Here is a 144179-nt window from a genome sequence, read left to right on the forward strand (position 1 = left end):
TTGTGGTTTCTGAATGTACTCCAATGGGCAGCGCATGAAGAACAGTTCAACTGGACCACCCACATTTCTCCGCGCTACCATGTCTTTAATTGTTATTGAGGCAATGTGCATCAGTGCATAGGTCTGTGTGTGGAAAAGACTTGGTATAAAGAGTGTTGATTGGATGAAGAAAGAATAGGAGGGGATGGGGGGGGGGGGGAGAGTGGGGGAAAAAAGGGAAGGAGAAAGGGGGGGGAGGGCAGTGAGAGGTGACAAAACTCGCTCAGCAGTGCTCCAGACAGAGGGTGCTGGCAAGGTTGGTCCACAGATGCTCTGCAGAAATTAACGCTGCCTCATTCAATTAACCATGTGTGCCCACATTTAACTCATTCATTAGTGCTCTTAAAATAAGTCCTTATAAATAAACTCTTTCCTTCACCACATGATGTGCATCCATCTAAATATTGTACACACAGATACATACTGTGCAAATTGGATGAAATGATGACATCACCATATAGAAGTTGTACTTGTTATTGCAGCCAGCATGACTGTGCTCGCCAAACAAACTTTAAAATTCCTTAACTATCCTGTCATACGTCTTATTACTGTGAAATTTATTCTTCTGTTTTACTTCACTCTTTTTATGAAGTTAATTAGAATATGAAGTGAATTTTTTAAAGGTGTTTTTAACCAAAAAAATAAGTATTCGTGTATGATGGTAAATTAGAAACAAGGATGTCCTTGCAAAATAAGGCAGCTTTTTTCCTTTTTCTCGAATTAATATGTTTCTTTGTATTGTGAACATCTAGGCCTACTCTTTCGCATATTGTACCCCCCTCTTCTTTCCTTTCCACTCTTCACATTCAATTTCTTGTAGTTTTATAATGCCATAATGATGGAATCCATGTTTGAATAACTTTGATATGGTATCCTTTATACACCCATATATATACAAACATATGTAATGTACATTGTACATACATAAATAAACATATGATATCCATGCATCACCATTCATCTCTCTCTCTCTCTCTCTCTCTCTCTCTTCCCCTCTTTCTCCCTCTCTCTCTTCCTTTTCCCTTTTTAGCATAGGCCTACAATTGTACATACTTGAAGCTGTTTGTCTTCTACTATCCAGCTGTCAATTTTTTTTTTTATCACTCTATGCTTTTTCTTTCTATCTATCTCTCTAACCCCCTCCCCATCCCCATTTTCTCCTTTTCTTTCTCTGGCCTGTCCTAGCAATCTTGTGGCTGACACACACACTGGGTGGTATATGTGATGGTGTTGGGAAAGCAATAAAGAGAGCCTGCAAGGTTCAAGTTCAAGTGTGAGCTCATCAGCTTTATCTAAGCCCCAGATTGGCGGACAAAAGAAGGAAACCAGGAAAATGGATTATTCCTGTAAAAGGGAGGGGCTCCTTCTTCTTCAGTCTTCTACCACCAGGGCTGCTTTAAAAACAAAAACTATAGCAAAAACCTTCAAAGGATTAATTAGTTTAATATGAAGTACACATGTGTGGGAATCAATACTAAGATATCTTGTGCAAGCCTGTGTGTGTGTGTGTGGGGGGGGGGGGTGGAGGGGAGGGGTAAGTGTGTTTGTGTATGTGGGCCTACTCTGTAGGCCTGCTATTTTTATGATACATTTGTCCTGACCTTACCTTCATAGTTGATTTGTTGGAACTCCTGGGCATTTTTGATGTGATTAGAGCATAGCTCTTTCCAATGTATGTGGGGTGATATCCTAAACATTTGAATCACAGCCTTTAAACAGTCATTCCTCAGATGTTTCCTGTAGGTACCACTTGTACTAGTCTTCCCCGCCCCCAAGGAAAAGGAAAGGGGGGGGGGGGGGCAAGCTAAGCACATGGTATACAGCAGGCCAGCACCTGCAGGGAGGATTTGGGGTTATTGGGGGTGGCAGAAAATACACATTAATGGCTCTTTCGTGCCATTTGTTGATTTTGCGGGGTCTTTTGAAGAGAAAGGCCAGCTAATTTTGGTTTATATCATGGGGGCCTGCTAGACAAGGAGACAGTCACGGTTGCAAGACACCAGTCTACAGTGGGAGTGTCCCCCCCCCCCCCCCCCCCTTCAAGAGAAGACAGTTAAAGAGGGGTAATAGTACTTTTACTCTAATTGGTCAGGGAGAAAGAAATTTGCTGCAAGTCCATTGAGAATTAAAGGGCATAAGGGATTTTTTGTCTTTTGTTTTGTCTGTGTGATTTGCTCTTTTATGTCTGTCTGTGTGTTTATTTGTTTGTTTTGTCAATTGTTTTGGGCCTGAAGGCAGGGTCATTCATGTTTGCTCCCTTGTGGTCCTTGATTGATCCAGCAGACGATTATGCTGAAGCACATACTCAGGATGTTGCAACATCACACACTAAAAGTTGAAGTTTGTAGACCAGTATGAGAAGTTAGCTGGAATGGAGAGACACATTTCATATAGGCCCTATACTATCTCAGAGATCTGTCTTCTTTCTCATTTGATGAAATGTTTGTCATGATCGAATAGATAATGCTTTCGTGCATGTACAAGTCTGCGATTCTTTGAAAGAGTAAAGCAGTCCAAATAGGTTTTATGATAGATAGATAGATAGATAGATAGATAGATAGATAGATAGAAGGATAGATAGATAATACACTGGTAGATAGGGGAAAGGGGGCAATTTGAGCCCCGGGGTAAAATGAGCCCCCTTGAGGAATTTTGCTCACTGCTCTAATGTGCCTGGGCCAAACTGGCTACTACTTTGTGGTATGTTAGTCCACTATCTCTGCCACAAGTTGCAGTATAATATTCACCTACATCCTATTTCATATGGCAAGGAGGAGCAGTTAAACACATAGCACTAAGGAATTTCATCTCGAAAGTGGCATGTCCACTTTGGAAAGATCAGTACTCTATCCACCCCTATGCTTCAATTATTTATATTCTTTGTTGATTGTGTTAAGTAGCCATAGTATGTGCAAATTATAAAATAATTCTAGAGAAAATCATTTTGATTTTGTGCCTGGATGTGAATCATGGAATAGTACCCCGTGGGGTAATATGAGCCCCCTCTGTTATGTATGGATGCTGTGTACTGTGAATAATGGATCGAGTAATAAATTTTAATACAATTTATGGTTTTAATTGAATGTTTCTTGAAATATACCTGAATAAGAGAAATGCATGTAATCAAGCACACATTTAAAGAGAATACAGGTGTATGTGGCCCTACAATAATAGGATGCATCTTGCACTATTAAAGTATTTGTGCCATTATTTGGTACATTGGAACATTGGGTGAGAATAAGAAAGAGTGAAGAGGCTAAAAGAAGACTGTAAGGAAAGCAGAACAGAAAGAATCGATAACAAAGGAAAGACAGGGATGAAACAGAATATTTTTGATGAGCCAGTGGAACTTCCACTTAGTGACAATGAAACCCAAAATGGATGACAATGAAGTCGAAAAATGTGAAGCATGTGGTGAAATTGATGATACCATCAACTCAAGTTCATTGGTTGTTATCTCTGTCCAAAGTTATTTTGCAGGGGTGTTGCTGCTGTGGCATCGATCTCTCTTTAGTTTTTAGACTTTACAGCAGTTTTTTGTAAGCAATTATTGCTAACAAATCATATAAAACAGACACTATGCATTGTGTGACAACACTTATGGAAATAGAACATGGTGGAAACACATAAGCTATGTCATTAACATTGCTTTAATTAATGTGGTAATTAATTAGGGGGATATTAAGCTATAGCAACACTTTTATACTCCAGAATACTTATGAGAAAAGCAAAATTCATTACAGTTTGTTACAGAACAGAAATTGATTAATTACACATGGTTTTGAAAAGGGGCTCATTTTACCCCATTTTAATGGGGCAAAATGAGCCCCTTGTTGTAGTTATTAAACACCAATTAATATGCAAATTGGAATAGCTGGTAACATAATTTCTACATGGTATTATTCAGCCTATCTACTACTATTACCTGTGGTATTATCATGCTCCAGCATGTTTTATTTATTGAGATATTTTTTAAAAATGTAAAAAAGGGGGCTCAAATTGCCCCCCTTTCCCCTACATGTATATATGTAGCTAGATAAATAGAGAGAGATATATTGATAATAACAGAATCATTTCCTGTGCCCATTACAGCTGTTCACGATAACTATGTTATAGCAAAATGCAATGTAGTGAAACACATTGTGCAAAGGATTAAAAATCAATTAATTTTTAGTCCATCAATTATAATTCAGAAATGTTTTAGAATATGCATAGATATATCATATATATATACATAGGCCCTACATACAAAGCAAAATCTCAGACATTGATTTGTTGTTTTCGCAATCATTTAGTTAGGATTTGGTGAGAATTGCATGCATTTGCATTTGGGAGACACTTTCTTTCACTGAGGGTTGTTCTATGTCTTGCAGGACAAAAATAGATATATATGCAATACCTAGCAAAAATGGGGAAAAAAGATAAAATAAGAAGAAATGCCTATATGTAGTGGCGGCCTTTTTGTCTTAGCATCAGAACTATATTTTGCTTGTCCAGCAAGGCAACTAATAATATTCATTAGCACTGGCCTTGACATCAGCTACAGCCCCCCCCCCCCCCCCCCCATCACCCCATCCACTCCCATACCCACCTAAATTGGCACAGATCATCCAGTGGCAGATGGTATGAATAACCTGTCATGATAATATCATTATCTGACCTCCAGGGATCGTTATTTCATAAATCAAAATATTCTCACATTTTTAGAGGCAGAAGGTTGCTGATGATTGTGGGGAAAGTGAGGACTTGAACCGGATTGGAACATCTCCATTTATGATAAGCAAAACGGTGTTACTCATCATGAGAATGAGGGAGATGCATATCGGAACATCATGAGATTAGTGGCAAAAGGACGCTGATGAGGGGCAGCTGTACCATCCTAATGCCCTTATAAATCTCAGAGGACAACATTATTGTCAGAGCTATGAGAAGTAGAAGACAGGTGCAATCTCCATTATCCCTTCAAGCTTCAGGGGAATTATCATTTTGTCATTATTCAATTGGCAGTGCAGAATTTTATTACATATGATGATAATAATAGTTTTTATAAAGCGCATTTCAGGCTTGGTAATAACTTCACTACACTTTACAGACTATTATCTTACAGTAGACAAAAATGAGATAGAACTGCTTGAATTTTTGAAATCTGAATGAAGTCTGAAAGAAATTTACACAAATTTGCCAATATGAGATACAGAGAAAGAGATGAACTTTGATGTTTTGAAATATGTTGCCAATTTGAGGATTGCATATGAATCTAGGAATGAAGGCTTTTGAATATTCTGCAACAGACACAAATATCAATTTGTGGAGAAGACACAGGCCTCAATGGACAGGAAACATTGTATTGTATCTTTTGAAATACTAATGATAAATGTCATCATAAAATGATGTACACCAAACCACACAACTTACATTTCTGGAATATGCTGGGTTAAAGGCAACACTTTCCCACCCACCCCTGGTGACATTCATACTTTTATGGCCTTTCCAAAAATAAATCGTCTCATTTGAAGACTTTAAGGACAAGAGGGATAAGATAAAAATATGTATAGTGGATGGCCTGTGTACACTAGCAAGTCAGGATATGCCTGATGAAAAGTTTTGATCCAACTTTTTACTCTTGTTCAATATGACCTGTTGCTCTGCATGCTGCCTATTCTTGCAGTCTTGTTTCAGTGCACATCACATTATACAATATTCTGTTACGGGGGGGGGGGGGGGGGGGGAGCTTTCATTCTTCTTTCTTGAGGTTGATCTTCAATCCAGACTTCTTCTTCTTCTTCTTCTTCTTCTTCTTCTTCTTCTTCTTCTTCTTCTTCTTCTTCTTCTTCTTCTTCTTCTTCTTCTTTTCTTTTCTTTTCTTTTTTTTCCCAGAAAAATGGGCTTTGGTGAGGGGAGGGGTTGGTATGAGCAGAGAGTGCGTAGTCAAGGTACAAAGTGGGACTGGTGTGCAGTACTTGGGGCAGTGTTGAAGGTATTGTTTAACATTGGGAGTAGTGAGTTCAAAAATGTTTGAGTTATCACATGTGATGCATATATGTAGGTCAGTTGTATCACAAACACCCACCATATAACAATTTTGCCATAAAGCCTAAAATGTAAGGAGATATCACTATTTTTCTCACTGAGCCATAACTGTAGACGGTTTATTCTAACCAATCTTATCTTATACATATTGTTCACATTTTGTATATCTAACAATACTTACCATTGATTATACTGATTAACATTTTTACATTGGTTGTTTCTATCCCCAACTCACATTTTAGAACTATTTTGAAGCACGTAAGCTGGATTTTAGTTTCATCTGCAAATGGATAAAGCCTCTAAGTATGTACACATGTATGAGGTGGTGTCACTCCCCTCTAGAGATGCCTAGGGTTACACTGTGGTTAAATTTGGCGTGGAAGCCAGACCTGACTCTTTAGTAAGCCGTTCAATGTTTTCCGTATGCCCTTCCAAGTCACATTTTCAAGTCCCTTCTCCACATCACTGGCGTTTACATCATGCTACTCTTGCAGCTGCAGCTGCCATCAGGCGTGTTGTACAATGTACCAAGGCCTGGTCCTGTAGAGGTACCACCTGTTCAGAAGGTCACCTGCCCGATTCTTCTTGAGTGCATTTAATATCCCCCCCCCCCCCTCCATCTATAAATGACTCAACATGTAGAGCAATAAAAATGTCAAAAGGGGCATATACATTGAAGAAAAAATGGGAAAGAGCTCTTCAATGTACTAGTCACACTGCCAGAAAAACCACGCACTTTTCCAGTGTTGCGGCCGGAAATGCTTATGCGCATCTCGCCACTGTCGTTGCATTTAGGCAGGTGGGCAAGAGATCCCTGCGGCAAAGATAGATGTCACATGACCAAAAAGCAGAATACGACAGGCGAGCCATGGAACGAACATTCACACTGGAAAAAGAAAGTGGAATAAAATCATGGCAAGTTGTGAGGACATGACATCATCCACTCACTCATTTGCATATGGGGCCCTATTCATATCGGGCTATTCGAGCACTTTTTGTGAAAATTGGCAAAACTTCACAATTTCATAACTTCCTCAGTTATCCAATTTTTGATCGAATTTCCACAGTTTCGCTCATTAGATTTTACTCTTTCTTATCAGAATAACTTTAAATTGCCACATGTAGTGGCTTTCTATTCATTTACCTGTGACAAATGAAGCATTTTCTTTTTATTCCAAGTGATTTTTTTTTCATTCTTTTCCTATAAGACAAAGTTAAGAGTGAAAGAATCAGCTGTCTGTTTTTACTGTTTGATGACTGTAGGTTTTACTTCCAGCAGAAGATTTAAAGGACAAGTTCACCTTCATAAACATAAGGATTGAGAAAATGCAACAATATTAGTAGAACACATCAGTGAAAGTTTGAGGAAAATTGGACAATCGATGCAAAAGTTATGAATTTTTTAAATTTTTGTGTTGGAACCGCTGGATGAGGAGACTACTACAGCTTGTGAGTCATATGCGTACAACAGTATAAAGAAAATATAAAAGAAAATTCAACATATTTTCACTTTTTTCGTATAATAAAAGAGCAATTGACTTGCCTCTTTCTAAAGGCAGGGGGAATAATATTACCCATAACATTTATCGGTAACGAGTCAGGGGAATGTGTACTTTTTTCAAAAGATGGAATTTTGTGAAATTCTCTTTATATTTCCTTGTATTGTTGTACGCATGTGACATCTAAGTTATTCATACACTGCCGTAGTCTTCTCATCCAGCGGGTGCTGCACAAAAACTTCAAAAATTCATAACTTTTGAACGGATTGTCTGATTTTCCTCAAACTTTCAATGATGTGTTCTACTAATATTGCTACATTCTCTCAATCCTTATGTTTATGAAGGTGAACTTGTCCTTTAAGTACTTTATTGACCTCATACCAGGATATTCATGAAAGGGGCATTCATTTACATGAATGAATTGCTCTGAAAGATGATTTCACATATGGAATTAATCAAAGATGATTTTGACGTTATTCAAAACACTAGAAAGTTTTTAAAGAGCATCATGGATTTCAGCTTTAATCAGCTTTTGAATCCTAAGTGCAAAGGTCAACCAGAACCTCGGGGACAGTGATGCTGATAGGGTCTCATAGATGAATCTGAGGGAGTGGTAAGTGTGGGACATGAAATCAACCATTTATGTTAACACAAATAATCTGATGTTAAACAATTTAACTTGACCAACATAAAACATTACTGTCCTGCTATACAAAGGGCACATGTATTTGGTAAGTATAGAGAATCTTGATGAGGCTCTTCATGACAATTTTGTCATGCAATAAATGTTTGTAAGTTTCATCTCTTTCACTTTTCTCTGAGTGAGAGGAAAAATAAACGCAAATGAGAACGGAAGACAGAAGTCTCGTGACTGGTATCTGAAGACATTTACAAAGTGTAATCGGAATTGACACCCAACAAAATGAGAAGCCGCAGGTAAGTGTAGCCAGCAAGACAAAACGAAATAATTTGCGAGGACCGGGGGATAAAAGTCATTTGACCTCCGACCTCTTGTTATTGTATGTTTCCGTGGAGATATTGGTTTCTAAAGACTTGCAGAGAGGGTTCTTACATCAAGTCTGTTGCGAAATATCAGTATCCCCATGGGAGATGAGGTCACAAGAAAGGCCAATTGTTATTGATGCTGGGTATTATATCCTTAAAGGGACAGTCCACCCCATGCCCAAGTCATTTTTTTTTTTTTTTATAAAAAGGAAAACCGAGTAAGGTCACACTCACAAAATAACACCCACAATGAAGATTCATTTTACAAATGAACCAAAGCTGATATTAAACACAAAAAAAAAAAAGATTCTGAAGATTTTCATGTGTTGACTGAAAAATGTGATAACGGTTCCAATCACATACCAATATATGCAAATTAGATGAGGCAAGTGATGTCAGGAGCTCAAGACTCATCCATTGGTTTATAGAGTTTATCCTCTTTTTTTTTTTTTTTGAGTAATTCAGCAATGAGAACTACACCCCCCCCCCAAAAAAAAAAAAAACATCATAATTGCTAATTCACAATCATTTGAGAATTTAATGCAAAGAACATTGTTTACCAACATTATTTATGCATTTATCAACGCTTAGGGAATCTAGTAAAAAAAAAAAAAAAAAGTGTATAGGCCCAGGGGAGCATAGTGAGATGATGTTATGAACACTAATATATTTGCATAAAAGTTGTGGTGACCATTATATTTGTTCTGTTAGATTATTATTTTTAAAACAATGAAGATTCTGTGACTGTAGTTTCACTTTTGTTTCATTGCAATGAAACTTTCACTCCTCTTTTTGAGTGACTTCACGGTTTATTTGCTTGCTTGTTTGTTTGTTTGTTTTCATCAAAGTCAGTCAGAATGGATGTACAGGGAAGTTTCCCTTTAAAGTACTGGGGAGTTTCCCTTTAAAGAGAGCCCTTTGAACCCATCAAGATATAGTCTGGCCTCAAATGTCTGACATCACCTTATGTCTTTTAGTGTCGTGTCTTGGTATCAGGTGAAAGGTGTATTTTCGGTTTATCCACATGATCACGTATGCTTCACATGCATACACGAAAGAAATGATGGCAATTGCAGTACTTATACAATACATTGGTATGAATCATATCTTTATGCCACTGGAGGGTATATAAAATGTCTCATCCTAAATCATTTTCATAATAGCTTGCATAGCCCTTATGAAGATTCAAGAGGAAAAATAAGAAGAATAAGAATAAGATTGCCTTTGGTTTGGTATACATTTTAAGTGCTGAAGTTCTACTTGCAAAAGGAATCTGGATTTCTAGTGGTCTGATTCTGTTCCACTAATACCTGTTTCAGGGCATCAACTTTCAAAGCAGATTCTGTAGTTATATGGGCTTTCAGTACTTTAAATTGAATTTTTGATCCAGCATTTGCTGTTAATTATTAGTGTCCCACAGATACATCAAAAGTGTTTACAGTTTCATTCACTAGTTTTCTGTACATACAGTTCATGAATGTATGAACATGATGATATTGAATTTAATCCTGGCCACTGAGCACAGAAAACGTGAGCAAAAAGCTTCAATGTTCCCTCTAATCAAAGTTACACACATTCTATTCTGGTTCTTTACAGTCTGGTTCTCTCGCTCCTTCTCTTTCTCTCTCTCTCTCTCTTTCTCCATCCCACCCCTCCCCCTGTTTTAGAAAGACTGACAGGTTTGAAGGTGTGAATGAGGTGATTTTAAAGAAGCTCGGTTTTGGTTTCCAATCGCTCTGAAGAGCGATGCCGTGAAGGAATTCTGGTCCATTCTTTGGCCGGGGTGTAGCGTTAGGGAGCGGTTGAATGTGGCTAGATTGGAAGTGTCACAGAAATCTCTGCTGTGACTCTCATTTTCTTTGCCGTTTACACTTCTTAAATCATCACAACCCTGCTTTACCCTCCCCCCCCCCCCTTTCCATTTGTTCTATGCCCCCTGGAACTGATGTCAGTGCAAGGTTAGCACTTTATCTCCGGAAATGGTGTTGTCATGAAAATTTTGGAATAGATCGTGGGGTGGAGGGGGCTGAGGTTGGAGGAGGGAGGGGTTCAGAAGGAGAAATTGTAATTTGGTCTTCGCAAAAGGAATGGGGACAACAGGAGTAAAGGGTAGAAATGGGGGGGGGGCGGGGTGATCATTACTATCCATGTGGCTTCCTCCTTTTCTAATAATAGGTTTTAAATAGGCTTTTATTGACAGTTCAAGTTTTATAACGCCTTATTTTTTTGCCTAAATGATATGAAGTAATATCCATGCATCTTTCAGAAATGTTTGTCTCTGTTATGTTGCTAGTGTCAGCATGCTAAACTTATCAACTTACTCTTCAAAGTGAAGACATAGTGTGAAAGTTAACATATATTTGCCAAAGGAACATGATATTTATATCAGAGCATTTTTTTTTTTTTTTAGTTGATCCCCAGTTTCCCCCAAGTAGCAATTATTTTCTTCTTTTTTGTTGTCGTTGTTTTATACTCAATATCTTAAATGTTTTAATATCAGAATACTGATCTCAGCACAACAAGCCCCTCCTCTCTCCTCCCCCTCCACTTGTGTGGAGAGCAAGCTGCATTTTGTAGAGCAGGTCTCTTATTAGAGGCACGGCTTACATACTTTCTGTCATATTTCCTCGAGCCTGTAATGTGATTTATTTCAGCTTGCACCAAAATGATTTATCTTTCTCTCCACAGTTGCACTTTTTATATATGATTTTTTTTCTGGTATTTTTTTTTCTTTATACCTAGAGATGAAACTGTTTCCTGTGTAACTTTTGTCAGGAGAGAAAACTGCTATCATGGGAGTGGAAGTGGTCCATATGAACAGCTGAAGTTTGGAAGAAATTATCAAGGGCCTAGTTATTGTGACCAGAAAACAAAACAAGACCGCATTAAAAAAGAGAAAAAAAGCAGGGAAAAAAAAGGATATGTAAAGACAAGGCTCTATTTTTTCTTCCATTGTTGTGTGAAATGAGATTTGTTTTGAATTTACAGATTGTGGAAACAATGCCGCCGTTGATTTGTTTTGCTCATATAATTACATGTCCAACAATGGCGAGATAGACTTTCTTCCCGGGACCACCAGGAAGCTAGGTTTAGGAACTTGTCTTGTCGTCGTCGTCGTCTGGTGGGGTCTGGTCTTTCTGTGTCTATTTGCTGATCCTCCTTTTTTTTTTCTCTCTCTCTCTCTCTCTGTCTCTCTCTCTCTCTCTCTCTCTGAAACACATCTCTTTTGCCTCCTCGCAGGTTGCATTAGGGGCAAGCAGATACCTGCAGCAGAGTCGGTGATGGAAATTGTCTGCTGAGAAAATATGAAATATTATTTTAGGAACTGGAGCAATGTCTCGAATACTGATGGAGCAATGTCTGTTCGACAGTCATGTTACCGAATGATAAATATTTGCCTTGCCAACATGACTTTAATTTTTCAATGACCTACTAGTGGTCATGACTTTCAGAAACATGTGTCCTATGTTGCTTGGAGTTTAGTGGATCACATGCATTTATTTTGTCTCTCTTTTTTTTTTTGTCAGCAAGTGACTAAAATAGGGAGATTTATTCTTAAAACTGGAATGGTGTTTTTTGTAGACAGCAGGTTTAACATTCATTTTCCTGAACAGACTTTGATCAAAACCAGCAACTTAAAAGCTGATTGTGGGAAAATGTGTCAGTTATGATCTTGTTTTTGTGAGGAAAAAAAGAGAGAAATTGACCACTCATAGAATTGGCTGGCTTCAGTTTGAAATTCTGATAGTTGCTAGCTTAGAAATGGCCTGCCTAGGGCTAGCGTAAAAGAATCTTAACATAGTACTTTTTATTTTCTACACATTTATTGCTGGCATTTGTGCCAAGATCCAGGAAAGAATGAGCAGGCTGTTACATTTTGTTCAAATCGGTAGCAACAGAGTTCTTCTCTAACCTTAGCTGACCCAAAATAGTCACCTGGTGATGTTGATCTTCCCTCTTTTTTTAAATGTATTTTTAAACATATTTTTTCATTGCTTTCCATGTATACTGGTTGCAGATTGCTGGAATGCTTGATTTGGGTGTGACAGCTGGGAGTATTGCAAAGGTTGCATTGTTTCAGAATGGAATAATGGGCGTAATAATGTAACTTCTTGACCCTGTATAGCTGGCCACATTATGGGTTTATATGGGTTTGTTATGTTCTGCAAAAAGGATGAAAACAGAGGCTCTTCTGTGCATCACCTCTGGAATCCAAATTCAAGCATACAACAATGATGTCTTTTTCGTCGCCATGGCGACGAATCAACCTGGTGGAGAAAAGCTGCATGGGAGTGAAACCAAAACTTCTTTCCCCCCAGTGGTCCCAGCTGACGTTTTCCCTGAATGAGTTGCGTGTGATGTTACCAAAACACCCAAATTATCCTCCCCTCCCAAACATCTGTCCCATGGATGTCTGATGATTTAAAGAAACACTCGAGCTCAATCACCTTGTTTTCTTCCAGACACTGCAGAAAATTATTTCCTGGAATAGTATCAGTTTGATTGTTTTTTGTCTGTATTTGTTGATTCTGGTGGAGATTTCAGAGTTAATGATGCCTTTGAAAAGAAATTGCTTCCTCTTTCCACTTGTTTCCAGTGTTGCTACAAAAGTGAAAGAGGTGTATTCATTGATCAATTTCCTTTGTTTGTTTTCAGTACCAGCCCATGGTTTGTCGTATATTGCTCAAATAGATTTTGACTGGCATAACAAAATGACATGATTGCATAGGGTGGTGTGTTTTATTTTCTCTGTTATGGTTGAGCATTGATACCAAGGATGTGTAATGTTCAGCCTACAAATGGATTCAAAACAAAAATGCAAACAAAAGCAGGCAAAATACTTTGTAGACTCTTTGTTGTGTGAGTTCACCCAAGTTTTGCGTGATCCATGATTGGCTGTGGATTTTTTCGTAACTGGAGGCGCCAAAGTGTTTCAAACCGTCCTCCTTTCCCCAAACCACCATCAGTCCCCAGTGTAAATTGCAAATTGAGAGTGAAAACACCCTGGAACTACAGTGCTGGACAGGGCTTCTTTCTTTCACATCACAGCATGCCTATGAAGCCCTCCACCCCCCACCCCCAATGATAAATTCAGGCTTTAAAGGAGTACAGTCAGCTAAAAAATACCAAAGAAAAGGAATCAAGCTGTTTTTAGCCGGTCCTTCCCTTAACTGTTGCACTTCAGTAAGAAGACGAACAGAGAGAGTGTGCAAGAGAGTTTTGTCTTTTCAAATTTTGCCAGTCAATATTTCTTCCATGGTGATTACAAAACTTCACGCTCTGCATATATTCGGGATCGTGATACTGGGCTGATAGTGATAATGAAAATCCATCATTTAGCAAGTATTGGGGGTATTGTTGGTGGACACATTCATGTTAAAAAAAAAAACAAAAACAAAACTGCAGCACCACTTTATGATTCAAAGCATGTTACAGCACGCATGTGGCCGCCAGCTTTCGCTTGGAAGTTCCACTACATTCAAACATGATACTTATGTACGCTGAATACATACTTGTGCAAGACTCTCAACTGCGTACTTTCCAGCTGAGACCGCTGAGGTAGAACTATCAGAACATAATATGAGCCACTTCTGTACATGTGGAAAAGAGAGAGAGAGCCCACTTGACTGTGTTGCGTGTCCATCCCTTTAAAAGATGTGGAATCTGTGATAAGTTTGATACTCTTCTAGTTTTCCATCAACTTTGCATACTGTAGATCTTTTGCTTCGGTGGCATTGATATCAGATGATATAGTTTTTTTTCCCCTTCTCCAGGTTTATTCTCTTTGGCTGGGTGTTCAGATAACTTTGATAGTAGAGTATCTTTAAAAAGATCTTTTTATGTTTGCTAAATTTGAAAGCCCTTTATAAACTCAGATGCAACCTATTTTCAGTGTTTGCACTGTATTGTTCCCTGACCCGAGCGGCATGGATTTCAGGTCTTCAAGACTCCAGACTCGTGTTACCAACCAGGAGAGCATTTTCGCCAATGTTATCTTAGGATCAGACGGGGGATCTGATGTCATTATGCGCGGTTTCATTCCAATTTCTCCTCTCAACGTGTATTCATTATAACTCTGAGCCCTTCTCCATCCTAACGCTGTCCGTCAGCGAGCGTGATGCGTTGCCGTGGCGATGCATCCACCAGAGAGTCGGCATCTCGGATCTAGTTCAACGCCTTCTGTGCTCTTGTCTGTCCGTGACGTCTCCAGCCGAATCCCGGAGCGGTAATCAAGACCATCTTTGGTTCTTGGTAATAGCATCATCCCTGGGATTAAAGAATATGTTTGCTTGAACTCTTGCTCTTCTTGCAGGGTTGTTTTTGTCGTAGAAATGAATTGTATGGTTTGGTATCAAATGTTTTCTCAGTAAACAAACTCAGAGTGTCAAGAGGATGCTTTGTTCTTGATTCTAAAGTTGGAGGGAGATTTTAGGGGGAGTAGATATTAATGTTATACCCCCGCATGATAAGCCTTTGGTAAATGATGAATATGTGTCATATATTTCAGGTTCTTTGCTCATTTCATTAAGAGTGAAATCTAAGATCTTTACATGTGTCAGCCATATTTTTTTTTTTGTCTTTTGCATAATTTCTGTCACCCTATGAATATCAAACTTTTGATAGCAATAGTCATGGCCAGGTGGTGTGATATCTGGCCGACAGTCACCAGCTCACTTAGCCGATCTCTCAGCAGAGTAGCAGATCTCCTTGGAAATCCTGTGGATGCTGGTAGGGCCGTCCCTCTGGACGGGGGCTCTCGTCGTTAGAGGCATCAACCCGTACTCTGGGATTCCTGTGTGGGTAGACATTGATGGATCGTTACATCCAGCTAGTCCTCAGGAGCAATCAAAAGTGGCCAGAAACAGAGAGAGGAGAGAGAGATCTACTGCTCTCCTCCAGTGGCTGCTCCCGATTGCTAACAACCTCTTCTCCATGGTGGTCTCTTCATCCCAGTGCTCGCTGCTTTGTACATTATTCATCTTTTCAAACTATGGAGCCCAATCCTTCCCCTCAAGAAGCCGACTGTTGAAAAGGAGAGATACTATCAATGTCATTTCTTGTATCACTCTTTATGTAGTTCAGTACATAGATTTGAGCCCACTTGAGCAGTACTTACTTGAATGGAAAGCATTTTGCTAAAGATCGAACTTTCTTATGCATCACACAGAAAAAAAAGATATGCTCAAACGTTTCATGTTCATCTGTGTTTGCTTTTGTTTGATTTGCCAATTTTCTAACCTTTCCGATTTTGATACCCCATTAAGTTTATACTTCTGCAGAATTGGTTCAAGTTTACATGCCATCTATTTAATAACAAAAAAAGTGATGCTATTGATCAGAAAACACTTCATCATCATAAATCTATTGGTGTCATTCTGTAGAAGGTTCCATGGGACTTCCTCTTTACCACAATAGCAAGCACATTCCAGGATTTCCTTAGAATTCTAGAAATCCATTGTGAGCCCAAAATTCACCTCTTTGAGGTGTATGACGGTATATGTCTATATCTTTCAAGCCATGTCTTTTGGGTGGATATGAAGTGAACATGCTATTTAGGCCTAAATAGATGCTGCTGTGGCAGGAAAACTGCATCATTGCCCTGTTTCCAGTGCTACTCAAGGATTAGCGGTCATATGAATTTGAAGGACTGAGATATATCGTTGCTTGCAGATACAGTGTATATCTTGGAGGAATGGCCATAGGAAGGGCACGTAGTTGGCAAGCTACAAGTAGCTGCATGTATCTGTGTGTGTGTTTGGGCAGGGATATCGTAGTATCCAGTTTTTGAGCCGCAGAATGTAAATTTGGATTTGCGTCCTCAGCTGAGGGTATTGGGCGAGGCACGAAAAGTTTGGATAATGAAATCCTGCTGGATTTAGTTACGGGGGTCCAGGACCATCCCCCCTTACACGACATGCCAGGGGAGGCCGGGGGTTCATTGTCACACGTCAAATTCCCATGTGTTTGGAGTTTAGACCAAAATCTCTAACCTTCAGCGGGCTGATCCAGCCAAACCAGCAAAATGGAGTGAATGGAAAGACCGACCGGATCTGCAGAGAGAGTTGCCATCTCAACTTTAATGGTTGGAGCCATTATTTTGTATAGTGTCAACAGGGTACTTTTATAGAGTAATTGGTAACTTTTAGATCACATGTGATTAATAGAAAGTATTTCAACACACAGCTTGTGCATATAGATTAAGAGCAAGTTGAGAGTATTTTAGTTCTTCAGTTGACCGAATTTGCTGAGGGGGGACACAAGTTTTGTAATCAGAATTTTCAAAAAGACTATTCCTTGTGATAATTTTTCAAACTGGTAGAGTAGAGTGATAAAATAAACGTAGGGAATTTTTACTCAGAAATAAAACTCAGTGCTATTGTCATGATGTTAGAGATGTTGCATTCTGTGCCAGACGTCACATTTCTGGATTCTATTTCTGGATTCTATTTTTCTTCTGTTATTTACATTATCTGGAGCTCAAATTTAAAATATTACAAATATAATTCCCACCTATCTGATCAGGCAAGTTGGTCATAAAACGAAAGTATTTACAGACTACACTTTCAAAAATCATTAACCATAGTTTAAAAAAATTAAGAACGCATATTATGATCTTAACGCAAGTTGCAGAATAATTGTCTTGATTCCTAACAGAGAGTAAAAGATGATACACCGACAAGTCTACATCTTTCATTTTCATCAATCGAAATCTCTCACTGTAGCTCATACAACGTGTGTTCTATGTCTCCTGTGGTTGCTATACAAGCTATGTCAACCTGTGGTGGTCTTCAGGAGTGAACACAGTACACTATGGGGGGAAAAAAGTAATGGTTATCTGGTTATATGAGTGCATTATGTCTCAACTTGTACTCGTAACAACTTGATGTGTATTGTACACTGATGCCCTGTGCAATTACACATGTGGATATGTTAGCCTGTAGATGCTATTAAATTTTGTGGCATTTTTCAGTTCATTGGCTATGGCCTATTGGAACAGACGGATATCTTTTTTAAAGTCAAGTTTCCTCTCTTGTATACTGGATGTAAACTTCAGCTAATCAAATGAAATTCTGAGGGCAAAAGTAACTTTATTTCCCAAGTGAGAATTTGGCATCATTGACTGCATTTCAACCAGTTGAAAGTCGATTTCAGCGCAAAACTGCCACTTACTGAACAGAGTGCCACGGAAACAGTAAAAAGATATATATTTCAACTGTTCTATTGCTTTTGCAACATTAGGGGTTACCGTTTGGATGTTCCAGACTAAAGGCTTTTTCTGAAAGAGAAAGTGCATACCATGCACTGTGGCCATGTGTATATTTTCTCTATCACCATCTTTAAATTACACCATCTCATCACTAAATCAAAGCATACCATCTATGGCATGAGCCTGTTGACTGACAAAGGTATTACATATAAATATGTCATGATCACATAATTCAGTCAGATCTCATACTTTTTTATTGTGGCGAGGTAACTCTATCAAACTTCCGCTCCGAAGACGACAACTTCCTGGAAAGAGTGATTGGGAGTAATTCCTCTTTTTTAGATTTTTTATCTTTTTTTTTGTTGGTATGATCAATTTCTTGTCTGAATGGAAGATGCTTGCTTCAACCGAGATGGATATTGCAGCCATGGCGCACCCAATGATTCCCTAGACGGTGGATCGTCCTGTGGGGCACCACCGGAGGATATCCGGCCCCGGGGCAATTCTCAGAAGAGTGCTTGAAATGTCACGAATGTTGAGGATCCTTCGGTTTGTAGAGAACGTGACTGGGGTTCGACTCTTGTCGCTCATCGCGGAGAAGAATTCCAGCTTCGATTCTTTTTACGTGTGCACATTTTATATCTCCACAACCTTCGGTCTGGTGTACCACTTTGGCGCAAGCCACGATTGATCTAGATTTAAATCCCTTTGTCCCAAATATGTACAAGGTGTTATTGGACTGATCAAGAAGGTTGCACTCGCGAGAACATTTGCAAGGTTGTTGGGCGTGCTTTCTTTGCAAATAGACGTTGAAAGAGAACAGGACTAGGAGGAAGAGGAAAAGAGACAGAGAGAGGGAGAAGGAGGGATGAGAGAGAGGGAGAGAGAGCCTCGGTTTCTGTGTAGGGCAAAGGGGCAAGAGAGGTTCGGGAGGTGGGAGAAAAGTTGCCAGCCATCTGCCAGTAATCAGTCTCACATGTAGACAGTGTTTGCTCAACGCATTGTACAGTGCAATAAGTACCAATTACATCGTTACCACGGCGAGCTCCTCCATCATTCCACACCGCATCATTGTTTAGAGAGCCGGAGCAGAGCATCCCTCCATCCCCTCTCCTTGGCACAGTTCCCACTTCTCTCACAGATCAATGGCTAGAGCTGATCCTCTGTTCTGATTTTATCCCTTCCCCCACCTTCTATTTCTATGCCATGCCAATGAGAGAGAAGGGGAGGGGATATCTCACACCAGTGGATTTAAAATGTCATTACAAAACCCCTTCCTATGTTGGCGAAGAGAATGTCGGGCGGTGGAGGAGGCCCCCACTGCCCATGAACCCATTTGGGAGCAGATGGCAGAGTTGTGTTTTGTTGACAAACGCAGTCATTTATCCATGGAAACCGCTTCAGCAGATACGAGGCGGTGCAAATTACAATACCTTCGGCACTGTCGTCGTCGGCATCACATGGCCGGGAGCTTGGAAGACCTCTTCTGATCTCTGATAAAAGTTTCCTTCCAATCTCCCTGCTCTCTAGGAATAGTAAAAAGTTGATCAGACACAAATTTTTCTGCTTCCAAAGGATTATGATTTATGTTCTAAACAGTTTGCAGTGTGATACCAATTTTGCTCAGCTTGAATCTTAATCTAAAAGTGCTTTCAATTTTTCATACCCCATCTCCTTCCCAACTACTGTAAAGCAAGATGTGTTTGCGGCATGAATGTTTTTTTTTGCAAATTGGAGCCAACGGCCTTCTTCGCAGCATGAAATTTTTGCAAATTGTTACTGGCATTCAATGCGTACAGTGTAGACAAGAAATTTCATGTCCATTTTAATTCTGCAAATCTTTGTGCTTGCGAAATTTGTGAAATTAAGATGCACAGGAACATTCCTTGTTTTACGGTATAAGAGGACTTAGATGATATCAGAGCGGATATTTGATATTGATAGGGGAGGGGGTCAATGTTTTGAGCACTTGTGTTCCTGTAACAGCCTGTATCTTCTTGTTAGGGATGTGCAGCACTTATATTGCAGCAACATGTTTTTTAACATGCCAACATACCACTAGTGAGTGTCAATATCGGCACTCCCGGAGTCAGATTATTTGCTTACGAGTTAACTACTTATAGCTGTTTCACAACAAGACTTCAAAGTTGAAATGTTATTCAGAAAGGTGTAACAAACATGCTTGCCCTATGACCCAGGCCATGTCACATAAGCCTCATGTGTCGCCTGAAACTCAAAGTTTCAAGGAAAAGCGAGGGGGATTCCTATTGGCTGATGGCCAAGGTGTGGTCAATTTGCGGTTGACTTACAGTTGTAGACTCACGTCATAACTCTTGCACTCTTGATGCAACCCTGAAGAGAGGTATTTTTCTTGTTTTTTCTATTATAGGGGGAGTTTTGAGAGAAAAATAGGATTGCTGTAAATATGAAAGTGGGGTTTTTTTTTGTAACTAGTTGTTCATACTTGGCTACATAAAATGAATGAATTTGTTCTATGTTTTCCTTATGGTTTAGGCAGTTGAATGAGTATGCTTAGCACAAGCACACAGACAAATACAATGAAGAAAAAATTCACACATTCATGGTTATAGAGTCAGTTCCAAACACAAAGTGCACTATGTTTTGCCCACATTGGATTGTTCTGCATTCACAGAACTTGTGATGTTGGTGTGTAGAGTGTTGACAGTGAAAATAATGGCCATTTTCAATTGAGTGTTGGTATCTTTGTGTTTATTCATCTTGTCTTTCGGAAGTATGATAAAGATGGAGGACTTTCTTTTCAATTCTTTGCAGGTCGCTCAGGCGCACACCAATGCTTCGGCACTGCGAGACGCAATCCGAAGAAATGCTGCATCCTCTGTAAACAGCGCGACAACGTCTTCGCCAAATCATCGACCGCGCCCGCCATCACAGTCTTCAAATGCTCGGAAACCAATCAGTACACAGAGACTAGCAAGGTTGGTATAATGATGTGAAGAAAAAAAATGTACAAACCTTTAATAGCACGTTCACATTGTTGAGCAATCAAAAAAGCATTTCATGTAAAGATTCATCCTGTACCATCAGGTTTGCACGTGTTGTGATCTTTTTGTTACCAAATTTGCCTTTACCAGTTATATGACTTCCCTACAGATCACACTTTCCATTGTTAAAAACCCTGCCAAGTTCACAGGAAATGCCAATGGTTACTCTATCTTTTGCAAAGAGAAAGGAGCAGTCGTGAAAGAAAACTTCAGCACATACACTCTGAATATCTCTCAATATATCTGTCTATCTATATCTCAACCTCTTCATCCTTTTATTTGTTCAGCTGTTCAGCTAAGTCATCTATAAATGTGTACATCTTTATTAGATAATGAATAGATCAATAGACTGATAAATGAGACACAAAGGTGTCAAGATGTTGTTTTGATATAGCGCTAACCCTCTGGCCAGTAGCTATCCGTCTATTTATATTTACTCTCATTCGTGCCAGTAAATGCATCATGTCTGCGTAGGACTTGGCATGTGAGCTGTGACGCTTCACACATTATCCCCAGATTGTGGTTTTAGGTGTTCAATCCGATAATCTCTCAGTGTCAATCTTTGCATGTGCCCGTGCATCCAGTGAGTGTGTCTATCCAAACCTGTCACCTGTCACACTTTTCTTTTGTGACTGCAAGCACCAACATCACGTTCTGGGAGGGGTTGGCCACGTTCACAATAACACCCATCAACCATCTTTGATTTGCGGCTTTAAGCAGTATCTAAAAAGTCCCAATGTCTATTCTTGACAGCAATCAGTGAATCTTAATGACCTGTCACTTAATTTTTCTTTTAAACTCTCTTTAAAGGCGGCCCAGTGTTTATTCATAACTTCAGTCAGTGAATCTTTATCACCTGTCAATTACTAGTAACAGTTCTCTTTAATCGCTCTGTCTATCCTATCACGTCGTTCATAACACGCATCAGCTTTGTAGAGAAGTTGGCAAGTTGAAGAGGACACTTACTCATCTTGTTAGATCAAAGTCCTCTTTTCTATCCTCATGTCCAATATTACCTCTCTTCCTCCATTCATCTTTTTTTCATTCTCTTTCTATCTCTCATTCTGCTCCTGTCTCTCCCGCCCCTTGACACCCCCAAAGTTGTCAGTTTATATTTACCGATTCGGGTTCGTTGAGGGCAGCAGACAATTTGTGGCACTGGGCGCAGCCATTAGCTCAAATTGCCATGTCCCAGCCTACCCTCCCTCCTCTCCCCCACCCCACGGGCAACATGTTTATCGCACACTTGTAGCAGGAGTATGCACACTTGTTACAAAGGTTCGCGCATTAAAGATATATAAAGTTTTGGTACCTCAAAAGTTTCCCTGAGTTTCCTTGTCTTAGTTTGTGTTTCAGGTTAAAGTACCTTTCATATAACTAACACTGTGAGACTTACTCGCCCCAAAGTGCTCTCATGTCTTAGTAATCATGCAATAATGGTTTTGTACAATACGTGTATATTGATTCTCGCGGTACCGCGTCGAGTCAAACTAACGGCTCGTTCGAATTTCTCAGAGCCCGCTCTGCTCTGGTACGAAACCATTATTGCATGATTACAAGACATGAGAGCGCTTTGGGGCGAGTAAGTCTCACAGTGTTAGTTATATGGAGGGTACTTAAACCTGAAACACAAACAAAGACAAGGAAACTCAGGGAAATTTTTGAGGTACCAAAACTTTATATTATCTTTAAGCAAGCGTTTGCCCACTCAGTACGAGACGCCTTTTGGCTAAAACAACCATGCATCAGTTTTTTATTCCGTGCGTGTGAGAGGGGTGGGGGAGAGGGAGGGGGGGTCAGCCGGGACACCGCAGTAATGGCGCTGCCCATGCCGATAATACACAAACCGCCTCACAGAATCGGTCAATTGACAATCTCTCCGCCCAGCTATCATCCTACTGCATGTCTATTGATACATCTTTAGATTTTTTAGAGGACAGTGAGTATGAGCAGCCATCTTTGTTTCACTGATATGTCTTATGTCCCAGCACCCACAGTACAATATTCAAAGCCTAGTTGACAAATGTTTAATGACACATACATACTCAACAACCTGTGGTCAGCATCAAGTTTATATTCATCTATCAGTATCTGTATTCATACTAAATGTATCTATCTCTGTGTATCTATTGAATTAGACATTAACTTTTTTCTCTGAAAATCTTTAAATCTGAAATTTTAGTGGCCTGAAATAGAAATGTGGTAGGGTGAAATAAAAGGAATTATAAAATGGGTTCAAGAATGTAGCCAATTGGAAGCGCTGAAATGAGTCACGTGTGCGTGCATTAATTTTTACTATCATGCACGACCTTGCAAAAAAGCGTAAAGTCACTGACGTCACAATGTTTACACTAGCAGTGCGCACTTAATCAGTTGTTACAAGTGCGTCGCGCGCTACCATACGCGCTGTCAATCCTGTAAACAACTTCTCGTTCGGGCTGCCAGCCGGCCTTTCTTGTGCACAACAATCATGTGGCGTACGTATACGCTTAAACGTATAGTACTTACATGTGCGGGATTTCCGAGTGCGACGTGCGTAAATGTTTGGGACGAACATCCTCGGACGTCTTGACCCACAAAGGTACGTGAAAAACGCTGACAAATGCTGTTAGTTTTCGAATTTTCGACCCATTTTATAAAACAAATGATGCACAGGATTATTTCGTGGCGTTAGTGGAGGCGTAGCTCACTCTCGGGTATTTACAATGTAGTGCAACATGCACTCGGCTTCGCCTCGTGCATGTTTCACAATTGTAAATACCCTCGAGTGCACTATACGCCTACACTAACACACTCTATCCTGTGCATCATTTGTATAACATTACAATCCATTTTGAATCGTAAGTGCCCGATCATCATATTTTAGTAGCCCCGGGCCACTGGGCCACTGCTAATGTCGAGCCCTGCTATATCAGTCTGTCTATCTATCAATCTATCTATCTATCTATCTATCTATCTATCTATCTATCTATCCATCTATCTATCTATCTATCTATCTATCTATCTATCTATCTATCTATCTATCTATCAGTGTACATGTATATCCATCTTTCTGTTCATCTTGCCCTTATCTATCTTATCTTACATTCTATCAATCTCACTCTGTCCATTTGTCTGTCTGTCTATCTGTCTGGTTCATTTCCAAGTGTCTGTTCATCTTTCTACCTGTTCTTGCTTCAATCTATCTGTTGATTTATCAATGGCTCTCTTTTCTTTCATGAGTGGCAGTGCCATCACCATGCCCATGAAGGGTTGTCATGGATACGATGACACCTGTGCATCATCTTATATCTATCCTTCACCGGCCTAATTCCCCTGTCTTAGACTGTGGCCACAACCTAAAGCTGGGAGTTTAAGCCTGTGACTCAACTTTGGAAACTGGCGCTGTGATTAATCGCCAGTTCTCACCTTCATTCTGACACATCTGAGCTACTCTTGGCATTCCTGCTCTTTTTAACCATAATAGCACTTTATTTTTTTGGACAATGTATCAAACTTTGTGGCTTAGGTATGGTTTCCTGTTGTGATCATAATGCTAGGTTTATAATTGATGTTGAGCGGAGAAGTGTTTCAATCTTGTAGATTGAGACCTGAAGCGTTATCTCCTGTCACTGAGTATTGTGAAGTTCAGCTTGAATTTGTCACATTGTATCTTCTACAGTAGCTCTCTTTAGATGTTTTCTTTTTGGATATCTCAGAAGGTAATGGTTGAGACAGCTGATTGAACATTTCTCTGGTATTTGCTTGGATTGGATTTTGGGGTTTATTGGGAAGGGGAGTTATGAGCATAAATAGTCGAGAAATTTAGGAAATGTGAGAGGTTGTTTCACAACTAGGGGAGAATAGAAAGGAAGACACACCCACACACGTGTACATGGAAGTTTTCTCTTGAGCACTGCTACCATACTCGTTGGCAGCACTTGCAACTGAAGTTTCACAAACAAAATATGCAGTGCATACCTGCAGCCAGCATGGCTCAAACTGTTATGCATTGACATCGCCCTACATAGTGTGTGAACCCGAATGGTGCTACTTGATCAAATGTCATCGAAACATACGTGTTGGAATCGGGATTTAAAAAAAACAAAAACAGAGAAGAAACATGCCTAAACATCAGCGGCTTGGCAAGATAGCTGGGGAACCAGGAGGCAGAGGGAGAAACCGGATGATGAATTAGGTGAACTCCGACTAACCCTCGTCGTAGAGTAACTGGTTGTCGGTGTGACAGGGTCGCAAGAGTTCTCCATGCTAAATGGCAGCTTTGCAGCCACTCAATTTCAAGGGCAATTGAGAAGGAGTATGTGGTCTGACCTGCCAAGAGTTTCGTCTTTTTTTTGGGGGGGGGGAGGGGAGGGGGGAGGGATGTTCTCCTCCAACCCCTCTCCTTCCCCATCCCACCCCACCCAACTTCACTCATGTTTGTGATAGAAATGGGAGGGATTAACTTTGGGACCTCGTTTTGGAAAGTGCTTAAAATACAACTTGAATGTACTCTGTTTGATGCCAGTTGCTGTGGCAGCATCAAGACAATAACCATTGAGCTCATTGCATAGTTGTTTTAACAGGCAGTAATTTACGTGTTTTGTTTTGTTAGATACAAATGAATATTTCAAGATAAGTGGTACATACTACAGTTTGTATGCATGTCAGTGAATGTCCCTAGTTCTACAAGTACCTGAGAGCGATGGGAGCATTTCAAAGCCTTTTCATGAGGAAAAGTAATAATGTTGAATGATCGTTGGGATAGGTCACGTATGATTGCATTCTTTCCCCAAGCATACAATACATTTTGCTCATATATTCCTCTGAACCCAAAACAGCAATCATGACATGATCCAGCCATGTGTTGGTCCCTGTACCAGATTCATATAAAGAAGACTTTTTGTACTGTAGGCCTAATGAACCTGGTGATTTTGCCTGGGTGAGCTTGTTGCTAACATTGCCCTGCAAAAGCCACCAGAGTCTCATATATCTATTTCACACCTTGAAAAAAAAGAAAAAGAAAAAGAACAAGCTTGCAAGACTTATTTTACAAGCAATGCTAATGCAAATGAAATGAAACCTGTTGAGATTCATGATTTTGCAAAATGTCTATGTAAAATAAAAACCTATCAGTAGACCATACAAACTGCTATTCAGCGTCAGCTTTTAATGCTGCTTGCCAGTGACATTTTTTTCAGTGAAATTTGATACAACATGACCTCATGGAAATAGGGATTTGGGCAGAAATGTCAATTGTTACTTTTTTTGCAGTATTTTGTGCTGTTTTTTGCCCAAATTGCTGCAGAGTTTCATGGAAAATACTTTTTCCCAAATTATGTTACAATACTGCGTAGGTCTATTGCAGGAGAAATGAAAATACTGTTTCTCCAGCAAAGGTATTACTGTTCAGCCCTGAGAATACTATTAACACCTTTATGCTTTGTTCTTTTTAGCAGAATACACACACACACACACACACACACACGCACACACACACACTAACGCACACATAAGCAACACTTTGCCCATTAATTGCTTGCAGCGAGGAGGGAGGCGTGTGATGGACCCAAACTCCATGCCGAGTGATACCATGTGTTCCACACATTGATTTGCACTTTTTGAAAGAGAGTGGAGTTCACTCAAGTGCCATTCAGTGGGGAGAGGGATTCGAACATGACAGCAAGACAGCTAATCGGGGAGGGGGAGGGGGAGGGGGGAGTGGCAAGTGATGTTGCAGAAATAGTTACTTCATTGACCAATGCTTAAGCCTGACATAAAAGGAAGGGAATGAAACCTCCCAGCCCCACCTGAGTATCGCCCTTCGAATAGTAGGCCTAATACATTTGTGCCATCATGTGCATCAGCTCCCCTCCATCCTCTCCAAGCCATAACACATCTTGTTATGTAATAGATGGCCAAAGTGATGATGTCACAGTCTTTTGGTATAGCTCGGATTGGAACCAGTTGTGCATATACACACTCTAGCACGGTTACATATATGTTGTTTAGAACCAGTTTCCATGGCAATGAATGGCTATGACATCACACTGGTACTCCATAACGAGATATTAACACCATCACAGAAACCAATCAAATGATAAAGTGATTGCATAGACACAAATAATCATAATATCAGAATGAAGAACAGACTTTTTTTTCCCCAAAATTAACTAGAGAGAGCAATGGCAGTGCATGAAAAGTAAAGGGTATAGACTCTCAATGAGTGAGAATCACAGGAAAAGAAAAGAGGGAGGGGGGGGCGGGAGATGGTGAGAGAGAGAGAAAAAAAATAAATGATTACAATCCCATATGCCTGCAAGATTTGTGAATAAAAGGTGTTTGTGTTAACTTATAGGGTACATGCACCACCAATCAAGTCTAGGTATCGGAGGCAAATTTGCGCTACTTAGCATGGCCACATAATTTGCCAAAGAGATAGAATGACAACCTGGTGAAAAGGGGCGTTAACACCTGGTTTAGAGTGCTCAGAATTCCCTAAGCCATCCTGAAAAAAAAAAAAAAAAAGTGGAAGCAGAAATACATTCCCCTCATTTTTCCCCCCTTCCCAAGAGTTGAGATCGAATCGGAAATAGAGTATGACTGGCATTGCAATTCCAGCCACGCAAATTTACACGGCCTCATTTTCACGGGGGTAGTGAGTGATAGTGGTGTAGAACCAGGTATTTCCTCTTGTTTTGGAAGAGAGAAATGGTAAGAGAAAGAATTTGTGTGTGTGTGTGTGTGTGTGTGTGTGTGTGTGTGTATGTGTGTGTGTGTGTGTGTGAGTGGTCATATGAATTCATGTTGTGTAATTTGATATTCATTGTGATAATGTCATTAATTCATGTTGTGTTTTTGGTTGATTTTGATTGATGCCAAAGGCATGAATCTGCAAATGTAGTATGGTATGAAACCGTGCCATAAAATTCAACTCGCTTTGAGTATAAGCTCCTCAATATATGGAAACTGCAGTGGATGCATGAGCATCTTCTTAAAAACAAGTTAATCCAAAGCCTCCTCCTTCCATCCCCCCCCCCCCCACATTTTGTTTTTGTTTTTTTTATTTTGAGCAGCATGATTATAAATCGTGCAAAAGAAATGCCTGTATTCTGTGGCAGTTCGTATATGTATATGCAAGGACAGTTCAACTGTCAAATCATGCTACATCCCTGAGACATGATCAGAAATGGTCCAGAATACCACAAAGCCAAAATTTTGTTCCAAATTACCGTTCATTGTTTATGTAGATTAGTCCATCCACTGATACCTCTTCTGATTTAATACTTGATTTCCTCAAATGCTTGTTCTCATATATACAAGTTGCGTGTTCCTGTTTTTTTAGTTGTGTTATCAATGATTTTGTAGTGCTTGTATGTCTGACATTGTTTAGATAGAATACGGCAGGTGCAAGAACATTGTTGCAAAACAAGTAGCATTCATTGTCATGTCCAAAATGCCGGCGAAGTGCTACTCTATTTCTCACCTGTTTGTTTTTACCTTGGATGTAACCATTATTTTGGACACATTGTCATTAATTGTTGACAGTTATGAGGGTAATAATCCTTTCAAGCTGACATTACCGGCTGGTTCCCTGCGAGTAAACATTATCATTTTCCAATGAGAATGGGCCCTGCTTTCCAGTGCTACAAGTGCATTCCACCAGTGAGAGATTTCAGACCAAAAAAAAAGTTTGCAGGTGGATATGGGTGCAGAGACTCCAACTCTCCCGCTTTCAACGGGAGATCTCCCGCCGAAAGCCCATTTTTGCAGAATCTCCCGTTCTCCCGCTTGAGATTTAATTTCTCCCGCTTGGAATGAGTTCTTACTTAATTTCATTGTATGTTGAAAAATAAGCCTTAGATAGCACGAGAGAGCATCTAGAGAACCGTAGACCGCAAGGAACTTCGTGCTCGTGATGTGCGCTTCGTGCACATCAAGTTGGAGTCTCCCGTTTGCTAGGGTTTCAGGCGGGAGAATCTCCAGATCAGAAGGTGCTTAGGGTTGGAGTCTCTGTGGGTGCATGAGTCAAATGTTGCCCAGTCTGAAAAGAGTGTAAGTTTTATTTTTTCGGACAAATGAAAGCACCAAAATGTTCATATTTACTGAAGGAAATACAGTCTTGAAGGGAAACTTTCAGATTCTGCAAGTATGCAAAAATTTAGCGCTCAGAAATCTTGTCCCTAAAAAGAAAAGAGACATACAGACAGAGAGTGGCATTGCTGTGAGGGTCCATTTAACATAATCGGCCAGAAAGCGGACAGGTGAGCAATCTGATTAGACCCAAGAGGCCTTGCTATGTAAGCAAACTTGCAGAACATGCCAAACATTTTAAGTTTTTACTGGTGTAAACCTGCCCTGATTAGTCACTGTCATTAAAATGCACTTTCTTGTTTCCCTGACATGATGTTGCTGGACATGTTTGAACAAGACACAAACACACACATTTCAAAAATAGTAATGCTTACACATTGAAAACAAGTTAGGAGTCTTGACAATTTTTTTTTTCTTTCATTCTGATGTATTTCACAGGTCTTGTTAGCTTAAAGTATGATATTTGTATTTTATGCATATAATTTTGTTCTTGTTATTCTTTAATGACATTTGCAGGACTGCACAGCCAGAGGAGAGTTCTAAGAACGGAGGGAACTTCTACACCACCCTAAAGTACAACAACATGACGGGCGGAGTGAACCCCACCAACAAGCCGCTCTACAACTCAGGTGACTGACTCTTGTAGGATAACCCCCCCCCCCCACCCCACCCCCTGCAGAGCCAATAGCACAATACAGTGCCAGTTCACTTGCATGGTCCCAGTTTGCCATAGCTGCTGTGTGGACTATATGTTGTAGTTAAACTGGTTTTATTTCTTTGAATTTTGTAATTTTTGCATGTTATATATATACCAACAGGGGTAAATTATGAGAGATTTGCCTCTTTCGTTATAGTTCAACTTGTTTTAATTTAGGAAACATCTTGGTATAGCAAACATACAAAGTACATACATGTATCTTGTTGATGAAATAGTATTACTGTCTTTATGCACAGGCGTTAGGTTTTGGAAATGTTGCAAAGTTTAGATGTACCAATCACATTTCAATGATTATACCAAAACGTTAAAGGTACAGTTTACCTTTGGGAACAGTGATTTTAAAAATTTTCAAGTTATCACATTGAATGCATATGTGCAGGTCAGTTGTATCACAAAACATCCTATCATAAAACAGTTTTGCAGTAAAACCTAAAATGTAGGGAGAAATCACTCTTTTTCTCATTAAGCCATAACTGTTCAGTCTAGAAACAATTTTATTATAACTATTGTTCACATTCTGTATATTGAACAATACTTAACATTGATTATCCTGATTAAAATTTTTACAATGGTTGTTTCTGTGACTAATTCACATTTTAGAACTATTTTGAAGCACTAAAGCTGGGTTTTTGTTTCTTCTGCAAATGGTGAATAATGCCTTTAATTGCTTGATATTTAGGAGGGGATGTTGCCATTGCACTTTGCAATATATGTATTTGATGTGAAGCTGGTTATCTTTCTTCCTGTAAGAGCCATAAGGGGATGGCTTTCTTGCCTCAACCCTGATGGAAAGTAGTTGGTGGTGCGTGAGTGATTTCTTCTTAATGATAAAGGTGTATACTCACTTGTGTACATCAATCAAAACTAACAACAACCAAAAAGATAGCCTGAAGTTGGTCTGTTTCTCTTGGAATGAAATGAGGAGAATGACCATGATATGATGCATCTAGACAAAATTACTCTATAAGTAGTTCAAAGTCCTTAAATGAATAGAAAACATTCAAATAATACTGTAAATAGTTGAATGTGTGCAGAGCATAAAGTCAGGTGTAACTTTATGAGGTCCCCTGTCTCTTCTAAAATGTGCTACCTTCATATTATCAACAACAACACCGAAAAAGAAACTTGCGAAGTTGGCATTTCCTCTTCAAAGGCCAAGAGAAGCATGCATTTGTGTGTGTGTGTATGTGTGTGTGTTTGTGTGTGTGTGTGCTTTAATGTACTGTCTTTATTATCAAGGGAGTGAGGGTGTTTGAGAATGTTAACAGGTGTATCTTTAGGTATTAAACAAACATGTACGTATACACATACAAACAGTGTTCTGGTTTAACTTTAACCCTGGACTACTATTCCAAAATGCCACAGAAATCCTGATACAAATATGAGAGAGATTCACATATAGTTTAATCTGTCTCCATCTATACTCATTGTTTATCTTCTTTCTCTCTTTTTTATGCCTCTGCCACGAAGTGGTGCCGGAGGCATTATGTTTTCGGGTTGTCCGTCCGTCCGTCCGTACGTACGTACGTCTGTACGTCCGTACGTCCGTACGTACGTCCGTACGTACGTACGTCCGTCCGTCCGCTTTCGTTTACGCGATAACTTGAGTAATATTTACTGGAATTTTACTACACTTGGTCCAAGTATGAAGTATGATGGGGCAATGATTTGATTAGATTTTGGGTGAAATTGGCTAAAGGTTAAAGGTCAATGGTCAAGGTCAACTCATGAAATTGTATTCGTTTACGCGATAACTCAAGACTGGATGGAGCAAATTTCACCAAACTTTGTTGGAGGATGATGTATGATGGGAAAATTACTTGATTAGTTTTTCAGTGAAATTGGACAGAGGTCAAAGGTCAAAGATCAAGGTCAAATCCTAAAATTTATCTGTTTACGTGATAACTCAAAACTAGATGAAGCAGCTTTCACCAAACTTGGTCCAAGGATGATGTATGATGGGACAATTAGTTGAGTAGATTTTAGTGACATTGGCATGAGGTCAGAGGTCAAAAGGTCAAGGTCAAATGCTAAAAATGTTGCTATTTCCCCCATATCTATGCAATGCCTGCAGTTATTTTCTTGAAACTTAGTGTAGACATGTACTACTGCGTAAAAATTTTCCAGAGAGAGTTTCATGTCATAAGGTCAAAGGTCAAAAGGTCAAAGGTTAGGTGAAAATGTTGCAATATCACTTTTCTCGCAAATGGTTCGATGTATCTTCATGGAACTTGGTACATATGCATGTACTGACTGGCAGGGATTATCTAGGGAATTTAGGGGTCATGGGTCAATAGTCAGGGGTCAAAGGTCAAGGCCAACTCCTCAAAATGTTCCTATTTCCCTCATTTACTAGTATATGCAATGATTGCATTATTAGTTTTAAAATTTAATATATGTACATGTATTACTTAATGGAGATTCTCTTGGAAATTTCCAGCCAGAAGGTCAAAGGTCAAAGGTTAAGGGTCAAAGGTCAGTTTTAATTGAAAAAAAAAAAGATATATTTTGTACTGTAATTACACTCTTTCTTCATACCTTGAAAATTATACTCAATGCATAAACTTATAATAAGGTCGGTCAGAAGTCAAGTAAAAATTTTCAATTCCCCAAATATGTGTGCTGCACTCTTTAATAGACAATTATAGCAAACCCAGTTTGTGGAAAGTGAACATTCAAGACAAAGACATTCTGACAAATTTGTTATTTCGATATTTTGACAGTTATGTGAAACTGTCATCACACATTGTGAAGACATTGTACTATACACCTATTGGGAGAATCATGCATTATGGCGGAGGCATCAGTCGCCATAGCGACATTTCTAGTTTTTTCATTTCATGACATTATTTCAAATTCATCTTTAACTGTTCCTTTTGTGGAGATTCTTTGTTTACATTTTTTGGGAGGAAACCTTTGCGAGACGCACACATCACAAGAGTGAGTTGTGTCAACGTGGGTCTCCCTCGTCCCATCTCGCATCTTTCAGTCCTCCGACAGACACCGGGGTGGGGCAATCAGCATCCCCCCATCTGGCATCTGTTTTGTCTTTGGACTGAGAAGAGGCAGGCTTTAAACCCCCCAAAATGAGAAGAGCAGTTCCCAGCTAGGCCTAGGGTGCAGTTCAAGGTTCGATATTCTCCCCGCCCAATTATCAATTTATTGGCGCTCTGCTGAAGATGACCAACAAAGAAGAAAAGGAAAAAGTGGAAAAAGAGAGAGAGAGAGAGAGAGAGAGAGAGAAATTGTCAACATACTATTGGTTGAATCTTACATCGTGTCAGCTATTGTTAGGTGAAGACTGAACTGTGACTCCCGTCAACCTTCTATCGTGAAGCGATTGGGGCGGGCTTAAAAAAAAAAAAAAGATCAAATTTTGTAGGCTCCTGAAATATGGAGCAGGCTCAAGCTGGGGTAATTGGCAATTTTTCGTCACCCTCTTGGGCGATTATCGAATGTAGGCAATATAGCGTTCATTTCCCCTCCCCCCTGTCTTCGGCACCTCAAAAAATGACTCGCCCTCGCTTGTTTGCCGTGAGTTTATGTATGTGGCCGTCAGAGTGCTGCATGTCTCCCACCATCTCAGTGGAGCCTAGAGACTTAGAGTGGTTTTCACCAGGGAGATTCTACTATCACATTAGATGCCCAAGGAGGTCGAGGGGCGGTGAATCAACAACCAGCTGATTTTTGTTAAACGTCTGAACTTGACGCTCGAATCCAACATGGGACCATCCAATTGTGTTGTTCACACCACCTCCAAGTTTTTAAAATTAGATTTATTTTTTCCAGTTAGGTTGGAACTGTTGTAAAAGTTAAAGCCAGAGTTTGGAAACTACATGTATATGTATACACAGACACATTAAAAAAAAAGAAAGAAAAAATATTACAAAGAGCAACCTTTGTTGATTGGCACATGTCTTTAAGAATATTTTGAAAAAAGATTTGTGGAGAGTTCGAGTAAAGACACAAATTGTGCAAATTACTTAATAGACACAAATGCAAGTAATCACCTAAAATGGAGCTGAAATAAATATCACACATGTATGGCAATAATTACTTAATTTGCATTGTCCCATGTACCTAGGTCCTTGTTTGTACATGTGTAGATTCCCGAGGGTAAAACAAACATTTTGACAACTTTTTCTTGACTCGCACTTAGTCCACAAAATCTGTGAATGGATGAAATATTATTTTCCTTGCATGATGAAACACCTAAGAACAAATTTGGGCACATTATGTTGGAAAGAAATGTTTCTTGGCAAATATAATATATTTTTTTTAATCCTTCAAAAATACAAATTGTCATATTCCTTTTTTTTTTTTTTTTTTTTTTTTTTTTTGCTTTAGCAACAATGTGCAAGGTGAATTGATTTAATGGAACATATGAAGAGTGTGAACACATTTATCACAGGGTATACTTTTCATATGTCATTTTTTGTTGGTTTTTTTTTTTTCGTTCAGATGTGCATGTTTCTTCAATCAGACAAATGGCAGTAAATTGGGTCAAATGAAACAATTTTTCTGCAACCCCTTTGGAGGCCAGTTCCTGTTGTGTGGCAAAAAAAAAAAAAAAAAATGCTATGTGTTATGTTGGTTTGATGTTAATTATACACACACTTACACCCATGGAGTGACGCATATGCTTGCAATTTAAGAAGCAGATTTCTTGGCAATTTCTGACAATGCATACCACTCTTCAAGTAAGCATGTCTGGATCTCAATGCCAAAACATGAATTGTCTGCTTAGAATTAGGACTCATAAGAGGATATTGAGAGAGAGAGAAAAAAAAAAAAAAGATGAAAAGATGAAGAAGGAGATGACAGAGATAGCACATGATATTAAGAGTGCCACAGATTGTTGATACACATGTACTGAATAGAATTATCCTTACTTTTTTTTTTCATGAAGTGATAGGCAGAGAGTGTAATCTCATGCATCCCACACATTTTTTCAATCCATTCATGGTGGTAATCCCAAAAAGAGTTTTGGGTGTATGGTGCTTGTGGTACACCATAGGAAGTGCTTTGAGGAATGAAAGTGGTCTTTGAACAGTAACATCAGATTTTTCTCCTTTTTTTTTTCTTTTTCTTCATGTAAAAATACACTTTGTTCTGGTTAAGTTATGCTGTGCTTGGGTGTCTTGTTTTTACCAGCGTGTCATAATTGTGGGAAAATGGGGGAAAAATGCAAAGAATTCTGAATGATGTTGATATCTTAAACTGGTGAACATGATAGTGAGGGAATTTCAGGTTGTGGACCAGACAAGAGCTTTAATCCTTTTTTTTTGTTTGTTGGTCTTAGGCTTTTTATCTCTCAGTAGTTGTGTTGAAGAAAGATGTGCCTTGTAGGGATGTAGCCAAGTTCAGGAGGATAAATGGAAATTTGTTTCTCAAAGACCAGTAACAGATTTTAATCCAATTTCAATTAGACGTGTGCCTGACAATATTCCATATCATATTTTTCGTGCGTGATACACACTTGGATACATATATGTGTGTATATACAAATTGACAGAGATAGATATAGATACAAATATATTGATGTATAGATATCTATTAAAGAGTTAAGCAGAAATGAACAATAAACTCTACCACACTGCATTGTTTCTAGAGAAGACTAAACATTCTTTAAATGCTCAAACATTTTACATCTTAATTTGTGTCTGTTAGTCTCTGTTGTTTCCAGACATATGCTGTATACCCCTGCCCTTCCAGATCCCAAGCTCGCGAACAGTTTTCTGTAGCTCCTCCAGTTCCACCCACCGATAGACAACCTCTTCCCAGAAGAAACCCCCGCATCTCGTACCCTTCCTCATCCTCCTGCACCTACCCACCCCTGCTCTCTACCCTCCCCCAGGCCCTCGTCGATCGTCGATGGGCATCAGTGACCCATATAGCGGGTGCGCGTAACACCGAGGACAGATGCGGTGGCCCAGATCCTGGCCCCGGCGCAAATCGGAGCTGATCCTCGTCCAAACACCCAGCCATTATTTTTGCGGCTCCAGCAGCTTATGGGGGGAAACTTCACCCTTAAAGATGGGGATGATGAGATGATAGTGGTGTGTCTCCAGTTTGCAATGAGATGGCTGTATCCTCCTCACTGCTTCTTGTTCTCTCTCTCTTTTCTCGCCCCCTCCCTTTCCCCCTCTCTCTCCCGTTCTCTCTCTCTCTAGCTCTTCTTTCTCCTGTGTTACCATATTTGTTATATCTCTTCCTCCCGGTCTCTCCCGACAATGTTTTTGCCTCGACCTCCTAAGAAGTGTACTGGATGCATTATGTTTTCGAGTTGTTCCCCCACCCCATCCCCCCATCCTCTTTGAGAAAAGAAGTTTTTCGTTTTCATTTTGTCTGTTTGTTTCATTTGTTTTATCAATTTGTAAATGTCTGTCTATTCATTCAGATGAGGTATCTTGTGTTCATTTTTTTCTTTCCCTCCCCCTCCCTTGTCCCTACCCACACACCTACCTACCTGTCTGTTGTATTTAACTGGTTGGTCATCCATCTTTCCTTTTTATTTCATCCACATGGTATTGAGTGAAGTATCAGGATTATGTGATATAGAAGATTTCCTTTTGTTTTCATTTTTTTTCCGCCTTCTTTTAAAAGTTCAACTCTGTTCAAGTAACGTTTTGTTTATAAGTTAAATGGAACATGTGACCTTACAAACCTCTGCATAGTTTTGTCATCACAGCGCAGATAAAGCAGATCAAAATTTTGAAATTTCACAGAAAACATAAAACAAATGCAAAGCTCATGTTTCTAAAGTTATCGGCGTGATTTCTGCATTTCAGTATGACTGCGATATACGAATGGAGTGTAGTTGCACTGATAGCAGAATAGGACAAATCTTCCAACAGAGTTATTTCTGGTATGAAGTAACTGTCTCCAAGAGAGGTTAGCTTCCCCCTTCACCTTCGATACACTCGTCCAACTACTCGCTTCATTCCACTTTAAGAAAATGAGGGCAAAGTCGTAGCCTCCCCCCTGAACAGCTGGTACGGAAAGCCCTGCACAGCAAATGGAATTACTTCGTCAAAGTGTGCAGTGAATTGGGTGTTCCCACAGGTATACGTCAGTAGTGTCATTCCTCGTTACCGTCCCGTGTGCGGTTGAGTTGATTACCGCGCGGTATCATTAAGCCATTTCTGTGATGAGTAATATATACTTTTTCCCTTCTTTTTTTTTTGTGTGGTTTTTAAGCCAAGCTCTGTGACAATGTTCAGTTGGCAGTACACATTGTTGTTGTTGTTTGTTTGTTTGTTTTTTGTTTTGTTTTGTTCTTTTTGGCCGTTTTGTGATGGTGCCACTGTGCCTGGAGTCAAAGTTACACTTTGTAACTATCAAATGCTGCAACTTCAAAGTCTGGGATATTGAGTTGTGTATCTTTGAAATGTAAATCGAGACTTTTCAATACTGCCTCTGTTTCAAGAATTATACCCAAAACAGCGACAAACTGACGGATTAATACTTCAGTTGCATGGTTAATTAGTCTCAACACTTCTGGCATAATACATGCAGGAAGATTTAGTCCGAGACATTGGAACAGTTGATGGACATGGCCATGCACTGAATGATCAAATCTGATACTATTGACTAAAAATTTGCATCCAGGAGAATTTGTCTAGAATGAGTTCATGACTCTCACCACGGTATGGATTTTGTGGGCCGTGGGCTGTGTTTATAAGATTTTGCGTACCGTGAAACACAGTTTAGAAACATGATTTTGAAACTGGGTTTTGAAACACATCTTGACAGAGGATTTATAAGACTTTATCCTGAGCGCGTTTCTGGTTCGCTCGGACTGTGCCATTGTACATCTCATTATATGCACCTTGTCCCTTGGCAGTTAGATTGGTCAACCAGAGTGCGCAACGATGATGTCATATATCCCGCATTTCAAATTACAGTTGCATTTTATAAGACTTTCAAAACCTCGTTTCTAGTTTTGAATCACACCTCCACAGTGCATTTCAAAACCATATTTTATAATCATGTTTGTAATCACAACAACCATTTATAGCAAAATTTAAGCCACAAAATACAGCTTGAAACCATGTTTCTACCCAGAAAGTTTGCCATAAACACACCCACCTTTTATACACATTAGCAAAACTAACTTCCAGAACATATTGTACATGCTACCGACAAGGACAGATATTTTCAATAATCTTTATGCCATGAATTTCATTTTTCATTCCATTTGACATAATGCATTTTTTACTGTGATGTATTTCAGAAGAATGCTGCATTAAATTGCATTTTTTTTTTAATGAAAGTGAAATCATACAAAAAAGTTTTTTGAATGAAAATTATGTTTTTAGCACATGTTGTTTGAATAATTTGTCAAAGATCCCAATTTCATTTGGTGTCAACTTGATCAAGACTCAAGAGTTCTTTGAATGTTTGGTACTTATTTTTTGTCGTTTTCTCTTTTGGCCAACTATTGCATTTTTACTGTATAACACTCCTTGTAGCAAAATGAAAAACATAGGGGAAAAATCTTTTTGTGTTTGTGTATGTGTTTTTTATCTTTCTTGGCCTACTATTGCATTGTTCCTGTAAGACTTTCATTGTAAAGGTTAAAAAGCAATATGAAAACAACAACATCCAGGAAAATCTGCAACTTAGCTCCCTTGTTCTTACTCTCTATCTATCTATCTATCTATCTATCTATCTATCTATCTATCTATCTATCTATCTATCTATCTGTATGCAGTCTCTAAATGCATCTACTTGTCTATCTTTCTATACTTGCATCTCTGTTTAAAGTTTTCCTCCTGTCCATCAATCTATCTGCATGACTACCTACTTACCTGCCAATGTATGTTTGGATCGTTATTGCTCTCTCTGGTATCTATCATTGTAATATGTTTTAAAATGCACTATATCACTTTTTGGTCCCATTCTCTTTTCCCCCTTCTCTATCTCAATTTCTCTCTTTCTCTTTCTCTGCCAGTGCTAGACCAGACTGAGTTTGATCAGTAAATCCCTATGACAATGTAAGGTCAAGAAGTTAAATGAACATACTCAAGGAGGGCTTCACCAGGCCATGTTTGCCCATGTAGTATGGGTTGGGATGGAGCTTGCGGAGTAGCCTTTTTCCCAGGCTGCAATCTGCCTTCAGCCTTTAGCTGCCCTGTCCAATTCAAAGGGTGCCTTTAGCTTCGTGTGGGGAGAGACTATGGGTGCGTTTATCTAAAAAAATTTCTGAAGCAAAATCACGATCCTAAACGTGTTTGAGGCATTTTCGGGTGATAGATAAATACTGTTTTGAAACACGTTTATATCTCTGAGCTGCCAAGTTCACCCTCCATGCAGGATACAATCCGCAGCTTACATCATGGCCCTCAGTTGACCTCTGCTTCGTTTGTCGAACTGAGCAAAACAGCCGCACAGTGACAACATATGAATCGCAAATAGATGATGAGTAGATAAATGCGGCGCCTCGAGAATCACACATTTCAAACCACGTTCCCAAACACCATTCCAAATGCATTTTGAAACATGATTCTCTCTTGCAAGTTAGATAAACGCAGCCTATTTTATTGCTGACATGTCCAGTCTACCAGTACGCATGCTCTAGTTTTGAAAATAGAAAAAGAATTAAGTGTCATCTCCATACGGGATGCATATTGCTAACCAAAGCAGGTAGGAAGAAAAAAAAAAGCCAAGAGTCTTGAAAGCAAGCTAGCATACAAGAGCTTCCCTTGTCCATGTCCTCGATGGATAGACCCGAGATGGTGCCAGCTAGCTAGGCACCAGGGTCCAAAAGGCGGTACCAGAAAGAGAGCGGGAGAAGATGTTGCCCAGGGAACAGGGATCCAGGGTAAATGGAATGAAATCCATCAAGCTTCCCTTTTTTTTATTTCGACTGGGGGGGGGGGACGTAAGGGGGAGAAAAAGGAGAAAAAAATGATACTTCCTCCTCACCACTACCCTCCCCCCCCCCCCCTTTCAACTAGCCTGTGCTAATGAGGCAAAATGGTTTATCCTGAGAGGTTAATGGCTCTTCTTGTTCAAGCCAGCACCCCTCCCCTTCCACTTTCCTCTAAGGAGGTATCTGGAGATGCCAAAATGTATTCGATTATTGCCTTTCCAATTCGTAGGGATGGATTGTTCAAACTGCATACAGGGATTTCAATCCATAATCCTCAGCTTTTATCTGAAGCACATATAGAAAACCTGTCAATGCTGCTTGATGTTCACCAGATGAAGGAGAGCTGGGATGAGGGGATGTGAGGAGGAAGAAGAGATGGAGGGAGGGATGGGGTGGGATAAGGGGGGGCAGGAGTCTGAGGGTAATGGTTAATGTGACAGCGGTCAAACATTGATATTGATGTGTCCACTGACCAAAATCTGACAGTAAGTATCCTTTTACGCTAGGGCTGGGAATAAGACCATGACAATAGAAAGAGGTATAAAGGGTGCAGTACAATATCTTGCAGAGGTAAATGCAATGCTCAGTTGCTATTGATAGTTTACAACTCCAGCTTCACCTCTTTGAATAGAGGGCCTCACTGCAAAATCTTATACCATCATACTGGTGACCATTTGCTATTACAAAATTGATGACCCAACCTACTATGAACTGTTACTATAAATGGGATACTTTCCTCTAAACATGACAAGTGTTGTTCTTTCCTTTTTGTATAGTTTGTAGAGTGGTAAAGATTGCATTTGTCCATTATCCTTGAATATAATTTTCATAATTATACATCATGTAACCCCATGGCAAAGTATATTTAGAGTAAGTGAGGTGTTCAGGAATTCTGTAGCACGACAAAATGCATGTTCAGTGTCCAGTTCTGCCTGTTATGCATCTTTGTATTTTGTTTGTTCATGTGGGTGAATGTGTGCATGTGTTTGTTGTTTTGTTTTGCTTTATTTTGTTTTGTTTTTGAGGGGGATGAAATGAATCTGTCAGTAAGAACACAGGAAGAAGAATATTTCAGGCCCAGATTCGCATGAAGGCGTGTGAATCAGCTTTTTTGTGAGTGTGCACTGCTAAACTTACTGGAGCGCGACTGTCTTTTGCATTACGCCGTGAATGATTCTTCAAGAAGAAAATATTCAGGTTTATCCTTGGTGATTAAAGAGGAATTTCCATGTCTATCCTATTATTCAGGTGTTATCTCTCTTTTATTTATCCTAGTGAGTCATTATGAGTAATCACAGTGTGTAATGGATTGGAATCACGTTGGCATCAGAGGAGATGTACATGTAAATACCTGTGCATTGTTTGCACATTTTTTTGCAATAAAACCCTCATTATTGCAGGATCTTTGCTTGGTTGCATGATCAGTTTTTCATTTCCATGCCCCGTGTTTTGTCACCTTGACGCTTGGCGTGTTAAGATGCTTCAGGGGGCTTTCAGCTAACAATGTCCCATCCGAGGATCTTTTATTGGTACCATCCAAACACTCCCGCCTCGCGTCACACATGGGCGTCCAACAAAAGAGCAAAGACATTTTTGGTTTGGAAGGGATTTGGTGTTTTCACCATGAGAACTGTAGTAACCATGTGGTGTCATTGGGAGACTTGCCAAGTCTTCATAGTCAAGTTCATGCAGCTTTACAATGCTTTTTAATATTTGTTTGACTTTGAGTGTACTGCACTCCACATACTGTGTACGCCATATATCTAGCAAGTCTAATTTTTTTGCATATCTGTACTTCCCGTCAATCTTGTGAGTGGTTAAATTGGCGATTGTGGAGTACAGTACTGAATGGAGAGATGCAGGTTTGCGTACATGTTACATTCATGTCGTTATAGAAATGGATATTTTCATGTGTTTTTATATTCGCAAATAGCACCCGCCACCCGAAATTCACAAAAAATAAAGACCTCAAGAAATATTTGCCATATACAGTACTGTACTATATCAGTCTTCTGATTTCTTGTGTGTCTTTACTGAAATGGTCTCTCGTTGGGCAGAAGTAATTGAAAGTTAACACAGTTGCGTGAACACTGAATGTTACATCTCTAGCACCCCATACATTCAAGGACAGGGGGCAGAACGCTTTGTTGTGGTATTTCAAAGGAGATATAAACGGGGAATTGTCGTCTTCTTCTTCTTCTTCTTCTTCTTCTTCTTCTTTCTCATAAATTGTAGGGGCAAGTTCTTAATCTCATGATTATTAGTTTGGCATAAAGCTATCCTGATTTCAGCTTATGTTGACGTGAAAACATTGTGGAGAAAGTTAGGCTTTTGCAGGTTGTTTTGTTTTCAATAAATGTAGTGCTCTTGTAGATGTTTAAATCTGTGCTTCTGAACCTTTTTCAACCTGAGGCCCACTTAAGCTTATACTTTTTTCTTTTTTTTTTAAGGCCAAGTTATCACCTGTTCAAACGCAAGCCAGTTTATACCAAAACTCGATAAAGAAATGACGTATAAAGAATCATCGTATAGCCGACAGACCATTCAGACGCTAATTTTGACCATTCCGTTAAAACGTCGTATAGATGTGCAGTTTCTCACTGCGCATGTTGTAATGGTCATGAGTGACAGGTACAAGGTCACCTTTCGTGTTCACTCCCATTAAGCCCCACCCAGTTATACCGTTCTATGGTCGCCGTATACGTTCAGATGCGCAATGGACACGATGGAATGCTGATTCGTTATCGAGTTCTAGTTCGAAACGATGCTCTGACCGTCGTTTCGCTATACGTCGTTTCGTTAGTCAGCGTTCAGACGTATAAATTCATTGTATAGCTATACCGTTTTGGTATAGCTATACGGTTCTAGTGTAAATATTTTGCATCTGAACACCCTGCGAGATAACAAAGTAATTTTTTCATGTCATATTTGGCCAACATCACAGCCCACTTGTGAGACCTTCACAGCCCACTGGTTGAGAAGTGTGGTTTTTAAGTCTTACTTGACACTGGCTCTAATCCTAAATGTTTTCTTGTTTTAGGGTACTTCACCTGTTTTACGCTTTTTTCCTGTCAACAAGAAAAAAAATGGAATGTTTATTTTGTGAAAAAGAGATTGTCATCCCAAAACAGGAAGAAATAAGGAAACCAGGCCTTCAATTTCAGGATGGCCATAACTATGACTGTCTTGAGTTTCACTCTAATCACCCATGTAGGAAGTTTTGCACCTTGTAACTGCACTGTTTGACACCATGTATGTCCGGGAGAGAACTGATACAATCTCGGAATATCCGCAACTGTGGACTACTTCTGTTTTTGTTTTCTTCTCCTTCTTCTTTTTTTTCCCTTCATCTTCTTTTTCTTTCCTTTTTCTTTTGTACTGAAGACTCAAAACTTTGCTCAGGGATTTTTTTTTTTTTTTTGGGGGGGTGGATCTTTTCTGCTTTGATATCAAATCCATTTGCAGCAGAACTTAAAAGGAACATTACCCTTTTGATGCAATGTACAGTCTTTGAGTAAGATATTCAAGAATGCTAAATTTGACAAATATAGTTTGTCTACATACGTAACTGAAAGGTATCACTGTAAAGGATTCATTCTATGTATTCCCTTTGTGTTTTGTTATACATTGTTCAAAAATTTGTTGAATAAAGACATAAAAAAGAATGCCAAATTTGATTCTTCCACCATCATACATGTTCTCAAAAAAAAAACATATTCAATGGCATGTATTTTGTCCCTAGATTTCAGTTGGTAATGAAAGACATGAAGGAATGTAATGAAAAGTGTGATCTACACACACCCAAGTCAGGTCATATTCAAATGAAATATTTAAGTGACACAGAATCATTCCGCTTGTTTAAACATCCTGATTTCAGCTTTTGTATTGTTTGTTTACTTAAGGTATGAACAGAGTCAATGTTTTCCACTATCCCATTACTGAGATCCGCTCAATTACCTCCCCAACCTGGCACGCATTTTCACTGCACCCAACATTCCATTGGTTCTTTTGACAGCAAGCCACTCGGTTTTCCTCAGAATAACCACATTAAATTTTTTTTCCAAAGTTATCATGAATGCATACATGTAACAATTACTAAATGCACAATGTGTAATCACTTTTTTTTCTTCTTTTGAGCATATTTGAGTAATAGCATTTGAAGAAATGAGGCAAGATAAGCACCCCTAATGATATTCAAGTACATGTATTTATTAATTCATTAAATTGTCAGTTTACCCTCTTGGCTTGCCATACTTTTTTTTTGGGGGGGGGGGGGTGTTGTTGTTTTTTTAGGGCTACATTTGCAGTCACTGATTAGAAAGTATCACTGCTCTAATTCAATAATGTAGATTCATATTTTTGTATAATAAATCAACATTGACATATATGGTAGGGCCTGAAAGTGTATGAATTATTTCAGCAGGGATTTCTGGTGATTTTAAGAGTGATGTTTATTTTCATTCAGCAGCTTTATGTGACTCGTTAGGCAATGTACAGTAACCTTTTCAACCTGCCATGGATTTCAGTGCCCCACATAATGACACTGAGAATTTTTGTCTAGTCATTCTCTTTCCCTCACCCCACCCCCCCCCCTCCCAGCTAACTTTGTATCTCTTAGGCCACCCCTTTTTTTTTTTGCTTCCGTATCTATGATGTAGTCTCTATGTCATTCACACTCAGCAGGATAGGAAAATTGCAGGGGGGGGGGGGTCGAGCTGGGGAGTGATAACAAGGATTGAGCTGAGGTTTCATGATTGGGGTGAATGTACTATGAGATGGGATGTTTTGATGATGACAACGGCTGACATTGATGATCATTGAGGTTGGAGTGGGAATACCGTTCCACCAGTTTTACTAATGTACGACAGGAAAAGACATGAGTGTTTAACCTTTCTGTAGGGTCAAGTTGTCGAGCAAATGTGTGTTTTATTTTTGTGAATGTGTGTTTGTGAGTATGGGAGAAGTAATGTATGTTGTAGCTGTGTGCTTATATGTCATTACTAGTGTAAAGCAAGAAATTTTCTCAGAGCTGACAGACTTTTTTGGGCATGAAATATTTGCAAATTGCCACTGGAATTCAATGCATATAGTGTAGACAAGAACTTAAGCGTGCATTTTATGTCATGAATCTTGGCTCTCGCAAAATGAAAAAGCACGTGAAAATTTCTGATTATACAGTATCACTGCACTACAGTGCCTTGCCAAAAAAGAGAAGTGCTGGTAAAGATTGTAATTCTATTTTCAGAGGCTCTGATTTCCCCCATCCCCATTCAGTCTCTGAAAATTATTGGCTAGAATGGTTTGTACGCTTTGTCTTTTACCGTCCAGGTCCAGTACAAGCGCAAGTCATCCGCCACTGACCAGACCGTCACGTCGCCGTGGTAATGAAAGCGCATCCATGGTGTTCTGAGCCTCCTGGATGGTGACATCAGTGAGGAACACAACACCGGCACCTGACAGCTTGTGTCTATTCAGAGATGAGCGCACCTGCCGACCACACTCACAAACCTCGGTGTGGATATCCAGACAAATTGGCGGACGACGACTTACCGTTCTGTGGTGTGACTCCACCTGTTCGCTGGTATTAGATTGAGGCAGGTTTGCGTTGATAAGAATGACTCATGGGAAACCCCGTGAAGCATCGTGTGAAAGCTTGATCGAAATTATTCCTCGAAGAACATTCCTTTGTGACCTATGTTGATTAGCAGCAGAGCAGGGCATGTGTATCAGAAAAATTAGCTAGTAGAAGTTTGTGTGTCATTGTGCATTTCTATTCCAATATCCTTCCACATTTCTTTCCATTTTGCCCAACACCTTGACTTGAGAGAGTACCTTGGTGTATACTTGTAACGCTATGATGGCATGGTGTTCGATGTATAAATAAAATGTCACTCAGGGTTCACCGTGCTCATACTCGACACCTTGGCTACACAGAATTTTCTGGTGTACAAAACATACACCATGACCACAGTGTGAGACCCAGAGACACTTTCACAGAGGGAGATAACTGTGTAGTAGTGTAACACAACTGTTACAGTAGACAGAATAGGAGTGTTAAGTGTCATTTACAGTCACGACTGCATGAAACTTGGACATTTACACAGTGTAATGCCACTGGTGCTTCTCTAGGCAACACTGTGTTCTGTCAGTGTTGAATGTTACACACCTAACAGTCTGAATCCCAGTGTTCTGAATGAAGTTATTTAGAATATTGTAGGGCTGCTAGTCATTTTATTTTTATTTTTTCCAGTTGTGTCTTTAATATCAATTTAGAGCTGAGTTTTATTTCAGTCTCATGATGCATTGAGTGGTTATTCTGCAGTACTTCTTGAAATAAATAAAGCATGCTCAAGGTTATTAAGCAAAAATGGAAGGTCTTTATTCTCAAAATTAAAAATTTGTTCCAAATTAACCCGTTGAGGACGAGTCCCAAGTATACTCGGGCAAGTGTCTATGGGAAATGCGTGTTGTAGTAAAGTCAGCCCGTCCTCGATGTGTTAAGCTGCTGGGTAATACCAAAGGAATGAGATGGGGGGGGGGGGGGGGGGAGGAAGTAGATGATACAGCTTGTTTTCCTAGTGCCAGACATTTTATGGTAACCAAATTCATAAACAGTTGGTTTTGCAAATAAGAGCGTCTGCCTTGAAATATGATAAATTTATCCCTAGCCACATTATGATGTACAATGTATGAAATATTCAACAAGTACTATTGTCTGTGCTGATGTTGAAATTCATGTGTAAGAGGGTTCACCTGTAGTTTAGAATGTTTATTCTTTGTTCTGTTGGTGTCATTTTTTTTGCCCCAAGCCATGATGGAATGAACTTCATTTCTGTCATGTAGTGTAAGCTTCTGTATTGATGTGAAATAAAATGGATGAGAACATTCTGAATTGCCAACATCAGCCATGTATAATGTGGACTGCTGCTTTTTCTTCAATGCTACTTGTATTGAATACATTGTCACTCGTTCTCATTCATTGAAAAAAACAAAAACAAAAAACTGTCATGCCAAATGTTGGAATGTCTTTCACTCTCATGCTGACATGAACACATAAATTTCAATCGCAATATCTTAAGTACATATTGATATATTGAGATAAAACAAAGCATGTAGATCGTTTTATGAACATGAAGTGTGCAGAAGACTCAACATCGGGTGCTCTCGTTCTTTGTTAGTTATATTGGACAGATGACTGGTTTCCAAAAATGTAGCACAAATGTTTGTAAGTTCCACAGGTGTGTACTTCACAGGAGAGTAGCATGTGGTATTAGTCACTTTGGGCTCAGTGAGCTGAAAATGTTAGTCAAATAGCTGATTTTCATCATACATGATATGTGTATCATCACTTGGAATACTTTTTTGCAGGGCATCTATAAGTTGAATAGACAGGATTTGTGGGTTCAGAAAATCATGAGCATAGTTTTCATTGTTTTGTCCAGGTATTGGTATGCATGAACGGGTAAGAACAGGAAATAAGTGAAACACAGGTCAAATGAAGATTTTTTTTTTCATTTTTTCATGAGCTTCAACTCAAAACAGGTTCTCATGTGCTAAAAAAATGGGTAGGAATTTTTGACATATCACATTGCAACCATATCTTGTTACTGAACACTTTTCATGTTTGGATCAATTTCTTACTTTGAACTCCAATTTCATTCCTTCTAATCTGTCTGTAAACTTTGGTTCTTAGAATTCAAGTTCATGGATAGGATCAACCTCTTCCCTGAAGAAAAACCTCACTTGTTTGGACACACATTCCTTATTCTCTCTTTCAGTGCTTTGTGTGTCATTTTAAAGGCTGAACGAAATACAGTGTAGCTATGACATATTCAGAATATCGATATATTTTGCTACAGTTATGATATGTGTGCTTCTTATACTATTACATTCAGTCACATAGATATGTGTGTGTGTCATATACTCAGAATGTGCTTACACAGTATGAGCATTTAAGATGCATCCAAAAAAACACCTTGATATACTCGATGGTCTTCTTTACTTTGTTATGTATGCTTCTTTGGTATGATTCCATGGTAAAATAGCAGGTTGTCAAGGACAGTTGTACTGTACATGAAAAAAAAAAATGTATTCAGGATGTATGCAGTGCATTCAGTTATGTTTTATCATGCAAAGAGTTTCAGTGGGTTCAAGTTGATAACTGAAAGTATGCCAAAATTCACATTTTCTCTAAAGAGCTGGGATATCTAGATTATTTTCTTAACTCTTCATACATTCAGATTTCATTGATTCAGTTTGTATGAAGTTTGAATGATTACATTAGATACATTTTATTAGGAGAAGACAGGCAAAGAACTGAATTATGGCAGGACAAACAAATTTCACATTGAGTAATAGCTTTTACTTGGACATAGCTGTAATTTCATCCATGTTCTTGAAATATTTTGAATAGATTACAGTTGTTGATGGATACAAGGCATTATTTCAGGACAGTGCGTGCACCACAGTAAACATTGTTTGATTCAATAAGCAGTACATATTATTTCTTTTTGTTGGGGATAGGTTATGGGCAGTTATCGCTTAAAAATGCCAAAGTTTGGGTTTTTTTTTAGAATTATCATATATTTACCATAAGTTGTGCCAACAATGCATGAAGATTAAAAAACAGAATTGGATTTATGTCTTTGCATCGAACAATATTGTCATGTTATGGAATACTTTAGCCCTTTCATGAGAGCTTTCTGTATACATATATTAGAAATACCATTTCATGTCTATGGGATCCTGTGTGTTTTTGTGTATTTATGAATATCTATCAAGTTTTATTCCTTGTAAATATGTTTTTTTTTTCTTCTTTTTTTTTTAAATCCTGTAGCTTCCCTAAATTTTGTCAAATTGTGTGTTTTTTCTCTCCTTTCAGTTGATTCATGTCATCAATTGGGCAATCAGTACCATTTGGCATCAAGTGATGAAAGTACTAAATAAATATGAGATGAAATATATATTGTGCCTTAAAAACCAATGGAAAACTTGTGAAGTTGTGTTTGTTGTGTATGGGTTTTTTGGAGTGTGTTTTTTTTTAAGTTTGTTTTGAATGTTGCTTGAATGTGAACATTTGTTTTTAAACTGTTATCCCCCCCCCCCCCAAAAAAAAAAAAGAAGAAAAAAAAGAGGAGAATGATAATTCAGCCAACTTTTTCCACAGTGATCACAACTAAAATACCAGCAGCTAGTAAGTTCTACTTTTCAGTTATTGGTAACAAGATAGATAGAAATAAATATATTGAAAACAAAACAGATACAGGAGAGAAAGATAGGTACATACAAATGGAATTATACACATAGTAAATTCATTTATACTAATGCAGGCCAACAATTAGGCTACATACACACATGCAAGTACACATGTACATACATAAACATGTAGTACATTCGGATATATGTATATAAATATAGACAAACATACATACATGATTACATACATACATATTGTACATACTTACGTACAAACAGAGATGAAGAGAGAGGGAAAAAAGATATCACTGTAGTGAAACCAAGCAGAAGGAAGCTATGTGGGGCACGTAGCTGTCCGTAAGGAGGTGATGAGCTACCAGATGCCGTGTACACCTGAATTCTGAGTACGGTAGTTCTCCGGGGCCTCATTCTCGATCTATGTCGAGATATTCACCTGACAATGGTCCTTCCATTTGACCTTTTATTTCAGTTCTTAAACAGACACCTCGTGCCTTTTATAATGATAAAAAAATACACCCTGGAGTATTCCTGAACCATTCTAGCGCTAACCTTTCTTTTCTGGTCGTCAACGGGGTGACTTACTGTTAGGAAAATGGAAGGCAAAAAAAGCCAAGGTCAGATGTGACTTTGACCCCTGACCTGTCAAGCCGTGACCTACAATGTCGCCTCGTCTTCCCCTGCTGCTTTCAGAGCGGTCAGGCCCTTCGTCAACTTCCTCGTGGACTATTCCAACAGAAACGATGGTATCGATACGATTGTATGTGTTATTGTGTTTTAGTCTTTGTCCTTGGATGTGTCTGTGTTGGACTGCTTGTAATTACTGTACGTCCCTGCCAGCATACGGTGGAATACGACAGGTTTATGATTATTTTTGTCTTTGCTCTATCGTTATTTTGATGACATCCGTGTTATCAATTCCATTTGTCTTCTAATGACCAATGGTGTAAGGGAAAATATGTTGATTAAAGTGAACTAGAAGAAAGCATGTGATGAGTATCTATACAAGCTTGTCTTTGGCGTCCTTTGTCCTTTTATCATTTGAAGAGGACTGTTTGATTTAATTTTGTTTTTAAATTGTTGATTCAGATGTATGGCCTACTTAAATTTGGTTTAACAATAATGCATATTAATATGTTTGACAAGTTTACGTCATTTTGGTTTGCAGTAGTTGATCACAGTGAAAGTCTTAATTCAAGGTCGAACCGTCAAATCTCACTGATGATCTGATATTAATGAAAAACCGGAAGCTCTGTGTATGAATATAACAACTTCATTTCTTAGAGCGGACACTTTGCGGTTCGTCGGTGATTGTCAATAGTGGTTCTCGCAGGGGGAAAAAAATGCTTGAGAGGGGGAGATCTATCGCAATAAGCAAGAGTGTGATAGGTTTAGCGACAAGCCATGAATATGGAACGCGCAGTAATTCGCGTAATGCGCAATCATCGGGAGCTCGGAGACTCCCGCCGCGTCCGAATTCTAGGCGCTGCAGGGGGTGCTTCGTAATCTGCCTCCGCCACTTGCGAGGTTATTAAAACCGGCTTTATCGTCTAAACAGTAGGCCTATGTATCATATTAAGGGCCACGGGAGGGTAGCTAGCTATCTTTGATAAGCGAGTGTAACTTTTATCTGCTGTCAGTTAAAGGTATGGATCAACACCGCAAGAGGGATTATTATCACTGTCCTAGATAAATGATTATTCCAGTGTCGTCTATCCTCTATCATTCATTTTCGTCGTCTGCACGCTGATTTTGCATTTCTTTCCTTGAAATCAACAACTTATGAAGGACCTTTTGCTGTTAGCTTTTGGAAACTATTCCGCAAAGGGATAAGTGCTTTATTGAAACAGATCCAGATATATAGGATATTTTGAATCTAAACGAAGCAGATTAATCTGTTTTAGGGTTATAGCCTATTTTCCTGTAAGTGATTTTCATGAGCTGATAATTGACAAAAGTTCATATCGAGACAAAGTATTGGGCCTAATATAATCCCTTGACGTCATGCTCGAAAACCCACAGACATACACGTGTCAAAACATGCAAACACACGGAGAGGTGAAACCAGTAGTGTAATCCAACCACGGGGAAAAAAAAAATCAAAAGCCGGAGTTGAAAACGTTTGATTATAGTACGTAGACTGACATAATTTTAATAATTATCTTCAAGATGTACAATACAACAGTGACACATTTATACTTTATCCCTAGGGGACACATACACGCAGAGAGTGACAAAAGAAAAAAATACATATGAAACAACACTGGACATGAAATAGCAATTAGCATAACTAAGAATATGCATTTTCAGACATTTGATGATATGCGTATCAAGAATTTGGTACTGCAATTAAAACAGACATGCATAAAATACGTGGACATTGAATGGATTTCGTCCAACACAGAGTTTGGCGGAAAATTTAAGATATGTTTTTTTTTTTTTTTTTTAAAGGTCCAGTCATCAAAACATCAGCACTGGATCTTCAAATTCCCCTCTTAATTCCCACCCACCCTCACCAATTATTTCCTAATCATGGTCGCCTCGCAGTGAAGAATTGGCATTGCATAAAGTATGAATAAACATTGTACAGATATCTTGAGAAAGTAATCACAAGTATCAACTCCGATATTCAAATTCAAGATGTTGCACGTGAGTTATTAGAAATTAAACTTACTGTAACCACTCCTCATCTTCACCGCGCAGGACCGATGTCGTTCAATGGTTGAAAACAACAACACACAAACAAACCAACAAACAGGATTCTCGAGTAGTTTCCGTTCGAGTCGTTGATTAATATGACTGAATAAACCGTTTCCCTACATCAACACAATATAACATGTTTGTGTCAACCTCCTTGTCACATTTTAGCACCTGAACGATGACCTTTAAGTTTGAAGGAGACAATATTTTTTTTTTCAAAAGAAAACAATAGAATACATATCAATATTGATTACGGCGGCAGGCGTGCGGCACCTGCATGCACAACATTTTCTAACATTCATGAAAAAGCATTCATTCCAAATCGACATCCGGACTCAACGTCTGAGTTATTCACTTACTTCAAACGGTTGTCATCATAAATCAGGAAGACATTGTACATGTATCGTACTATAAGAAAACGGTCAAATTTGTTTCAGAGTGAACAGGTATTATAGGCACAAAAAGCGCTCAGTACACACTGACTGCTTGTCGCCATCTTTCGTTCCTTTTTCTGACGCTGACACTTATGTTACGTAATGCTGGCACTCTCTTTGGCACGATTATCTCGTTTGATCGTTTAATGATCGTTTAGGGATTGGTAAAGGAAGACATTTCTTTAAGCGACATTTGACGAAGAATTTAAAAACTGAGTTTTTAAAAAGAAAAAGTGAACAGAATTACACTTGAATAATGCCTGTTTACCAGTCACTGAAAGGGGAAATCCAGTCCAGATACAAGTTAGTCTGATAAGTTGCGATATTTTGAAGTTTTGTTATTTTGGGGGGAAACAGTTCTTGAACAGTCAATAGGAATATGCAAACGGCAAAGTGAGCATATCATTCCCTCTCAACTTGACATATAGTTTGTATATTAAAATTTTGACATTTCAATTTTTTCATTCAAACGCAATTATGCCCGAGGCTCAAATCCTGATGTATCAAACTGATCACTATTCTGAAGTTATTCAACCAGGAATAACATCATATTTCAGACTTCAATGACAAAAATATTGAATTTTCGTCATTTTTTGTAATGGAAAATTGTGAGGATATGACATGGTTAGCTCAATCATTTGCATATTCATATCCACTGCACAAAAACTGTTTTGCAGATTAGCAAAACTTCAAAATGTCATAACTTCCCTACTTTTCATCCGATTTCAGTCAAATTTTTACTTTTGAACTCGTAAGATTTTGCTCTTTTTTTATCAGACTAACTTATATTTGGACTGGATTTCCCCTTTAACATCCTTGGAGTTGAATACATGCACATGGCCGATCCCACTTTTTGTTTCCTGCACTATATCTAAACAGCGCCTGATCTAAACGTCTTCTGGTTACGGAGGGGATGAACAGAATCATACCCAGGCTCACACGTTTCATACGAAGGCTGTCTTCTGTCGGTAAACACATCTCCGTGAAGACAAGTATATCCAGTCAATGAAAGTACCAATATTGATATTTGAAACATATTCAGTTATAGAAGGATAATTCAACTGAAACAGAAGAAAGTGTAATAAAAAAGCCTGGCAGTGTAATAAAAAAAAAAATGTGTTCTACATAACTTTGAACTTTGACAGATAAATCAAGCGCCCTCATTTTCCTGCATGTGATTTTTTTATATATATGTCACGGACAGGAATGAGAGCAATTGTCCTGTACGCGCTGTACCTCCACATGGATGTATATTCTACTTGTCGAGTTCCTTATTTTGGCTCGAAAATAACACTGAATATCCATATCAATATATTCACATCCCCTTCATGACAGCGAAGTTGAGTCAGGAAGAGAAATTCCACTGATTTAAATAATGAGTCTTCTGCCAATACACAGCTTTCTTTATTTCTTCCTCCCATGCCACCAAACACACGACTTTTTTTTTCAATATTTGTGAAGACGGAGGTTGAAGGGGGAAAGAACTCTAAACTTGGAATGACGACAGATTGCAAACCTTTGCTCTAAGATACGCACAAAGAAAAATCCATGAACATCCTAGCTATGAACATGGAGCCACTATACATTGTAGCGCCATACTCTGAGGGAAACTACGCAACTCAACACATCAAACAGCGCTTGGGCAGTCGGCCACACACATAGTAGGGAGAACGGTCGCGGCAAATTGGCGGGGAGGCGGCTTGTGGGGTAAGAAATCATTCTTATGGGCAAGTCCGACATCAAACTCGTAACATTAAAGCAGACGAAATACTGGCGCATCTTATGCCAATCGTCACAGACGTTTGGGGCTGTCCAGAACAGACAGTTTTAGTTATGTCTGCTTTTACACAAATCATCCGATCCTATGTTTTGTCAAATGAACATGGAATGGACTGGCTGCCCTGGGTTCTACGTAGACGAATATGGCTCTGTCAGTGGTATTAAAGGTGATGCCGTTCGACTGCCATGTAATGATCACTTCGATCTTTTGCATGCCAATGCTGTCATCCATGCGTCTTTAGTGCAAGTTCTGTGTGCTTACTTTTGGCGATAGATTCGCCAGCCAATCAAGGTATGCACATGGAACCGTAAAACTTCAAATTCTTTGATCTGATTGATCACACGCACCATACGTTCAATATGTCTTTGAGATTTAATTGATCAAAGGATGTTTTCAACATCACGCTTAATGCACCTCACCAATGCACCTGTGGTACGCCACCATGTTCACAGCCAATTGTCTACACAGAGACCTTTGGGAGTACCCCACTGCAAGCAGAACATGCTCCAACATGGCGCGATATCGGGCCCACGAACTAAACCATTCACTTACGTGAATATACTTAGAATCCACCTGCCAAATATCCTTTTTCCGAAAGAATAGAAAGAAATAGATATTTCCATTATTTGCGTACCATATGACAAACAACTTCCTTTTTTGTACTTCATAGCGCGGGCCCATTATGAAAAGAAGCGAGTATTCACTTGTACATGTATAGAGATCGCTTTCTGATTCATGAGAATACAAGAACAATCCGCTTTAGCTTTGCCGTGACTTAAGGCAGTCGTCGTAATAGTGCACCTAATTTCATTTGGCAATGATAATAATCATAGATTAATAGTACAGTTCTCGAAGGGAAAGAGAGAAAGAAAAAAAAATAAAGCATGGATGAAGAACTTAAACCCCATGGCCCATATTCCAGAAATAGAGATAGATCCGACGTTGGGTCAAGGGTGTCTGTAAGTGAAGACACGTTAAGTCAAAGTGCTGCTTCAGTACATACTGTGACTGCATCTTCAGTGCTGGAGAGCCCTATTAAGAACATGCACCTTGACACTCTCTTACACATTTACAATGTTCTGTCTTTGAAGTGTGTGATATTCCACACTCTTCAATTTACTTCAGACTTAGAACTCTGGTGTCTGGTCTAGGCCTATCCCTGGAATATGGGCTATATCATGATAAGCTTGGTCACACATCCATGGTGACGACAGGTATCCGATGTGTTGCGCAGAAGCCGCACGAAAGCACAGAATGATCCGCTGGTCGTGGCTTTGAATGACCGTAGTACCGCTAGTACGTTTCGAAAGTTGTCTTAAATAATTAAGAGGCGTACGTAGACGTATCCAGAGTAGCGCCAGAGTTAATACGCGCTCACTGCTTCAGAACACTTCACCATTCACGAGATCACATCCGCTGCAAATGTCTTGTTAAACCACAGGAGGTAATCCACGACTTTCTCCTTCGGTGATATCATCTTATTTTGCGGAATAACTTTCTGTCTTGTTACTGTACTTCTGTGTCTATCTGAGACTAGCTACATCTGCATTTTTCTATAATCATGTTGTTGAGTACTCTGATTTCGGGAAGACCTCTGTTGAAGAACATAATGGTAAGCGGTTTGAAGGCGCTAGGAGAACAGCACGGCGACGGGCTGGCGTCGGGATTCAGGTGTTTGTACAGCGACAAAATGGACGCGTAGTTTTGATCCGCGCTGAGGATGTACGGACAGGATCCGGCGCAGAAGTTGGGCGTGTACACCCTAGGCTGTCGGATCCACGTCCAGCGGAGGTCCCGCCGGAAGTTGACGGTGAGGTGTCGCAGGCAGCAGTTGGGCTTGCTCTCGTCGCACAGGGAGTCGTCCACGGACGCGCTGCGTCGTCGCCGCACGCTGGCGGCGTCACCTCTCGAGTGGTTGGCCGGCGCCATGAGGATCAGCCGTGGATAGTGGACGCTGTCATAATGGTCCGGCATTGGGTTGTTGTCACCGCGCGAGTCCCACATGCTAGGGTACGTTCCACGTGGATCTACAAAGAGAGAGCACAGAGCAAATATAATTAGTTACTATACTAAACGTGAGATAGGCCTACTTTAGCAACACATTTTCCAATTCGTGTCAAAAAAAAGTAGACCCGGATACTAATTTTCGGTGGGTCTATCGAGAAAAACAATCAAGAATGAATACACTCATGAAGAATGAAGATACTTTTCTCTGTGGAACACACGATAAACAATGCCCTCTCTCCCACATGTCTGACGTCTTTGTATCTGTAGCACCATTAACTGAGCTTCCACTTTCTTTTATTTATTTATTTATTTATTTATTCAAGATTTCATGCGTGTTCACAAAATAGGAATGCATACAAATGTATGCAAGTACATCTCATATAGCCAAGACAGAATATATACAATAACTATACATTGATAAGAAGCAGTTACAGGATAGTATACAATTCCACTAAGAGAGCTACATTATTCAAGGTAACGAACACGCAAAGGAATTGCAACATAATCTTAAAGCTTGAAAATCGTTGCAACCCCCGCGCACACAATCTATATGCTTGCAAATAGATAAAATGATACTTGATAGGAGTTGGGGGGGGGGGTATTTACAATGAGAGCATGGGAACATGAGGGGGAAAGAAGAAATGCATGTGTGGTGCCTATTTGTCCTGTCGGACATTGACAAGAGAGAGCAAGAAAAAGTTTAAAGTGTCAAGTCATTATAAGCAAATTATAACACTTTCCGACGTAGGCCAAAGGCAGCAACTTACGTGCAAATAGTACATGTCTCCTGGGGCTACCATCGGTGGAGGAAGCTGTGGTCGTTGATGGGGGAAGATAGTCCGCGCAGTTCAGGTTCAATTCGAAGCCCAAATTTGATTCTGGAAGCAAGACAAATGGAAAAGATATTAATAGATACAGTTACCACTACGCTGAAAGAAATCGAACTGATCATCAGACGCGCTGAAAGAAAGTGAACTGATCATTAGACGCCATTAAAAAATGATGGTATGACTATACGTCCGCTGTCGAGGAAATATTGATGTCTTTACTACTAAAGGTAGAATTCACTCCACAGCCGTTCCTTCGAGGAGTGTGAGCAACCTGAGACTTTTGTGTGCGATGCTGTTATCCAAGCACACACTTTGCGCTGTGCTCGAGCATAGACTTGGTGTACTCAAGTATGAGAAAGTGCCCCCCCCCCCCATTCTGGTGGCAATATATCGTCTGACACTCAGAAGAGGGCTGACAAAGCAATAAGTGGTGATGGCGTTGAGTGTTCGGTAGATGATGGTACGGTGGCGGGTGACGTGATGGTAGTCGTGGCTGTGGTGGTGGGTGACGTTATAGCTGGACCTGTGCTAGTACTATAGTAGCGGGTGACGTGATGGTAGTTGGGGCTGTGGTAGGGGTGGGTCAGTGACATGGTAGTTGGGGCTGAGGTGGTAGTTGGTGCTGTGGTGGAGGGTGACGTGATGGTAATTGGCGCCGTGGTGGTGGGAGGCGTGATAGTAGTTGGGACTGTGGATGTGGGTGACATGATGGTATTTGGGGCTGTGGTGAGTGACGTTACGGTAGCTGGAGCTGTGCTAGAGGTGGGTGACGTAAGATGGTAGTTGTTGTGCTAGTGGTGGATGATGTATTGATAGTTGCGACAGTGGTAGTGGGTGACGTGATGGCAGTTGGGGCTTAGGTGGTGAGTAACATGATGATATTTGGGACTGAGGTGGTAGATGGCGTAAGTGGTAGTTTGTATAGGACCGAGGTAGTGAGTGATGTGGTAGCAATTGGGGCTATGTCGGTGAGTGGTGTGATGGTAGTTGGGGCTGTGGTTGAGGGTGACGTTATGGTAGTTTTAGCTGTGCTAACGGTGAGTGGCGTGGTGGTAGTTGGGGTTGTAGGTGACGTGATAATTGCCGTGGTGTTGATCAGCGTAGTTATGGTGGCGGGTGCTACCAGTGGTGGTAGATGCTGTTGGGGCGAGTGTTTTGTAAATTAACGACAGGAGTTGCTGCAATTACTTGGGTAATATTTAGCATTTAGCAAGTACTGGTACCGAATCGTCTTATTTCTATCATCTGACATCTATGTGTATAATGTGTTGCGTATGACCCTTAATTATTCCTGGTTGGAGAAATGTAGAGACAATCATAACAGTTTTAAAAACGAAACACCTATAACTAATATGACTGGATTGTCATCGTTAATCATATAATGCTTGTCCTCGTCTATGCGCGTGAAGGGGAACTTAAATGTGCAGTTTTAATTCCATTCAATTCAATATAACTTTGATACCTTCTCCAGCAGAAAACCACTATAAATACAGAAGTTTTGTAGAAGACATGCTTGTTATAGGCCTACATAAAATAACAAAAGCGTAAAATTAAATTTCCCATAATTTTACATTTCGTCTTCATCATGTTCATTGAATAAGACATGTCACTGCTTAGAAGTGTCTTGTGATCAACCTAAATTATTTTTGTCGATGTTTATACACTATTATGTATTCAGAACATGTAGGTTCTTATCAATGACCGTAATGAAGACTCGTGCACGTCATCAAAACACGCAGCCTTAAAAGACGACAGTTCTCTCAAAATCAACATACACATACACATACAAACACACACACACACAGACAATGCTGATTTTCTTCCCGTAACATTATCAGAGGGATTAAAATCGTATGTGGGCGACACTGAACTACAGCCTTGCGAATCAGAATTCGTCACGTTCCACTTTGTATAATTTACGGACGATTTTGCCATCGGATCTTTGTATCTCCTTCATTTTCGATTTTAACGAGACAGTCCATGCCACCTGTATCGGGCATTCTCTCAGCAGAGCGACCGCGCTCGCTCCCAGAGCACACATCAAGCTTCCCGCCGAGGTAGTTATTTTTCATGAAAGAAAACAAAAGAAAACCAAGCAACAACGAAAAAGCCTAGATCGAGTTAATTGACCCTTATGATAGAAGAGACCAGAAAAAATATCCCGGGCAAAGTTCAGTGCCGCGATATTGTGTACGTCTGAACGAAGCTACAAATCTTAGGCAGTAGTCCTATGAAATTGCAATGGTTTTCTTCCAAGCATGAAGTTGATTCTAACTGCGACACTGACGTACAAGAGAATATGAATTCATTATCATAACCGGTGCTGCACAATGAAGTATCGCGGGAGTTGAAAGGATATTATAGTACGTGACATTTTGCGCCATATCACACCCTAAAGATGCCGGCTTAGTTTTGTCGATAACGGCATCAGGGTGACGAAAATGTGCTTACATTTTATCAACACAGTGCGAAGGGGGACAAAATAAGAAACAGCACGGGAAATTTAAAAATAGTGTATTGTCAAGGCTGTCTGCGCACAATGATTGCATACATAAACATCCTTCATTGAAGGTGGGAGTCTGCCAAATGAGATTTTGATAAGAGGGGAAGAATGGAAATACTAGTAGACGAACAATAACATGAGTGGAGCACACGCCGCACAGAGCGCGTGTCTTGCGACGATGTTACCATGTACAGTGGCGTATCTAGGGAAAACGGCGCCCGGGGCAAGCGCGAAAATTGCGCCCCTAATTTCTGAAAAAGTGTTCAACCCCAACCCCATCCCGGTATAGGGACTTAAAACAAAGTCCACATGATGTGCTTTTTCAAGCACTTTAAAGGAGTCTTTTGAGGGTGATTTAAATGTAATGAATTTTGATAAATTTTGGCGAGCGAGCGTAGCGAGCGAGCCGAAAATTTTGGTATTTTAGCTTACAAAACATGGAATTCTTGTCATTTTTTTGCTAATCAAATCTTACAATTCCAATCAAGATATAGTGACGGCCTTATAGATAACGATTTATACCAACAAACTGCATGAGGAATTTCAAAAGTACTCTAAATTAGTACGCGCGAGTAAGCCGAAATTTGAAATTTGTATATTTCCACGTCATCATCACGTTTTGTTCTTATCTCTTTTTTTCTTTTTCATTTTTGATAAAATTTGACGGGGGAGCGAAGCGAGCGAGCCGAAAATTTTTCTATTTCAGCTTACAAAACATGGAATTCTTGTCATTTTTTGCTTATTAAATCCTACAATTCTAATCAAGATATAGTGACGACCTTATAGATAACGATTTATACCAACAAACTTAGGACTTATAATACTAGTACTCTAAATTAGTACGAGCGAGTGAGCCGAAATTTGCATATTTCCGCGTCATCATTACGTTTTGTTCTTATCTTTTTTGATTTGTTTTTTTTGCCCCCCCCCCCCATATGTTCGAAACCGTTGGCGTCCTCTCTTGATCCAATTGGCGATCGCTTCAGAACGAATGAAATTGCAGCCGCTGCTCCGTGTACCATTTTCCTGCTTAATATGAAATGACATGTGTGAACACAATAGACATTGTCATTTTGTGCGCGTCATCGTCACGTTTTGTTCTTATCTTCTTCTTTTCTTTTCTTTTTTTTTTGATAAATTTTGGCGAGCGAGCGCAGCGAGCGAGCCGAAAATTTTGGTATTTCAGCTTACAAAACATGGAATTCTTGTCATTTTTTTGCTTATTTAATCTTACAATGCTAATCAAGATAATAGTGACGGCCTTATAGATAACGATTTATACCAACAAACTGTGGACTTGAAAAAGATACTCTAAATTGTACGAGCGAGTGAGCCGAAATTTGCATATTTCCTCGTCATCATTACGTTTTGTTCTAATCTTGCTTGATTTTTTTGCGCCCCCTTCCCCCCCCCCCCGTATGTTCGAAACCGTTAGCGCATTCTTTTGATCCAATCGGCGATCGCTTCAGAACGAAAGAAATTGCAGCCTCTGCTCCGTGAAACATTTTGCTTGCTAAATATAAAATGACATGTGTGAACACAATAGACATGGTCATTTTGTCCTCGTCATCATCACGTTTTGTTCTTACCTTCTTTACTTATATGAATTTTGGCGAGCGAACGCAGCGAGCGAGCCGAAAATTTTTGTATTTCAGCTGACAGAACATGGAATTCTTGTGTGAACACAATAAACATTGTCATTTTGTCCGAGTCATCATCATGTTTTGTTTTTATCTTGTTTGATTTGGTTTTCTGCCCCCCCCCCCACCATTCTCCCTCCCCCCCCCCCTTTCCGGGCGAGTTTTTTTTCTTCTTCTTCTTCTTCTTCTTCTTCTTCTTCTTTTCTTTTTTCTTCTTTTTCGTTTTTTTTTCTTTTTCTTCTTTTTTTTTTCGTTTTTTGCGCCCCCAAGGAGTGGCGCCCGGGGCACGTGCCCCCCTTGCCCCCCCCTAGATACGCCACTGACCATGTAGGACGTAACTTCATGGTTGATCTCAAAAATTATAAGAACAATTATTTCCTCTCACTCACTCTACTAATCTACTTGCTCAATTATTGTGTAGAGAGAGAATACCATGCAGTTTAGCATAATGCTTTCGCTTCGTACGACAATCTAGATGTTGCAGAAATTTATGCACAGACAATTACTAGTACCTATGAAATGGGTTTGCACTTGTAACTGAATATGAATTGATGCGTGATTGTCCCTTCAAAGATTTTTTACTGGCACACTGCATCTCAAAACCACAACCACGTAGTTCGACATGAACGTCGACATGAACGTCGACAGGGGACAAACTGCAATGAAAGGAAATAGCAAGTGTTGGTAATTGGGACTTTATGATGATCACTGTGACTGTATAGGTTAACTTTTGGAGCAGAAAACAATTGGAAGAAATATTCAAGAGAATACAAACATCATGTGCAGTTGTTTATAAAATCCGTAGTGCGCTTTTCTTTTTATCATGTCCTTGATTGTGCTTGATTAGAATAGGAGGTTAACTGATCCATCGGAATGAAGCTTTCGATGAAATACTTTACATGCTTTACATCACGAAAACCAAAACATTTACTACCAAAGATATGTCCACATAACAATGATTATTTTTGTATGTGAATGAACATGGATTATAACAACACAATAAATAACACTTACATGGCGCTTCAAACGGGGTTTTCTAAGCGCCTCGATACTAACAACTGCATAAGTTGAATCAAAGTACAGAATATAATTACGAACATTGTGATATGCATACAGCAAAAAAAAAAAAAACAAATAGATAAGCTCTGAGCACTTATTTCAACTTGTCTACATTCAGAGCGTTTTGAATGTAAAAGGGGAGTTTGTTCCAACAAAAAAAAAAACTGGAGCAGTGACAGAAAGTAAGCCAAACAGGAAGTTTCTTTCCTTGCTTGATGACTTCGTTTACGGTATTTTTTTGGTTTTCTCCCTATTCAAGAAGCGAAAGCAAGAAATGATGATGTAAAAGCGAGATTCACATGTCACACTGCCATCGTCTTCTAGCTTCGAAGACAGATGCCAGATGCTCGGAAGTAACCATGACTACCGCGTGGCCAATTTGATGATCATTTAGCCCAGTCATGCCCCCGTGTCGTGATACGTCGTAGGTCGGGAAAAAAGGCTTTGAGCAAATAACAGTGATAAGGCATTTTCCAAAGCATTGGGGATATTCTCTCTTCACTGATTATAATTACTCAAATATAACGAGCAGCTGAGGTGAGGAAATGGGGGTGGTTTTTTTTTTTTTTTTTTTTTTTTTTTTTTAAGAACGTCAATGTGATATACTTCGATAATATTGCCTTCTTAAAAGAAAAATCTAATATGCCGGAAAGCGTTCAATAATATTTGAGAAGCATCAGAGAAGAATTCAATTGAACAACCTTCAATTGATACTGTTTTAACGTTTTCTGGGTTTAAGCATTTGAAGATCGGTGATTGTTTGTTTGGAAATAACGAAAACAGTAGATTTCATTATAGCGCAGTATAAGGTAGGTGCATTTATCAATGAATGGAAAAAAAGGTACACAAGGCTCTTAAGAACTGCACACACGGCCCCAGTATCTTAAGTCGCTATGCCTTAGTCATTCCATATAGAGGCGGTCCTGTTGGTCGAAGCATGAAGGCGACGCAATCGTGCTTGAGTTGTCAGAGGTTTTGGCGGGAAATCAGACTTGATCCTCGAGCAAAGTTCGGAAATGGAGTATTACTCGCCTGGGCTGAACCGTGTCCATATCGCTCTCCTCCATTACAAGAGAGTAAAGAGAGAACTCTGGGCGAGCGGTAAACACAGTGATCGAGATAACCGTGTTTATTAAGCCCGCGAAACACGCTCACTGTTTGAAAAAACTGGGCCTTCCGCTCGCGTTGCGCAGCGCAATTTAGGATAACGTGATTATCACAATCGCAAAATCATGATTCTTGAAGACATTTTTCTTTCCTTTAAAGTGAAGCTTACTCCTTCTCTACTCAGAGTTCTCCGAACAGAGAAGAAGCTTCTAGGAATTCAATTTTGTGAGGTATAAAAGTAAGACATCGAGCATAATTCATGGTTTATAAGAAGAATGAAACTTTTGAGGGTCACCTCTAGTTAAGGTTGTTCCAATGTTTGTAATTTGCAGGGCTTGTTTCCTTGTTCCCTTTAATGAATTTAAGATCATCACTTGATCACTTGAAATTCCTTCTTTTCATACTTAGTTTAAATTTTCCTTATTTTGGTTTGCGCTTTTTATACAAAGGCGTCATTGTACGCATTATTTTAAATATACCTTTACAGATAAAAGTGGACGAGGAGCGCTGTTTTCTTATTGTAGATACTGAATTTGTTTTCAATGTTGACAATTTGTAAGAAGTATACATCATAAAGTTTAATTCAAAACATATATTTAGACGCACTTCCTTGATGACTCTGTCCAAGGGATTCATAGACTTTACATTGACGCTTACCACAGCATAAAAAGCGCAAATAGCAGCAACAACAAAAAAGTGATAACAAATGCCCACATTTTGACTTTTTTATGTGTTTTAGCCTGTATTATATAGTGAGGGGTATATCAGCAGCCATGTCAGCATGACGGCCATTATGACAGCCGATTGTATCACGAGAGATTACCTTCTAGGGTCCCATAAGTTAGCTTTTGTGTTTATTTACACATTCATGACTTTTAAATGATTGGTCCGACGCGTTGCGACGCCACTAACAAATTTCTCGTTTTCACAGCTTTTCGTGAGAGCGAAGTTAGGAATACTGGTTGGAATCTTTACAAAATGGCACCACTGTCGTTAAGCTGTAGTCACGAAAGACTATATACACGGGTGGTTGGTTCATTCCGTGATGAATAGGATATTTGAACGGTCTTCTCTCTTTAAACAATACTTGTCTATCGTCAGTTTGTCCAAACAGACATATATACATACATTCATATATACATAATACGTGCAAAGAAATGTAATCATACAATGAAAGGAGAAACTCCATATGTCTGAAGGTTAAAGGGATCGTACAGTTCTGGTTGAGACCTAATTTCAGGTTTCTAATATTTTTAGGTGAGATAATGAGAAATCTCATATGAAATATGAAAGAGCATGCAATTCTAGGAGGAATTCGACATTTATTTGATAAAAATTGGTTTTGAAATGGCTGAGATATCAAAAAAGAGCGATTCTCATAAAGTGTGGGACCCACACTTTGTAACAATCGCTTTGTTTTACTTTGTTTTTGGATGTTTCAGTTATTCCAAACCCGATTTTCATCAAATAAACTTTGAATTCCTCTTAAAATGGTATGCTCTGTACTATATCATAAGTGTTTTCTTGGTATCTTGCAAAAATATAAAGGCCCAATTCTCATCTCAACCAATACTGTACTATCCCTTTAAGTTGTATTTACTTGTCAATCACTGCGAAAAATAAAAGCAAACAAGACGTCTCAAAAAAGGAAAGAAATGACAGCCCCTTGAAAGGGGAATCAATGTGGCTTTCATGAAGAGCATCATTTACAATCACGTGACTTCCCTATTGCACTTTGCTCGGCGGGAGCTGCTGCGGGAAGCTCGCGGGTTCACAAACGAGGAGATTAAACAGATAGTGTACGGCACGAGAAAGGACACAGGCGGGGAATACCCTCGTCAAATAAAAGAAGATTTTGCGATGGCTCGTAGGCGATGAGTTACCACCTACAGGTCAATATGTTATATGACAGGTCGAGCTGGAAGGAACGAGTTTGAGACATAGATTTATTGATGTAGAGGTCAACGCATATCCCTGCACGCATACCTCTATTATATTTTATGATACAATAAACTTTCCATTGTTTTCATTCATTCCCATATTCTCATATGACTTCAGTCGAGTTGTATTTCATGTTGTCATAATTATCATAACTAAAAATATGACGAACCCTCGGGTTAATCGGTCATGGAGGGCTATGTAATCAGTTTGGATTACACCCAATTACAGTTTGGAGATCGCTTTCTTTATCATTGATAATGCCAGGTTACTGATGTGCCTATTAATAAAAGAGCAGATGATTGATTGACTGGAGAATTGCTGTTTTTTGGTAGTCAATCTTCATTTCTGGGAAGCGATCGAATCTCTTCACATGACATTGAGTTTGTGCTGCACTAGAACTGTTCCTTCCAGCTTTTCTTGTTTAACCATGGCAGGGAGGTGAGACAATAGGGTTTCATCACATCCTTGTTTGAACGGAACACCTTCGCTCCACTGTGAAAAAGCACAGTCTACTAGTATTAATTGTATGCAGTAGTCTGTATCCGTGAGTGTGTGGTTGTGTGTGCGTGTGTATGTGTGTACGTGTGTGTGTTTGTGTGTGTAGGCTTGGTAGGGCTGTATTCATGTAGGGAGATTTTCGTCTTTTCTCTTCGTAAGGGATCTTTAAAAGTAGATTACATGTTTTTTTTCTTTATCTTCTGCTTCTCCTCCTCCTATACTTCTGTTGTTGTTGTTTTTTAATGTGTGTGTTCTTTTTTTTGGGGGGGGGTGCGGGTGTAGGGTTAGTGGGTTCACTTAAAGACAACACTTGTTTGATTCACTTTTTTCATCGTTTATATATCAAGAATCTAAACCTGACAGAAATATACCCTGCTTTCTACCACAAAATATCATGATGCTTGCCTATACATGAACATTGGTATTTTCCCGCACCATTTACAGGTATACATATGGCCTGCAATTCGTCGTGTTTTTTTTTTTTTTAGATTTTACGGTTCGCAAAGTAATGGTAAATTTTGAGCGCTCTGTGATTTCTCAATAGAAACCTTAATAGTCACAAGCAAGGTAGACAAGTTTTCCTCTGTGAGTGTGTGTGTGTGTGTGTGTGTGTGTGTGTGTGTGTGTGTGTATGTGTATGTGCGTCCTACATGCATGGTTGTGTGTTTGTCTTTGTCAGTCTGAGTCTGGGTGCAATGTCTTTCTATATATATATAAAGCAGCATAATATTTTCTCTCTTTGGGAAATAAGGGTGTTTCTGGATCACAGTTATTCAATACATACGTAAATTCCACAAAGGACGTAGGCCAATAAAAATAAACACGTTTTTACAAACGCAATCACACATACTGAAAAGTTGCTATTTACATTTTCTGTTAATTGTGAGAACAGATTGAATTCAACTCCACGTCGTGAGAAATTAGGGGGGGGGGGACGGGTCCCTGCTCATCCACACGGTCACACAATCCAGCAGTTATGGTATGACAATTATCAATGGGATTTCACCCGCGATGATTTAGAAAACTTCCGAAATCAAAATATTTGCTCTCAAGCTATGGCTCGTCCCACTGACATTGCAAAAGAATGGAACGACTGGGGTGCGATTGATGGGTAATCACTGATGCGGAAAATCTGCGCCATACGAATTATGAAAAGGTACAAACTGGTGGCGCTTGTTGCAACAATAGGGACGATTCCACTGCCGTCGGCTGAGAAGGGGATGGGATGGGGTGGGGTGGGGGGACAGGTGAGACCATAAAGAGCCAAAATAGCTCTGTCTTTACCAGTATCAGACCTCGCCAATGCACATCATAAATGTGGCCCCCAATTCATGTGAACCTTTCTTGATGTGTGGTGTAACTTGCTGCCTAGCAACAGAGTTGCCTTGAACTTGTTAGGAAGAACTCTGAACGTTACTTGGGGGGGGGGGGGGATAATCGACTCATTGTTTGCTACGTCATACGATGTCCTTCGCCATGATTAGCACAAGCTATGAAAGTACAGGGGGGAAAACGCTGACGTAATGAGCAGTACTCTGTGTACCCTCGCCGTCAGCCTCGAACGAAATGAGGTCCGTAAACTCCAAATCGCGACCGGCCTCTTTGCACGTCCGCCCCGAGACGTATTCCGCGTCGAGATCAACTTTCAAAACTCCCAAGTTTTTGAGGAGCATGTTGTCACGAAAGTAAACTACAAACGGAACCACATTTTCTGTAACATGACTTCGCTCCGCGCGGCTCGACTGCACCCCAAGAGCAAACCCCGTTGTCTGACCTTGTTTTCGCGCGCTAAAACATTTCTTATGTGCAATGCGCTCGACTGCCTCTGACCCCATTAACTCCCCCTATTCTCGCGATAGATTTTCGAGAGAACGATGAACTCTTGTCAGTTTTCTGAAGAGGTCGGGCGAAAAAAGTCCAGAGAGAGGCAACCAAACGCATCCGCTGAGAAGGGGATAGAAATCAATCATAGATGTAAATCGCTTTCGGTTTCAAACTTCAAACCTCGCTGTTATCTCTTTTTTGATTGTCTTTCACATAGCGTGAAGAAAGTATGATTTATTGAAGAAAATTCGTTGCAGTGAAGTGTAAGTTGTGTACTTTGCCTCATCCGGATGTCACCAAATGCCGGGAATTTAACAAGCTTTTAGACTCACTTTGTAAGATCAGCATTAACTTAAATGTTCATGCCAAGGGTGAGTATGATAGGAGGAAACGTGAATCAATTTCAAAGAGTTAAAAAAAGAAAGCTTGACTTTCAAGTTATCTGGTTTGCGAGGAACTGAGCGTTAGGATCAGTATTGCTGCATTCGAAGACAATGAGTACTGTAGCAAATAGATTCTGAATATTCATATCCGATCAGGTATGTGAATGCAGGCATGAATAACGAGTGAATGGATTGACATGCGTTCGTGCATGCTTACATGATGCGCGTGATAAAACTACATGTGTATACATACGCACTCTGAAATGATAATTCGCACGACCAAAAGTTCTTTTACGTTATTGTGACAAAACTTGATATGGTCGGTGAAGAAACTACAGAAAGGAGAGGAAATTGGGATAATGGAAAAACACACACACACAAAAATGGAGGAGGGCGAAAAGGAGGAAGGCGGTTAAGAAGCAGAAAAGAGAAAGAAGAAGAAGAAAAGAAAGAACGAGAGGGAGAAGAAGAAGAAGATGATGATGATAAAGTCGATGATACAGTATAATGATGATATTAATTGGTGCTCTGTGTCCCTCTGTATGCCTCTCCACGTCCCTAGTTGAAATTTCCATCCGATTGTCTTCCCCTCGCCTTTGCGTGCTGGAAATTCTTGTCGCTGTTGCCAACTCCCATGACTCGATAAAAATGCCACCGGGCTGTAATGAATTGCGTCCATTTCACCCAGGGCACGCTGATTTTCCCCCATCCGCAGCCGAACCAACGGGGAACGAATGGCTACGCCCCGATACGGTAGCGGGAACCTCGGGAAGACGAGCTGAAAACAACGATGCACTTTTCTCACGACAGCTAACGCCACGGGATGCACGACAGGAAAGTATTGTGAGTTGTTAGTGTATAAGGGCAATACGATGCCATTTGTAACAATGACTTATACATCATGTTTTGCTGGTTGTAGCTTTAAAGGTGCATTTCAGTTTCTGTAGATATCGACAGATCGTTCGTAAGATTACCTATCGTCGACCTGACACTTTCGATAGTAGTATCATATAATGATACTATATATATATATATATATATATATATATATAGATTATACATGTATATATATATATATATAGAGAGAGAGAGAGAGAGATTATACATGTATATATATATATATATATATATATATGTGTGTGTGTGTGTGTGTGTGTGTGTATGTAATACATTTCATATATGCATGCATGTATATATATATATATATATATATATATATATATATATTTCAAGGCTGACTCGTGCGTAAAGACTGAGGCGGTTTCTATGATTTCCGGTCACAGAAACCGCCACACGCTTCGATTGCAAAAATCGTTACAATCTTAACCCGCGAATCAATGTTGAAATATTGATCGAATACTGTTATCCGTAATGCCCCCAGTGAACCTCGCGACCGACGGCGAGTGGTCAAGGGACTGGTCTAGGTAAGATAAAAAGAAGGTTATTCCTGATGACTGCTTGTCATCATCGTAGGAACATGAGAAGCGGTTTGCGGTACTGCGACCGGAAGGAGAAACGTCCCCTGCTGGGGTGACGATGAGGGGAGATGGATCGGTGTTGGTGAAGATAGACATCGTCAGACGAGGCGAGAATACATCAGATCCGGTTCTCCTTATTGACGAGTATCGGATGCGGGAATGTTTGTATGTGCAATGCTCGGTTAACGGGAGGATGTCGGGGGGGGGGGGGGACTTCCGAAGTGCAACGATAAGGGAACCTACGCGCATGACAAGAATGTTTTGGAATGTCTGAAGTCACTCACTTGGAGGTCTGTTGTGAGATATCCACGGACAAGATTGCTGTAAACCCACATAGACGGTATCATGCTGTTGTATATTGTAACAATATCCTAGGCCTACTAATGGTTTTAAATCTGGTTCAATGGGGTGAACATCTTCTGATATTAGTCATAAAAATAACTCGATGCATGGCAGGAATAAGTTTGTTTTGATTTGATTCATTGAGAAAGGTATACAACCAACAGATCTGCTTTTGAAAATGACACGTGAAAAACATGTCTTCTTTAAAACTCTCTAAAAGCAGTAGGCTTTGAAAGCGATTTTAAGTGCTTGAAAAAAAAAAGACTGTCCGTGGCTATCAGCAGTATCTGACGAGTAAGACCGTGTTCCATGCAAACATCGAACCTGATGGGCTATAAATATAGTATGGCGCTCAGCAAGTCACGATCTTGTCTTGCTATAAGGAGATGAGGACCTCTGAGGTGTGCTCGAATGTGTCCGGGAAGCAGGGAGTGGGATGGTGGCAACGCCCACCACTATTTGTACAGGAGAACATCATCATCATCTACAGCCACACGTAGGGCATCTCAATCCAGACATTCCTCATGTACCCCGCCGCGCTGAGCTGTCTGAAAAATTGTCGTATGAGTAATGGCCGAGGACTGCACGCTGTCTAGCGACCCAAGTGGGAAAATACGGACGTCCGTCGGCTGACAGACTTTACTGTTCAAGTCGTCATACTTGGTATGTTGCGTCCTGTGGTTGATTTTGGTTTGGTTCCAAGTTTGATTTCTCCCTCTCCCACTCTCTGCATCTTTCTTTCTCTCTTTCTTTATCTGCCACTGAATTCTCTTTCACACCCCCCCCCCCCCATCTTTGGAAAGTTCAGGCCATGCCTTACTCACAGCAGGATCTTTAAGTTCGCCAAGTTTCGCAAACAAACAAGCCAAGTGCCAAAGTGAAAAAAAAAATCATGTTCATAGGGGATTGTTGTTTGACTCAGTTTCGTGGTGTTTAGTACCAGAGTCATACTTTTTTTGTTTTCTTCTCTCGTCGTCACTTTCTGTTTACTATTATGTTTCGAAGAAATTTTAGGGAAAAAATTAAATAGTGATGAAAATCGATGATTCAGTAAATGTTTCAGTAAGAATTGAGAACAAGGGTGCAAACTACGACATTAAAAAAAACAAAGGTAGGGAGAAAGAACTCCGTGACAATTTATATCCTTGATCCACATGATGCTCTTGAAGCTCTAGTACAGAATCTTTGTAAACTTTTCATTCTGACGCCACGGAGTTTTAGTCAGGGTGAATTTCAGGCCAATTAGAAAATCTTTGAAAAAAAAATCTTACGGTGACTTAAATGGATATGGGAATGCTTCATACCACCTCTCTGATATAACGTGCGAAAATGACAGATAACATACGCTTTTGTAGTAAACAACATCTTGCCACACTTTTCTACAGAGAGAGAGAGAGAGAGAGAGAGAGAGAGAGGGAGAGAGTAAAAAAAAAAAAGGACTCGTCCTCACCTGGATCGACCACCCACTCCCTCACAACATCGGTCACGTCGTGCGAGAGCCATCCCGACCTGTCGGTGCTGACTGTCCAGCTTGTCAAGTACCTCCGGCGTAGGTCCGAAGTGCTGCTGTTCGACGGCAGGAGCTGGAAGAGGTCGATCTGTTGCGTCTCGGTCGTCATGTCGTTCGGCACCTGATACACTCGAAACTCGGCCTCCGTCACTTCGTTCCCGCCCGACTTCTGCTGTAACGGCGATAGGTCGAATTTTAGGAACTCCGATATCTCCGTTTTCTGCATCGCGTAGTTATCGTCTGGAAGAAAACAAACGAGGGAAAAGAGAAATTAAACAAATGCCATCATTTGCTAGTTAAGCTAGGTGATATCTTGAGACCAAGTACATGTCACACACACACACACACACACACACACACACACACACAAACACACATAATGTATATACAATAGTGAACCATTCTTGTCCACTTGACCAGCAGAACACATGATAAAACGGAGAGTATGCCTATACCTCCAGAATAATGGTATATGAAATAAAATGTTCAGTTTATATCAGCTTTTTGTAGTATACTCTCTTAGTTATTGTCTTGTCTTCACTGGTATTGACCAGGAAAAGCAAAGAGGGAACATACACTAATGATAACTTTCAAGTGTTAAGACAAATTCCGTCTGTTGATGAAACAACTTGTCTGTTCGGTGTTGTTGTCGTGTTTGTTTGTTTTTTCTCTTTCTTTTCTAAACTTCTCTCATCCAAACCATCCAAGAAACGGCTTGGCAATGTGTGATGAAACGATTATCACTCTACATTAAATTCATAAAAAGGTATTCAGAATATTTAACGAAATGTGAAATTGTGCGGTTTATTTGTCGGTGGCAAAATTGAAAGGGTTCGCCGTCACAGGAGCTACTTTGAATGGTAGACGTTAACTATGAACCTGAAATGTAAATGCGTGGGATTAATAGCCATATAAAACGCAATGATCTTGGGTGACAACAAACACCAGTGTTCCCCTCGTCCTTTCCCTCCCAAGAGGCGGGGATCGATCGACGGTGAATGGTAAATGTTTTATTGACCATTATTTGCCACACACCTGTGCGTGGTTGAACGACCGCGGTGAAATGCACGCGTTCAGTTCTCATTCAGCCAGTTGCTGTCATGATTGATGCTTTGACATTGGGGACCTCACAGGTGTCACGTGAACTATGCCATTTTCTTTTTACTGGCAAGTTCAGTGACCTTTCCCATAAACACACAACACGCCGTATCGATGAGCTATGTACATTTATTGAATCTACGCGACGAAGGGGAAAAGGGGAAAATCAAAATGTAGCCACATTACGTTTGACCGAATGCGGAACAACACCGCCTTTAAGTTTATAAACATTGCCCCTGCTTGCAATCACATTCAGGCGTCTGAACACAGGTAAACCTAGACGAGAAGTGACTTCATCATTTTTAGTGAAGTAATGTGTCACGCGTACACAAGCAGGATATGCGATTGCTTCCGAATGTGTCAAATTAATTTGCTTGTCTGAAATTTCTAGCAATTTAAGAACTGGTAGAACTAGTAGCAAAACTGGACCTCATCAGAGTAGCATGAGATAGTAGTAGTAGTAGTAGTAGTAGTAGTAGTAGTAGTAGTAGTAGTAATAGTAGTAGCGGGCCTAGTACTACTGCTACTAAGTATCAGTAACAGTAGTAGTAGTAGTAGCAGCAGTAGTAGTAGTAGTAGTAGCGGGCCTAGTACTACTGCTACTAAGTATCAGTAACAGTAGTAGTAGTAGTAGCAGTAGTAGTAGTAGTAGTAACAGTAGTAGTAGTAGCAGTAGTAATAGTACTGGTACTAGTAGTAGTAGTAGTAGTAGTAGTAGTAGTGGTAGTAGTAGTAGTAGTACTAGTACTAGTAGATCATAGTAGAACTTATAGAATACAAAATGCTTGTTTACTGCATGGCTGAAGTTTTCGACTTTTTGTAAGGTTTAATCACAATGACTTCCCAAGAAACGCTTGTACCTTGCCGGAAGTTTTTCTTCAACATGGCAAAGTGTTTTTTCTTGTGAATTATGCAACGTCACTTCATGCACAAGGTGTTGCCTTTTTTTTTTTCTTGAAAGGTCCTTTATTACATTAAGTAGAAAGGGAAAATATCAATGAGAGTGTTTACACATCACAAAATTAGATTAGGCCTATACTCAGCTGATTTTTTTTCCCTATCTTCTTCTTTCAGCCAGCTACCCTAATAAACTTTTAATTAGCAGAGTTGTAGATCATCATATCTTTTCAAGGGCCGTGTCGTGCTCTGTTGTCTTTGGCAATCTATTATTGTGTTATTGGGCGCCATATCGACCCGCGCGTGCTTGACGTTAAATATATGGGCATGCGTTCGGCAATATGGAAGACCATGCAATCAAACTTGCTTTCGCGTATAGGCCTAAATATTAACGGCTCTTTCCTTTCCTCCCCTCCCCTAACCCGACTAATGGTCACAAACAACATAACCATCAACGACTGCCAGGGTTGTTGAAGAAGAAGAAGAAGAAGAAGAAGAAAGGAAAAAAAGAGAAGAAGTATGATTTCTATTCGGGATGACGGACATGCCATCGTGCGTGTCAAGCAAAGTGCAGAGCGTGGTTGACCCCGAGGGGTCCTTCGCTGATGTCATGGCCGAGGCATTCCTGCGGGTGTACCTATACAACACACCGACCAAAACCATGCCCATCGGCGATGGCGGTTAGTCGTCACCAATGTGCTGTCACACAAACACACATACACAGCACACACCCACACACACACATCCGTGTCTCGAGTTCGGAGAAATCCCCCCAGGACGATTCGTCTACAATACAGAATTTACTTTCTGCTTTTTTCTTTTTATTTCGATCCCCCCCCCCCCCCAAAAAAAAAAAGTAATATATACAACTTTCTTGACAGTGTCTATTACTAGTATGATAGATGAAGGATCTACAACATAACGCACTCGGTAGTAAGATTAATCGTTTTACATGAATGAAGTCATTGAGAGTTCTAGGAAAAAACAAGAAAAAAAATGAAACTTATGCCCATAGCCTGACATAATTGTAATGATGTATAGGTCTACAGGCTTCTTCACTTATTGTTCCCGTAATGTGGTTTTTGAAGATCAAAATGGTGCCACTGCTTATACATGTATTTTTAAACTACAGGGGCCTATAGCATTCGCCTCGGTACATAGTTTTGACCTCTATGTTCATTTGGGACTACTGCGAGCAAATACAGCAAAACCCTGGCTTCTTCAATCCCACAAGGTTGTCATTAAGTAAAAAAAAAAACCAACCGCAACATATTCATGCTTTTCATTACTGGATATGGTAGAATATGTTTACGTCAGAGACGAGCGACGCCACTGGTGACACATGCATGATAGCCGTATACTCCGTCCGACCCCACATGTTGTACCACCCGCGATCTATAAATACAGCATCCATGACATCCTGGTGATGTATGAGTCTGACACATGGTTTATGCAGACGTCCAGAAATGGTAACTCAAAGTGACTGTCAAGCGACTTTAACGGCAAGAAATCCCTGGTAAACAAAGGCACAGGGTGGCGATACGGCAACACAAAACGGCTTGCAAATCTTCTTCGGCTTGCAAATCTTCTTACAGAGTTTACAGTGTTAAGTTGATAATTATTATGTGTGGCTGGCAAGAAAGTTACAGTGACAATTCCCCTCAGCTTTAATGGTATATGGGCCCGGACACAAGTTGGATGAATGGATGGACGGTGTACAACTCACTGTAACGATCGATATTCTTGTAACAGTGACTCTGGTGGTAACAACATTGTAATGACTACGCACAGTAGTAATATCATGATTTTTTTTTTTCTCAAAGATTCATTCTAATTCTTGTATTTGTTTATCTGAGAACAGATGATTATAAAAGAATACTATAACGAAGCAATCATGCAATTTGTCGATCGTGAGACGTGAGGAAAGAATAATTAATAGAACTAGATCTGTCGTCTTTGGGACATGATACATATATGGTATAAGTTTGAAATTGATAGGCAGAGGACTTTCTGAGCTAACCTCTACACAACTTTTGAGGAGAAAGAAGAATAAAGAAGAAAACAAAGAATCAGTACAGATACAGAAGGTGATCCGAGAGGATACTCGGATCACCTAATAAAACTATGAAACTGGACTAAATTTGGGCTTGACTGAAACTGAAAAATGTTCATGATGTCTCTAACCTTGGTTCGTAGTAAGATGTGAGCCCCACATAAAACGCAATTTACTCATATAGATGTTCTAAGCATACGAATAATTTGTCAAGATGGAAATGTTGGATTCACACCGCCTGCAATAAACGAAGACGGTTGTGAAGTCAATGGTTTTGATAATGTCAGCTTGCCACCTCATTTGCTGTAGGCCTGTACAATGTATCACAAGATCGGTGTTTGGTACATGATCCATTCTTACAGACGTAGATCAGTGAAAGAACTGCTCGTTTTTAACGATACATCATTATCTCTCTATATCACAACAGAGCGTTACTGAAGGACTGTCTGATATGTGTTACCTTCTTGCCGTATTACTCAAGGCACTCTTTCCCTATTTGCTTAATCTTCCGGAGAAGACAAAAAGCCATCGATCCCGTGCTAATTCGATCACAAGTACGATCATTTGTTTTAATGCTGTTATAAAATTGAAACAGATAAACAAACAACATATTGTTAAATGCTGCATTAGTAATACTGCCATCGTTAAAACAGGTCAATGAAACAAAGCAGTTACTCCCGAGTCTAGGATTGATAAGTGGTTGTGTAAATCACCTGCAATGACACTAGCTACCACTAATCTGGCTGCCGCCAGAAGTCCATTTTGAGATAATGATGGTTATTTATAGATTAATAGATAAGACTAAGACCGACAGGAGGTAAATATGCCCCTATTTTTTGTTGGATATAGGTCTACTGTTTTTGATACACACGGGCAGAAACGCTGCTTCCAGCGAATACAAACTATAAGAGACATCTCGATTAAAAGTAGGCCCTACAATGTTTTATCCACTGTACCACAATGGCTTGAGCAGCGCGTTATCATCACCATCTTGTAAGCCTGTCCACCTTGGGTAGTCTTATAGTAAGTAGTGTTCTCTTAAAGCGACCTGTCCCTAATGAGGTAAACGTTGCTACACGTATTGATAGATAAAGAGGAATATAATCGGCATAAAACATTTTGTCCAAGGACGTTCGCCCCGACCAGGACTCGAATCCAGAATCCCCCATTCATTTTAAGCGACAAAACGTTTTCATGGCATGCAATTATGAATGTATAGGTGCCCTACCTCCACACTTATGGATCCTCCTCTTTGAAATGACATACGAAAGAGAGAAAATAATAAACCAAAGCATGTGGGAACTTTTTTTTTCTGACTGCATACATTCCAGCTGCATTCCTTAGCAGACACAACCAAAGAGCAAATAACAAAACAAAAAGTGTCGTTGTGATGTTCACTGCGTTCAGAGGTCTGGAAAACGGCCTCTTTGGACCATGACATGTTTTTCCAATTTGACTTAGTCTTGCAGACATTTGCTTGCATCTGAATGATTTCACTTTTAACTAATGAATGCGATGATGAATGAATTGAAATGTATAAAAAATGGCAGGACTTAGGAGAACGAGCAAGTTTCCCTACATAGGAACCCTGAAACACCGCACACATCGTCTACATGGTACAGTCTACTGCAAGTACTTGATACGTTATGCAAGGCCATAAAATCTTGGCGCATACCACGACAATCCCATCTGCTTGGCTGGCCTTGGTATTCAAAACATATACTGCTAACCCCCTCCCCCCCCCCCCCCCCCCCTTTGACCGTTTAGCTCCACAGCAGAGCGAGACACTCGGGAATGCAGCCGCCGACAGCCGAGCAGGCAAGACACGTTCGCATGATGGATGACCAGTTCCATATCTTCTGAAGATCATTTATGGCGGTTTGCACAATTTGATCCGTTGGTTGATAATCGTTCCAGAGGTTGGGCCCATCAATGGATGATGCACGGCAAGGGTCGTGTCCTCGCTCAGAGCAGTGTCTGGCCCCGTGTTCAGCATGCATGCAGCCAAACGTTGACACACTGGGCCGTCTGTGACCGGTGCACACAGGCCGTTGACAGACACACACGCAGCCAATCACACAAACGCAGCTTGATGTATATAAAGCAGTGCAATGTTCTATATTAAGATTATCTTTATTAATACTATCACCACATTGTATTGAATAGTATGACAGAGAGTTCTAATATCATGGGTTAATCAAACTCGCTGACTTGATTTAGGGAAAGATTAAGGTAAGAGGAAGGGCGCACATACATATTTGATAGCTTGTGTGCACGTTGCTCTTGAAGATGTAAAGTCATCCTGTACAATGAGACGGCTACATTAGCTACGTGTTGTTTGCCAGAGACGTGAAGGAGTGCCACAAATTCTCAGCATATCATTGCAATTGTTTCATCCAGGTGTTCTCTGTTTCTTTCAATATTGAAAGCTACGTTCTTAGCCTGACCAGACACCGTGCTGTGTGTAATTAGTTACGTTCTGTGCTATACTCTATAAATTCAAGCTTTCAGTGTTCTATTCTTCTGACGCAATTAAAAAGATATATTTCAATGTTGAAAGAAAAAGAAAACACCTGGACACCGAAACAATTGTGATTATATTCTGAGAAAATTTATGGGGCACCCCTATACCTCTCGAAAAAATAATACATTGCATCTACATCAAAGAGAAAGAGAGAGGGAGAGAGAGAGAGAGCGAGCGAGCGATTCAAAGACTAGGTTAATATCACAACATAGATCTGCCTTCTGAATTGACATCAAGTTTTCTGTTATATCTCAGTGCTCCGTCTCAAATGCAAAATTTTGCCTTTTACGCAGGCCACGCAGTCATCGTTGCCTTTCGGTTGGACCATGTTATAGCTTACTGCACGCTCAAATGTATGCAGAAAAAGCAAGACGTCAATCACAAATGTTGTTGTCGGGTGTTTTCTTTTTCTTCTTTTCCCCTTTCTTTCAATGATTCATCGCGACAAGCATCAACACTATACTACCAAGTTCTTCATACCCGCAGAGATCGCTGCCCAAGGTTTTGTTTCTCCTCCGTGAAGTACCCACAGAGCCACGGTGTAAAATCTGGTGAGCAAACCACCTTTTTTTTCCACCGGGCTCGGGGGAAAAGAAGAGATCCGAACATCTGGCGTACATGTGGAGCGTTTACGCCGGTAAGTTCCATCGCTCTACTTAGTGTAAAAGCTGTGGACTCTAGGGTCGAAAAACAAGCTCTACTACAATTGAAGTGGAGAGAGTAGGGCCGCTGAGAAGTCACCAGTACTTGTTTTTTCTGTCTTCCTCGCGCCATTGGCGGGCCAACTCCCCGTGGCAGCGCCGAGTGATACTTGGTTTCTATGTCGATTGTTGCCATGGCAACGGCTAAAATTCTGGGATGACAGCCGGAAAAGAGGAAGAATATTTTCCTTTTCAGAGTTTATGTCGACAACTTTGCGGCATTTTGTCCGATATCAGATAGACAGAAAGAATAATTAAATTTGCCCAAAGTTCCGGAACAAAGCAGTCTATTGCATGTCTTTCAAGAAATGAACATGGGAGGACAGAATTTGTTCGACCTCACAATGAAACAACAATTTTTTTTTTAAACTGAAAAGCAAGCAAATATCTATTTGTGTGTGATAAAGGAACTTAAGGAAGCATTTTGTAGTGGCCTTTAGATCTCAGGCCTTTGATTTACATATTATTGTCCTTTGCAAAGCCTTACAATCAGATGAATTGGATTTTTTTTAACCACACTTAAGCAAACAAAAAACAAAAAAAAAAACACGATAATGTGCTGTTAGTACCCGTATTTATAACAGAAACCCATTTTCAGTTTATCGTGTGAAGAATAGCAACATTAAAGGTATACCAGTACATGTAAATGGGATGTAAATTTGTAAATTAATGTAGGCCTATACATGTATTTTCTTTTCTCTTCTGTGTGTCATCTTATCTACGGAAGCGCTTCCTACATCGGGATATACATTGCGGATCGCAATGACGTCATAAGTGACCATCTGTGAGAGTTTTCCCTGATTGGACCAACAAAGTCTAGCCGATGACGTCGTCAAAAGAACTACAGAATAACGGTGACTAAGCTCAAATGATAGGGCCAACTTCCATCTGACATGAGCTTTATCCCTTACTACGATCTCTTTCGGGTAAGTATTTGAAAAGAAAGGTTTTAACGCCTGTCCGTAATACCATGGAAGGTTTTATCCCTTCTTGTAAGTCTACCACAAAGTAGTTCGAATTTGGCAACAGTTTATTTAGTGCCTTGTCGCAGCTAAATACAAAAGCCTCCATGTTCAAGGTATCAGTGTTTCATGAAAACGAGTGAGTTTAAGATTCTGTCAACTTTGCCCACTTTTTTGTCTAATTTGAATGATATTTTCCATTGCATGGCTTATTCGATTTTACTCAATACGGGTCACGATGGGCTCTGAGTGGAGTTTTACTATCGGAGTACATTGAGTAAAACGTCAATGTTCATGCCGTTTCTTGTGGTATACCCCACATAACGGTTGCATTGAAGAGGGAAAAAGAAGTCACATGTATCTGATAACCTATAATGTGTCATCAGTTTGGTGTACGCCACCTGCTTTCGAACAGGATATTCGGTATGCTATAATTTCATCGATCAATAGCTCAAGAGCAGAAAATACGCCCAAAACAGTAAACAGATCGATTATTGTGGTTAAATCAAGGTCAACGGGCGAATGTATTACTCGATGAGCTGTAATCATCTGTAAATGAGTGATTCATCTGTAGCAAAGGGTTCAGCGTCTCACGAGAATACACTTTCTATGAATCTGATTTTTTAATATAACAGAACACAACTAGGAGGGGAAAGTGCCTGATCATTGTGCTATGTTTTTCTTTTCTTTTTAATCAGCGTATCTAATCTACAAAAAGACGACTGGTTAAGAGGTGAAAATAAAGAAATCTTGTAGAGGAAAGCAAGCGACTATTTCAACTTACATCCACATATTATACAGCGAAGAGAAATTGAAGTAATCTTATATCGACCTCGAGAGGAGGCAAAACTCAAGTTCACCTTTCATAGTTATACAGTGTTGCCTGAAACACAATCGAGATTGCCGTGCAAATAGGAAAGGAAGACTGGTTTGCGCGGTCTCGCAACTCGACGTGGTGCCTTAATGGACTTGTTTTGGAGGCGGTGTAACCCTAACGAGGACACGGGCAGACCCTGGGGCCCTCATCCATCACGCCGCCGCAACGGCCGACATTTACACCTGTTGCCAGTGACTGCTAGCTTGCCCGCGCTTTTCTTTTCTTCTTCTTTTTTTCCTCCCATGTACCCACACAGTTGCCCCCTATCCGCCACGAAAACGTGAACTTCTTCGAAATTCATTAATAGCTCTCCTGGCGCGATGAGTTGTACTCGGCGGATACACTCACTCTCTCCCGAACAGAATCACCGGCGGAGCATTCCGGGTTGACAAGGGTCATGTCATGGATTTCAACTATGTGCACGGGCAAGCCTCTTGCACGTATCGGCAGAGAGGCAGAACTGGGACTAACTAGCGGGAATGTTCGCGGACAATGTGGGTGGTAGAGTTGCCACTCGGAGTAACCTAAGCAACAGAACGCCCAAGCCAACGCTGCCACATCGAATTTGAGGAGGGCAATGTGATTGTCATGTTTCCATGAGGCTAAATACACACGCACATATAGGGACACACTGTTATCACATAGATGTTCCCTAGCGTGTACATGATAAAGATGAATACATCAGCATTTAAAAAAAAATGACCACCGCAATATTATTACATGTACGTGACAGAATGCCGGAACTGCTTACGATTGCAATGGTGAGCCTCGTCAAATCATAATACTACACCGAATTCACGTCTCGTTTCCTTTATCTCGAATGCGCGTAGAATTTCCTTCCGCCAAAACAAGTAATCTCATACTCCTACATAGATGGACTGGTAAAATGGATACCCAAACTTGCCTGGGTATGTAAGAAAGTGACATCTTATATCAATATCCTTACAAAATACATACAACAAAAATATCCGACATTGACAACGTGCCATCCTCTAGTCCTGTTGTTCAACTTGTCAGGAAGTTCTGTAAGCGTTCAAGGGCGGTCGTCTTGTCTTGTCTTGTCTTAGCCCGTTTATTTGGTTCTTGTCCCATTTTCCTTGCGTGAACCTCGGGAAAAGCATCAAGTCGTGGGCGAGTATTTTTTTTTCACGCATCAGGCAACTTCAATCCCAAGTAAATCATAATTGAGACACACTAGGCATATATCCATGCACTCCTTTCATTCTTTACCCATTCTAACTCGACAAAATGACGTTTAGGTCTGAGTCCATTTGCTTTAAGACTTTCGCACTTTGCTTCAGTCCACAAGTTCGATGATATTATTGACTCGATGCCTGCGATGTAAAAGACCACCAGCGTAAAGAAGGGCAAAAGGACAAAGAAAGACAACTCATTCCTTGTCCACAAACTCCCAAGTCTCTACAACTTAATGCATAGTTCTTCAGTTTTGCAACACATTAGGTAATTAGCTGCCTTTTAGAGGGATGATTTGCTCATTTGCGTTTTGGATATATCACGTTAATTTTAACTCTGCTTCAGTCGGTATGCTTCCTTTAATGGGAATGATAATAGTTCTTAAGCAATCAGCGAATGAAAGTAGTAAAACTTCCTTTGCCGTCAACCAGTGACTTTCTCTTAGACCAGCTTCCAGGTGTCCTTAAAACAGTGTTTATTTCGTGCAAGTTTTCGATCAAATTGTTCTGCAAAACGAGGTTACCTGGCCAATAATAGCAGCAAGATCATCGGAAATAACAACATGCCCCCGAGAATGCAAGATTCAAGAACGTGATCATGCATAGAACCTATAGGCCTTCAGCATGTTTCCCGCTATCATAATCAAACATTAATCGTCACCATTACAACATTATCATCAAGGTATTGTATGCGTACACATACTCAATCATATCTCGCGTATTGTCAATACCTTGCCTATACATCGTCTACGATGATATCGGCTATATTACAGAAATCTGTACTCAAGTCAGAATTTATTTCACTTCTCGATAGAAGGACGACTTGAAAAAAACAAAAACAAAAGCAACATATTAAAAAAAAACAATCTAGCAAACAAATAATACCAATTTCTAGAAAAAGGTTCCCGCTCCAATCATGCCGAGAATGGAATGACATTGTCAACAAAAGTCAAAAGCCTACACGAGTTGCGCGAAATTGAATCTATAACAGGTCCCAAATCCGTGTTACAAGAGGTAAAACCCTACCACACAATCCCTCCGCACCACCCTCGCTCAGATCAAGGAGCTCCTTGCTCAGATATTACTCCATTTCCACAGCATTTATTGCCCCTGTCAGATCCCATCGAGACGCTTAATCAATAATGCTACAATTTCACAACCGCACCGGCCCCTCGGTAATATAACCGATCACCGGTCATTCCCTGGGTGGGTTGTCACACAAGTATAGGTAATTCTTATTGTTGTTACAGTCTTTACTCAATGCCTTTCTCCTTTTAAGTGGTTCCACTGGTTCTTTCAAGGAAATTCCCTCCAGCATCCTTCCTATTTATTTTCTTCTTCTTCTTTTTTTACCTACAAGAGTTGAAAGCCTAAACGAGGTTTGTATTATTTTCGGAAATGGAAAAGAATATTATTTTGATCAGAGGGTAAGGGGCAAATCCGTCGGTGTCTGTATTTTCCCGAAGATTAGGTTTTCTGACTGAATTTGACGCCGGACCCCCCCCCCCCCCCCAACACACACACATACACACACACCAAAAAAAAAAAAGAAAGTTATTGACGAGGCGTGGAATGCGGGAAAATGTAGTCATATCTACGTTGAGAGTGGGAGGGTGTTACAGATGTCGTTCACACCCCCTCTGTGATGCAATTTGGTCTCTTGGGAATTTTTCCCTTGTTCATAAAGTTTACGATTAACACACCTATATATCTGATAGATTGCTGTGTAATGATCACCTATATATACACACAATTATAAACAGAAAAGTACAGCACAAAAATAATATTTGTTGGTAGATCAGAGTTATGGCGAAATGTCCGTAGTTACCTATGATGTATTAGAAGCCCGTGCTCACGTGCTATTAGCTATACCTATAGAGTTCAGGCTTCTCATAATTATTAACGTGTGCACTCGATACAATTTGGAATTGACTACTGCAAAGAATGCGTGATTCTGGTTTTCTTCTTTTATCCCGAAAACTGAGGAAAAAATGATATTCTATACACGGTTACTTAAAGTCTGTGCTTACTCCGACCTCCCCCACACTCGTCCTCCCGATGAAGAGCGTGTTGCATTTGACGACTGTCGGTCTATTGGCTACAAGTTTCAATCATTATTTTGCAAGAAGATTTCGTTTCTACCACCAACCCTGTCAAACCGCAAGACAAGTTGTGTTTCTTCTCTGTTTTCAGAACAAATTGCGCACCGTCGTTCTGGCGCTGTCCATGGGCTCGCAGCAAACCGCATATGGACAGAAAATGACAAAAATAAGCGATGAAAAAAGGAAGAAACTTGATGAAAGAAAGACTAAAGGAAATACAAATGCTTATCATGAAAACATCTTGGTACGATTATATGATAATGACTTTTTTCTTCAGGTCATCTACACATTCGACGCTACAAAACAGATATTAAACGGAGCTTTACTAAACGCAGCGCCAGACAACGAGAAACATAGCTATTAAATCTACAGCTTTGTGGACATGAATGCTATCTATCTTATTTGACAAGAATAAAATGTTGTTGCACATCTCATCTCGACTTTTAAGACGCGAGCGGTAAGAGCAGCAAGCTTTTCCGTGTCTCCAACCTCATGCACCCTCGCTAAGCTTCGTGAGTCTTTTCAAGAACGTATACTCTTTGTCTTATTTTTCTCTTTTACCTGATTTTCATTTCCAAATTTCACAAATTTAAATGTGATCTTACACACACATACACACATACAAACAAATAAAACAAAAACACACACAGACACACATGTATACACACAATATGCATCCAATAGGCCTATATATATCATACGCACACATACTGTTTTCCGTTCACACTTGATGTAATTAAATGCCCCTAGTTTACTTCACCCTACAACTATCTTATATAATATGCATTAATAGATTGGTGAGAAAACAAATGACACATAAGAACTAGCGAGTTACATCCTGCATGTCGGATGTGAACTTATCACATGATATAAGAGAGGGAAAAACCTAGGTTGAGCCCTATTTCTATCTGATATTTTTCAATATTCGTGAAATGTGCAGGGTGTTTGTGTAGTCAATAACTTCTATATCCTAAAATTCCTGCTAAAGTGGGTTTGACAAATTTTTACATTTTAGTAATAAAAAGAATGACAATTTGGGGGAAAAACAATTTGCCAAGAGTTAAATTCATACAAAAGAGAATTGAATGCAAAAGAACTTCATCACGAGTTGAAATTACGTCAATTTAAAATGTTTTGCTACGATCCCAAGATGCAACGCGAGCTCACAAAATAACAAGTAACATACTGGGGGTTGCGTGCGACCTCGACGAACCGATGTGTATCCACGGGGAAAGGTTATCGCCATTTCAATTTTTTGACTCGGTGGTTGATTCTTTGTCACAAATTTGACTCTCTTCTTGTGCACGATTTCTGACAGCACCATAAACCAATGATTCTGAACAGGTGATGTGGTCTTCCATTATACTCCTCCATGTTCTGCTTAAAGTCTTGCATACATTCTCAGTACGGTCACAAAAAATAAAGGAATAACCTTTGAAGATCACAAACGGAATGACAACCATATGATAAGTAACTTAACTACTGTCTTGTTCAGTCATTATAATACTTCGCAATTTTTCACAGACCATCCCTCCTACAAAATTTAAAGGAAGTGTTCATCACATTAGTACTATAAATACGTTCTACTACTAGGGAACAGAAGCATTATCTTTGCCAGGAGCAAACAAGTTCGCAGCAGATGGTCTCATAATTTATCCAAAGCGATTGGAAGTGTATTGTTATTTTCTTCAAACGCACTTATGTCGAAGGAAAACTCGCAGTGGAACAGAAAAATAAGGGGCACATGCAAACTCATTTGAATTTAAATTCAGTGTGTTTGTGCGTCTCCATATCGCCCATTGTCCTCTATCCTCCATAAACCTTAACAACACCGCTCCTCCCCCCCCCCCATGTCTCAAGGGTGACAACTGAAAATGTAGGTGTAGTTGAATTGGGAGAGATGAGAAAAAGCACTTATCAGTTTCCCCGTTCTCGAATCCGCTACGTCCATTTGACTCCGAAAGGAATTCCAAGGCGTTAATTGAATTGGAAAGGATTGTCTACATCAGTCTCCCTCAAGCGTATAAATTTTGAGCTGTGATTCTGCTACTGTTTTGTCTAAGTGTGCGATGATCAATGAACTTATTTATGTCTAAAACTATAACGACCCTCAATGATTGCCTTTGAACGTTCAAATTTAAATTGGATGAATGGCTGTATCCTGCATCGTGCAAGAAGTTGTTGAAGAAAGAAAGAAGAGGGGGTGGTGATTATGAGGCTGGGCGGTGCGTGGCGCCTCGGAAACCCCCGTGCATCCGCCAGGTATGCGACAACACCTTGTCCCGGCACTGGTCTTCCGGCGACTGTCTGGGGGATGGCGAGCCATCTCAACCCACTCGACGTCTACGGGGTTGTCGGCTGCTTCTTGAGTAGGCCTATATACATGCTATGCAGTTAACCTTATGTCCGCTTCTCTACCGAAGATGGAATCGGACGCCCCGTGCACTCAGGGGTGGGTAAGTGTTACCTTCATTGAACATCTGGGGGAGGGGCGCTGAAACAGATTATACCTACGTTGAACAAGCCATTTTTCTATCCTGATTAATATGCATTACCATATTCAGTTTACAATCATGCTGTCACGTTTACTCAATGTGGTCAGCTCTTTTATCGTAAGGTGGTATAGAAGAAATACATGTTACGCGCCGATGACGTTTGCTTCTGTTCTCTTCGTTTGGCAGTTCGAACGACGTTGATCACCAGCTACAAGCTACTTACAGTTCACACGTGACCATCCCATGTGGGACTGGGACAATGAGGTGAACCTTTGCCAGAACGCGGTGTATCGTGTACCACCGCTTGCCCAAAATGCCAAAAGCGTTTCTTCTCCCTCTAGGGATGTCAGAAGTTATGGCAGGCATAGTCAGAGACAGAAAACAGAGAGAGAGAGGAAGAGAGTGAAAGAGAGCAAAGATCGTTCAACTCAACCACTTTCCCTTTAACTCTCGCCTGCTTATCGTCTGCTCGGATGGATCTCACCAGCAGAGCGGGAAGAAACGTCGAGAGCTCGAGAATTCTAGACAGCAACAACACCTTCCTGTCTGAGCCGCCTTCGCGCGGGGTGTTTCCCTGGGCTGATGGCTGTGTGAACGCCCAGATTGTGAGAAAATGGCGAAAATTTGTCTGGACTAGCCATCATTCCCGAAAGAGAAAGATACATATAAAGGAAGTCAAGAAGGAAACATTATACAAGAAACAAAAATGAGCGCGTATTTTTTTTTACTGTCAAATCGAGTGAGAAGAAAGGAAGTTATGTTGGCAATGGTTGAACACTGAGAATAACTCTGACCTTTTTCCTCTTTGTCTCTGAGAAAGCGACCATGTGAAAGGAAACGTCATGCTCTGCTCATATATCAGATTCACAATTTGTTTCAATAGCATCTGAGTCAGCATTGTCACTATATGAAGCCGAGTTTCATACTTTTTTTTTAAACAAGACTACATAATCGAAAGCAGGCTTTTATAACCCACGTAGATGAAATAAAATAAACTCAACCCAGCAACAGAGTGAGTGTCGCACAGGCAATGAATTGTCATCTTCACATACGTCTCTCGGTAGGCCATATCCAAAATTATTGATATACCATATCAAAAATTATTGATATGTAAAGCCAAAAGGTCGCGGCTCAGTAAACACTATAATTGCAGTGTGTATGAACGGTGTAAACAAATAGAACAAAACTAAAATTGTTTGTCCTCTGCAATCAGTGACTAAATACTTGGTAAATATCACAAGTTCTACGCCATGAATCGGCCGCTTTTTGAAGTACATTTCTAGGTAAACCACAAAACCTGTTTGCTGCGATGAGCGGAGGAACACAACCGGTGAGTCTGTTTATACTATGCTATATAGAGAGAAATAATGCTCCGAGCAGATGCCCTTGAAAATTTGGTAGAATTCCTAAATATGGTCTTTTTGATGAGTATATATACCCGTAATACATTTGCCAGGCACGCGCACAGGATATATGCGTATCCTCTCTGTATGACAAAACAATCAAGACTTAGTAATAGCATTTGAGGGTTTGGGGGAGAGGAGCGGTTTATCATATTATCATTTTCGAGCAAAGGAAAACCAAACTATCAATCATCAAAATGTCCAAATATATTGTATTGATTGCTAACCGAAAGTGAAAAATTCTATTTCTATTTTCGCTTCCGCTTCAACTCCTTCCTAGTGAACGAACTGGAGCTTTATTGGTGCCTTAAAGTGGAAAGGATCGAGAAAAATGAAGATTTTTTTTCTAAGAAAAAGCCCCACCCCCCCCCAAAAAAAAAAAAATATATATATATATATTAAAGCTATTAAATTTTACGCCTGATTGCGCTCTCTGTTATCAAACAAAATACACACTTTTATGGAAAACTTTTTTAGAAAACTTTTGTAGAGAAAAGTGTACAAAATTGCTGTAATTTATTTCAATCATCACGTTCACAGCATCACGCATAGAATGATGTTCGACTGCTGAAATGAATAGAAATGATTATAGAAATGGACGTGGCCACTGTATGACACGTTGAAAGTGTGTTGACACTGTTTTTGCTATCAGATAGATCTTAACTTGTTCCCTGCGAGATTCTAAATCTTTCTTAGACTTTAAACAAGATAAACCAGATTCAGTAGGCGATGCATTCGATAACACTGTTGACAATGTCCAGACTCTCCTTATAATAAAGAATGGGGGCAATTTACAGGTTGACTTAATGCCATTATAATCGGTCTTGGGTGTAAGTGTGGACATTGGGTGACAGTGTGTCTGTTAGAGTGTATGAATGACAGAGAGATGCGACAAAGACTGCAAAGGTGCAGAGAAATGGCAACTTCATTACCAAGAGGGCCGTTTTGCTGATTATTTAAATGAATTACGATGCCATAAAACGGGCACCACCCAAAATAACAAGGTGAAGTTTATATGACTGCACTCTCGCGGTGCTCCCGATCGGGATGGGCTAGTAGGGTAATATTTCATGCTGGAATATTTTAATGGGGGCACCGATTAATGCTATTTTCATAAGGCGCACGAGGGATAAAAGTCCAAACACAAGGCTAGTACTGTGGTGATGGATGGGGCCGTGAATGGGCGAGCGATCGTGAACTCCGCTCCCCGCTCTGTCCGTCCGGGCGGCGTGTTTTTTTTAGACGGCACAGATTGGGGAAACTAAAAATCTATCGGGGACCCTATCCCTAAACCTAACCCTAATCCTAATCCTAACCCTAACCATCAAACCCTAACCCTAACCCTAACCCTAACCCTAACCCCAACCCTAACCCTAACCATAACCATAACCATTACCAAAAACCCTAACCCAACGTTTTTCCCATAGGTTTAACACGCGCCATGCCCCAATCTGTGCCGTCTTTAAAAAAAACGCGTCCGGGCGCGGGGTTACAAGGGTACAACTGTAGGATGCGGAAGAGTGTTGTGATGGGGGTTGACGCATGCTGAAGAACAAGTTTTCAAAATTGTTTGAAACTTGAGACACTGTAATATAATTCGTGAGTATGTAAGGTGAAAATGAAGGCCAAAATGAGGACTCTTTCCTCTACGAGACGTTATCACTATAAAGGTTGATGCTAATATTGGTGCCAACCTCATACTTATGTATATTTTTTATATACATGTTGTGAAAGTAACACATTTTGCGTTAATTAATCTTTTATGTACCCTCATTTCACTCAAATATGATATCATTTATCATGATTGTATCATTAACCTCTTTAACTCTTCACAACTGCATGGATATTTAAAGGCTTACTGTAGAAATTGTATCAGCTATTACTTTCATCATGTCGACTGTATTGCATTGTGATGTCATAATACTGTCAACATTATCACCATTCGTTCTTGTTCCATTGTCATCAAGTGATATTTACATTTCAGTTTTAAACATGTTAGGTGTTTTTTTTTTTCATTAGGCCTATATTGTTTAAATGCAATAAAGACTTCAAAGAAACGACAGAACATACGAGTAGAATTCTACTACCAGTATGATCATTTTTATCTATCATTAGGGCCTATCTCTATCCTACTTGATACGTTAATCATCAAAAGATGTCAAAACCTCATAACGTGTGTATTAATGCAGTAAGACTTTAAGTGAAAGGCGAGAGATCGAGCGAAATCGTACAATCGTACCTACTACCATAGATACGAATGTAATACACAGTCATGAACATGTCACTCTCCTGCGAAGTTTCATCTAACTCTACTTCGTAGAAAAAGCTTTATGGGATCACCCTAGGCTTCACCTCTTGGCTTGATTTCAAAGTGATGCTAAAAGTCTTCTATGTAAGTAGCTAGTTGATGTTTCTCCTTAACATTTATTCAATCAATATTGTGGGAACATGCTGGTATAGTGTGGGTGGTAAGTTTTGGACTTTCAAGTGGAGGTTCCGAATTCGAATCCCTCAGAGTGCATGCATGATTACGTCCTTGGGCACTTGACCAAAGTGTATATGCACTGGCATTTGGTGATAGCTGGGAGATAGTAGGACTGACAGGGTCCTCTGGAAGAGCTGGAAGAACAGGGAAAACATCGAAGAGGCTACCTTTGTCTAAAAAATAATAGTAACACCATATTGTTTTTATGGTATTAATGTACAAAAAGGTGTCAAAAAGTCACGGATCCCACAATATTCAGAGCCCAAGGAAGGAGGAGTTTGTTCGAATGAGACGAGGAAGTTCTACTGGGGGTAGCGAGATGGCACTAGGGCAGCTGGGAAGACCATAAAGAAATTTGTCGGTATTTCATCACCCAGAAATTTCATCTGCGGCGTGTGGATGTTGTGTCACAGCGAGGCGAGTGTCGCTGCGATATGGCGCACCATCGGGTTAACGACCGTGGAATGGTATGCATTTCTAGACATTGTAGCAGGCATCGGTCACGTGCTTTTAGCAAGGCGACACGGAAGAATGGCATTGCATAGCATAGCATAGAACAACACAGTATAGTTTAGCGTGGCAATGCATAGCACATCTTTGCATAGCATATAGCCTTTGGCATAGCAAACCGCAGCATGACATAGCATGGAACAGCATAGCGTTGAAAACCATAAAGGCATTGGTTGACTGGCATGGCAAAGCTTATATAACAGGAAAAGAGCATAGTATAGCAGTTTGTAACAATACTTTATGCTTCTTATCGTACAATCTTTGTATGTTTTGTAGGCCTATATCTTTATTCCTTATAATGCCATTGCGTATGGGTTTTTTTTTTAGTTGTGCAATATTCTTCATTAAGCTTTTATTATTGCATTTCTAATGGACCATTGTTTGTATTTTGGGCATTGAGTTTGAATTTTTATCAGCTTTAATGCAAAAGTATCGAACAAAAACAAAAACGAACTTTGTAACAAGACTGCCGGTTTCACTGAAGTTTAAAGTGCTTGCATTCGTATACTAGTAGGCCAAATCATTACGTAGGCCCTACACGTCAACAATGGTCGCGAAAAGGTGTACTCTGTCCTGTGACTATTTCGAACGTTTGATATTTCAACTTGTGTCCATGAGAATAAGATACAAGGAATGAATATACGTGTATCTCACACTGGCAGAGAATAAGATACTACATAGCTATATAGTAGCCTGCATGGGCCGAGAGAGATAATGATGTAAGATAACATCGAAGTTGAATTTGTAAAAGGTGGTGAAAAGCTTAGAGAAATAAAGAGAGAGATAGAGATAGAGAGATAGAGAGGGAGAAAAAGAGAAAAAAATGATGAAAAGGAGAATTTTGAACTTTGGAACTGACTCGGTGCGGGCAAGATGTAGGAGCGAGAAGTGTGTGTTTATTTTTGTTTCCGTGCTGCGAATGCAAACGGTCTGGAACATGTCAAGCATCAAAGCCCGAATATATATCTATAATACATATATTTATATGCCACCTTGGATAAACAACGAGCGCCACGCGCAAGTCGTGAATACGATTCGCAGTTACAATGGACTGTCTTTCGACCGTTTGTCTCGTTCCCGCGAATACCCCCTACCAGACGTTGATGACACTTCTATACACATGCACCATGTTCAATATGGTGGAAAATGGAGACGGCTTTTATGATTTGTTTTCTTTTTATACGCCAAGGGATAAACGAAAAAAAAATCACCCTTGAGCAAACGTCTCTATAGTTTATACAATTCTGACAGAAAAATTTCCGGTGTCAAATACCGTGCTGTGAAAAATATAACATTAATTTTTTTCTATATAAACTTCCGCCGTGCGATGAAAGGATGGTTGTTGAAAGGACTCGGGGGGTATTTTGAGGCATATCAGCTCCATTTTACAAGATAACTTTTGAATAATGGAATCATTTTGAGCATCTTATGATTCTTAATAATCGCCGCAAAAACTATACAGAAATAATATTGTGAGGGAATCTTGTGTCCACGTTAAGAGAACAGCGGATCTTTCCACTTGGAACATTCTTCTTCAAGATGATGTTTGTAAAACTTCCTAAACCTGAGCAAAGACAACGGTTTCTTCTCTGAAGATAATCTTCGACGTGTATTTAAAACCATGATACTACTGTCGCCACTTCTATGGGTCCAGGGGTGATAGACCAAGAACGGGTTTCACTTCATTCTCTACAAGGTGCTTATATGGGCTGCAAATATACGGCAGCAAATATACGGCAGTCAAATAAAACGTGACATGATTTTAGGATGGGTAATCATGGAAGTTTACCCGGCATTTTGTGGCGAAGGTTCCTCTTAACCAAGGCTAAAAAAGGTGTCAAAAGACATTTAGAGCGTCAAGAGCCTGATCCGTATCAACATCTAACCCACACTTCGAGAAGTTTGTATGTGTGTGTGTGTGTGTGTGTGTGTGTGTTGTGCTGTCGATTTTTCGACATTCGTCGTAAATACAGAAATCTTTAGTTACTCCGAGCCCTGTTGTATTAAAGTCGAGATCAAACTCAAGGCAGAAAATCAAACATAAGTCTCTGAATACTCAATTCTGATTGGCTGACACTTGACTTACGATTGATTTTCTGACTTGTGTTTGACTGAATCTTTTTTTATGCAATAGGGCCCTGCCTTTGTAAATGTGAACGCCACTGGCGTTAAGTTGACACACCACATCCACCCACAGATAGTTCGGCCAGCTTATAATACCATACCAATGGGCGTCACTTAAATACCGCGTCATCAGTGTGATGGTGTGACATGCGTTTTTCAACTTCGATTTGAACGGAATAAATGAACTTGCATGTTAGACGACGACGGTTCTGGCGTCTGTCTGAAACGAAACGCTTCTATCTTCATGTAGGCCCCCAATACTGATCACGTCGTTGATGAAGGCACATATACAGTGATCGTATTTAACATTTTGGAAGCGACCATTATGGTGTTTAATGGTTTGATATAGGTTCGTCGCGACGCCATCAGAATGTTTTTTTTGAGGCCACTTGGTGGTGGATGGGTGCAGTCATATTGCCCCACCCAGTTGGACTGGTGGCGTCGGCAACTTCTGAGGCGAGCATCAAACATCATTATGTAAATGTGAAGACATGCGCTGGTCGCATCTAATCGGATTTGGGGTCTAGCAAGCTAAATATTTGTGATGGGGTTTATCTATCTTCAGCTTGCGTTTGTGTTTCGTGTTCGTGCCAATACCAGAAAGAAGCACGTCGACGGCTGTTGTACGGAGGGTTGCTCAGATTGTAAGAACTGATGCAGGTGGCAAGTAAATGGCAAAAAGCTGTTGCTATGGCAACACAGCCTAAATATATGAATTTGCTTTATTTTGAAAGTTATGTGACTTTAAGCCTTCGGGTAAACACAACATAGTACCCTCGTCCTTCTTATATACTCACTTACATTATCAAGAAAAGTGCCCCTTAATGACAAATACCAAGCCCGAATTTTGTATATCAACAGAGATGTCGGCAAGTAGGGGATTTGGTTATATTGTTGTTTGACATACTGGTGACGACTTCAACCTTTACCATTTCATTTTCCTTCATGACATGACGCATATTTGCTGTTCTCTTGTGAAGGACTTTGAGAGTATTCCTCGCGCAAACCAGCTCCCAGATTCAAGAAAAAATGTTTGAAGTTTGAAGTATGTCGCTCCAGCCCTGTCCTCTGTTTAGTTGTCGACATCTAAAACATTTTCTTTTTCGTCTTGAAAACAGCATGCAATTTCGTCTGAAGAATAATAAATATGCTACTCGAGTGGATGTGTGAAGAGGTAATCAGAAAGCGCCATGCTGACTTGAATTTCTGACTGCAGAAGACAAGTCAATGATTTCATTCCCAGCGAGATGAGATCGGAAATGCATCGAGACATTGCGGCACTTCCTTCGCCACATTTTCCTCCCAGTTCTGGGTATCTTCATGGCAAAATAACACACAAGTTTTCGCATTTTCCTCACTTTGTTCCTAAATTAAGATTTCCATGGAAATTCTATTTTGAGATATCGCTCGTAGAGTTTGTCACCCATTGGAGCAAAAGTTCATTATTTCCTTTACGCAGCCGCGCCCTTCTCTCTACCGCAAAGGGAGAGAAGAAAAAAAAAAGAGGAGCAAAAGAAGGACGAAGAACTGCAGTACCTTTTAAAAACAGAAACAAACGCCAACCCCCCCCCCCCCAAAAAAAAGAAAAAGATGCAGCGACATCAAGTGTAACTTTGTGGCATGGAATTTTATAGCAGTGAAAATACGTAAGGAAAAGGATTTGTATAACGGAGACTATACGCGGCTTGGCCGACAGTAACCCCGATTCTCGGAGTGTCGTTATATGCTTAATTACGCAATTATCTCAGCCTCGTTCTATTGCGACGTTGAGGGTAATGGTTAGGAGATGGCAATTCGAGGTTTAAAAAAAAAGAAAAGAAAAAACACCCAAATGACGTTGTCCGTAAAGTCCACGAATGGTCACTCAAAGATTACATATCGAGACAACCCAAACTACAGAAATGCTCGTCGGGGGGGGGGGGGGTCTAGAATGTGAGTTAGTTCTTAGATCTATAGGCCTACATATATTTGCCGTTTGCAAACGGCTATCTTGATGGTGGAAAACAAACTGATCAACCCTTAAGAAACAAACCAAATTTGCCAAGTTATTGTACGGTTTTGTTTTCATCGGGGAGTGGGGGGGGGTGATTCGAGACACCAAAAAACAGCAACATATCTTATTTCTTAGGGGGAAAATACATGATTTTCCATGGTGACACGATAACTCGTTCTGCAGATCTGCGACTGCGTGCCAATCAAGGCGATTTTGTTATTCTATTTTTCTTGTTGTTGTAAATTGTTTGACAACTTCTCTGGATAAGAAGTAATTTTATTGCTAAACCTTATCGAGGATTTCAGTGCCGAGTTTTGATTAGCAGCTTGCTTCGCCTTTGCTCTTTGTGTGCTAGCAAAAACGTTAACCTCACAGTATTCTATGTACACATGAGTTTTCCCCTCTAAAACAATGATTTGCGAATTGTTAATTTGGTGGCTGTATACTTCTCTGTCCGTGTTGTTTGTTTGTTTGTTTGCTTTAAACCGTTCCATACTGAATTCTGAAATCCCCATTGACGTAATACACACGCCACCAGGTTCCCGTATGGAATGGATTAATATCTACTGTGTGTATCATTTGAAACTCGAGCAATGATTTTGACCCATCTTGCACATACGCGTGACAATAATTTCGTGTGAAGTCTTGCCCTGACAACTAGTTTACTGTCTTGAAACTAGACCCTCTCTTCCGATGAAATGCATCGAAAAAAAAAAATAAGTCACATCACTAAACGAAGTCCAATTCATGGGTATTGATCTCAAGACCTAGTAATCAAAATCATTTATAAACCCCGTAATAATGATAGGTAATCATCCATACATAGAACTCCACTGGACGCAAACGTCCACTGTCACCTTGTGGAGAAGCCTTGTGGAATGTTTTTTGGTTGACAGGGACAACCATTGTTATGAGTGTATTATACAAAGATATGAATGACAACGATTCAACGTTACATTTAGCAGACTAAACTACATGTACTGGCAAAGCTCGCCACGCAGATCTCCCTGTACCACCCTTGGATATCACGTGACAGAGGTTGTTAATGTTGTTGGTTTTTTTTTTTTTTTTTTTTTTTTTTTGCGGACGCCATTTCTTCGGTGCGATATCACCGCAGGTGCCATCCGGGTCATTCCACGGTCTCCGTGCCGTTTATAACACGGAGTCAGAGCGTTTTGCTTACTGCGAGAGACATGAACGTCTGCATGGATTCACCCCCGCTTTGTGGGTTCAATGACCTGTTCTTCATCGCTATGATAACTTGGTAAGCAATATATGTATTTTTATCACAAGGAGAGCTCTACTCGCTTTCCTAACAAAAGTAATCATAGTTTTCGAAAGAAGTTATATAAAACGCGTATTTTCCCCATATTACTTTATCCCTACGACACGAGAATCAGAATCCAAGACTTTAGGAAAAGATCATAAAATTCATTGTGAAAGAAAAAAAGATAATGAACGCCGATCAGGTTTTGGGGATAATCAAAATTCTCAGGGGTCCAGTTATCATGCTGTTTCAAGGCCTACCTCATTTGAAATTTGTTGTTAATTTCGTGGAATGTCCTAATGAGAGACAATTGGTTGAAGTTAAGTCAAATGAAAGGCATTCAATAGTATTCATTGGACAAAATTGCAGAAAATAAACATTAGACCGCACGGACGCACAATTTCGCGGGCGAAACATGCAGCATCAGCATCATCAACCACGCAGTCCGACGATTAGAATGTCGTAAACATTAAACAGAGATTGCAGTTTATGAAGGGACGACGTTTAGAAGTCGTTCTGAGTCATAGCAGACATCTTAAACATCAATGGCTTTCAAAAGTGCCGACCTATCAATGAGGAACTACCTTGATGTAAAAATGCATGCAAACAAATTTTAACATAATATTACCAATTTGAAGAGAAGCTGGTGGCACTCAGGAACACACACGTCATTTCTGTGATACTCGGCAATAATCAAGACACATCACCACGATCGTTTAGGAGGAAAACAACAAGAGCTAACTGTATTCCTCGAGCGCCATTTTGCGTGCACCTGTTCTCTAGAACCAATTCATGATACGCGAATTTGCATATACATGCATATTCATAACATACACGAATTTGACATGGTTTTGTAATTCCATCGGTTGCGGAAATAGAACATCGAATTTGACGTACAACTGGTAGGGTTTTCTTTCCCGCGTTGTTTGTTTGTTTGTTTGTTTGTTTGTATGTTTGCCTTGTTTGCCTCTGATCTTACCCTGATGTTGTGGCTGCTCCTGAAGTTTACGACTCGGTCTGTGGAGATAACGCCACGATATATACAGTGTAGACAGAAACGTAAACCGCTTTGTTCAGGAATGTGCGATATTATTTTGGAAGTCTGGCAGCTGCTACATACGAAATAACATTATTCCTCGGGGTGTGATTACTGCAAGTCGAATTCTTTCGTAGTCCATCGCGTATAAACGACAAACAATGCTGCGGTGTGACGTACCTTCTGTGATGGCAACACCCTTATCGATGAGGACTCCCATCAACTTTACTATCCGTATTACTCATTGATGTCCTGTATCTTACTTTCAAATTCCGTTGTCTTATCTCTTGGTATCTTTGTAAAGTGCTATTTGACCTTGTACATCTATTTTTTCTTCTTCTTCTTCTTCTTCTTTTGCGCATGGACTATAATTTTTCCACAGACTTCAGCCTGTTTTAGTGCGGTCAAAGTATCACCACGCTGCTTTGTATTGAAAGTGGAAGGTATGCATAATGGAGAAAAGAAAAATCTTTGTTCAAACATTTTGCAAGAAATTCAAAGTCAAAGGGGTGGTATAGTCTTGGATGACATGAGGAATCAGATCTTAACTTTTTGCAAGATGATTAGAAACCACTTATGAAATATTAAAGAGCATAATTATATCATGTCATTCAAAGAGGATTTCAAAGTTTATTTGATGGAAATTGGTTCTGAAATGGCTGAGATATCCAAATGCAAAGTAAAACACAGTGATCCAAATGAAAGATGGGTCCAACCTTTTATTAGGACCTTTTTGTTTTTGGATATCTCAGCCATTTCAAAACCAATTTTATCAAATAAACTTTGAGTTTCTCTTAGACGAGTGCGCTCCTTCATATTCTATAGAGGTTTCTCATCTCTCTCAAAAAAAGATGGAGACCTAAAGCTCAATATCAACCAAAACAACACCATCCCTTTAACTTTAACCCTGTTGTAACCATCAGCAAAACGCTGCAAGAGATATCGGGAGCAATTTAAAGCACAAGTATTGTAAAGGTTAAACAGTAATGATCTTCTCAGTGCCTATAGTTGGTAATCAAGAGCGCATTTTAAACCATTAATGACGTGTTAAAGTCTACTTGGGTCTTTCCTTATGACACCCCCTTCCCCCATTCATACTGCGCAAAGGGATGGAATCCCGTTGATGATAAATCCCATGGAAGAGATGGATAGAATGCACGTAAAAGAAATCTGAAGTCTTTAAGACTGACGGGGCATCAGTCATGCAGGTTAGGAAGAGGGAAGGGGGTTCATAATGGCCCATTAGTACCACTCTTAGGTCCAAAAGTTTAGACGCTTCTCAACACTGTTTACAAAACAGGTCCAGTTCAATGAACGAGATAATGTACTTCTCTCTTTCTATCTATCTCCATCCGTCCTCGTTAAATTGTGTGGAGACTATTTGGCCACGATATACAATGAAGGAGAGAGAAAAAAACAGGCAAGTACAAGTGTTTTCATCTCGTCTTTGTGTACGGTGATTTGACAGCGTATACACACGCGCAATGTGTATCAATCGATTTTTCGGGGCTCCGCTTCTTTTATGCTTGTGAGATGTAGCACGAGGGCGCTTTTTGTGTGCGCGCTCGGGTCTGTGTGTTGATACCTGTAGGGGGTTTGCCTTGTCAAACTTGGACCCTGTCTTTTCATTCACTCCCTGCTCTCTTTGGACTTACTTCATTAACTTCATTAATCACCCATTCAAGCCCAATGGGATTACGGGTTTTGTCTAATCTCGCGACAATGGCGAGTAATCAAAATTAAAAGCCACTTAACTCCATCCCCTCTTTCGTCCGTCTAGGGGTTATGCTTTTTTTTTTTCAAAATAAAGCGAGAGGGGCGGGGGAAGTAATGATAAAAGGTTGTTGGTCGAAATGGCTAGATTCAAAATCGGGTATTGACACTGGATACACACAGTCAAGATCAGCCAGTCCTCTTCTTCATGTAATGAATAACAGAATGTGTATAGTCATCTAGCTCAAGACGTTTCTGTAAAGCTTAGGCCTATACATTGTATAGTATCACTACTTGGCAACACCTTTCTCGTTAGTATGGTTCCAATCTTTCACACTGATTAAAATAACGTCGAAATCGAGTATTGCTGTCCTAAGGGAAAACGTTCAGTTTTGCTGGATGGCCATGATCTATTATAATCAGAGCTGATTCTAAGTTCAAAACACAACGTAGGCCCTATAGGAAAAATCTCGATGACTTGATTTTTGTGTTAAGGAGACATCAACGACATAATGGTTAACGTATTTTTGACACAAGTTTGATTTTCTGCATACAAATAAATATAAATATATATATATATATATATATATATATATATTGATATATTTTGATTATATGCATAGATATATATCTATCTTTTCATTCTTGGGCTATGAGCACTGCAAGGTGGACCTGTGCGCTATACAAGTAGCCCCTATTCAATATTATTATTATTATTATCATTATCAATCCTACTTTTTTTTCAACGTTACGTTTGGAGTCGAGAAAATAGTGTTACCATTTTTCGTCCATTTCCACGTTCTCTAAACCTACTATTATAGCACGTGCAGCGTAGTTGATAATGTTTGCATTATTCTGAAAGTGTTTCAGACAATAGAGATTACATCGATAATATCGTGGAAGAAGCTGGAAATGGCGGAAATACGTCACACGTGCGTGAGGCCGACAAAACACTTTTCCTTCCAGACTACACTCTGGTATAACCTTGACCTACAAAAGAAAAAAAAAAAGAGTCATGCAGCAGAAACTCAACGACAAAGTTTGTTTTCACGAGGTTCCTTAAGATATAGGGTACATGCAGGTAATATGAGACTGCAGGTAATATGGCACGCGTGACTTAAAAACCCTTATTACTCCACCTGAACCACTTCCTAAATGCATATAACGCCATCTATAGTTTGATATCATCACTGTGCTTAGTTCTTTATGATTTTCCTGCTCGCTGACTGAAAGTTTGGTGAGAATATCACCAAATACTGAAAAGATATGTAAAAATTACAGTATTTTTTAGCCTTGATATAAGATTTGACATTTCACCAATTACACTGGTGTAAGTAAAGTTATTGTGTGTGAAATCAATTCTTTGCATTTTACGTAAGCTCATTGATTGGTTTAACCAAAGAAAGTGTGTTTTGGTCTATGTACTGTACTAAATATGTGTTATATGGCTTCAAAGGGGACCAACAAGACCCAACAAGCTGCAGGTAATATGAGACGTCAATATGGCGGACAGGTTTTATTGACATCTCTGATTTCAAGTGACTTGCCTAATTAGATAGAAGCCAACATCAAAATACTTCATTTTCTTCTCTGACAGTTTTTTTATATTCAAAGTACACAAAGTACAACACACAGCTATATGAACATGTATGTAAATTGATATTTGTGTACTTTAGATAGGGTGCTTCCAAATTGATGCCACAATTAATTTCGTGTGCTATAATCGTCAGTTTAAGTGTTATTTTATGTGTTCGATACTGTACACGATTACTTCAAACATTTGAATTCACAATTTTCATAGTTTTAACCATAAAAGACTGGGGTCTCAACGTTTTGTGTGATATTTCCGCGGTTTTTATTATTTTTTATCAATTTTCTTTTTGCAACTGAGCTAGGCCAGGCCTAGCTCAGTTGCAAAAAAAAAAGAATAATAAAATATAATAAAATGCCCATCAGGATTATCTTTTTTTCCTTGAACTTTTGTGCAACATTTGATACCTATTTTGTAAAAATAAAAGTAAAAGACCTTTACGTAATAATCTCATGTCGGTAATGAAATCTCATGTCGGCGTCAAATTTGAGAATTTCTGAGATTTGTGTACAAACACACGGAAAATTGCGTTTCATGCTTAAAATCATTTTTTGGCTTAAAATTGTGTTATTTGTCTCAGTTTTAGATAATATTCATATGATATCTATTAAAATTAAATAGTCATACAACAACAATAGAAAAAACTCATGAATTTAAGACATAAGATTGTCATTTTAACATTGACACAATGTCTACCATGCACAGTCTCATATTACCTGCACATGCAGGTAATATGAGCCTTCTGCGATGATGTCATAATTTACATATTAACTGTCAACAAAAATATTTGATTGGTGCAAATGCTATATAAAAGGAAGGATGAATAGTTGCTAATTCCCAAAAACAAAGTTTGATGGGTGTCTCTGTATGCATCTTCATGCCATTTATGCAAATGAGCTTAATAGTCTCATATTACCTGCATGTACCCTACACTCATGACACATGATTTTGGTCTGTCTATCTGCGGTAAGTTGTTCTTGTTGTTTCCATCGAAGACATCACGCTTCCGTTGTTGGCTACATGATGCTCATGTACTCGAACGAACTACGTTTATCTAAATTTAGACGACAAGCATACACCGAAAGCCACAGAAACAAAACGTTATACCGTAATCCTCCGTATGCGTGTTAGCGACCGTGTATGACAGGGCGATGGTTTGAACGAGACTCGCTGGCTTACCAGCCAGCCACATGAATTGCAGTTAACCCTCTCGAATTCGATTACATTGATGTACTAATGCTATCGGCATCTTGCGACGTATCGTTGCAGGTGGACTTGATAGAGGTAATGTTGGCACATGGCCTAAGTCAGGTACACACACGCGCACACACACACACACACACACACACACACGCAAAGCCGTCGAGTTACGGGCACACAACGCATCACTGGAAATCCATTTATAGTATTGTTATTGATGCCGCCTTTGTTTTGTGGGGGAATGTCCTGGTCCTTTTTTGTCATATATCCGGATACCTAGAATTACCAAACGATATGCCTACACTGTGTAACATAATACAGGCTGTCCTTGATCTATAAATACCAATCGCATACATAGGCCTTCTATTTCAGGAAACCCTATAACATACAATATCCATTCACATGGACGGGTTTCGGGAATATAAAATATACAAGTATATAAAATAATGGGATGTATGGATATGTTATTGTATATATATCATGCGTATTGTTCATGGTCACTCTGGAAATTAACTAAATAAATCTCTCATAAAAACAAAACGCACTGAAGAAACTATTTGACATTTTTAATAAAGTAATACATATGCAAGTAAGACTATTTTGAGGAATGTCTCTATATCTACCTTACCCACGTGGGTATTGTATTATACAACAGCAAAACATAGACAGGCATTGACAGGTACATGACTGTATCTCACACGTACATTGTGTTTTGACATTGCAGTGGTGTACAAAAGGTTGGTACAAGGTGTACCTACGTTCAGTCCATTGAAAAGTCTGTTATTGGGGAATAATGAGATAGAACTGGAGTCGAGATGGTGTCTTACCTTTTGAAGGATGTCCCTTGATGAGGTCACAGAGGATCGGCACTTGGGCGAAATAGTTATCGCTGGCACCGGTTACCGTGCTACACTGTTCCATCTCCCGCTCGTACTTGGCTTCCAGCAGCTCGACGGTGTGATTAAATAGCTCCATTACTTCCTTGGGCACGACTTCGGGCCCGTCGTCGGTCGGTGGTTCGGTGAGGCCCAGCTTGCTGAGGATTTGTCCCTTGATCGCGGCGATCCGCCGCGTCTCGTATTCCTCCAGGTCGAACTTGCACTGCCCGCCCGCCCCTAGCCCGGCGATTGTCAGTAGGAGTATCGTAAGCCCCAGCCACGACGTGGCTAAGCAGTGAAAAGATGCACCATTACCTCCGGGTGAAATCATGGTCCCAAGTTTTCTCAACCAACGCTCTACAAATAACAGAAACCTTCACAGAGATGTAAACTAACCCGATGAGGAAAGAAGGAAGATGCCTGTGATGAATATCCACAATCTTTTGGATGGAAACGAGCCTCAAATAAAAAGGTTTTCGCAAAGCACTCAACAACTCAAATCAAATTGGAATGTTGTAATAATTTTATGTCGTATATTTTTCTTTTGATTAGTCAATCATATAGAGAACTGAATATCAGCAGGTGAAATTTGGCGATTAACCTCATGATACACTTGTAAGTGCGTATGTTGTGATGCTGAACATCTTGCGCAAATACATCACCAAATAGGCGAGAGTAAGTCCAAATCTTGTCCACCCGAGAATTCGGAGATGAAAAAAAAGACCAATTTTGTGTTGCCCGAGAGATTTTGTCGTATCACTCTTGATACAATCCTTAGGATCTGGGAAATGCAAACAGAAACTAGCAGACAGTAGGCCAAGCTACAAGCACAGCTCCTCAATGGAGTTCTTCCCTGCTCAGCTGTCACGCCTCGGGTGGGTTTGTTAGCCTGCTACTACTAGTGAGTTACCTTCAGCACGAGCTCCTGCATTTATATACCAGTTCCGCGAATTACCGGTGTGGGTAGGCCTGTGTAGCCCGCGTCCTCGTGCCAGACACCGACGTCTGACCATGAGAGCACTTGTCTTGTCGTCTGCTACGTCAAAGCAGGGTGCAAACTCCAATCAGGGATTTTTTTTCTTTCTCTCTCTCCCTTTCTCTCTCCGCTATTGGCTTCGCTCGCGATGGGTCTCCAAGCATGGCGGTACACAATACATACACGTGAGCATCGTCGGTGTATATATATATCGTGTGTATGTGTGTGTGTGTAACCAGGAGGTACAGTACAGTCGGATAGCTGCCAACACTAAGTACACATGCAATACTTTTTTTCTCTCTTCGTTTTTTTTTTTCTCTCTCTCTCCTTTGGCCCGAAGTTCACCTTACCCGTCTCTCCGTGTGAACACACAGCCAACCGGAACGATGTTGCGTAGAAGCTCGGCGTTCATTGGTTGAAGGGCGAGAAGAAAAGTCACTGGCAAATTGTGACGTCACACGCGAAAAGTTTTCGACCAGTTCACTTTCCTGTGAGGGGTATCCCTGCGTTGGCGGGATAGGAAACTTTAAAACAGCATTCATTTATTACGTCTGAATTCATACACATGCACAACATATCCGTCGTTCTCTGTAAGTCTGGAAAACATTCGCCGTCTAGAACGCAGACAGGTTGAATTTCTTTGAATTTCGATGGCAATTCGACGAAAGATTTCCTTTCCATTTGGCGATGGGGAGGGGAGTCATTCTAAAATTCTATACTCCAATCATTTGCCTGTATATTGTAATTATGATGATGTTGTTACAGGTATCGTTCACTAACCTTCACCCTTAATTATTATGTCAGTAACAGGTGAAAATGTGTACTTTTCGTTAAAAATGATATTTTGTCGAATTTTCAGCTTATTTTCTTTACATCCTTCCTCATAAGTTGTCACGAACAAGCAGTCTTCTCATCCGGCGATGGCGGCACTGAAACTTTAAAAATCCATAACTTTTGAACGGATTGACAGATTTTCATCACACTTTCACTGATGTGTTCTATCATTGTTGCATTCACTCATTCCATATGTAAGCGTATATTTGGTTTTAATTACCCTTTAACACGATGACAATGACTAGTGATACTCCGATATCTTTACGAAATATCAACAGCCGACCTTCTTCTATCGCCCTTGTCGTTGCGAGACTCCCCAGAGCAACTGGCAAGAAGTGGTTCTCTCTGGCATTGCATTTAGCTATGAGCGAACTGATGAAGTATCTCTCGATGTGTCGAGAAAGTTAGAATAGGATGGTCGGAGGAATGCTCCCCCTTCGTCCATGTCCTTCCTGAAAATAAAAAAATCATCACGTGATTACATTCAGGCTAATCATTTTGATGAAACTGCACACAGGAAACCTACACAATGTCATCACGAATTCCTTCCTCTGCAATCTTTTTTTTTTTTGGGGGGGGGGGGGGTTTCCTTCTAGATTTCCGTCATACTCTTCCGTAAAAATTGCATCACCAGCAATGCTATCGTATGAACATTACACGTATCACTTGGCATACGTACATACATCAAACTTGCGAACTCAAACGGCATGAAAAATGTTTACTGGTTTTCTTGTTTTAATTCTTTTTTACAGTTCTTATATGTGTTTTTTTTTTTCTCGGAGCATAAGATGAATTTATATTTTATTCTAATTCAATCACAACACGTCCAGGAAACTTGGTTTCTCATGAAAAATTAATGTTAAGTGAACATACTAATGCATAGCTATCATCCTCTTTCGGATGGTGCCATGAGTGTGCGCGTGAAATGAACGTTAACGTTAGGCCTATCAAGGGGGAACGGAGTGTTGAGCAACATCAATCACAATATAGGAGAAAAGCTTGTTAGGAACATCGAAGGTGATATTCTTTTTTATCTCTCTCTTTCTGTCTCAATTGCCGAATGGAGATAGGGTAGTGTCATGTAAATTACAGTGCAAGTGTGACATGCGTGCGGAAGCTCTTTAAAGAAATCAGATACAAACCCGTCGCACGAAAGAAATCTTGCTATAGCGACAGTGCAGCGAGGGGGCGCTACTTAGGAATCCAATGTGGGCAGGGCAATCCGAACTTTTTTCATATCAAGAACATTGAATTACTATTTGATCGGTTTACCGCATTCGTTCGGTTTCCTGTCAGGAAACTCTAAACATCTTTGTCAATTTGTTTGGTGTAGTCTTCTTCTCCCCCCCCCCCCCCCCATCCAAATGCACTTGTCAAGAAAATCACACCTTTTCCGGTGGTTCATCATTCTCATAATTTCCGTGCAGGAAGTCTCGAACGAACGCTTCTTCCGAATTTTGGTTAATGGATAAACAAATATGGAGTTGTGGGGTGTCGACTACTTTAACCAATCATGTTAATGTAGCATGACAGATTTCCTTTCCTTTTAAAACAATGTTCCGATATGCTGGAAGGCTGAATGTGCTGTTCTGTAACAGACTCACGCGTTGTGTATACGATATACGACCGGGAATTGCCATGACTCTTTTGTATTATGTCCGTTATGCATTGTCATATTTTGTTACTTATTTATCTCTAAATCAGGATTTAGTGTTCTCAAGTGTCTTACCAGGGAGGTGGTTCCACCTCCCTGGTCTTACATCAGACATAAAAAAAGAGGAGAGTATTTTTTTCCTGTTGTCTGTGATGTTACCACCATCTTCAGATTTTGTCAATTCATCTCTATAGACATGACTTGTGGCAGCCACGGAGTTCATAAATCTTGCATTATTTTTACCATAGTAATTTGCGGCAGACACAGATACTCTACACACTGCTATGATGTAACATGACGTCACAATGACACGAAGGACATTCGATCATCCAGGATGCATGCTTTCAAAGTTTATCGTACTGTTACTTTTAGTTCTCTGCCGGGAGATGCTATTTTTAAATTGAGGTTGCCTCCTCCGTCGAACCGCCACAAAATTTCCTCGTAATCGTATCCAGCTTTAGCTTTTGAGTGGAGATATAATTCAATGTAGGCCTATAATTACACTGTTAGAGATCTTGAAGATTGTTACTTGGAATCCTTTTAGCCAGATGCACTACATTGATTTATATACATATCCGTGGCTCATTAAAGAATAAAAGTATTGATGATGAAGATAATAACAATGATAATGATAATAATAAATAAAAATGTTATCATTATCATTATTACTATTATTACTACTACTTCTACTACTATTATCATTATCATTATATATCAGCATTATATGAAATTTACCGAGATTCAAAATGTTTGCATTTTCATTTTTTTTCTTGTCTTTTCTTAGAAGTTAACAGAGGTGTTAGTGAAGACGAAGTGAAATAAAATCGGCGAAAAGGTATATAGACTACATACTTGTCTTTCTAGTTTAGATGTGAGATGATTGCATCAACGTTATTGTATGACATTACAGTATACGACACACACCAATGAATAAATGAATAGATAAAATAAGATAATAAAACGAAGAATTAGAGCCCCAGTGTGGATGGAGACTTCAACAAATTAGCCAAGACATTATGCTGCCAGTAGCATGAAAATGCCATTTCTATTATACATGCACAACTCATATATTTTACAACTGCTAACAACTCGTACAAGGTGTTCACCATGCGCAATAATCATCAGTAGCAAAGGCTGGCATGTGAATGTTACTCTAATGAACCGTAGTCAACGTTCCCAGTTCAACCAGGGATGGGGATAAACAGTCTCGTCACAGGAAGTAATAGTTTGCCATCATACTTCTCCCGGGACCAATAGGGGCAAGTCGCGACATTACGTCCGAGCTTCATATGGCGAGGTGTGATGATCATCCCGACTGCTTACAATTCATTTCGTTGTCGTCGTTGTTGTCTTCCATTTTCGCCATAACTTTGGTTCCGTAATAGATTCCAGCTTCCGACACTCATAATTCATGACGGCAAATCGAGACAGAGGGGGAAAAGAACCTGCGTTGGGAACAAAACAAAACAAAACGAAAAATGCAATCGACAAGTGAGCACTTCCTTTTTGGCACAAAACTTGTCTCATTCAATGTCATTATATATTATTCCCACGGTACGAAATACAGACAATAACTGAAGCACTCTGGTGAGAGAGTGAGGGCGGGAAAAATATGCGCGACATGAAGTGTGCACTTTCCGTATTGCGTTTCCGCGATTTGTTTTCCCTCATGGCACGGGTAAAGACTTGGGTGGGTGGAAATGACGGGGTGGGCATCACAATTTTTTCTCACTCCTGGTTACCCCATAATTTCCGATCTGCGAACTGCTACGCATTTTCTAATAAAATACACACCTACAAACATTGTATTTCATGCCAATATATACGACAGACATTCTTTTAAGTCCAGTAAACTGTTAGCTACGCAGATAGCTCCTTTCCTGCACGGGGTAATGTTCGTTATTCCGAAGGTTCGTCAATCCAAAAATGAAATAAGATTCTTTTTTTCCAATACTTAAATCGTTAATTCGAAAATGAAAAGGTGGTGCACACTGACGACCCTTCGGAATTATTATACCATACTTCACTTTCGGAATAATGGAACTTCAGAATAACGAACTTTTATCATTTTCAGACTAACGAGCCTTCTGAACAACGATCCTTCCTTTTCCTGATGGCTTTGTCAATACAATGTACGAGTATAGATCGAAGCTGTCACGAAACTGTTTGCTGTGAAGGGGGGGGGGGGGGGGGGGGGTTGGTGGGAGTTATTAATGAGAAATGGGTGTGTCCCGCGGGAGAAAATGATGATGACACCATGATAGGTGGGTTTAAAATGAGCGACATGGGAGACGTGAGAGGATAACCAATTTCATTTCTCTCTACATGTACTTTATTCCATTTCCTGCCACTTTTCGTGATGAAAAACCCCAAACGAAACACGATAGGTGCCTATAACTATTTATACCTATCAACCGCGAGCAAAATGTGTTCAAAACAGCGTGGGGGATCATTACTTGATTTCAAGTAATAAAGACTTCCTGGATCGTTCGAACAATAGGCTTAAATTTCAGTAAATAAATTAATGAGCATATAACACCCCAATTTAAGTTTGTTACGGATAGTTGGGTTGAATTCAGACTTCAATTTTTTTAATTTAATATTCAACATAATTGGATTCAAGTGCGCTATGGGATAAAATGGAAAGAGCATGCAACGGTTTTTTAGTTCACTGTCCACAAAATTGATTACGGACGGGAAAGACGGACGGACGGATGGAAGGACGGACGGACGGACAACCCGAAAACATAATGCCTCCGGCCACACTTCGTGTCGGAGGCGTAAAAAAAAAAAGCAATCACCTAAAATCTGAAACAGCAGGATACAGATTACATGAGAACAGCGGAATGCATCATCTTCCATAAATCAATTGCTGAGGTCATGATAACTCCCCTCCCCCCCCCCCAAAAAAAAAAAAAAATAAATAAATAAATAAAATTAAAAAAAATTAAAAAAAAATCGGTCACTATAAGTGGTTTTAACTATTTGCTCTTCATTGTTATTTTATCTTGTAACGCATGGTACAAGAATTGAGCCACTGTCTTCGCCTTAGCCATTGGCTGAATTTGCGTAAAATGAAAGACTGTTCTGCGCGAAATCACCATCTCTATTCTGGAATTGGAAAGATATCACCAAACCTGCAGAAAAAACTTTGTTTAAAAATTTTCTTAAATGAACAGATGGAAGCTCTGGAAGCTATTCTAATAATCGAATTATGTAATCTAATTCATTTAATTCAAATATATTGCTTCATATTGGGCTACAGGAGAGGATTGGAACCCGTCTGAAAGAAGACGTTTTATCTTATTGATTGTCTATTCACATAATTATTACAACATCTTTATGTCATTGGAAGAAAAATGAGAATGAAAACAAATGAATTGAATTCATATTTACAAAATTCCAAGATATTAACATTTATTTCATATCTATCCCTGTTGTACATAATACTTTATAGGCCCTATTCCAATACAGTATACACGACTATGCATGCACACCATGGCAACGGTACTCACTGGCAACGAAAGTGGTTTGTAGCGCCTGATACGCTTAGAGACTGCGCGAGCTGCGAACTACGTCACAATTCCTAAATGTGCATTTCTGAGGTACTCTCGATGTCTTTCCTGAAAAAAGAAAAGGAACTATTAGTCTTGAAGAAAATAACCAAATAATGACTCCAACATTTACTTAGTATTCAGCATGAGGATTAGAAAGCATACAGATTTTGATAAACCCTATTTTGGAGGAAAAGGCAGAAACGAGCCTATCAGGTATCATTGTTTCGTCACACAAGCGCGTAGTGCGCGTTTACATCTCGCGCTATAAATGGAGCACCGTTGCAATGTAAACATTAGTCTATCGATTTTCGTGCGACTTCTCAGGCTAGACTTTCCTAGCGTGCTTATTGCCTTTCGGTAAAACTACCTCTATCGACTGTTTTGCATTTCGAATATTCGAAATGGGTTGTCAACTATCAAAGACTGCCCTATTTCCATCACCATCTGGACATCGAGATGGCAAACAACGACGACGAAGACGTCGTCTGTGGTCGGGGCGTTTGCCATTCACCAATCGAAATATGGTAGGTCTAGTGAACATTGCTTCATTTGACTCTCCGCTATTTGGGAGTATTTGTCTTATGAAATTATTAACGACAAAAACAAAACAAAACAAAACAAAGTACGCGTATATCGACAAGCAAAGTCAATTCGAGGGATATGAACAGTACATGTGATTTCTCTTTGGTTTCAATATTTTCTCTCGTTTCTCAGGTGAAACCGATTCATCTCATTCAGGATGAATCTGAAGCCATTATGACGTCACCATCTAACGTGCCTCAACCACGCGCATCCCCCTCACGCGGCATGTCATCACCATCCCCCGTGATCCCCGCGCTCCTTGGCAGCTCCGCCAAGCCTGCTGCGCATGTCTGTGAGTGGATTGAGAGTGTGGATGCACGGATGGAGGAGTCCTCGGGGGTCGGAGGATGTTCTTCCGTTGGCCCCACTGGATGTGCCGGCATCATACAGAAGAAGTATTCCCAGAGAGATGTAGACGATGCCATTGAGCGAATCTTGACCCATGTTTCAACAGGTAAATGGTATAGTCATTTTCCAAGTAGATCAAACTTCGATGTGTGAAAATCTTATCTCACAGATAAATACAGTTTTGCTCATAGATGTTGCTCAAACAATAATATTGAGAGAAAGCTGTTTTAATGTCTAATGAATACTTTCAAAGTAAAGATATTGTATAATGATTGAAGTGTATGCCCTTGGCAAGATCTATTATACTTGGAGTAATCCTCGGCATTTGATATTTGATTTGAACACTCTTAAATTGATTCTTTTGTTGTTGGCAGACGTGTTGACGTTTGACCACTCAGGAACCGGTGTCACCACTACTTACCGAGCAAACCCCATACCTGACATCCCGGGTACCGTGGTCAGCCCTGTCGATGATGTACATCCACCTGTTGAGCCATTCTACCCTTCTCGCGTCAGGACAATTGGACCTCCACCCAAACCCAGAGTCCGATGGCGTTCTTTCCACTATCCAGAGAAGGTCCGAGATACGGCGAAAAGCCATAGCCCTGCTTCCGTTCTCAGAAATGGAGGATGCCAGACGCAGAATAAGCATTGTGACGTCACGAAATTCACCGCCAAACAACCACAGCAGGCTCAGGAACACAAACAGGTGAGATGTCGTTGCAGATGATATTTCCTTCAGACATAATTATGAAATCAGTTATCTTTGCTGAAGACTTTCGAATTAAAGTATAGGGTCCCTACCTATGAAAACCAGCATGACATATTTTGTGTGACCAAGTCTTCGCTTGTTCTCTTTGCTATGTACAGGGGGAAAGATGGGCGACCAGGAGAAAATTCTTCTGAAACAACATTCAAAGGGATGGAGTGTCGCCCTTAGCCGTCCCTGAGAGTGAAAGATGACGGAGAGAGTTAAGAAAAAGGATTCTGGGAGAGGATACGAAAACAGCACAGGAGGTGATGATTGGCAGACCGGGAAGATTTGAAGGCACAAAACACTGCTGTCTTGGATGGCGATGACAGTATAGTACTATCAGGCAGGATACTATACAGCCTGAGATGAGAAAGAGAATGGATCGCACACGCGCTGTTAGAAAGAGAAAAAAAGAAGAAGACATTTTGATGAAAAGAGAACAGGAACTGATTGAAGATGGCCGATGGAAAGAAGAGCGAGAGAACAAAAAACAAGCAAACAAACAAGCAAACAAACAAACAACATTTTACGTGCGCTCCTCAGCTCTTTGAGGACACTGGTCTTGGATGGAGATGATAGTGCTGTGAGGAAAGATACATAGGGCTTAAGAACAGAAAGAGAATGGATCGCACACATGCAGTGAGAAGAAAGAACAAATACAATTTGAGGAAAGGGGACCAAGAACTTAAAGATGGTCTACGGAAAGAAGGCAAGAGCAGATAAAGTTATGCGAGAATTTGCGTGCGCTCCTCAGCTCCTTGAAGAGCGTCTGTCAAATGCAAATGAAAGTAGACTATATAAAAAGCTGCAAAGTGGTTAGGGGATGCAATAAACTTTAATCAAATTCTTATGCAGGGAGGATTCAAACTTCTTTGTTTTGTTGTCCCCAAAATCGTGCATCAACTGCTGAAGTATGTATGATTGATATTCTGAAACTAAACTCTCATTTCCATCCCTCTCCATCTCCTTCTCTCTCTCTATCTCTCTCTCTCGTTCTGTGTGTGTGCGTGTGTGTTTCACAAGTCCGTGTAGTCATGTTTTTGTTTGTGTATAGTTGTGTAATTAAGTCGCTGTGTGTATAAGTTTCTTTTAAAAGATATACTTTCCGAGAAAAAATTATTTCATGTAGGCTAAAACAGATTACAAAGTTCACATGAAGATTGAGAAACACACACAAACACACCTACAAACACGCACAAAATGAATATAAAAAGAGATTGAATAAAAAAGAATGAAATTAAGAAAAATGACAAAAAGCAGTGAAAAGACTTAACTACAGAGCAGTACCTGCGCAATACCCGCATCTGAATGCGTACGGTCTTCATTATTGTGCAAAGTTTGGGAATTCAAATTAGGCAATTCAAATATTGAGGATATACCGCTATGTTATAGAGGTGAAAACAAGCCAACGGAGAAGGACATTGAAGCATCACGTAGTTACAGTAAATAGTTTGATAATAACTTATTCTCAAATTTTAATCAATCACTACACGTGGAGGTGACTTTTGAGGACATAATAAAAATTATGGTATAGTCTTGGCAAACGCAAAAACAACAATTTTGGAACTTATGTATAAACTACGCATATTTGTTAGTAAGGTAAATGGTTGTTTTGTTTCGGGTGTGCGTGCGTGTGTATATTTTCGTTTTACTGGTTTGTTAGCATTTTTATTAAATCTTAATCAAGTGAAGGCACTGGCTTTAGCGAATATTCAAGTTTGCAACTCAAGAGCACAGCATTTGACAATGCGATTAGTCAAACCGATAGAAGAATGGTTGATGTATAAATGAAACATTTCTTATACGAAGAACCTTAACCCATAATCTCGAATTTCTATACCACATTACGTTTTTAAAACACTTCAGTAGAAAACTGATGAGTAGAAAACTGATGAGCACATTGTTACGTCAACGTTGTAAAACAGTGATAACGTCAGCTTTGTAATGTCGTCCAAAAAAGAAAAAAATGTGTCGCGTAATGATAAAAACATGACACCGGAACCGGAACAGTTATTTTCATATTTTTCAATTGATTTATGGAATTGACAAACAAGTACAAAAGTCTTCCTTGCGTGTCAGCCCCTACCAACCTCAAGGAAATCGGCCTACGTAGGCCCCTATATAAAGATCGACAGAATCATGTCTTCGAAGAAAGCGTTGGATTACGGCGCCTTCGGCACTGGCGGTCACCATCATGGTTCCCCGCGCCACCGCCACATCCAGTTTGCCGTGGGTCGATGTTCGTGAAGGGGGTTATCGCGTACGTCAAGAAGTGCTGTTACCCACCGCCTGCGCATGGGGGTTAAAGATACAGGACTCCCGCTTTTCGTGTATCTGATAGGACCGGTCCCCACTCGAAGGCGCCATGCCTTGTCCGCGACCGACGTTCTGCCAGTATCAGCAGATTTCAAGCTAGTATTATATCTATTCTAGACAGAGACGAGTGCGGAAAGTAAAGTGAAAAAAAAATCGGCAAAATAACAGGAAAGATTGAATATTTTTCGAGAGAGAAAAGAGAGAACTTGTTTCACTTCAATCATGACATTTGCAAGGAGGTCCTTCTACTCCCCTCACATGTTCCTCCAAAGAAAGGTTTATAGTTAATTTAAGATGAACGTGTTTTTATCTTAATATACGCCAAAAAAAAAACACCAAAAAAAACCAAACAAACAAACAATCAAACATAGCGCCGCAGAATTCAAAGGGAATCGTGCTGAACGGTAATTCTTTACTCTAAGAATAACGGTCCCTGACTTCTTTTAATGCAAATTGAAAACATACAAAAGGGGACGGAATAAAACACATCAAATCACACCTTATTAGAGCAAGACAAGGCACGAAATCATAAGGTCAGAACACGCTTAACCTTGAAGATAAGAAGACAAGAAATTGAAAGGTAGCAATAGTAAAGTCGAATGATAGTTGTGAGCGCCAACGGTTCTTCAAAATAAAACCGAATAAATCAAAGATATACCACGTTTAGATGATTATTTTTAACATTGTTCACAATCGAAAGACTCCCATCAGATAAAGTCAGCTTGCCAAATCTTCGTTGGGTGCACAGTGCGTATATGCTATTATATCCTACATTCAATTTCCTGTTTTTGAGAGAATGTTTTCACACGAAAAATGCGCCGACGCATAGTTGTTTGTTTTTATTGTTGCTTTTCCTGAGCGGACAACCCAAGGTTTGATTTGTCTCTCAGAAATGGAAAGTTGTATTGGTGGTGAATGACAAATACACACATAGAGGTCATGTTAAAGCGTCGATGCTTCCATATCCAAATCATCTATTCCTACGTAAAGAATCACTGTTCCACTAATCGTAAGCAACAGGGCCGTAGAATTAAAGATGATCTTATGAAACGGCTTAGGAATAACCAAATAGACGTAGGATACCAAGTTTAAAAGTAAATAAATTTCTAAATGATATTAGGCCTATGCAGTATCGAATCGTGTAACACATGCAGAGTCGCGTAGCCTTGTATTCATGCCAATTGCAGAAAATTCAATGTCACTTTCGCATCAGAATAGCAGGGTACAACGAACTGATACGACGTTGTTAGTTTTAGTCCGCTAAAACTTTTTTTCGCAATGTGAAACATAAAACATAAAACGCTACAGTTTAATGAAATCTTTGACTTCGACGACGCTGTAAGCCTATATACCAACAATGTCCAATGTGAAACTAGAATGTAAAATGCAAAAGCATTAATAAAGGTTTTGACATACAAATTACCTTCTTTTTACCATTTTTTTTTTACTGCACATCTCATTTCCATTAGAAAAAAAGTTTTAACCACCGCAATACGTTTGATAATTAATTTCTGGTCGAAAATGTCATTTTGACGACTAAACCCAAATATTACATTTACAGTTCTTTGCATTGTCAATGTCAAATGAAAGGATACTAAAAAAAAAGCAAACACCCCCTCCCCCTCAAAAAAAGAAGAAAAGAAAGATGTGATGAAAAGTTCTTAAGACCGAATGTTATTGTGAATGTAAGGCCATATTGATCCAAAAACGGATGGAAACAAAGACGATCATCGGTTTATGTTTGGCGATGATCCAAGCCAAGGTCTAGATGCAGTGATCAAAACATTTCCGTTGGGATGAAACAAGACAGCGACACTTATAGAATTCCATTTCATGTTAAAGTTGATTCCAATGAAAAGAGCCAAGTCGCTCAAAAGTCGAACTGATGCTGTGTCTATAGGTTTGATGAAACGTCTTCACAATTCCTTTTTGTCTTATCAGGGAGGTGAGACAACTCACCTCCCTGGTCTTATACATTGTACCCATTAAAGTTAGCCTCATATAGCATGGAGAGGAATTGCTCTTTAAGAGAGGTTTTTACTCGCCAAGTTGAAAAAAGGGACGAATGTATAATTATACAACTGCTGAAAACGCGTTGAGTTGGATGATTATAAGTTATCATATTTGTGTGTTTTGTTTTACTTTGTTTTTTTCCCAGAGTTTAGACTTCGCGTGCAGTGTAGCCTTGTGTAAAACTGTTTAAGACACAACAGTGCACTCCCGATTTAACGAACACGGTTATAGCAAAATTCTGGCTTCAACGAAGTGAAAATTGAGGTCCCAAAATTATCATCTCTATATCTTTATTATAGACATATTTTACAGTTCGGCGAAACGACATTTTGATATAATGGAGAAAAACCGCCTGTCTCGTGGACCTTGTTATAACGGAAGTGCACTGCATCAGGAAAACAGTCAGAATCAAGCATGAAACAACCGTTAAAGGCAGAAGCCTGCATCTATACTTCAAAAGTGATAACTCCTTCTGAAGCCGACGCTGGAAGAAGCCATAAGCAATGGAAGAAAAGGAACGTCATAGAAAAGAGTCCGCATTCCCAGTCTCCAAATTTACATCCGCTCTCCAAACAGCGGAAAGTCACATATACGGCTGATTATTTTCGGAATAGGAAAAGCTGGCATAGAAGAGCCACACATTGTTTATCTCGAAACAATTCGTGTCGGCATCTTTCATATCGTTTCATGTTGCATGTTAATATCTATCAGATGAATGTCATAAACTCAGAAACGTATTTTGAGAAGAAAGTTAATATCCAAATATGGACATACGACAAATGACCGCGAAAATAGGTGGTAAACAAAAATTCACTTTTCATTCCTCCACGCGAATCCACGCCAAGGTAGGCGGGGTTGGGGCTCATCCATAAAAGTATCAGCCGATTGCATCGCTCCGAAAAAATGCAACCGAAGAATTTGACCCGATGAAACCCTGGTATGCCAGTGTCGTACGACCAAAATCAGAAAAACGAACAGGGGAAAAAACACAGAATCATCGAAGCCAGACACATGACATGTTTGACAAGTCTGGAGGGGAAAAAACCACTAAATATTTGCCAATGACATTAATTCGCTTCCGGTATAGGATCTTCCAGGGATCATGGTCCAAACAAAGCGGGTTATCCGGTAAAGCAGTGTGCGTCTGCGGGGACAATGGCGTGAGATTTATGTTCGGCGAGGTGAAGAGGGAAACCCCGCGGTTGAGTCATATGGCATTGTATGGCATGATGCTCGCCGCGCTTGCTTTGAACATGGAGGTAGAAAAAACTTCGATGCTTTGAACAAATTTACATATAGCGGGGGTCACGATCTTACGATGGCGATGGAACACGCCGACTCACTCAAAAGGGCTCAAATATCTAAAACTGATTAAAACTGCAGAGGAGGTATATAGCAGGTTTATAACTGTACCATACTGTTCAAGGCAGTCGCGACAATGTTAATGAGGTTTATGGTATTAATATCGCCAATGATAATTACAGTTGTTACAAGGATAACAATAACATATGACGGTTACAATCATAGTCTATTGTTACTGTTAGAGTGTTATCTTTATTATCATCAATATCAATACCATTATTATCGTTATTATTATTATCATTGTTATCATTATCATTATTTGTATTGTTTATATTACATTATATTGTTAATGAGATAATCGTAAGGATAGTGACAAAATGACAGCGAGGTTAGATAAAGGCAGACAAGAGAAGAATGTGAACATAGAAATAGAAGGAGAGGAGGAGGAGGAGGAGGGGGAGGAAAAGAGGACAGAGCAAACTGCGGAAAACGACAGCTCTTCCAGACTAGCTCGAGTTATAGTTTCCGGCATAATGTCTTCCGGAGTTGAAGATCAAGTAATATTATTGTTTGTGTATGAGTAAGTCAACTTCTGGATTTTTCAAAAGTCGAACATTTAGCAAAAATGTTGGGGGATTTTACCTAAACACAGAAATGCACCTTCACGTCAGTCTGTTATTCTCGGTAGCAAACTGCGAAAAACCGACAGCTCTTCTATAATGCTATAATAGCTCGAGTTATAGTTTCCAGCATAATTTCTTCCGGAGTCGAAGATCAAGTAAATGTTTGTGTACGAGTAAGTCAACTTCTGGATTTTTCAAAAGTCGAACGTTTCGCAAAAATGTTGGGGGATTTTACCTAAACACAGAAATGCACCTTCACGTCAGTCTGTTATTCTCGGTAGCAAAAACGAAACTTTTATCTCGCAAGAAGCCCGAGCTCTCCTCAAGTATACTCATGCGTTGTTTTGACCCCTAAAGTGTTACCCTTGTTGACATGGGGTTTGAGTCATAGGCGTTGGAGGAGCAAGCCCGGTGGTTATTTTTATCTCCAAAAACGCTCTCATCTTTTCTTTGTTGAAAATCGCTTCACGCGGAAGCCGTGCAAAGTCGAAGTTTGTTTTCGTGACGATCTAACTGTGATGGCCTTTGTTTGGAGTGAAATCATCCTGACTCAACACAGTGATGTGTTCTTTTCAGCTGCGTTGAAAGGAGAAGTAGTTTAGTCTGGGATGGCGACGTTAGGTACCTATAACGTCGTATGTGGTCCTTGACCCGTTATATACGAAAATCATATTTCACTTATGGTTTTAACTTGCTATGATGACTGCCTTATACAAAAATAACAACATCAGCATGCAGGAGATGCGTACAGGATAGTTTCTGTCGTATTCTGTCATAAAGAATGCAAGAGAGGTTTTAAGTTACTGAACAGACCGTAATCGGCTATATAAAAGATTCTTGTGGAATAATGCTTCTAATCATAATGCATAATTTTTATCATGCATCTGGTCATTACTTTTATCGTTCACGCGCATATGGAAGGAGATATTGCAAGGAGTTGATTAGATTTACCTAATCCCCCTTAATTTACATAATCATTGTGTATAACTTGCGTATATGATTTAGAATTCCTTTCACCGTGTATGATTATTTCCATATAGCGGTATACTTCTTGTTGCTTCTGGCATGGGACCCATAGAGGACCAAAGCTTGGTGAAAGACCTAAACTGGTTCATGTCTGTGCATCAGAAATAAAGGAATATAAATACATAAAGAACTGCAAGCCCTTACCTCATCCGCAAAGCATAACGAAATGGTGACTCAATTGGCCTTGAAATTGCAGCCATATATCTTACCTGGTGTGATGTCTTGATTTTATCTTATTGAGGCGCTGGAAAAAAATTATGTTTTCTGTAGCGATGAATGGCTCGAGTCGGTGAAGCCTAATGGCCTAGAAAAGGAAGCCGAAAAATGTCGAAATATTTTTGGCTTTCTAACTGCAGATTCATCATTTTTCCTGCACAGAATGTCAAATTCGCAAATATGTTGCACGTTTGCTGTATCAATCTGTCATTAATTCTGAAAAAACACGACCGTTTCTCCCTTGTCATTGGTCTTTTAATTTTCTTTCTTTAAACGTGGCATCATGAACATTCTTTGGGTTTTTCGGCTGACTAAAATTTCAACCGAAGTCCACTGCTGACATTTTTCTTCTCTTTTTTCTTTTGTGGTTTTACGTCAGTGACGGAATATTAGTATAGAGCCCGGTACATAATTTACACTTATCCTCAGCTATTCCATGCAGAGGATAGAAAGCAGTTTTGCCACATGAGGCGAACTTGCGGTAGACCAGAATAACCAATATTGGGATCCAAATTCCAACCAGGAGGGACCAGAAATAGATCGCCCTCCTGCGGGGGTGAGCAACTTGTTGTCCGCGACCATCGTCTGGATCGGGGATAAACCTCGTGGAAGCCCGGGGGTATACACTCATTTTCTCCCCTTACTCTCTTCATCTTTGTTGTGTGTGTGTGTGTGTGTGTGTGTGTGTGTGTGTGTGTGTGTGTGTTTTGATAAGGCGCCATGCGAACTCGCCTATTAATGGCAAACAGGCACGCGATTGGACAAAGAGACGTGGCGTGACATCTTTTAAACTCTAAAGAGAAACAAAACAAATGGAAAAGTTGAAAAAAGAACTCGTACGTCTGTGGCGCATGAGTGTTTTTATGTGTGTATATGTGTACGTGTGTGTGTGTGTGTGTTATGTGCCTCAAAGTCTGTGGATTGTCAAGAAAATTCTAGCTTTTTTCATTAGAAACTATGCAAAAAAGAAATTCCATGTATATCTATATCCAGGTATACACAATCGACTGTAACGACCTCGCACTTCTCGCCAACGCGTGTAGATTTCCGTGAAATCTGAAGGGAAAGGTGACACAAATAAACAGTGTGGTGTCACTTATGTAGCTGTGCTCGAAACTGAGTGCATATTTGTGTGTATACGATTATTGTGCACGTGTGTGTGTGTGTGTGTGTGTGTGTGTGTGTTCGTTTCCCCGAAATCATTCCTCATCTTGAATTCTAAACTATGCGAACAAAAGTGATTAGTAGTGAAGACGTCACAATCCTTTTGGGTCGTTTGGAGAATGCACTGTATCACCACAATTAGAAAAACTGCTATCCCCTATATACGTTTTACTGCACTACACTACTATTATAGTACTATTATTACTGCTAATACCACTACTACTGCTGCTAGTACAACTACAATGTACTATCATTCATATCGTATCATTTCATTTCATATGTTTTTCTTTTCAAACCAAATTATATACAATAACAAATACGACATGATTATATGAAAACAAATACTTACATCTGTAAGTGTAATTGTATAAAAATGATAAAGGTAGCAATTTTACCATACTTCTATATCATTTTAAGGTACATTTTACTGTCGATCACCACTACTAATGAAATGAAACCTAAATAATATATATGTGGACTATAACCATATCATTTTCAAGATGAAAAAAAATGCATTATGTTCATGTGAGGTGTCAAAACGAAATCCTTCCACGGTCATACTCATATAATCATAAGTATATCAACACCCTGTGGATTTTTGGTTATCAGTCATTGCATGTCCTAGACATATAATACAATATTCTATAATAGTATAATGTGAAACACTTACGTAGTTATTTTGTGAAAGCATGGGGCTTAATGTTTATAATATTATTTGTATGCACCCTCGTGTAAAACAGCATGGATTGTTTTAAAGTTTTTATTCCGGCAAGAATGCTAGTGAAACTGTACTAAAGATTAAAGAAGAATTTCCCCACAAACATAAGATTCTGACATGAGATTCAGTGAATGCGGAAAGATCAGCGAAAGCACTTGCGAAAGTTTGGAGAAAATCCCACAAATCAACCCTTCTGATACCGACCGTGACGTCATACGAACCGTTGAAAAGTTTTCATCTCTAGAGTACGAGTGTGGAATCAACCAACACTAAAAGAATGTATAATTTTTGAACGGATTATCCGATTTTCTTCCAGCCTTTTGTACTCGCTTTATCCGCGTGTATATAGGGATATTGTTCCTTTAATGTTCTAAAAAACCATCCGGTGGTGTTGTCCGATGCTATTATGCTGTTCTAACCTCCAGAAATGCTATCACGCAATTTATCTTAAACAAACATTAAAAAAAAAATAGTATGCATCGTATGTGAATCTGCCACGTTTGACATGAGAAACTCTGGACTTTATTGTGTCCCATTTTATCACAGAACAAGGTCCAATATACTGTCATCTAATCAATGGTTTTGCCACGCAAAGGTACTTAAATAAAGGAATCGCGTGCGGTTCTGTATAGGTCCCCTTTAAACATAGCATAGCCATTTTCTTTTTTAATAAAAAGATGACATGTTGGACTATACTAGTATTTCACAGTTGGCGCCAGAGCACGTTTTTTTTTTCTTTGTCGTAAGCATTTCCATGAACGAAGGTGCCACGAAGTCATTAAAATGAACATACCGCGTGTACCGAAACTTAATCACTTCCTGTGACTAAGCAGAGGGGTAAACGAATTCGAAAGAGAAGTCCATCCCCTCACCCTCATTATTGATCATAAAATTAGAAACAACAAAGGTGTATCTTTTTTCATAAATGAAAGAAGCTTGTAGGGAATGGGAAAAGATGATGTTCCATATTTTCGTAGTCCCGATATCAATGTCGTCATGACGGGTGAGAGGGGGAGAAATAAGTTGGATAAAGGCATAAGAATATGATTTATTATGAGTGAGTTTGATTTTCCGGCCTCTTTTCTGAATAATATATTGTGATGCGTTACTCTCTAAAAAAAAATCGAGTGAAAATATTATCTCTTGAAGGAGTGAATACAAAAAAAAAGTGAATTTAGAGTGAAATTGGAGTGAATTTTGAGTGAAAATGTTCATTTTCACTCGTTTTAGAGTGACCTCAGGGATAACTCCAAAATCTTCGAGTGATCCCTGAGGTCACTCCAAAATGAGTGAAAATGAACATTTTCACTCAAAATTCACTCCAATTTCACTCTAAATTCACTCCTTTTTTGCATTCACTCCTTCAAGAGTGAATATTTTCACTCGATTTTTTTTAGAGAGTAGGTGCTTCTTTTTTTGCTTTTGTGGGACCAAGGGGCAGTAGGTCGCGAAGGATCCGATGTGCAAAATACACCCCCCCCCCCACACACACACACACATGCACACACCCACCTGCCAGTTCCTTATGCCAATGTGTGAAAGTTCACAAATTCATGTTGGTGTGTTGATCCGAAATTGGTGTTGTACTCTGCGCGCGAATAAGAGCACTGCGGGCTCTGAAAATGTTTGCAATCTTAGCACAAAGACATTCATCAATGTAACTTGAGATGTGCTGTTAGTTTTAGCGCAATGATGTGTAATCAGTGAGGGAGATACCCTTTAATCCCCGACACCTGAACAAATGATTCACAAGGTTGGTCAGATAACTTCTGAAAGATATCTTTTGCCACCAATTACTGAAATAGGTTTATGAAGAAGCAACAAAGGATAATAGACTATGTCCCCAGGAAAAATGTCGAGAATGTGTGCGTGGGATTTTTTTTTTTTTTTCATTTTTATTTTGTTGACGAGGGCGAGCAGCACTGGTGTCCCAGTGCCTTCTTAGGGGATATTCAAGCGTCTTTATTCCTTTTTTTTTTTGCGAAAATTAGACAAATGGTTGCCTTAGAAGATATTCAGGGTATAATGGCCACTTGATTCAAGTAGGGCCTAACTGTAATTGATCCCGAGTAAGATACTCTTCTTACATCGTCCTGCCATGCATATAGGTAACAAATTTCTTGGACTTTTTTTCAAATTTTATACTTTTACCTGATCATCATAATTATCATCATCGTTATATTATTTCGGGGGGGGGGGTTGCATGGAGAGGATGCCCTTATCAGTAAATATGCCTTAAAGCACCTAAACCTGTATACCATTACATAAAATGATTTAGAGAGTATAGGCACCTACCTTATGCGCTTGAACATTTCTAGATATTGTCATTTCGAATTTTCATCTCTTGGCGCTATCATTCTTGTAATATCAATGTAAAGCAATATAGGCCTTGCTAATATTGTGTTGACTTTATGTTATGACAAGTGAAAATGAAGGGGTTCACATGACATAACATTTTCTTTAAAGGAGATCAATCCAATAAATTTTGGAAGGCCACCACTTTAGTTTCTTACAGCGACTGATATCACTAATTCTGATCGCATATGGATTTCTGCCTTTTCTAGTCCAAGAGTTTGCTGATTATATCATACATACAGATTTTTTATTATTATTATTATTGTGACGTAAACTGGCATGAATCCATAACGGAGCCTTCATGTAACACGCTAGATGGGATAGTATGGCGCACTATCGATGAGTCACCGCTACACATCCGCAGTCGCGCGTTTCAGTGGCCATGCGTATCGGTGCACATCGGGGGAAGCAAAATCCGGACTCCTTATTGTCACGCCACGATTATCTACGGAACAGTTGTACAACCTGAGCAGTGAATCACATCTTTTATCTTCCCTCTCGTTTAGTTTCTGATTCATTCCTCTTTTTGAGAAAGGGAGAACTTTCGTTCCGTCTAATTTACAAAAATTACGATAACAATCACAATGATGAAATTGAAATGATGACGATACCACTATAGGCATGATTCAATTAGGCTATATAAGTTAATTATAATCATTGTGATTGACGATGATAACAATGATAATGGTAATAAAAATGGCACTTGCACAAATTTACAATAGCAATAACGATAGCAATAATGATAACAGATGAGAATATATACAAACAGTTGATTATGATGGTTACAGAAGAAAATAGGAATGATATTGATGACAATAGAAAAAAAACAGAAGTAAATAAAGTGTCATTAAGGTCTAATAATCTGACAACTGCGCGTTTAATTTCGCAACTTATCCTCACACTCTAATGTTCTCAGCTATTATGTCACCCATCGACTACGACTAACGACGTGTAGAATAATAGTATTTACTGATTTAAGAAATAAGATAAAAATGAGTAATTGAATGACGTCTACCCAAAATAAGGTTGCCAAGAGCGAATACCGCTTCATGCAAACAAAAGAAAAGAAGAAGACGTCGTAGGAATCATACGTATATAGTAACATCACTGCCAAGTTCTTGCCATTTATGGTTGGGATAGGGAGAACACGTGACGTCGCATGACGCAGCGTATTCAGCAGCAGTTCCTCAAGCGCATTTGTTTTTGTTTCGGGTTATTTTGTTGTTCATGAGGTCAATTTGCACTGCTCACCTATGATACAGTAAAATTAAATCAGCAGTGGACAATTTTCATTCCTATAGATTAACGAAATACACACATTAACACACAAGAGATTTCCTGCCTATCATTCTCTCCCTGCTATTCAAATAATATCGATGAAATTCTACTGTCGAGTTGCTTTCACTGCAACTGATTTACAAATTGCCCTAATACAACCTGCTCGAGCATGACTGTATGCCCATTTATTATATCTTTTATCACGGCTACTACATAAACACTGATCAATTCGGTGCTTATGTGCGTCTATGTATATAGGGCAATTTGTCAATCGGTTGAAAAAAAAAAAAAAAACTCATAGGAGGAATTCCATCACTTTGAATAATTCCACAGTACCCGCTGCATGCTATTAGGATTAGAACCAGCACTGGCTATCGGGCGTAAGCTCTATGGTCTAGTGGAGATGACGCCCGTCCGGAGATCAGGAGACCGTATAGGTTCGAATCCTGCTTGAGTAACCGCTGCATTTTATATACTATTAGGATTGGAATCAGCACTGGCTGTCATAGTGGAAGCCCTGGATGGGTGGAAGCTAGGTGGTTCAGTGGACGATACGCTTATCCGGTGATAATGGCAGGGGGTCGCAGGTTCGAATCCTGCTCGAGTATGCTATTATGTATACCTATGATTTCTTTTGTCATGGCCTCACTAAAACATTGATCATAAGTGTTCACTTACGTCGATGTAGGGCAATTTCTCAATCAGTTGCATAATCATAATCATATGCTAAAGGACCTTTTACGGCGTAGGTTGAATCAAGGGCTTGCACAGGCGTGTCTCTCAAGGGATATTATGAACACACTGCATATGTTTATACACTATTTTTGTGTGTGTATGTGTGGTAGTGGGTGGTTTGTTTTCAATGACATGGAACTGATAAATAAGTTGTTATTGTGTGTACCAGTTCGTATTGGACGTGAAAGGAAACTACACCAAATCGGAGTCAAGTCGGATCACTATTCTGTGTTCCAGGATACGCTTGTTCGATTCCGGACGTGACCTTGTATGGGAACCCCGCATTTCCTTTACGATCATCATTCTCCGTGGCAAAAAGCACATACCTGTATCTATTTCTGGGATGTCATTGGATATGGAGATAATTACAACTTAATACGAGACCACCGAAAATAAACAAACAAGCAAACAAACAAACACACGCGACAGGTTGTGCGTGGGTGACACTGCAGGAAAAGCAAACACAAACTATCAGCATGGGTAAATAATAGCAACGCGGATTTTCAGTTTGAATAAAAAAGCTAGGAATAGGTGAGTTACTGGATAATTAATCAGACTATGACAGCTTCCGGCCAATTTGGCAAGGACATTCCGGGGGATGGGTGAAGTTGGATAATATAAAGGCAGCACAATTTGCACGTACAATTACCTTGAATTAGAAATTACTCACATAGCTTCATAGTAAGTGGGTTTTTTTTTCTTTTCCACAAAAATACAATGCGATCTTGACGCATCTGTTCACATTATTGACAAATCGTTCGTTCCTCTCCAATGGTTCGTTATATTCTCATTTGTGTTTCTACCACTCTATTTCTCTGCCGCCGTCTTCATCTAACACTGTCGGAGTATGATTCTTTCAAGACAATTATCAAAAGTGAGAATCGTATAGGTAGTCTGTGCCATAAATCTATAAACCAAATCGTGTTCAGTGGATTCGTTAAGAACATACCAAAACCCAATGCCCAAATGGAGCAGATGTTAATTATATTATCGTAACATAGATATGCATACATACGTACGTACATACATACATACATACATACATACATAGGCCCCCTATTATATTTCTAATTACTATCCCAAACATGGACTTGCAATAATTAGGCTTATTGGGCAGCTTTTTCTAAAATGATCATTGCTGAAAATGTTTTATGCAAAAACATAAGAAATAATTAATTGGCGAGATATTAACTCTCTGGCCAAGTCTACATGCCGAACGTTTCTGTTCCATGCAATGTGACTGTACCTTGGTAGCAACAATGAATGCAAGGTTCGCGCGGTGTGTATAGACCTGATCAGGTCCTGTATGACACTGCGATGCATAAGTGGCGAAACAAAGGACCCTCATACTAGTACTCAGTACAATGTAAATGACAATACAGATCTAATCTACCTTTCACCTGACCTCCAGCCATCGCCGAAAGGGAGGGGGAAAAAAAAAGGTTCAGGGATGAGTGTTTGCAAACAATGAATCAGTGCCGAAATAAAAGCAGAAGCACACGACAAACACACACACACACATACTCCAAGGATTATAGGTTATGTCAAGACACCTGATCCGTGTATTTTGAGAGAAGAGAAAGTCATGCATGGAGTGAAGTCATTCCAAAAGTATGAGGCTCTCAAGCATACAGCGGAAGCTTTTATTTCAACGTAATACGAGATTTAAGATACAAAAACAAAAACAAAACTAGAAACGGTCTGGAGACGACCAATTCAGCGGGTATCCCCCCAAAAATCTGTACGCACTGACGGACGAGACAGGCAGACCGGATCCGCCCACGCGCTGTTAGTCACAGTCTGGAGGGTGGGTAGTGGCAGCATGTTATTCAGAAAGCCGAAGAAAAGAATAACACATTCCAAATACCTGTCAAGAAGTCAATCAATCAATGACTTTATTATCAAACACCACACGCGCCAACTTTGTCATTTTCATCGCGTGCATTCCACACTGTCACGCAAGTCATTTTTCTTTTTTTGTTGTAAATTCTTGTTACTTCGTTGTTACTCATAAATGACATACCCGTCATTTGCAGTTCATTCATGTTTTATGCAACCATCAGCTACAGAGGGAGACATTTCATCTACGAGCCTAAAACATTCTGCTTCACTGGTCTTGTCTCAGCTTCGTTGCACAGGTTTTACGTGAACTGTAGTATCGAACGAAGATGCCGACATAAAGTAGTTATATGGACACAGCAAGTTTGTTTGTATGTTTGTTTTGTCTACGAGCGAACACTAACAATAAAGGGAAAGTGTCTAAGGAGAATAATGGCGGATCATTGCAGGGGCGTCACCAGCTTTTTTTCAAGGGGGGTGCGTTTTGACACTAAATTTTTACGAGATTTTTTGGACAGACATTTGGAATAAATAGGAAGCTCTCAATGCCTAGACTTTTACTGTTTTTTTAGGGAAACCAAGCGGGGAAAGGGCACCGGCGTAGCTAGGATTTCATCTGGGGGGGGGGGGGGTTAGTATGCGAGGGAGCGAGCAAGGGTGGGGGGAGGGTGTGGAAGTGCCAGAGGGGGTTGTACCGCCTATAAATGGATTATGGAATGACGATGTGAAACGACAAATTACTGGCAGCGATATCAGGAGAATGGCATAACAACTACATGCGAGCGAGGGGAGCGAGCGAGCTTGAAAATTTTGACATTTTACAGTCCAAAAACTGCCGTTTGCAGCCATATTTTTTTTTTGCTTTGTAAATTAAGGGGGGGGGGGGGGCGCACCGGGCGCAACTAGTGGCAATAATTGGCAGCAACATCAGGAGAATTGCATAATGATTGAATGCGAGCGAGCAAAGAGAGCGAGCTTGGAAATTTTGACATTTTACAGTCCAAAAACTGCCGTTTGTAGCCATATTTTTTTTTTGCTTTGTAAATTAAGGGGGGGGGGGGGGCGCACCGGGCGCAACTAGTGGCAATAATTGGCAGCAACATCAGGAGAATTGCATAATGATTGAATGCGAGCGAGCAAAGAGAGCGAGCTTGGAAATTTTGACATTTTACAGTCCCAAAACTGCCATTTGGAGCCATATGTTTTCGCTTTGGAAATAAAGGAGGGGTGGGGGCGCAACGGGCGCAACTGCCGGTAATTACTGGTAGCAACATCAGGAGAATTGCATAACAATGAAATGCGAGCGAGCGAGCGAGCGAGCGATCTTGAAAATTTTGACATTCAACACTCCAAAAACTGCCGTTTGTAGCCATATCTATTTGCTTTGGAAATTAAGGGGGGCGCACCGGGCGCAACTGCTGGCAATTACTGGCAGCAACATCAGGTTAAATGCGAGCGAGCGAAGAGAGCGAGCTTGAAAATTTTGACATTTTACAGTCCAAAAACTGCCATTTGGAGCCATATTTTTTCGCTTTGGAAATAAAGGAGGGGTGGGGGGCGCAACGGGCGCAACTGCCGGTAATTACTGGCAGCAACATCAGGAGAATTGCGTAACAATTAAATGCGAGCGAGCGAGCGAGCGAGCTTGAAAATTTTGACATTTTACAGTAAAAAACAAACAAACTGCCGTTTGTAGCTATATTTCTTCGCTTTAGAATTTAAGGGGGCGCATCGGGCGCAACTGCTGGCAAATACTGGCAGCAATATCAGGAGAGCATAATGATTACATTATGCTCTTTTACAGTCCAAAAACTGCCGTTCTTAGCCATATTTTTTCGCTTTGGAAATTAAGGGGGGAGGGGAACCGGGCGGAACTGCTGGCAATTACTGGCAGCAACATCAGGTGAATTACACAACAATTAAATGCGAGCGAACGGAGCGAGCGAGCTTGAAAATTTTGACGTTTTACAGTCCCCAAACTGCCGTTTGTAGCTATATTTTTTTCGCTTTGGAAATTAGGGGGGGGGGGCGCACCAGGCGCAACTGCCGGCAATTACTGGCAGCAGCTTCAGGAGAATGGCATTACGACTAAATGCGAGCGAGAGGAGCGAGCGAGCTTGAAAATTTTGACATTTTACTTTCCAAAAACTGCGGTTTGCAGCTATTTCATTTCATTTTTTCAATTTGGAAATTAAAGGGGGGGGGGGGGGGCGCCCGGTGCGCCCCTCCTCCTGGATCCGCCACTGGTAGTCAAGGGTGTGGGTTTATGTTCATGACTGGGGGAGGTATGACCAGCGATGTGGCGTCGAAGTGACCAAGCGGGTAAAGGATGTCCAAAATCTGCACTTTAGAGCATCCCCTAAACTAATTGTGCGTGTTTGTTTGTGTGTGTGTATTATATACATGGAAAAGTTAGGAATTAGCCCAGGTCAAGCCTTTTTATTGGCAATGCAAGACATTTTTATATAGTATGTAAAGCAACACTGCAAAATCAATGATCTAGCTTTGATATAACGAGCGTAAGGTACAAAGGTGTACATTCTACATCACATTGCGCAACACTGTAGCGACTCTTCGTTCGGATGTACTGAGTACACTGATGCGCACATCCTGCTTATATGCAGAATGCCAACCAGGAATCACAATCTTTTGTCGGGTCCGGGCTTTGTGAACAATGTTTCACACTATATACCTATTTAATTATGGTTAAAAGAAATCATAGAAAAATATCTTATATCTGGATCACCCTTTCATTCAAAAGCAGTTTACTAACACTTGAACTACTATTTCGGTAAATCTTTTTTTTTTTTTACCAGCGGATTGGGAGGGGGGCGCAACCCCCCCCCCCCCTCCGTAGTTACGCCACTGCTTTTGGGTGAAATAATTGGGCAGATTTCTTGAATTGTAACAAAAAAGCAAGAAAATCTTTTCATCGCGGGAATTATGATTATGTGGGATGGGGCAAATGGTGCGCTTGCCTTCCCAATATTTTTATGGGGGCAACATTTTTGATTTCTTTCAAAAGCAAGAAAATCTTCTCATTTCGGGAATTATTGATTATGGGGGGGGGGGGGGCAAAACTAAAATATGCTTGCCCCTCCATTTTTTTTTTTTTTTTTCTATGAGACTAAAGCCCCTTTTACACTTTCACGGATCGCATCACGGATGACCACGGATCGTCGATCCGGGATCATCCGTACTGTTTCCGGCATGACCGTGTTGACTCCGTGAAGTCATCCGGAATTATCCTTGACCACCCGGCATGTCCGCGGGAAAAATTAAGCTTGCTTAATTTTTCATCCCGGACATCACGGATGAAAATCAATACGAACTCTTCCTTGTCGGCACCGTCTACTCCGTGTTGCCTCCGAATTCCTTCCTTGTAGGCATCGGCTATTCCGAGATGCCTCCGTACTCATTCCGGGACAATCCGTGGAGACATCGGGATTTCCGTATTAGCATCGGCTCCATCTGGGATGAGACATTCGTGTGTTTTGCCAATACAAGCTCATAAAGTCCATGAAATTTGCTCACATCTTCCCCCATCAGTACAGCCAGCAACCCCTCATACTCCTCGAATAATTGTAGCCTGAGAAGCTTCAGTGACCCACACACATTTCCTTGATGGTTTTGTGTGTGTGTGTGTGTGTGTGTGTGTGTGTGTGTGTGCGTGTGTCTCGATTTGATTTTTTTTGGTTTTGTTTTGCTTTGTTTATGTCATGATGTTCCCGCAAAATCAAAGTTTGCAAGTAGAGATTTGCCTGATGTCTACAAGCCCAGGCGTATGTAGGCTGCTGTAGATTTTCTCACGGTGTGCTTGTTATTAGCTCTGGAGGCATGTTGCCCGAGAATGATAAAGTATCAAATGCAAAAGTAAATGTCATCTGTCAACATTTTAGAGAATTCCGTGTAAAGACCGCGAAGGGACCCAGTTGCATCCGTGTTCTTCCTTGATATCCGTGTTAGCTCCGTATCGTTTCCGCTTTGGTCCACGTTCGTTCCTTGCCTGTCCGTGTAGGCACCGTACTTGTCCGTGTAGCCTCCGTACTTGTCCGTGTAGACACCCAGTTGGGATCGTATTCACACCGGCATTGAGAGGAAAATTGATCTTTTGCATGCCGGAACACCACGGATGACGATCCGTGTTCATCCGTGAAGCAATCCGTGAAAGTGTAAAAGGGGCTTAAGGCTCGCTCTTGGGCTGGCAATATGGATTGGTCAGAAGTAACGTACATAGACCTACATACTTGTAAGTAGCACACGTACATGCAAACGTGTATAAGTGCTCCGTATCGTACGGATGTACAGTACGGTCGATAAATAGTAAACACTGTAGAATACTAATAGTGTCACGGGGTCTCTCTCCGGAACATAGTCGTATGTGGCATAGTTATTAGGAGATTGTGAGTGTGATGTACTGGGTCGGAGAAGTGTGAGAAGACATGTATTGTTCCTTTGAGATTCCGTGATAGATGAGGTTGGTAGCGGGCCTCACGGACTGTAGAATGGATGTTGAAGCATGACAGACTGCACTAAGACTCAAGATTCCGGTTCACAATGACTTTATTAAGGCGACATGACACTCGCCTTCTCCACATGACGTTCAATACATGTACACGGTATAACATTGCCATTCTTGTGATCTGCCGAAGTCTGACACTAATCCCAGAGTAATCGTATTCCAATCCTATCCCAGTGTCAATGTAATCTGCAAGCTTGTCTCAATCTCAATGTAATCTGCCTAACAAAGAGAAACCCTGCTCTATTTATAGTGGACATGACAGTGACCGTCAGTGTGGCCAGCTGTCAATCACGTTTACAAAGCAGACGGTCAAATTAGACACACCAGACCCAGCGTAAACAAGAAACAAAGAACAAGAAGGGAGAAGAGGAGAGAGAGAGACTAGACGGGGAACAAAGAACAACATAGGAGAGGGGAAGAGAGGAGGACCAGATTACAAACAAAGAACAACATAGGAGAGGGGAAGAGAGAGAGACTGGACGAGAACAAAGAACAACATAAGCGAGGGAGAGAGGGAGACGAGGCGAGAGACAAAGAACAACATAAGAGACAATAGACGAGCTAATTAAGGCGAAGAGAAGAGAAGAGACAGAGAAGACGCTGAGCTGGCAGTGTACCTAGCTTACACAATAGAAACACACAGAGCATATTACCTAGCTTACATAACAAAAACACAACAGATTACTGAACGCTATACTTAATCATATACGTATAAATATAAAACCGTTACAATAGATATGTATAAAATCAATGCTGCCAGAACCAGGGGTGCGAATTGTTTTTGCCGACGATTGTGTGTGTGTGTGTGTGTGTGTGTGTGTGTGTGTCCCTGGTGCAGACTGATTTTTTTTTTTTTTTTTTTTAGGATCTGAAGGGGGGTGCGTTCGCACCCAACGCACCCCCCCCTGGTGACGCCCATGCATTGCTATTTTGTGTCAATGGCCCTTCTTATAATAAATGTCCAATTGGAATGGACTTGTTAGGGAATGGACTTGTTTTTCATTTGACAGTATTGAACATACCATTTATACAGTGCAGGACAGGGAGGCGTTACCTGGGTGTTTATGTAGATGGAGCAGGGAGATAAGGGGTGGGATATTAAATATCTTCCCAATTCGAGCAAATTTATGTGTAGGTTCTGTAGCATGACAACTGAATACTTTAGTATTCCACAGGCTTTATGATGTTCCATGCTCAAAGCCGCTTTAATTCCAGAGTTTTGATATGGAGACCAAAGAAGAGGTTTTTGATTTTATCAATATACAGCTGTATTTCAGAGGAAATGTTGAAATTCTATGTATGGAACTTTTTGGTAATATAAGTATGTTATGGAACAAATCCTTTTCCTTCGAATCTTCTTGTTATCAATACCCTCGGATTGAAAAAAAGAGTATTGTATAAAAGGTTATCATTCAACCATCTTGCACACATTCATACATAATTATGTTCACTGGGTTTAGTACATGAATGCTAAATCCTTCGGAATAAGTAAATGGCTAATGCATGTTTCTGCATGTTTGTGTTTGTTTCTTCAGGGTTTTTTCAGTTATTGGATTAAATAAAAGCTCAACATGTCCCTTTAATGCTGCACAGCTTTGACTTTATAGTTCTGGAGACACACTCTCCATGACATCATAAATCTGCCTGAATCTGAAGTGTGTAGACATTATTATCCCTTCCCAAGGGGCAAACGGATCGCTGCAAATATAGTATTTCCAATGTTCCGGTATTTCCAATGTTCCTACTACTGTATAATTACATTAAAGACGTTGTACCTATCTTTCGAGCAGAAAAATGATGGATCCTACATGGGGGACATTTTCTGTCAAAACAAAGTAAAGTTTTGAATAGGTAGTTGTCAAAGCTGCAATATCATAATTTCATTCCTTGCAGATATTTCAGTAATGCCCACACAATGCACATACGCATATACACATTGATGTACTACAAGCACTATACACTTCACTATGCCATCCATGTCTTGTGCATCTAAAATGTTATGATATACATGTGACGAGTTTGACCTCAAAGCAGGTAAAACATCATTATTAAATAATTTAAAGTACAACAGATAAAGCAAAATAAAACATTTCCAGTGACACTTCACTTGGTGCATAACAAGAAATATCCTTAAAATTATGACAAATATCCTACATTTTATTTTTACTTTCTTTGTTTTTAGCCACTCTGACCACAAGTGTATCACATTAGCAAGGATGGAGTTAACTCCTTTTACAATCAAACTCTTCATGTATATCACAAATCAATTTAAGTGGGATTTTTAAGTTAACAAAATTTCTGGTTGTAATATGTTCACTGTCAACAATCTACAAAGCTGATGACATGAAATAACTAGAGATACATACATGAGATATACTCAAATGTAACAAGAATGGTTTATTTACAAGCCAAAGGAGCCACATCCATATACCGGTAAGTTATATCACAGTATCCTTACAACATATAAATAGGCATATGATTTGAATAGATATACAGTTAAAGTAGAGTTACGGCTGAGCAGAATGCAAATAATGACTCTACATTTTAATAATATTGTCAAAACAAATATAAATATCCAATCTACTGCTGCATGTTCAAAGGTAAGAAGTCATGACTTATCTTTCTTTCCATGTAAAGAAACTAGTATCCACCATTTTATGTGATTTTGACTTATCTTTCTTTCCATGTAAAGAAACTAGTATCCACCATTTTCTGTGGGAAATCAAAATCAAGTTTGGCAACTCAAGTACAGGAGACATGCTCTGAAGCACTGAGTGTGATGCATGTACATGTTATCATGTTTCCTTATCAAAAGATGATGTGAAAAGACTTGGAAGGGATTGGAAGTGGGCCAGTAAATGGTTGTCCTGTTGTCTTCAAGCTTCTAGATGGTGCCAGAGTGACAAGGAAGCTTGACCAAAATTCTTCTCTCAAGGCACCAATGACGTTTAAAATCAAGTTTACCTGTGAATCACATGCAATCTAGGTTATGAAATGAAAAGTGTCCTTCTTATTGGCAGCAATCGACACAAGTTAAAGTAAAAGTTCCTTCCGTTATTAATTAGTCATTTTCCTCATTAAGTGAATCACATCTTTTGAATCAAATCAACACAATTATTGTTTATGAAAAAAGTTATACACATGTAGTCCAAGATGACGTATTGAAGGAATGGGATGTGAAGTCCACCACAAAAAGTCTGCTGCAAGAAGAAAGAACAACAACAACCAAAAATGCCATGTAAGGAATGAAGAGTCCACACGATGAATATATCAGCAGTGAGTGACTATCCCTCTATAGTGTAAGACTGTAAAATAGCATATACACTGTACAATGTATGCCTTGGGATGATGAAGCACGGTGATGATGCATGAAAGAGAGGGAAATAGTTCTTATCCATGTATTTCCTCTTTGATCTGTAATAGTGTGGGTGACTTACCAGTCTGTGATTAGATGAATATTTTTAGTTGGTGTGCAGCTTGAGTGGTCATAAGAGTGGATCATTTGGGGGCAGAGAGCATATTTAACCTTGACACTTCAGTTGACCTTTCCAGCTCGTAAGAAGATGCCCTCCAACATCGTTCACTGATAGCATATCTATTCAGCATAACCATGGTCAAGATGGCCGAAATGTTACGTTTGCATGCATGCTCATGTTTGGCTGATGTCTCAGCCTTGTGTGAGGAGTTGTACAAGGAACTGGAGCCAGAACATCATGCTTTGATCTTTGCTCGGACAACACATTTTCTAACGCAAGAGGTGGAAGAGACACCCATCACTCCCCAACAAGCAGGAACGTTAAAGATATAAACTTATTTGTATGTGTGTGTGTGTGTGTTACAATGATTATTTGCAGCGAACATCATGCAGACACACTCTTTCAACACTCATGTGATAAAGATATAGCGGTGATACAATATGAAATTTGTATGCTCCCATTTATATTCGCAAATATATAGGCATCTGAAAAATATTCGCTTTATTGTGAAAATCCTTATAAAAGCAGATCATGATACCGATGGATCATCAATGGCAAGACCCCCGGTTCAACAATGCACAGCAGACTACCACAAGCAAGATGAATCATCAACCAGTGGACTCCCATCAAAGCAGCCCGTTGGCAAGAGGAAAGCTAAGACGACGACCGGAGGATCAGTAGGGAGCTTTAGATTTTAGACGCGCGGACGTTCAAAGGAAAAAAACATGCTCTGAGCGTACGCAGAAGCGCGCGTCAAGTCGATCTATTTTTAGCTTGCGTCGCTTGAGTTTTTCACTACGCGTACTGGGCTATTTTTATGTCCGCACAGTTTGCAACGTACAGAACTGCTTAATGCACCGATCATATGGGGGCGCCATTTTATTTTTTATACGTTGCGTCCCAGCGTAATCTAAAGCTACTTTTCAACGCGACGCAGGGGAGAGGGGAACGTCCAGCGCACTCGTCATCTCAAACGTCCGCGCGTCAAAATCTAAAGCTCCCTATTATCTGCTACAAGTAACAAGTGGTCGGAAGCGGAGACCGTACCAAGAGTCTCAACCCATTACCTCTGTATCGTGCGAGTAGGGTTAGCCAAAGACACGACATGAAGTTCAATGCAAAATGCACAGATTATACTGTTTCATTCGAATCTGTCGTTAGAAATGGACCTACTATTGATATGATGCATCACGAAAGTGGCCTGTTTGATGAAACTGTGAATGACATGGTAGAGGGGGCAAACAATAGGGATTTCGTCAGGGTAGTATGCAATGCACCTCGATTGGATAAACCCGTCAGCATGCCATTTGTAAGGCAGGACCAATTGGATAACGATGCATTTTCTGCCAGACTCCAATCCGTTTTGCAGTCTCATGAAGAGGTCTCATTGGATGAAAATGTTTCATTTAACATTATCCATATGCAAATGTAAGGAGTAGGCAAAAATCCCAAAAGGTATCTTGGTCTCAAAGAAAAACTCCTTAAAATGCAGAGCATCATTAGAATTTAAAGACAGGGGTAGTGATACCATGTGTTGTGCACGGGCCATTGTAACTGGTATTGCTAGGATTGAAAATGATGAGAACTGGAACTCAATCAGGCAGAGTTATGGAAAGCAGGAGGAGTACCCCGAGAGTTTGCACAGAGAGGCAAGCGTACCTCATGTCAGGTGTGGTATTGAAGAAATCAAGCAATTGAAAAATATGACTCAAATACAGAATTACAGAGTCATTCTGATATCCAAAGAGAATTTGAACAAAATCGTCGATGCGGGACCTGATACCAGGCAGCATATGATCTATCTGTATTGGCACGATGATCACTATGACCTGGTGATATCACTGAGTGCATTCTATCGCAGATCATACTTTTGTGAAAAGTGCCTCAAGGGTTATCATGTCAAATTTGGCCTAGGCTTAGGCCTAGAACGCAAAGCAGCAACCAGTATGCCTTAAGCTTTCCACCATGACATCATCATCGACTACTGAGAGCCACACTGTTTCAAACCAATGGGTGAGAGGCATGGCATTGCCAATGAAGTTAAAGATAGGGAAGGCATACACACGAAACTTTATTCCCGCTGACAGGCTACATATCCTAATGCAGATGACTGCAGAGAAATGGCCTCACCTTCAAAACATTGCCAAGAACTTGTTGACTCTTCAAGACTATGAGGTTAAATTGCTGCTCAGTTTCAACTGCCCGTGAGCTCTGGTACCAAAAGAAGTGGTAACAGGCACGGAGATGCAGCCATATGCAATTAGAACGGACTAGGGCTGGAGTGTAGTAGGCTTTTCAGATCCAGGAGCAGGCAAGGACTGGACCAGGCCATACCAATCAGTGATTCAACTCGGCCGCGGTATGAACACATACCATACAACCTGTGGCAAGGGATTAAGGAGGAACATGTCATTCAGCTCTTTGAGTGTGGTCATGTGGATGCCACAAAAATATTCAAAATCATGAAGCCCATTTTCTCCGATGACGAACAGGACAAGCCCATCATGGAGGAGAGGGTGATTGTGTATTTGGACACATGGATGGCATCACTAAGGCCGGATGAATTAATGGAATTTTTCGTTTTCTGGACAGCCAGCAATGCGTTCCTGCCTGGGCGAGTGCTGAGAGTATTCACTCTTCTCTGGGTTTTGCCCGTCAACCTTCGTCTATGACTTGCTCTGATACATTGAGCCTGAGCCGTATGTATTATAGCCACGAAGATCATAATGCTGATATGGCGATAGTCTTTTCTGAGCATTCGCAAATTATGAATGCGTTGTAATTCTTCGCTCTAATTGCCAATTTTGGTCCAAATATTGCTACTTTGGACATTCAAGAGGATGGATTATATTTTTGGTTGCACCAAAGATGCTGGTATCTAATCATTTCCAACTTCACGTGTAGTATCAAGAAATGATATGGTATGTTGCAGTTTAGGATTGGTTGCCACCAGGTAAATGATTGGCGATAATACATTTGCCACCGGGAATATAAGCCAATACTGTACCGGTGCGGTGGTACATCGTGTTTACAGGTGCGTAGCACGCCTGTCCATGGCCACTCATACACTAGAGTATGGGCTTGGCCACAAGGCCGCGTATCCCGGGAAGCGGCGTATGTGCTAACACAGGCTGACGGACAACCGCACGCCTAAACAAACATGCACGCACCCTGCCAACAGCCGCACGCACGGAAAGTTCATCTGGAGGGCAAAATAGAGACAGACAGACAGACAAAACGGACATGAGACACAGGACTGGACAGGACGTACTCCCGGACTCGATCTGACAGGGCCCCGTCTCCTTCTGAAGTGTGCAGCTGCTCACAATTAATGGTAAGTGGTAGCCATACACATTATCTTTTAATTATTGTGATAGCGCTAACTGCCCACAATTTTTGGTGCCTCCAATCAGGGTAGGAGTGCTACAGAAATTACTTCTCAAGCTGATATCAGAGAGATTAAGCACCCTGCAGAACCAAAAAAGAAAAAGAAAAGATGTAAAGACCAATGACGAAAAGAAGAAAGCATGGGAGGAGATAACAGCTTTGTTTTAAACAAAGTTTGGAAGAAGGTGGAACACTATCCAAATTTAAGACCAGTGGAAGCGGCTAAGATTTCAAGCACAAAAAGAAAGAAGGTGCCAAAAAAAACTGGAGGGGGGGGGCACCTCCAGTGTCGCCAGGTCCTATCACACTAGCAGTAAGGGACATGTGTCCCCAGGACTTCTTACAGCTCAGAAAACCATTTGACGATGACGTATTTCAACAATGCAGACAACGCAGACAACGACGATGCCATGACTGTGCTGGAATTTCTCTCACGAGGAGCAGCGGTCACATGTTATGAGCATGAAGATAACAAGACAGTGATTATATGCTTAATCTTCTCCTTTGAAGTGAAATTGTATTCTTCAAGTATCTTTCAAGCTAAACTTGCTATGAAATGCTGAAAATAAGTAATTCACCATAGAGTATAATATGAAACCAGTAGCTTAACCAAGCTCACAACCTACCTGGTTATGAATTCTATAATTATGAATCATATGTAATCCATATTTATCTGCAGCACATGTACAAACGCATGCATACACACATGCACCATTCGCATCGTAACCATCAGGGTATTATGCAGCCTAAACTTGCATGAAGAGAACATGGTCGGGAGGGGCAGCTGTGGAGAGCTGCTGGGGCATTGGGCTTGTTTGGTTTATATCAACACAATTCCACTATGTTTTGCTGTACAATCATTTCTTCTTCTTTTTTTCACTTTAATTGTTATCAACTGACAAATGAGATGCTTACATTATCAAGTTTTAATGTCCACTTTTGTGAAAAAAAAGGAGGAGTATACAGGCAGAGCACATTTGTGCAGTTACCTTTATTACGTATATCAGCTTGTTACTTTGTACCAGTCTATTATATTGCATATGTATCATTTGACTTATACTGAATGATGACCACTAGGGTAAAAAAAGTGGGTGAAAAACCTGACCCACAGTTATGAGTACTGATGCAGGAAGATCTGGACATAACTGTTTTACTATGTATACCTCCTTGGGATCATACTTACAAGTTTCATAGAACTTTATGTCTCTATAAAAACTTCTCATGATCCCTCCACAAATCATTTGTCCTGTTATCAATTTCTTTTTTTTCTTTTTTCTTTTTTTTGCATTTCAATTTGTGTTTGTTGATCCACCTTCCTGGCACATATGCATGTATCATATATTGTTCTTTATACTCTGTATTTCCAATTGATGAAATATGTTCAGTTATATCACATTTTCATGAATCCTATGTATTTTTTAATGATTATTTGGAAATAAATTGAATTGTCATCACATGGGTATGTTTACTTTCTGTAATTATTACTTTATCCCATACAGGAGCCAGAGAACTAGTGGACTGGAGCACCCCTTCCCCTCAACACACATTTGGCTGGGGGTGGGGGGGGGGGGGGTGGGGAAGAAGAAGCAAAAACATACAAAAGGGGGAGGGGGTGAAGCATTGATTGCCCTATATCTCAACTCGTGATCACTGATTATCTTAATCATATCACTAGGTCCTGTTTTATGAAGAGTTAAAATTGATTATAAAGTTGATTTCAACTGTATGTCTATGGCAGCCTGTGTGGTAAGGAAATTTAAAATCGATTTTATCTTTTGATAAAACGGGGCCCTGTACTATTATTTTGAATTTTTGAAACAAAAGAATAGTGGATACTAAAGTCTAGAAAATGGGATGAATCCTGATGATCAGGTGGAGAGAGAAGGCAAGTGTCAAGTATGGAGTCACATTTGCATGACTGAAAATTAAAATCTATTCAACTAATTTTAAGTTTACTTATTTTTTAGGGTGGTTTTCTACAAAATTTGATTTCAATTAAGCTTTAGAGAACCAGTATCTTAGCATCTCTTTACCTTTTTTTTTTTATTTCAGTCATTTGTGTCTGGTAATGGTAATAACTGGTCAAAATTATAAATGTCTAGTTAATAACAACTGTTATATTGATACATCATAGCTTGCCCTTGGCAGGCACTTATAAAAACCTTTCAGTACCAGCACCACAAAATGCCATTGACATTGTACATGAATAAGTTGCCAACGGTTACAACAGAACTTAAACTGAATGCTATGCACAAGGTAAAAAATCAGACTGGCCTTTGGCAACTAGTGCCGAGAAGTTTGCATGGAAACACACACAAATATATCACCTCTAGTTCCATTCACCCGACGAGCAGTTGCAGCAAACAAATACAACAGGCATCTCAGAATGTTTGTAATTGTTCAAGTCCATGTTTGACATTAAACTCTGAGAGACCATGGGTCTATTTGTACCAGAAAGTATAGGATTTATTTGGAAACTTTCAAAAAAAAAAAAAGTTGTAGCAGTAATGTTACAGGAAAGATAATCTGTTGTGACTTCCAAGATTGCCTTGTCGACAATGATGGCCTCTAAATGGTGATACTTGTATGTGACTATGACAGGCACTTGATCAAAAAGGGAAAGCAATAAACTTCCCTCCTGAAAGGAGAACACAGTGTATCTCATTCTGTGTTTATGTGTATGTTTGAATATATACATAAGTATTATAATTTTCAATATTTATGTCTATTGAACCCCATGGAATAACAAAATCATTCTAATAATGATTCTAAAATGGGCAACCCATCCATTTTGTAATCTTTGATAATTTCTGTTTTTTATGGGGGGGGGGGGGAGGGGTGGTTAAAGTGTAATGGAAAATAATCAAACAATAAACTTAGATTACAAATTAAAAATATGTGGCCAATGCAGGACAAAGCTTTCAACAGAACAAGGCTTTCAGCAGACATCATATCAATTTCATTGTTAATGTGATAATGTGCATTCCACTCAGTCATTTCTTCAAGATGAATTAACATCCGATATTTTATGATCTTAATACTACTATCATACAGAATCAGATGGTCAAACAGGAAAGTGTATAAAGGTTAGGAATCAGCACTGCAGTCTTACTCTTCCATCCAAAAGGTTTGCTTTCCACCTAGCCTTACCTCTGCAAATTTGCACTCGGGATCTCATGGGGGTCTCAAAGGTTGGCCACATAAAGACATACAGCAGCCCTGGGATCAATGTAATTTATACTAATGTAGTTAATATTATTGATGTAGTTTATATTATTGATTTAGTTCTCTACTGCAGTGATATTCTTCTTCTAAAGTGTTTTGGTATTCACGTTCAACACCAGCAGAACTAAAAATGTTGTGACTCTACCATGCCAATCATGGATACCTGCCTTTGCAATTGGGGGTAAAATCAGAATGCAAAGCATCCACAGAACATCTCCAGGAGGTTTTGGGAAGGTAGACATGAAAATATCAGGAAGGCATAAAAACTTTGCAGCTCTCCTGCTACTGGCACAGATGTAGAATGATGATGATGCATCTACGAGTCAAGAGCAAAGAAGGTCGATGCCCCTCAATACACACTTCCTGGAGTCACTTCCAGAAAGGCCTCTGACCTGCAGAGCAGAGAGCTTGCTTGAAAGCCCATAACCGCGAAGTTGTCCGTGTCGATCAAAATCTCTCCAATCAGTCCGAGTCCGACGAAAACCCGCTGTTCTCCTCATCTGACTTCTGGTCGTTGTCGTCGTCGAGGTCACTTTCGTCGCTACAGTCATCCTTGTCCCAGTCCTTCATCTTGGCGCCAAGCATGAAGTCATCTCGAAGGACTCCCCACGATGGATGTTCCTTTGTTGCAGGCTTCTGAGCATAATGCAAAAAAAAAAGACATAGATCATACCGTCAAGAACATGTTAATATAAAAACTTGTATCTCAGCTTTGTTTTGTGCCTTCTATCACTTGCTTGAGATTAAGCAAGATAGAGCAATTGGGTCATTTCTAGGAAATATATGCTTGACTTGAATACCAGTACTACATAAGAGGGCAAGACTTCCTTTGCATGTATGTCCCCTGCATTAAATACCCCAAAATAGCCAAATATGTGCACATGTGTGCATGCGCAAGTTAACAAGGGTAAGGTAGAGTGGTAAAGCAAAATTATGGGGGGGGGGGGGGGGAGGCGAGGGAATGAAAGGAAGTCTTCCCACTGTCACTTCTTCCACGAGGCAGCCAACTACAACAAGATATTTGTAGGAAGGCATATGCTTAATATCATCTAGCTATAAGGAAAAACAGACTTTCTTGCAATAAATCCTAACAAATTAATGCTTGTTTGTAATGCCACCCTCTGATCAGCATTTAGAGCAACATGCTCTTCTTCAACTAACACCCTCTGTTCATTCAAGCATCTGATTCATTTACAGAGATGACACCTTGTGAACAACAATGCAGTATTCTGATGGTTGGAAAGGCATGTTTTGGTGCAAAAAAGGTATTTTTACCTATTTTTGCGACAGACATGTATAGTAATTCAATTTTTTGGGAAAACTGTATTATCCAAGAAATCTGCAGTATTTTTGGGCCAAAAACAGCACAAAATACTGAAAAAAGTGAAAATCCTGCACCAAGGTTCAACCTCACATGCCAAAATTTGACTGCACGCAAAAGCATAGATTTCTACACGTAGGAAGGGATTATAGTCCAATTATCGGCAGCTTACTTTGACAGTTGGCATCTTTGCACTTACACAAAAAAGTAAGCACAACAAACCTGTGATGATGAGCTTAGTCCTGCCCTGCTCTTTGGGTTGGAGTCCGTCTTTGATGGAGCTGGTGTTCCCCTCAGCATGTCCAAGAAATCTCCCTTGGTGAGAGAGGCCTCAACTTTGGCCCGTTTTCTCTGGGACCCGCCGACCTCTTTCAATTTCTCCTCCCTCGTCTTCTGCTGCTTTTTCACAGCGTTGAATAACTGCACCACACCTCTAGTGAGTGGAGACCAAAAGCACTTGAAGTAATAGACTTGTGTCTGTGATGTCTTCAAATTCTATGCAAGCTTTGTTCACACAGCTTACCAGAGGCTTGCTCTACAATAACAGGTGCACATTGTATGCTCAGTGAATTTCTGCTAGAGAACTCAATAAACCATTTCTTTAATGTATTGAAATTCATTCATGCCTGTTTGTTTTCCTACACCCCAATAACAAACAATTTCATTAACCTATTCCCTCCAATTAAGTTTCTTGGGCAGGAACTTAACAGGCTCGGTGATATGGTGCAATTAACTTGCCAAAAGCTTTTGACCTCGCTGCCTAATTTGCATAAAGTTAACAACACGTTTATGCAAAACCGCTGAGGAAGTGTTGCAGGACAATCGCAATAATTTGCCTTAGAAGCCATCAAATGATAAAATCTATACAGCAAATTGCAGGAGAAACTATTCTCTAACTCGCAATGCTAGTTATTTTGGGTTTTATCAAGGATAAACCTGTGAAAATAACATTGAAACTTAGCTTCCAAAAAAGAAAATTGGGTCTCTAAAAATGAGTTATTTTCTCACATTTTTGTTTATTGTCCAAAAATGAAACTTCGGTATTTGACTTGTGGTAGTATGTCCATACTGCGATCCAAATATCTTTTTTTGTAATATTTGTCGCAAGGTTATGTCTGAAAAAAAAAATTGAGATCACTGTCATTTGTGACCCATGTAAAATCCATAGTGTAAGCGTTATGCAGTCCGATATATCGGTTTTCATGCTGCATGAAACAGTTGAAGCACATTGCAAGGTTTATCTCTCAGCCACTCAACACTCTGTGGACCAAAGCTGAACCCTGTCGCCGTGCATTTGACAAAACAATGAGATACATTTCATACAGTTTTTGTAGCCATTAAATGAAAATGCCTCCATCATCCATTTGTGCCTTTACATTCTATTTGATGTGCAGTTCACTCTGTCAAGAGGAAGGGAATTCATTTGGATTAGATCAAAAGAAAGATAAGGAAACCACTGATGTCAATAGGAGGTATCTGCATATCTCATAGGCCAATCGCTTTGAAGGCACCACACTCCCATCTTACCAAGCACACTGCTCATAAATTTGTGTAGGGAGCTCACAACAACATGTGATCTACGTGACAATTTCTATTTAAAAATGTGTGCAAATCTACATTGAGCATGTGTGGTAAGATGGCGATGCGGTAACTTCACTTACTTGTACCGCAAAAATGGGCTGATGAGATATCCAGTATATTACTGTATACGCCATATATTTCGCAAGTCTAAATTTTCGCGAATCTGGAATTCCTGACGATTTCGCGAGTGGTTAAATTTGCGATTGTGGAGTCCCGTACTGAACGGAGAAATGCACATGCATATGTCACATCCACATCGGGATCAGAGTCAATATTTTCATGTGTCTTTAATTTCGCTAACAGCACCCGACTTGCAAAATTTGTGAATATAAAAACCTTACGAAATATTCGACGTATACGGTATCTCCTTCGTATATGGGGGAGGGGGGGGGGGGGGGGACTCACTTTGTTGCGATTCTTTGAAGAGCCCTCTCTCTCTCCCTGTCCGTCACTTTGGGTATTGCCCTTGCCATGTTTTCCCACTTCTTCTTGCTTTGTTTCTGTAAGGAGAAATGAAACAAGCACATTATTCAAATGACACAACAAATTGCATT

The 144179-nt window shown here is 39.9% G+C and overlaps 2 protein-coding genes across 2 annotated transcripts in view; both read right to left on the bottom strand.

Moving 5' to 3' along the window:
- Positions 1–50877: 50877 nt before the first annotated feature.
- On the bottom strand, positions 50878–102831 carry LOC139728996 (transforming growth factor beta-3 proprotein-like). The gene is made up of 4 exons (XM_071639922.1): positions 101773–102831; positions 70662–70961; positions 56374–56484; positions 50878–55626 (listed from the first exon to the last, which is right to left on the bottom strand). Exons 1-4 carry the CDS (start codon positions 102152–102154, stop codon positions 55133–55135), a joined length of 1287 nt encoding a protein of 428 aa, XP_071496023.1. The 5' UTR covers positions 102155–102831; the 3' UTR covers positions 50878–55132.
- Positions 102832–141074: 38243 nt separating this feature from the next.
- LOC139728982 (RRP15-like protein) overlaps positions 141075–144179 on the bottom strand; it is a 22305-nt gene continuing 19200 nt past the window's right edge. The window contains exons 3-5 of the mRNA XM_071639908.1: positions 144031–144125; positions 142267–142477; positions 141075–141359 (exon numbers count right to left, since the gene is read on the bottom strand). Of these exons, the coding sequence (XP_071496009.1) occupies positions 141186–141359; positions 142267–142477; positions 144031–144125 (480 nt within the window). The 3' untranslated portion in view covers positions 141075–141185. The remainder of the gene's footprint in view (positions 141360–142266; positions 142478–144030; positions 144126–144179) is intronic.

This window comes from Diadema antillarum, unplaced genomic scaffold, assembly GCF_040938485.1.
Source record: "Diadema antillarum isolate AM-2024a unplaced genomic scaffold, OU_Dant_1.0 seq00000209_RagTag, whole genome shotgun sequence".
In the NCBI taxonomy this organism is placed as follows: domain Eukaryota; kingdom Metazoa; phylum Echinodermata; class Echinoidea; order Diadematoida; family Diadematidae; genus Diadema; species Diadema antillarum.

Bases quoted from the DNA above. Each gene is read 5' to 3' on its own strand.
- LOC139728996 (XM_071639922.1), bottom strand. From the start codon at position 102,154: ATGATTTCACCCGGAGGTAATGGTGCATCTTTTCACTGCTTAGCCACG. The intron at 56,485-70,661 runs GTGAGGACGAGT...TCTTGCTTCCAG, and splicing joins GGAGTGGGTGGTCGATCCAG to AATCAAATTTGGGCTTCGAA. The intron at 55,627-56,373 runs GTAAGTTGCTGC...CTCTCTTTGTAG, and splicing joins GAGACATGTACTATTTGCAC to ATCCACGTGGAACGTACCCT.